General features: G+C 34.0%; 2 protein-coding genes across 6 annotated transcripts; one reads left to right on the forward strand and one right to left on the reverse strand.

Annotated features, from left to right (window-relative positions):
- Positions 1-220: 220 nt before the first annotated feature.
- On the reverse strand, positions 221-21,466 carry LOC128983046 (EEF1A lysine methyltransferase 2-like). Of its 2 annotated transcripts, XM_054402179.1 has the most exons (7): positions 21,303-21,466; positions 14,733-14,798; positions 12,249-12,347; positions 5,308-5,392; positions 4,505-4,612; positions 3,365-3,581; positions 221-367 (listed from the first exon to the last, which is right to left on the reverse strand). In XM_054402179.1, the coding sequence occupies exons 2-7, from the start codon at positions 14,786-14,788 to the stop codon at positions 270-272; spliced, it is 663 nt and encodes a 220-aa protein (XP_054258154.1). In that variant the 5' UTR covers positions 14,789-14,798; positions 21,303-21,466; the 3' UTR covers positions 221-269. The 2 variants fall into 2 exon arrangements, with proteins under 2 accessions (XP_054258154.1, XP_054258153.1); XM_054402178.1 differs by lacking the exons at positions 221-367; positions 3,365-3,581; positions 4,505-4,612; ... (1 more) ...; positions 12,249-12,347; positions 14,733-14,798 and adding an exon at positions 16,435-17,662.
- A 4,634-nt stretch (positions 21,467-26,100) lies between these two features.
- Positions 26,101-100,439, forward strand: LOC128988217 (uncharacterized protein ZK1073.1). 4 transcript variants are annotated; one of them, XM_054409501.1, is made up of 9 exons: positions 26,101-26,223; positions 66,009-66,059; positions 70,036-70,099; positions 89,326-89,443; positions 90,053-90,263; positions 91,257-91,331; positions 94,396-94,511; positions 97,708-97,870; positions 98,407-100,439. In XM_054409501.1, the coding sequence occupies exons 1-9, from the start codon at positions 26,146-26,148 to the stop codon at positions 98,632-98,634; spliced, it is 1,104 nt and encodes a 367-aa protein (XP_054265476.1). In that variant the 5' UTR covers positions 26,101-26,145; the 3' UTR covers positions 98,635-100,439. The 4 variants fall into 4 exon arrangements, with proteins under 4 accessions (XP_054265476.1, XP_054265477.1, XP_054265474.1 ...); XM_054409502.1 differs by lacking the exon at positions 26,101-26,223 and adding an exon at positions 35,997-36,080; XM_054409499.1 differs by lacking the exon at positions 26,101-26,223 and adding an exon at positions 48,941-49,435.
- Positions 100,440-115,386: the final 14,947 nt, after the last annotated feature.

The raw sequence follows: 115,386 nt of genomic DNA on the forward strand, positions 1-115,386 counted from the left end.
GAGTGTTACAGACAGAGGGAAAGACAGACAGACAGAAATTGAGATAAGACTCGTTTCTGCTTATTTAATGTATAAGACGTAAAAATAACCTAAAAATATATAATTCTGAGCAATGTACAGACAAAACTCTAATTTTATTTATATAGATTATAAATTAATTTGATAATTTCTTTTTTTTGTTAGTACAGTGGAAATATAGAGAAATTAATGCCAATACGTGTTTAAAAAAATGTATTTTATTTAAGGTTAACATATATATCAGAGTGAACTTATTTTACCTGTTGAAAAACCACAGTTGAGACAGAACTTCCAACTTTACCCCCAAATTGAAACTTTGGAGCTGGAATATCAGCAACAAACTTAAAATCTGAAATCAATAATTTATAAAATAACTACACATTTATATAAGATTATTTTTTTATAAATAATACCAATAAAACTTTATTTAACTGGATACAGTTATGTTGTTTAATCAACAGCAATAAATAATATAAGCATATGAAATTCTCAATTATAATTTGTGAAAAGCCAATTCTTAAGGCTCATTTACACGTTGCCAATGGCTGGCATTCTAGTTGAGATATAGGTCACTGGAAAGGGGTGACTGGAATGCCAGCTTACTGACACTTTACCGTTTACATGTTGACAGCTGCTGGAATATGATAGCGCTTTTTCATGTTTATGCGGATGTTTGTGGTCTATTTGCTGTAGTGAACAAATCATGGTACCACAAAAATGATCATTAAAAAAACAGTGCTTTCAATATCTTATGTTTTGTGTCAAGAACTTTTAGAAATTTGTACCCACGAGTTGACGAAGAAAGAATGAGAGACCTGGATAAGAGATTGGATGAATAAGAAGAATTAGGGTGCGTCGTAGACAATAATTAGAGAGCCTAATGTTTATGATAAACAAGAATATAAAGCGATTAGGTTATAAGACTGACAACAGATCAGTTTGATGAGCTTTATGATTAGCCCATTTCCCCACCTCCAAATAGTATGTTGTGGACCTCAAAGCTTTAATTTTCTTTAGTACATCCTTTACAAAAAAAATCACAAATTAAACTGGTTCAATGGCTGGCACTAACATTACAGTTTGGGGGAGTGGGAAACTGGCATGCCGGTAAAACAAAAATATTTGGTCTACTGGGTCTGCCAGCTGCTGGCGGGTCTGTGGCTAACTGGCAGGACTTGTTTACAGGGTGCTAGTCACTGTCGTCCAGTGACTGGCATTCTCAACTAGAACACCAACTGGCATCGTGTAAATCACGCTTTTAGGCACCTGGAGCCAGAGAGGAATATATGCTACTAGGTGAAACCCGTCGAAATCGACGGTTACTTTCAAGGCTTACGTTAATTCACCTAACTGCGATAAATTGGGTGAAATATACATATTTTGAGCATTTAGCATTGTTTAAAGAATAATAAGTGTAAAAACAATAATGATATTAATTGCGTTAGTTGCCAAATTTGGTTGCTCATTCAATGAATAAAATATTCACCATACCGTACGTCATCGGAGTTATTATTATTATTATTATTAGTATGTTATCTGGTATCTCTTCCTTTGGAAGAACCTTTAAATAGTATTAAAATTGTATTGGTGGATCTTTTGTTGTTAAACACTTCCGTAATTTTATCAGTGTAATATGATTTTATTTTAAAAGAAAATTTTTTTGGGAAGATATATTCTAATTTCAAAGGGAGGTATATCCGTTACAGTGTAAGTTTGATTTTTCCTTCGTCACGTTGTTTCAGTTCATATCGTACTTCTGTGCTAATGAATGAACCCTCTTGCATACTTTTGAGAAATTGATTTTTGGGTTACTGTTGAAGCTGGAATTCCTTGACATGGGGGATGTCAGTTAGTTGTCTCAGCCTTATCAATAACATAAAGTTGTCAATATAATCTCTCTACGGAATGTTAGGTGTAGTGGAATACTTGAAGTGATGTTGGATTTTATTCTTGAACTGTTAGGGGCCTCCTAGTTCATATGGTCTTGGTGGCTTCATTGGCAACAAATTATGCAAATGACAAAGCAATGGGACATTTCCAAAAAGCAAAAATACTGTAAATTGGCTGTTACCTCTCAATGTTACTGTAGTTTTCTTCAGCAGGCGTTAGAGTCCGAGATATATATGCCACAGGTTTCTTGTTTTCGTATATATTGACGTTTACATATTGTTAATCAACGTATCTTATAAAGGATTATGTGATCTAGTTTAAAAGGAATATGACCTTTCTGTCATGACAGTAACTGCTTAAATAGTGTTTTCTCTTTGTACCATATTTTACAGCCAAAATGTCGTGTTATTTTCAATAATGTTACCAACCCAGTGCGCCAAAGTCCGTTATATAGGCAGGTGCAAATAATTTGTCAAGATAGGTACCATTTTAGGCAAGGTTTCTATGTTTGGATTTTATTAGACACGATAAGAGCAGATATTTCTACATAAATATTTGATATGTGTAGAATAATATGATAAAATGTAGGCAAAAGTGGTGAAAAAGGCAGACACCACCCCGTACAATAGATATAAAAACAATACAATAGTTCAATAAGAAATAATTTAAAAATTGATGTGATAAAAGGATTTTCCACTGATTTTGTAATGGAACGTTATATTGCAAAACATGACATTATAAAGAAGAAAATCAATTTTGAAATAAGAAAATAACATAACTCCCTGTGTGTTGTTTGAAATACAATTTAAAAATGAACAGCTGTTTCATTAAAAAGTATTATTCACATGGCCAAAATGTAAACAACTCTGTGGAGGGATCTTTAATGGCTTCTGGGGCAGAGTCCTAAGGGATTTTGCTTAGTTTTCTTTTTGATAACTCATCTACAGACCAAGACCTTTCTTTGGACACCTCTATCAAGTTTCTACGCCCAGCCGTTCTCTCAAATTAGTGGGGACAAAGTTCCCAATCAAATATTTATATTCCCCCATGTTAATCTTATGAGAGAAACTCCAACTTTGATGGCCTGTGGGGCAAAGCCCGAGGATTTTTATTACAGGAATTGGTGAAAGGGGGCGTCTACACAAAAAATACTTTATTTTGACACATCGTTTGTAAAAATCTGTCCATTATTAACGGAGGAGTAGTGTTTTGTAGAAATCGCCTTCACGTATTATATATAAGGATGTTAAAGCACTATTAAGGTTAGCTATATAATAAGGGTTACATCAAAATATCAAAACTTAACCTATCCTTCACTATAAGGATAAACTTGTAGGTAAAAAAATGTGACAGCTTGTTATTAATTATTTATATGGATTTAAGACCAAATATTATTTCTATAAAATGGTAAACTGTTATGAAAAATCAATAATATAATTGTTTTAACAATACATACCTGTAGTAAAAAACTCTTTCAGCTCTTCTGAAGTCCAGTTACATGAAGCAATAATAAACAACCCATTTTGTCTCAGCAACTTGGCTACATTTGATTTGTACGCTAGCCTTTGAGCAGATGCATTCTCAGGATTCAAACTTATTGCATCATAAGTTCCTTTGTCAAGAACTGTGCCAAACCTTTCAGGCAAGACATCATCACTGACAATGTCACATGTCTGAAAAACATAAAACAACCATCTTTTAACAAAGTTAAGAGAAAACATAAAGTGCAAAATATATTGGTTCAAACTTCAAAATAATGCACTGAATCCAAAACAATAGTTATTTTGTTGGAAAGCTTGGAAGACCTAAAGATCCAGTACAATCCCCGCCAAACTTTGGGGTACGGAGAGGAAGGCAATTCATCAGCTAAGCGGAGTGGGGAGGACCAGGCAAGAAAAGAAAGTGCATCCCGACACGTGAAAGCTAGACCAAGCGACTGATTCAGCAAGTCCAACCTTGGGTTAAACGGTGGTACGGACAGGGAGGTAGATTATAACCTCGCCCAGGTTTTTTTTTTTAAGTCACAGCTATTTTTGGTCAAAACTGTTTAGTGTGGGCGAGGTCGTATCACCCAATTGCATAACCCAACGATGCAGAAAATACTTTCTTATATTGCCTGCGTTGGGAACAACCCTGCTTGGAGGCTGAACAAAATGTAGGAACAGTGTCACAAGTCATCCCGATGATCATAGAGGATGAAGACAATTATGGACCTTTTTGTCACAGTTCGTCCAGGCTATTTACCGCCCAAAGATTCAGGATTCAGGAGTCAATTCAGGAGTCTCACACTATAGACTAGCCCACCTATGTGCGTAATAGTATTTATATTATGTTACTAGTCCGGAAAAAAGGTTTTAACCGGACGAGTATGGTCCATACGAGTAAACAAATTGTGGATACAATGTTTTTGCCAATACTAACCTATTACTGTGGAACTAACCTTGCATCTAGATCAAAAGCCTCGAGAGGTGTTTAGCATTAAGTGTAAAAACGGCCAACACAATTTTTTACCACATTCTCAAGGAACAGTAGTTAGGGTAACGGTAGCTGAGGAAACTCAGTCTATATTAAGATAAATGTTGGAAATGGAACTAACCAAAAACTTGATATTGTCATATCCCTTGTCCTTGGCCACTCCTTTTGCAAGTTCCAAAGCACTGGCTGAATAATCAACCCCAGTTAAACTTGTAAATCCTTCTTCAGCCTGTAACAAGATTTGAAAGAGATTTGTTTTTGTAATTCTTCTATAGACCTACAGAAGAGGAATAAGAGAAGGAATTTTTTGCCAGCAGATGGTTATTATTGTAATTTCTTTTCATATTCAAAAAGATAAACAAATAATTTTAAAAATCTTAAAATAATAGTTTTAGAAGATTGAAAGTCACAGGAATATATAGGATGGATGAAAGAAAATACTTCAACACCACCTGGTTAGAAAAAGTCAAATTTTTTTATAAAATCCTGTAAATCAAGCAAACCCCCCCAAAACATGTTTTATGTAATTTTTAGTCTAATTTTGACTGTAGGATGTGTCTCATCTTTGAGCATTTTTTGTCTCTTATTATATTACAATGCAGAAGTTTGTTATTCAGAGAATGTGGACTACCAGAACTTTAATGAAAAATGTGGAAAGCATTGTTACAAGTCATGTGCTTAAAAGAATAGCACTGACTTCTGGAGACTGAATTTGAAAAGCTTTCCCCATTTATATAGGTATATTTTTTAGACAGTTCTTTGAGCAAATTACAGAATGAGTTCAACACAAATTCTATTTTCTACTTTTTTGCACATGCTACTGAGATAGATATGACATCAAAAATGTAACATGAGGATACGTCTAGTTCTATCAATAGGCAAAGACAGTAGTATCATGAAATAAAAAATAATGTATGCACTCACCAGCTCAATAAGCATCATTCCATTTCCACATCCAAGGTCTATGACAGGGTCATCTTTTGTTATCATATCTGTCCTTGTTAACCATCTACAAATTAATAGTTATCAATTAATTACATTGTAAACATATAGACAATTAATTGATATTAAAACATATGACACTATCACCAGCTGATACACTACACATCCCCCCTTCTTCTAAGAGATGACTGCCGTTCGTAAATGATCTGCTTGGCATTGTCTGTTTATACCATCGATGTTAACAAGGTATGAATAGGGTCCATTTACCTTCACTATCTTGACTCGCTTGAAACCTGATCCTTATGTATTCAATACCCATACGTAGTCATTCCCTTTAAATACTTTTAATTTAGATTTGTGTTTGTCCAATCGTTGTATAACTAATACTTCATCTAATCTAGTATCTGCGTCAGAGATAAGTAGGTCCAGTTTAGTTCATAGTTCTCGTCCAAACATCATAAAATCTGGTGATTTTCCGGTTGATCTCTTTGGAGATGTTCTGTACGTGAACAAGAAACTTTTTTGCTTTTCTTGGATGGTTCCTACATTGTTCTAAAGATGCACACATACGTTCTTTGAACGTCAGCACACACCTTTCTGCCAACCCATTGATTTTTGGGTGAAATGGTGTTATACGGGCGTGTTTTATGTTTAGATTTTTGCAGAACATCTGAAACTAGCAGATGTTAGCTAAGGACCGTTGTCACTGACGATGATTTTCGGATAGCCGAATCTTGAAAACAATTCTTCTGAGGCATTAATAGTAGATTTCGTAGTTGACGTTGATAAAGGTATTACTCCAAGCCATTTTGATCGTGCATCTACAAAAATCAATCACCTTTTACCTAAGAATGGCCCCGCAAAGTCTATGTGGATTCTTGACTAGACTTCTGTTGGGATGGTCCACGAGAAGAGTGGCATCTCCGTGTCTTTAGGCTTGTTCTCTTGACAACCAACGCAATGTTTTGTGTGTTCTTCTAGGTCTTTGTCTAGCCCGGGCCACCACACTTGGAATCTCGCTTTGCTTTAGCCCTACATGGCGACAATTCCTGGATGTCCCTCGTGAAGTACTTCCATTACGCTCGGTCTCAGTTTTAAAGGTATTACTATGCGACCCAACCAGAGTAATATTCTGTTTTCAAACACAGTTCCTCACGCTTGTTGTGATAAGGTGAAACATCTTGATTGTTGTAAACATTTTATGGCCATCCGCTTTTAAGGTAGTTTATTACTTTAGCGAGTGTTGTATCATGTTTCGTTGCTGAGGTCAAAGGTAAATCCTGATACCTAAGATGAAATAGATTAGATCTGTTGCAATCTCCTAGGCATTCTTCGTTTGACTTAATCTTTGATTCAAGATGAAATCTTGAGATCAAGTCAGCAGTTTTGTTTTTCTTTCCTTTTTGGTAGGTTATGGAATAGTCGTAAGAACTCAAATGTCAGAGCCCACTCACAATTGGTTTTGAAACAACCTTTGGGATCAGATCATGTTCTCCAAAAAGCTTTATTAAAGCTTTATTGTCTGTGCTTATTTCAAAATGTCTGCCATAGAGATACTGTTCAAAACGTGTTGCTCAAAAAACTAATCCTAAAGCTTCTTTTTCTATTACACTACACTGTATTGGTTTTCAGCAAAGTCTAGTCGTCTTGAAGCGAACATCACTCAGTCCCGTCTGAATGTCTGTGGAAGAGAGCAGCACCCAGACCAACCTCGATTGCATCGGTGGCTAGTATCAGCGGTAATGATTTATCATAGTGAGCTAAAGTGTCCGCTGTAGTTAACAAGTGTTTCAATTTTGTTGCTATTTTCTTGTGTTTATCCGTCCATTGCCATCTCTCTCCTTTCTTTAGTAGTTTGTGTAAGGGGACACGCAATGACTGAAAATGTGAAACAAAATGAACTGTTTTACTAAGAATTGAGTGGATGCACTGTTTTATGTCATAACTCAAACTCTAACTTTACCTTTTTATCAAACATAGAATAACAAATAAACATATGATTATAATTAACAGAAATTAACAGGTGTTATGAAATAAAGTGTTCTCACAACATCCTCCCTTTTAAGTTTGAAAGTTCTTCAACCAGCTTGGTTTGTGTATATTTCTCTTTAGACGGTTGTATGTTTCTGTTTGATGTGTATTCTCAGACAAATTTTGTTCACAGTTTTCCTCTCTTAAATAAGGGGCAAGTTTGAGATGGAATCGATTTCTTCTCACATTCCTCTTATCGGTTTCAACAATATATGAACAGGGCTGTCCAGGATTTTCACAATTTTGCCGTGTCTTCTAAGGTCCACAATCCAAACTGAGTCTCCTATATGAAGAGGATTTAGAGTTTGCACTTTGTGCCTTCTATAATAGTTGTATTTATACTTCCCACAATATGTTTCTTCTCTCTCTTTGATCCTTTAGATTTGGTTTTCCACAAAGTAAATGTCCTGTCTGAGGCAATGTGCTCCGTAATCGCCTGTTCATGAGAAGCTAACAGGGTCTGTAGGCCTACCCATTCCAGAGGGGCGTCTTTCGATGGCTAGATACGCTAACTAAGGGTCTTCCACATTTTTCTTTAGAATCATTTTGGAGATTTTCACTCCCGCTTCAGCCTCTCCATTGCTTTAAAAAAATGTTGGGTTACTTGTTATATGCTTAAAGCCATACACCTTGGAAAATGTATTGGAATCTGAATGTTCAAGGACTTGAAATTGAGACCCGCAGTCAGACCTACGTTCAAATCACACTTTATTACCCTCCCTGTAGGTAGCAAACCTAGGTACTCATTAAACCTAATGTTATTTGAATAAATTTAAATGAAAATCAAGTCATGCAAATGAAAATTCGCTTAGTGTCTGCAGGTTTGCTGCGGAGGGGGTATTTTAATTAAATTGTGTTTTTTTACGTGTTACTTTAAGTTTAAAATACCCCGCTTTGAATTAGCACAACTTATATAGGGTGTGGCCATTTTATAAACAAAAATGTCAAAGAAAGATAAAAAAACCAGAACAATCTTATCTTATCTTATCTTACTAATATTATAAATCTGAAAGTTTGTGAGTTTGTGTGTATGTTTGTGTGTATGTTTGTGTGTGTGTTTGTTGCTCAATCACGCATAAACTACTGGACGGATTGGGCTGAAATTTGGCATGATGATAGCTCACATTCCCGATTAACATTAAAGCATATTCTTATCTCAAAAACCCTTTCGGGCTCCGCCCCAGTGGCTCTGTAGTTCCCCATGTTAATCTTATGATTTTTGATATTTAAAAGGAATTAATGAATCTTAACAGCTGTTTAAATTAAACAAGTTGGTTCTGTTCTATGATGTTCAATAGCATAAAAGTTACAAGGATTACCAACAGGGTGCAGCACTATTTTTTTTTTTTTTCTAATTTATGACAACAGCTAATTTCCAACCAAGAGGTGAGTGAGCGTAGCGAACGAACTTCAACCTGGAGGCGAGTTAGCGTAGCGAACGAGCTAACCTGAAGGCAAGTGAGCGCAGCGAACGAGCTCCAACCTAAAGGTGAGTTAGCTTAGCGAACGAACTTCAACCAGGACGTGAATGAGCCATGCGAATACTTATGAAGTTAAACGGGGCGAAGCCCGCGGGTACAGCTAGTTATCTATATATATCTTACTAATATTATAAATCTGAAAGTTTGTGAGTTTGTGTGTATGTTTGTGTGTATGTTTGTGTGTATGTTTGTGTGTGTGTTTGTTGCTCAATCACGCATAAACTACTGGACGGATTGGGCTGAAATTTGGCATGATGATAGCTCACATTCCCGATTAACATTAAAGCATATTCTTATCTCAAAAACCCTTTCGGGCTCCGCCCCAGTGGCTCTGTAGTTCCCCATGTTAATCTTATGATTTTTGATATTTAAAAGGAATTAATGAATCTTAACAGCTGTTTAAATTAAACAAGTTGGTTCTGTTCTATGATGTTCAATAGCATAAAAGTTACAAGGATTACCAACAGGGTGCAGCACTATTTTTTTTTTTTCTAATTTATGACAACAGCTAATTTCCAACCAAGAGGTGAGTGAGCGTAGCGAACGAACTTCAACCTGGAGGCGAGTTAGCGTAGCGAACGAGCTAACCTGAAGGCAAGTGAGCGCAGCGAACGAGCTCCAACCTAAAGGTGAGTTAGCTTAGCGAACGAACTTCAACCAGGACGTGAATGAGCCATGCGAATACTTATGAAGTTAAACGGGGCGAAGCCCGCGGGTACAGCTAGTTATCTATATATATCTTACTAATATTATAAATCTGAAAGTTTGTGAGTTTGTGTGTATGTTTGTGTGTATGTTTGTGTGTATGTTTGTGTGTGTGTTTGTTGCTCAATCACGCATAAACTACTGGACGGATTGGGCTGAAATTTGGCATGATGATAGCTCACATTCCCGATTAACATTAAAGCATATTCTTATCTCAAAAACCCTTTCGGGCTCCGCCCCAGTGGCTCTGTAGTTCCCCATGTTAATCTTATGATTTTTCATATTTAAAAGGAATTAATGAATCTTAACAGCTGTTTAAATTAAACAAGTTGGTTCTGTTCTATGATGTTCAATAGCATAAAAGTTACAAGGATTACCAACAGGGTGCAGCACTATTTTTTTTTTTTCTAATTTATGACAACAGCTAATTTCCAACCAAGAGGTGAGTGAGCGTAGCGAACGAACTTCAACCTGGAGGCGAGTTAGCGTAGCGAACGAGCTAACCTGAAGGCAAGTGAGCGCAGCGAACGAGCTCCAACCTAAAGGTGAGTTAGCTTAGCGAACGAACTTCAACCAGGACGTGAATGAGCCATGCGAATACTTATGAAGTTAAACGGGGCGAAGCCCGCGGGTACAGCTAGTTATCTATATATATAGAAGGCAAAGCCCTCACTGACTGATTGACTGACTCACTCACTCACTCATCACTAATTCTACCACTTCCCACTTACCTAGAAGGCTGAAATTTGGTACACTGATTCTTTAGTCATTAAATAGGAAAACTAAGTGGTTTTTATTCTGATCGGACTCTCGGGCTCCGCCCCAGTGGCTCTGGGGTTTCCCATGTTAACCTAATGAGTACTCATATTTAAATGGAATTAATGAATCTTAACAGCTGTTTCAATTAAACAAGTTGGTTCTGTTCTATGATGTTAAATAGCATTAAAGTTGCAAGGATTACCAACAGAGTGCAGCACTATTATTTTTTTTAATATTTTACAACAGCTAATTTTAAACCAAAAGTGAGTGAGCGTAGCGAACAAACTTCAACCCGGAGGCGAGTTAGCGTAGCGAACGAGCTAACCTGAAGGCAAGTGAGCGCAGCGAACGAGCTCCTACCGTAAAGGTGAGTGAGCGTAGCGAACGAACTTCAACCAGGACGTGTGAGCGCAGCGAACGAGATCCAATCTAAAGGTGAGTGAGCGTAGCGAACGAACTTCAACCAGGAAGTGATTGAGCCATGCGAACAAGCTCACATATGAAGTTAAACGGGGCAAAGCCTTCGGGTACAGCTAGTCTATACATATATATAAAATCCAATGTATGTATGTTTGTTTGTTTGTTTGTCCTTTATGGACTCCTAAACCACTCGACGGATTGTAATGAAACTTTCAGGCATTAATAAGCATTATTCAAGGATGGTTTGTGTGAAGTTTGGTGCAGATCCGTCAAAAGGGCTCCGCCCCAGTGGCTCTTGAGTTTCCCATGTTAACCTTATGAGTACTCATATTTAAATGGAATTAAAGAATCTTAACAGCTGGTTCAACTAAACAATTTGATTCTGTGATGACCAATAGCAATAAAAAATAAATAGGTTTACCAACAGGGTGCAGCACTGTTATTTTTTTTTAATTTTTGACAACAGCTAATTTGCAACCAAATGGTGAGTGAGCGTAGCGAACGAACTTCAACCTGGAGGCGAGTTAGCATAGCGAACGAGCTAACCTGAAGGCAAGTGAGTGCAGCGAACGAGCTCCAACCTAAAGGTGAGTGAGCGTAGCGAGCGAACTTCGACCAGGACGTGATTGAGCCATGCAAACGAGCTCATCTTGAAAATTAACGAGCATTTGACATAAAACCACATTTGGACAGGACGACGTATGTCGGGCCAGCTAGTCTGATGTATAAATATAAAGGCATATAATAGTAGAACTTCATTATTATCTGAATCAATCACTCCGTGCCACATTCTAATAATAAAAGATATATATATATTGTGTTTTTGCCAAAATTTTGGATATTTTATGGAAAAGTGTGGAGTCTAGCCGAGCTTTTACTATTCATTATCCAATAGTCAATGCTATTACATCTCAGGTCTAGTCTGTGAAGATTTTGAGATTGAAAAATGCATGCTTTTGTCATGATTGCAGGGGAGAGTGATGAATTTTACGTGACCTTGGGAGACTATGGTGATGACTTCATGACCAAAGGAGATGTTAAAGATTTTGGTACAAGTACGTCTTCTGCCTTCTTTAATAACAATTCTTATTAATTACTGCCGTTTCAAGTTTATAAATTTCTTTCTGTACGCAATTCCGATAGTTTGAGTTTTGCTGTACTTTTCTCATGACTCAATTACCATCCTCTGAAGCTCAAAGGGTGAAAAATTCTAAAAAAAGAATGAATGTTGAAGATTTGTACTGACCAACCAGGCTGAGATTTCTTGATTTACTACCGACAGTGGTTTTTAAGCTATTGTAATTGTTTCTTTAAGTGATCTCTAGAGGATATTGACAATAATATGCTTGTTTATGTAAAAGAAACACTGAAATCCATTTTCTTTAAATAATACTTGAATTTTTAAATGGAATTGACTTATATGCTTAGGTAAATCTGACCAAATTCTAGTAATTTAATTAAGATCTATTTTACATAGACAGAATTATAAGAAGAATAATACGACAGAATTATACTAGTAGTACTCACCTTACAATTCTCAAAGCACTGTCTTCACCAAACCACACCTCCCCTACATCGCCGTGGCTTTTAAAATTTGTTATTTCAACTTGATACACTGAATCCCAACTATAATAAAATACAAGTTATAGTGTTTCACAATACGAATAGTAATATACCCCAATATAGTATGTATATGTTCACTTGTTAAGTCCCACTTAATTAGTTACTACAAAGTTCTTGAGAAATCGCTGAGCTAGTGTTCTAAAGAATATCGCCATCTATTTATTTATTTTGTTTGTTTTATTAGCATAACACTAGTGGCATATTTTAACTGGTTTAAACCTCATACAGAATATGCCAGGGGTTTTGCATTACTTTAAGAAACTATTGTCCTACATTGAAGAGGATTTGCCAATTTTATCATTTTTCAAAGAGTATAGTGGTTAACAATTCTTTTAACCCGGTCTTTAGGTTGTTGCTTCTCACCTATTTTGCCTAAGGTTTGCTGCACTAACTATTCTGGTCATTCACCAGTCAACATTGAGCGACACTGTAGCCTCTCTAATCATAAAACATATACAAAACTAAGATGTATTGTAAAATATGTCTGTTCTATAAATTCACTAATAATAAATAACACTGATGGTAAAATAATTCTTGGTTAATAGTAGGGTGCAATTAGACCTTAACCCGGACATCCATAATGAAAGCACACTTTTGACTCCAAGTTGTTGAGTACAGTCCACATTATGTTCGGTAAAAAGTTACACCTATTTGAGCGTCGGGTTTGGTGGGAGGGGGGGAAGTTGGTAAAACGGCACCTTTTTGGTTTTTTTTATATCTCAGAAACTATGCATTTTACTACCAAATACGTCATGTACAAAAATAAACTACAAATAAACAAGATGGTCCTCCTCATTATATTGATAAAGTGAATGATTACAGAGATACAGAAGCTTAAAAATTGACATTTTTCTACCGTCTTTTAACGCTTTAAAAGTCTAGGAGGTAGCTAAATATTTCATAAAACAATAAAGATAATATATAGATAGATACAGCTACAAAGCATGGAACAAAGTCACTGGATATAAAAATAATGATAATTCATTATTTAGTGATGACAAATTTTGTACTAAAAATAAATGCATGGTTTCTGAGATATCCAATAAAAAAAAAGTATAATTTTTCCAACTTTTACCACCCTCCCCTCCTCCCCCACAAACACGACGCTCAAACAGGTGTAAATTTTTACCGAACATTATGTGAACTGTACTGAACCATCTACTGAACAGCTTTGAGTTGAAAGTATGCTTTCATTATGGATGTCCGGGTTAAGCCCTTTTTATGACTAATTGCACCGTACTATTAAGCTGAATGTGGAAAACTGTCTTAACATATAAAAATTATATAATTCATCTTTTTGCTTGTTGTGTGATTTTACTCACTAGTAACATCATGAAGACATAATTTAACTAATTTTTCAAATGTTAACCAAAAACTATTTAGGGTGTGCTCCAGACCAACTGTTGACTAAATAGTAATAATGTTAAAGTGAGGGGGGAGGGGCTATATGTAACTTCATCTTCTAATATATAAAATTCTCGTGTCACAGTGTTTGTCTGCAAACTCCTCCGGAACGACTTCACCGATCGTTATGAAATTTGGTGTGTAAATTCTGTAGGTATGCGAATCAGACGTAAACTATTTCCCGTTTCGAAATTCTTAAAAGGGCTCCGCCCCAGTGGCTCTGGAGTTTCCCATGTTAACCTTATGAGAAATGGAATTAATGAATCTTAACAGCTGTTTCAATTAAACAAGTTGGTTCTGTTCTATGATGTTCAATAGCATTAAAGTTACAAGGATTACCAACAGGGTGCAGCACTATTATTTCTTTTACATTTATGACAACAGCTAATTTGCAACCCAAAGGTGAGTGAGCGTAGCGAACGAACTTCAACCAGGACGTGATTGAGCGATGCGAACGAGATCATCTTGAAAATTAAACGTAACGGTACTTTCTTTCCATCGGTCTGTCTTAGGGGAAACCTATAACTTAGGCGATACGAAGTTCGCCGGGTCAGCTAGTATTTTATAGAATTTTGCTGTAAACTGCAATCGTATAATTATATTAGAGGTAGATCTCTGAATTTTGTCTTTGAACGGAAACAACAAGAAAATTATATGCAATTTATAACACCTCAATTTGTCAACCGCTAAAGTAAGGACTCCATATTGAACCACTTCAATTTAATTTCTGGTTAATTTAACACAGTTTACAAACTATACAGTTATAAATCAGAACATATATACAAATATTAACAGCAAAGAGGAGAGGTGTTTGATAAAAAAATTTGAAAATCTGTCCTGCAAGCATCACTTACTGACAGGAATTTAAACGGAGACCAAGTTTGACATTTGCGTAAACATTAAAATTTAAAATACGGCATTAATTCAAGCAATGTTTGGACAAACTACAAATTAATTGATTTCCCCCCCCTTTTTGGCACTTACTATTCCTTGGTTCCTAATTTGGAAGGTGGTAACTCTTCTGTTTCTTGGTTTGACATTTTTCACCTCCTAATAAATAAAAGAAAGGATTAGAATCCCCCAATGAGTCTACTAAGGAAAACTGACAGCATAAATATTCTAGTTTCCATGTCAAATGCCAACCAGTTTCCTACCAAGCAAGCTACCATCCTACCCAGAAGGTATGCCAGTATTTGTCATATCATACCTGGATTGCTCCTTTCATTGACAACATCTTAGGCGTATTAAACTATAATAATAGATCTATAACATTACTACTATGGTGTAATAACGGCAAATTGAGTATGACCAACTGCAAAATCTAATAATTGCTATTCATATTTAAATCATATAGAGATGGAGATATGATCATATTAAATGTCAAATAGTGCCATGTAGTGTGGTATAATGTGATATCGAATTTGCCCAATTTATAGTCTACAAATTAGTATAAAAAAAAAACTTAAAATGTTATAAAAAGAACCTAAAAGAAGTTAGATTAAATTTCAATTCATTTTCTCACATACAAAATGTTTTGTACACTGCAGTGCCTTATGGCCTAGCTGCAGGCCTACCTCTCTAGCTTCAAGCTATTTGAGAGGAAAACTTAATTTCATTACATGAATATAATATAATTTACAAATACATAATATTAATATATTTTGTTTTTGGTTTTCAAATGATATAATATATTCATAAACAATTATAATTTGAGCAAAAACATATTTTATGTTGAGTTTGTTTCATGAATGTGAGATGTACGAGTGTTTAATGAAGTGTATCATGGAAGTAGTTAAAGGTTAAGGATTTTAAGGTTTTAAAGTTTTAAGTTAAAAATCTGAAACGATGTGGGGAAAATATTTAAATTAAAATAAACTTTATATGAACATTTTTAAATAAGGCTTTTTGTGAATTAAGATCTCCATCAAGCTTCTGTCACAGCCAAGCAAGCTGGTTCAACTGTGAGACCAATGTCATATTCCTTACTTTAAGGCCGTGTCACAAGTAAGGTATAATACAATGTATAATACAATGTATAATACAATGTATAATACAATGTATAATACGCGACTAGTAAAAATACAGTAGCGCGAGTAATAGGACATGTTCTATTTTTGAAGTGACTAGTCGCTGGTAACTGAGCAACTCATTGAATTTTGGTACGATTGAGGAGGGTCCTCACTCACTAGTTCTTTTATAAGCATGGAAGAGGCACCAAACTAATTATGTCTCCTTCCTATCCAATAAAGTACCCACTTCCGTGTATTCTTATTCCTTGCATTGCGTTTCGTTACCCAGCAACTCCTCAGCCATCACACAGTTCTCTTACGAATTACAACAAGAGACACCGTAAAGCCTGTCGGCTTATCCCCACTGATGACACGGCAATGATTTAAAACACTAGAAGCACAATAGAAACATTTCACTGTACCCGCTACTACTAGTCTCCTAGTGTGACTGCAACAAAGAAATTATTGGCGAGTGTGAGTAGTAGCTGCTACTATAAGCAACGAGCAAAGTTGCTACCTGTGACACGGCCTTTATCCACCTATTTTCTAGTAGGTTCCCATCCCCCTTTATGGGAGAATTAACTCTTTTTTTCAGGAGTATTCAAAATGGAAAATTGGCACTCCCATCAAGTAAAAATGGAATAGAATTTTAATCAGTTATCTTGTAAATGATGATTTCTTCACAAATCTTGATAATTAATCTTGAGCACATGGTATGATATATTGAATATTATGATCCCAAGGATAAGGGGATAACTCTCCTCTAAATTAGGGTGTAAGGAAAGCAAAAAGATACAAGCAAATTAATCTAATCCGTCCCTGTATTTTATTAAGCTTTTAAAAAGTCTGTATATAAACTTATTGCAACTACTTTGCTAAGTTCCTTCTGCTGATAACTTTTCAACAGCACCTTTTCTCGGAGGAATTACTTTTAAAAGAGCATCTTTCCAAGAAGTTCCTTCTGATGCATGAATCATAATTGCAAACACGTGGTTTATGGTAAGCACTTTTCGAGTTTTCATTTCTAAGTACTCTCCAATTGGCAACTGTGCGTGCTGTATACCTTGTTTAATCGCTACTTCCAGAGTGTGATTTTTGTACTTGTTGTGGTCGACTAGGGCTCCGATGACATATACTTTAGAGTGATCTAATGTTGATAAAACATTATCAGAGTCACTTGTCAAGTATACAAGATCTTCTTTTGAAAACACTTCTAAATGGTTCGCTTCATGAAAGTTCACATCCCAGTTTTTGTAAGGAGTAGTTTTATCGAACTGAATCTTCGCCTTACCAGAAAAATTAGTAACATGTAACTGAAGAGGATTTGTAGCTCTTCTGTTAAGGCAATAGCAATTGTTTAACTGTTTTAGACATTTTCCAATGTCTGCTTCAGTCATTAGGTCATCAAAAGAAAAGTCTAACGTGATTCTAAGTTTGCAGTTACTTTTGGCCATTGTTGAATGCTTCAACATATTTCTGGAAGGTCCTAATGGTTTATTTTCCAACTTAGCTTGCAATTTCTTTTGTTTAAGTTTTTCCTTTTCTTTCGCTCTTTTTTCAGGCTTCCATTTTGTTTCCCATAGAACTTTTCTAATGTATTTCTTCCTTTGCCTTTTTGATAACTCTGGCGGTATTTCTATGGCTTGCCAAAGATCATTCCATTTACGTTTTTTTGCTTCTAAACTTTGTTCATCAGAATGATTATCAAGCTTCCTTTTACTGCTGTTTTGAGTATCACTTACACCCGAACTAGAGTCCCTAGGGGATGACGATTGATCATTTACATGAAAGGAATGGATTTCATTGACTACTTTGTCTGTTATTTCATCTTCAATGATTTCTGACTCCATGGATGGTTTCACTTGTTTTTCTTCCATTTCTACTGGCTCCATATCTTCCAGCTTCCTTTAAATTACATAACAACAGTATAAGTCTACATTATGCATTAACAGTTTCAAAAAGAATTTTTTTTTGTTTTAATGATGGAAATTGGAATCAAAGTGAGTAGCCTACAGAACCTAACTATATATATTACATTTGTTTAATGATTTTAAGAAACTGTGAAGAATCTCAACGAGAAGTTTTAAAAACACTTTTAGCACATCAAACTACAAAATGTTAAACAAAAATAAATGAAGCGCTAAACTTTTCTATTAAAACAGAAACCAATTGAGTGAAAAAGATAAAGATAGTGTTGGCCTATGTATAATTAAATGTAACATATTATGTATAGGCTAGGCCTATGCTCTAATTGCTACATTAGCCAAAAATAGGCAGAAATTTAATTGGAAATACAATTAAGACCTGTTTCACATATACCCAACCCAGCTGTTGTGTGTAGGGGGCGTAGTTTAACTTACAATTGAGTGAAGAATATGGAGCCGTTCACATATGCACGACTTGTGTCGTGGTTGGCTAATCACTACCCGGCTGCCGTGCACTAGTCAATGGATGCCGGGCGCTCCCTCGGTGTCGGAGTAATGTGAATAGTGAACCTGTGCAGGTCCCCGATAGGAATCGGGTTAACGGCATACCGGGTATATGTAAAACAAGCCTTAACTAGCAATTAAATCAAACAATATACTCTTTCAATATCTGTTAAAATGCATCATAACATCAGCCTTGATCCAAGCAACATATGGTTATTCATATTTCCCTCCGAGTCTGTTTATCCAATGAATACAACTTTTTAAGAAGCACAGTGCTTATGGAGAATAGTCATACTGAAATTTCGCCGCCGTCATACTGAGCTTTGCATGGCCGCCGCTAGGAGAGCTCGTGTGGTGGCCGCGCTACTCTATCTCTTTCTCGCCAATTCTTTATCTCACTCAGTCAGCTGATCTGATGGCGTGCTCGTTAGTCTACCTAGCAGCCACCACAGAAACTATCCAAAATTCAATATTTACATTCCAGACTGAATTTTGTACAAAGGCATTGTGCTTCTTAAAGGGTTTACAGTATTCATTGATTTAACTTCCATGTTGCCTCAATTAATATGTTTATGATGACATGTGATTATGTTGTTGGATTATAATGCCCTATCTATGACAAACAGTAATTGTTATCCATGCACACCCTTCTTTAAGAAAGAAATGTTCTTTAACAAATTTACTTCGCTATTCACACATTCTATTCCAACCACAAACATACCAATCATTGTACCTAAAAAAACTTCCTTTACCTGATTCAAAACAAGAGCACAAACAAATATAAGCCTAAAATAATCGCACAATGATGAGGACTATAAAGAATATATTAACACTGCCGCAGCAATCCTACAGACTATACGAATTTCCATTTCTGGTTGGATTTTCACTCAAGTACTTGGGTTTGCTGTTACAGGGAAGGTAATAATAATGTGTCTTTATTATTGAAATGTTAATAGCTTTAGTATTACATAAATAAATTTACCAAATTTGATCAAAATATCTTTCCATAAAAAAGTATACTACAACTGTTTTTTTACTGTCCATAAAAAATAACATAAAAATAAAAAAATTCAAATAATTGTTAAAATTTTCTAACTAGTCATTAGGCATACAACAATTCTTCAATATAGGCCTACTAATTTGTTTGTTTTTTAAGCTCTCTGCAAAATCATTTAAAAAGAAGTTGTAAAATTGTATGTTTTGGGAGGTCAAAAATTAAAAAAAAAACCATAAAATATCATCCCCAGAGTATGATTATGCTGGTTTGTGAAATAATTCGAATAAAAATGTGGGCTCACACATTTTAAACAAATTTCATCATAATCGGATCATTTTTGCATGTAACGTGCTAACGGAGAAATATATATATAAATTTGATTGGTTGGTGTTTTTGACATCAAAACGACAAAGTAAATTAGTTTTTGGTCTAGGTTTTACCACGAGATCTACAGTAAATGTATGGGAAATTCTCTAAAAACATAACCCTCCCAGTTAATCTGGTAGGTAGGCTTTATTTAATATGTGCCTCCTCAAACTTTTTTATATTTTGATATCTTATTTTAGTTTTATATCTCCCGAATTTAAACATACTATTATTTTTATTTGTTAAGGCGAATGAATGCTTCTAGGCCTTCTAGGTGATATCACTGTTCAAAAATACTACTTTTGGAGGATTGTCATGGACAGTAAGCCTAATTGTGTCACTTCACTACAACTAGAATGTACCTACAAACTATTACTGTGTTGCTAAGTAAAGTGAAGTGAAGGTGAGGGTAAAGAGATTGAAAAGATGGATGAAAATCCATCATGATTATAATCATTAATCAACTAAGTCAGATTTTATTTTTTGAATAAAATTTTGAGTAGAACAAAATATTGTTGACTTTTTAGACAAACTTTAAAGTGATTCTTTGGTCATTTTTTCACTATAGGGATGTAGCCTAGATAGACTGGTAGACTAGACTAATTAAACTTACATGACCTTTTTTTAGGCATGAGAGGATGGTAGCTTTGGGGCTGTAATTTACTTTAAGCTAATACTTTTCAATGAAATGGCAACCATATAGAAAGTAGGTATTTTAAGCCAAGTGTTTGGAAGTAGGTTAATTTAGGAAGATAAAACACAGCCTATAGTAAAAGAGTTGTGGGTAGCTCTATTGAAAATACTTGTAGAATCTATTTTTGCATTCTAAATTTATATTGAATGAAAGATTTTAAGTTTAGGCCTATAATACTTAGTTAGTAATTTAACTTAATCAGTGAAAATTTATGAAAATTTCATCTGATAATTTATTGTAAGTTAGCCCTGCAAAACTAACGCTTATTGAAAGACAACTTTACTGGGTCATGAAGTCATTGAAGTCATGCAAAATATACCAAACTTACAACTTACAAACTTAAGAAACCAGTCAACTCGACTCGCTAATCTGAAACTTTAGGCCATTGACTGATAGAGAGTCCAACTCACAAAACTTAAGTACCATTAGTAAAAGCCAAGTCCGGCTCACACTCACTCTATTAGGGTTAGGTCAAACTCAACTCTTTACTCGTTAAACCACAAACTCATAAAGATAAGCCGAAATCAGACAAACTCAGAATCAGGCACGATTGGTCTGAGTAGATTTAGCGGCAAATAACGTGTCGAGCCAGAAAAGCATTCATTTTGTCTTGTCACTAGTATCGCTAAAAAGATACTAGCTCCAGGGGCCGACCATAGGCCTAGCCTAGGCTAACTTAGCCTACCACAACTTAAATGGTGAATTAGGTGGAAGATGTCAAAATCGGTGGATTCTTTGAGTTAAATTTCTAATTAGGAATTTTCCTGAATATTACATGTCCTTACTTAGTGTAGGAACTTATATTAGGCTAACCAGAAATCTAAGTTATAAGTTTTAGAAGAACTTGTAAGTTAATGTTTGTGTCCATGACACAAAAGGAAAACATGAAAATAGGGTAGTTTAACTTTAATGAATCAATCCCTAAGGTTCAAACTGGTTGTTACTTATTTATTTTTTTAGATTGTTGTGATGAATGACAACACGAAATAAACAAACATTAGCCTAGGTCTACTTAGGTTTGAAGTCTTAACATAACCTAAGGAAGAACCTTAAACTTACCTCCGTATATTATTCCAAGCATTAATTGCAAAAGTTAAGATCCTGGTTACACAAGCAAGAGGTGATTATCACAAATATAATTAAAATGAATACTTTAAAATTATATTATGGAGGTTCTCGTCAATGTACTATTATTCTGAATTTGAATTTTAGGTTAGACCTAGACCCAGTCAGCCAGCCTGCTCCTGTAGTCTGCTAGTGCGTGATGATTTTTTTATTTTCTCTAGTTGCAGGCTTTGGTTCTTTAGACCAGGCAGCCTCGGTGTACACTGAATTGTGGCATAGATTAAGTAGCATGCTTAATCTATGGTTGTGGTTACTTCCAATTCATCCTGCAATTAAGGTTATTGGTTATTTACAATTATTTTGTTATACTATATCCTATACTCTAATACGAGCAAAGTTTGCTTGTATGTATGCTTGCACCAAGATCTCGAAAACGGCTCCGACGATTTTCTTCAAATGTTGTATATAGTTTATTTCTGGCCTAAAAACGAGTTTACTACAATTAGAACTGCCAACAAAAATCTAATTACGTAGAAAAATTAAACTGAAAATCACATTTTTTTAACATTAGTCTTATGGGTTGCTAGGTAACCATGTTGGCTAAATTAAATAACAAGGAAAAAGTAAACAAAAGACTTTGTAATTTGTCTATCCACAGTATACTAGCAAAACAAAACACAGTACAAAAGGAAAAACATCAGTTGTTACTATTGAGCAATGATTATACTGAAGATTACTCGATTCTATAGTCAAAGGTAGCAGTGTGGAGTGTGTAGTAAAGGGAGGTAAAGGGGTCTGGAGTGTGGGAACTGTTTATGACGATTGAATTAAGGTATCTGCAATCCTAAAATGTAATGGGAAGGGAGGAAAACAGGTCAATGACGTAGGAAATGGGGAAGGAAGTTGTAAGGCTAGCAGTGCAGAGTGTGGGAACCGTCTGTGGCATTTATGTATCTGCAATTCTAAAATAGTATAAGGAAGGAGGGCAAACAGGTCTACGACATAGGGAGTAGTGAAGGAAGTAGAAAGGGTGAGCAGTCCGGAGTGTGGGAATTGTTAATAACGATTAGATCAAGTTATCTGCAATCCTAAAATCCTATGGGAAGGGATGGAAAGAGGTCCGCGACGTAGGAAGTGGTGAAGGAAGTAGTAAAGGCGAGCAGTCTGGAGTGTGAAAACTGTTTATGACGATTAGATTAAGGAATCTACAATCCTAAAATGCTATGGGAATGGAGGGAAACAGGTCCGCGACGTAGGAAGTGGTGAAGGAAGTAGTAAAGGCGAGCAGTCTGGAGTGTGAAAACTGTTTATGACGATTAGATTAAGGAATCTACAATCCTAAAATGCTATGGGAATGGAGGGAAACAGGTCCGCGACGTAGGAAGTGGTGAAGGAAGTAGTAAAGGTGAGCAGTCCGGAGTGTGGAAACTGTTAATAACGATTAGATCAAGTTATCTACAATCCTAAAATGCTATGGGAAGGGAGGGAATCAGGCCCGCGACGTAGGAAGTGGTGAAGGAAGTAGTAAAGGCGAGCAGTCTGGAGTCTGGAAACTGTTTATGACGATTATATTAAGGAATCTACAATCCTAAAATCCTATGGGAAGGGATAGAAAGAGGTCTGCGACATAGGAAGTGGTGAAGGAAGTAGTAAAGGTGAGCATTCCGGAGTGTGGGAAATGTTTATGACGATTAGATTAAGGTATCTACAATCCTAAAACGCTACAAGAAGGGAGGAAAACAGGTCCATGACGTAGGAAATGGCGTAGGAAGTAGTAATGCTAGCAGTGCAGAGTGTGGGAACTGTCTGTGGCATTTATGTATCTGCAATTCTAAAATGGTATAGGGAAGGAGGGCAAACAGGTCGACGTAGGGAGTGGTGAAGTAAGTAGTGAATGTGAGCAGTGTGGAGATTGGGAGTGGATTAATGTATCTGCAATACTTTTAAGAGTAAACTAATAATTTTCCCCAAGCAAAGCTCGGTCCCCAGGTACTTGAACATGAATATGAACAATAAATGATTCGTGTTGATATTGTTTTGTTGTTAATGTACCTAATTATGTATTAAAGATAGGATGATCTAAAGGTTCAAGGGATTCTTTAGGATGGCAGAGATAGGTGATCTTCTTTGCCAGGGGCCCATCAGGCATACCTAACTACCAGGAAGAGGGGTGTGGTGTAGGGAGGAGGGACACAGATTAAAAAACCCATGAGTGGACAATATAAATGTGATTCTAATTGTGTTTGTGTTTCTTTGTTCTTTTAAATTGCTTTTCTTCTTATTTGCTTCAAATAATTGTTTTCCTCGTAAATATGATCATACCCAAATTTGAGAGCTTTTTGTAGGTGTTTCTATGCTTTCTATATGTTTCTTTAAGAAGTTTCTCTTATTTGAAATAATTATAATTTGGGCGTTATAATGGCCAAATTCTAAATTCTTTATTTTTTTCCTTTCCCTAATTTGCTTTTAGAAGACCTACCTAATGTCACGTAACTTCACATAATGGTATGTAGTTTTGTAAGTATAGCCCTTAAATTGACGGAAATAAGAAGAAGTTAACCATAAAAACAAAAAAATACTCCCCTCCCCCATGAACAAGCCGGCACCAATATAAAAATTATCTTCAGCTGATAGCCGTGATCAAGGTGCCACCCTGACAAGGATCCACGCCTACAACTATAACCAAAAAGAAACATAAGTTTAGGTGGCTGGTTTATGATTGTAGTTGACTATCCGCCACCTTCCCTCCCTCGTATGAGAAGGTGAATTGACATCGTGGCTCCTTATCGGGGTGAAATCTAGACAGGAGCCTGTAAAAAATCCTCCATCTTGGATTATGTATGTAGGTAAGTCGTAGTGGTGGCACGTTATTGTGATGGCATCTAGACGGGAGCCTGCACAAAAAACCTTTACCTTATTTATTGTATAAAATGTGTGTATGCTGGTTGACGTGATGACACGTTGTTGGAATGGCTCATTGTCTGCAAAACCCATCAATGAAGATAACAAATGTATTGTTTAAAAATAGTTTTCACAAATAAAACTTAATTGTGGTTTTATAATCAAACTGTAAAGCAAAAATCATTAAATGAATGAACCCTTAAATAAGAAAGGTATGATTGTACATCTTCTTTAGTCATTGATGGTATAGGGCATAGGGCATAGGGTGATCGTTCCAGCACACGAGATGTTGTTTCCAAGATCATTAGGTTATTAGGCGACCGACGGTTGCTTTTCTAAAGCCACAGAATGTATCTGGTCAAACTACCGGCATGATCGCATCTTGTAATAAATTTATAGGGATGCACTGTGGATGCGATGCTCCCTGGTGTGGATTAACGTCCGCACTAGTGAGTACTACGACTATCCGCAGTACTATCCTGATAATTAGACCAATTCGTAAATTACAAGGAAAAATGTGGTTCGGATTCCACTATAAACTGTAGGTCCCTTAGTTGCCATTAGCTGTATGGGCTATTAATTAACAGCTGTGTCTAAGGAACATGTCGGCCTTAGTCACTAACAAGACTACAAGATCGCGCCACTCATCCTACACTCATCCTTCACTCATATTTGGGTTAAAATACGCACATAGTGGCGTCCCCATCTTAACTAATTGATAATTGATAATTGTAGAAAATTATTCTACACACGTATTTTATACTATATCTACTATGCAAAGAGCATACATTGCAGTTCGTACGTATTCATTAAATAAGATTATTTTATCATTGTCTAGCCAGCCTATCAAGAAACCAGGAGAACCAGAAACTACGTACATTTTGTATGGCCGGGAAACTTTTGAATAGCTGTGGCCAAACGCGTATAGCCGAGCCTGTACAGGATGGCAAAAAAAGTTACGGGACAGTTAAATATTTCAGAAAATGATCAAGACAGGTCTATACAACTTGGAACAAAGTTATTGGACAAAATACAATTTTATTGAATTATTCAGTAATACGCTACCTCCTCATTGCCCCCTAGTAAAAACATTCAAACAATATAACACAAATCCAGATGAAAACTCCGAGAAATATATTCATGACAACTCCTCCGACCAAACATCCCTCTTGAAAGAACTTATAATGGTATAAATATGAGTACCGGTAATCCGTTAGTAAAAACATAGTATTTGACTTCATTTAACAACTTATATTGTTGTGAATTTAATGAGCTAAAAATTGTAATTTTAAAATTGTAAGTTAAAAGTATATTGTTAGATAAATATATTTACATTATCGTCCAAAATATTTTTACTAATCCAGTAGTCAGTGGTGTGTATACTATAAATACACAAAATACTCGAGTTATTAAAAATACAACACAAGAACATCCAGCGAGACCTTTTTGGAAACCAGCAGTTTGCGGAAAATGGCTGTTGTCCCATCGAGAATAGCGTCAGCAAACACCTTGTACAGACCCAAATTATTTGTAGATATCATAAATGTGATTCCTAAACGATTTATTTGACAAAAATTCTGAAATCCACGATGGACATATAGCATTATTATTTAAACAAGGTTGAATACAGTATTATATAAATCAATTGAACAAGAAACAAAATCACTGCTTTCGGTGGTAATGATGTTGACAAGCAAACATCTTAGAGCTATACATTCTAGGGTTACAATGTGCCTCCCTTGGTGGTGACCTTGTGGTGGTTGTGATTGTCGTGGTGTTTGTGATTGTTGTGGTGGTTGTCACAGCAACGACCACCTGTAGCACGTTCATCTCATCACGGCACACCACGTGGTGGAGGAGGGGGGACTGGCTGTTTGTGACAGCTCCAGACAGCAGTAGCAGCAGCAGCTAGCAGCGGCGACTGTGGACCAACGACATGGAGGACGAGGCCCCGCGTACCTATGAGGACAGACGTCGATGTAGCATCAGCAACCCAGAGGCACTCATACTCAAGGTAGTCATACACAACTTGATGAAAATGTAAAATACTATGTTGTAGATACCCCGACAAAATGGAACAGCTGTAGCCAACATCATATAAAATGTTTAATCTTAATAAATTACTCACAAAGTATTGTACTCCAAAATTCTATTTTTCGTGGTTTGTTTCTGTGATAGTTGATGTCAGATATAAAAAAAAATGTTATAGCTTACAATTATGCTGTTCAATCAGCTCAGTTTGGTTATACGTATGTGTATTCGACTATTCGACAGAAATAGTCTCTAAATTAATAGGCAAGCATGTTTATTTAAAACCTTTTTCCTCGCATCGCAGAAAAAAAATCTACGCATACTGTTAGAAAGATATTTTCCTTTAGATGTACTCAATCCCTTTATAAATTAAAATAGGCTAAAAAATAAGTACAACAAAATTATTTAAAATATTAACATGTGCCTTATGGGTTGCCATGCTGGTGACGATATAACAACGATAAATATGTTACACTCAATCTCCGAATTCGGACAGTGTCCGAAATTTCTACCCACTCCGCGATGTGGATAGTGTGAAATACCCACGTCGCGGAGTGAGCATTTTATTCGGATATTGGACGAAGTGAAATGCCCAGACCGCGTTGTGGGTAAAGTGATTTACTCAAATGCCGAAGTCATAACGTTCTTCGGCGATTGAGCAAATCTAAAATACCCACAACGCGATGTGAGCAAGAGGGGTTGCCCACGTCGGGTTGTGGGTATTTCTAGTTTGTGCAAACGCCGAATTTACGTTTAGACATGTTACCCCTACCATTTGCGCTATCTGCGATTAGGATGGACGGACCTGCACCTGCATTGTGTTTTCTTTAACTGTTGCTGTCCTGTAGGGATATGCACATGATCAAGTTAATATATGTTCAGTGATTACCTTTTGTGAGATATTGTTTTGGTCTGTCGAACGAGCAAATCAAGACGTCAGAGGCCAATGTGGACGGGCAAATCAGAGGTTAAAAGGGTCGCCAACCTCTAAAAAAAAACAAGGTTTTACAAGGTTTTGGTTGCAAGAAGAACTGAGTAAATCATGTAAATGTGTCAAACGTAAAATGCAATTCTAAATGCCATGGCAGCACCTCTTGTGCCAATAGGTAAAAGAAAGATGTAACAAGAACTGTGTGATAATCGGCGTTTTTAAGGCTACTCCTATTTTTGTAAAGCGGAAAAACATAATTTCAATGTATGTGTAATGGACCTTTTATATTTGTTCCAATTCGGTAATTTGCTGTTTTTTTGTATTTTCTTAAATGCTATTTGTACATTAAATAATTAGAATCACAAACATAAATTTTATTTATTTTACCTAGTGATTGTGGATTTCATGTAGATTTATGGGTATACGGTAGTTTATAAACTACTAGTCGGCGTTTGCGCAAACTAGAAACACCCACTACCCGACGTGGGCAATCACTTTTGCTCACATCGCGTTGTGGGTATTTTGAACTTGCTCAATCGCCGAAGAAGGTTTCGACTTCGGCGTTTGAGTAAATCAGTTTACCCACAACGCGGTCTGGGTATTTCGTTTCGGCCAATGTCACATCGCGACGTGGGTATTTTACACTATGCACATCGCGGAGTGGGTAGAAATTTCGGACATTGTCCGAATTCAGAGATTGAGTGTAACATATGCACATAAAATCAAAACAAATGGAAGAAATTCCAATCACACGTTTTATTTACAACTTGAGGTTAAATAGAGAAATATGTAACACATTACATATTATTGGTCGAGTTTTCGACCACTTGACGACCTTAAGTTCATATAAATCCGTCGGTGGCACAATCAACTACGTAAATTTTTATTATAAACCTGGCTACTACCATAAACTATTGTAGAGTCATAATCAAATGTTAAATATTGAAATGGTTTCCACAATCCTAGCCCAGGTTTGGTGTACACATCATTAACTGAGAACAACACACTCGTTAAGGTTTCATAATTTGCTTTATATTTTTCTTAAGAAAACTCTCTACAAAATCGCTCCTTGAACAGATACATGTTGTTAGAACTACGGTATTTCAAATAAATAGTAATATGTAAGTTATTGTTTTCAAGCTTAGTGCTAGTGTTTCGTTCTAAACACAAATGTTGCAGTTATCTAAATATCAACAATATTATTCAACTTGTTAGACATCTCAAATTCCCTGAGGACTAACATTGTAATAGTGCTTTGTTCACTTTCAGCACATTATTTACAATAGTTTCCAAGATTCAATACAAATTAAAACATAACACAGTAGTACTGTATTACAGAACATATCGTACTTGATCGGCGATATTCGTAGTCTTATCGTGTTCTATGTTCTATGCAATCAACAAACTATACTATCTAGTTACAGATTATTGACTATTGACGTTCGCTTAGGTGGAACGAAGCTCTTAGGTATATGTTTTATCTATGGTATAACTGTTGCTACTTCGTATTTTTACCTGCACCTTGCACTTTCTGTACAATGATACAGTCTTTTAAATTACAAGTCGATTTGTTGTCCCATTAAAATAAGTATGATTTAAGTATTACTACATACTCGTATATGTATTGACGTTGCTGTCTTTTTTGGTACCTATAACGTATATATTTTCTCCTTAATTTTTAATAATAGTAAGAAAATGTCTCAAATGTTTCGACTAAGACTAATGCACACTCGTAGATTCTTGCTTTTCACAAGAACTTAGTTTAATCTCAAAACAAGATAGAGCCATGAAACAATGTTAATTATACGTATTCCCTGTAATTGATTTAAGTTTAAGTAAAAATATAGTTATTATAAAGGAAATATAATGTTTAAGTAGATAATTATATACGTTGTATTATGTCGTATATCTTGATCGGGTGCAAATAGTAAACAACTCATTGGTGGAACTGTGTTTTCAACAAACTATCACTTAAACAATATTTTTGTAGCCTGTAATGTACATTTGACCTTAAAAGTCATTTTTTTCATATACAAACTAGGTCATTTAATAATTCCCCCACATCAGGAGGGAGAAACGAAAAATACTAGGCTAGGCTACAAAAAGAATAGTAATAATTTTGGTTACGTAATTTTGAATAGTTCAGTCTTGTTATACTAACACAATGTAATTCTATAAAACAATTTGAAACCTATCTAAATATATAAAAGGCAAAGCCCTCACTGACTCACTCACTCACTCATCACTAATTCTCCCACTTCCCATTTACCTAGGAGGCTGAAATTCGGTACACTGATTCTTTGGGAATTAAATAGGAAAACTAAGTAGTTTTTATTCTGAACGGGCTTTCGGGCTTCGCCCCAGTGACTCTGGAGTTTCCCATGTTAACCTTATGAGAAATGGAATTAATGAATCTTAACAGCTGTTTCAATTAAACAAGTTGCTTCTGTTCTATGATGTTCAATAGCATTAAAGTTACAAGGATTACCAACAGGGTGTAGCACTATTATTTTTTTTAATTTATGACAACAGCTAATTTGCAACTAAAAGGTGAGTGAGCGTAGCGAACGAACTTCAACCTGAAGGTGAGTTAGCGTAGCGAACGAGTTAACCTGAAGGCAAGTGAGCGCAGCGATCGAGCTCCAACCTAAAGGTGAGTGAGCGTAGCGAACGAACTTCAACCAGGACGTGATTGAGGCATGCGAATACTTATGAAGTTAAATGGGGCAAAGCCCGCGGGTACAGCTAGTCATTTATATATATTTGAAAACCTATTCGAAAATACTTTACAAACTTGGTATAGGTTTTCCATATGATGAATATGTGAGGGGAGTAGAAGCTGATAATGGTATGTGATAGAAGTCTTATCGATTATGGCTTAGTGTTGATACGGGTAATCAATCATCTAAGCAGAAAATTAAAACGTGTCAGGTGCATAACATAGGAAATAAGAAACCAAAACCATTAGAAAAATTTTATTGTGAGGTATAGTGAAGCTGGTGTACATAAATGAATTCATTCACGGCGACCCAATAATGTATAACGTTCCCAAAGTGTCATACTTCTGGTTTATTAATAAAATAAAATAATTACCTTAACCAACCCCAGTTAATTCGTATGACGAATAGTTTCGTTCCATAGAACTTCGTCCGGTCATTAGCATGCAACCACATTATCAATGTAATAATACATTTTGGTATGTCAATAGATTCTTAAAAATACTGTTACAGTCACCGTAATTAAAACTTGACATGTTGAAAAAATAATTAAAATGAAAAATAAGTAAATTATTAAAAAAAAAAAAAAACTTTAATCTGTTCAATTTCCTTTGATTCTGTTGACGACCGGTTTCGTGATGACGGTCACTTCATCAGGTCAATCCTCGTAGAACGATTACTTTAACGAACGTTAACTTAAATGTACTTTAATGTGTACTTAACGAATCGTTCTACGAGGATTGACTTGATGATGTGACCGTCATCACGAAACCGGCCGTCATAACAGAATCAAAGGATATTGAATAGGTAACAGTTTATTTAATAATTTACTTATTTTTTCAACATGACTAGTTTTAATTATTGTGACTGTGACAGTGTTTTAAAGAATCTGTAGATATAAAATAGCCATCCAAATTGATAACTAAAATGTCAGTTTTTTAGAGTTTGATATTTCCCTTTGGTTTTTAAAAGTTTTTTATATGAATGTGTATTACTTGGAAACTAACGTATCTGTGGATTATGATTAATCTAGCATATTTGTCAGTTTAAATTACTTTTCATTTATCATTGAAAGAAATTAGCACTTTAGGTACAAGTGTAAACGCTCCAAAATTTTGTATGAACTCGGTTTTGGACCAAACAACTGTGTCGGCCAAAGGTTGTGGTCTGACATGAAGTTGAGTTTGCTCATGGCACGGCAAAGTTGTAGAATAAGCGCATTTATGGGTAGTTATTACACGTTTACTATAACGCATCCTAAGAGCAAACATGATTTGGCTATGGTAGAAATGGTAGAATATGGTAAAATGAATTCGAAGCATTAAAATTTATGAATTTTGAAAAAAAATAATGAACCGAAATTACTTTTTATCAATAATCCGTGAAATTGGACTGGCTAACTAGCGAGATGTATAAATCTCATTTAACGATTATGACGCTGAAGCAGTGTTTACACTGACACACACATCAGTAGACTCTGAAAGTGTATAAAACCACAATACTGAAGGTGAACTGTGCCAGAAGTGTTGCAACCCGTCGGGCTATAGAGCACAATATGAACACTGCAGCCAGGTGCTACTACGACAATCGTAGCCAATAACCTTCTAAAGTCATCATATTAGTGTCATCGTATCATGTTGTATTGAAGTGATCATTTATCAATAGCAATCCATCAATAGAAGACTAATATATGAATTTAAAATTGTTTCACTTGAAAAAGAAAACAACAAAAACAGAGTAGTGAAAGCTTTTTAGTGGACGGGCCAACAGCTAGTCACTTTTAAAAGTTGGACTATCAAATTGTAATCTGTGTAAGGAAACAACACAATACTTAAGATACTGCAAAGCTTGAGAATATGCTGTAGTTTTAGATAGGCTTAATAAAATCATCATAACTAATGAATAGTTCAGCTAGATCATAATACTGTTAAGTCAGTCCTCCAATGCATTAGCAAAATTGACTATACTGGTATTATGTACTGGTATTTTACATGTTAATCGTAAACTTATTTGTTACTTAGAAGTTCAAAAGTTCTGAAACAAATGTTGTGTCAACGGTTTATTAATTTTATTAAAAAAGTTTTAGTATGAAAATTGGCTCCTTTCTATGTATACGGTTTATGGACTTTGGCAAACCTTTTTAGTAAAAGGAAAACAAACAAACAAAAATATTTTTGGGTAAAATGTGTCCTAGAATAATTTCCAAATACTGTAACAATATAGAGAGATAAATCACAGTTCAAGTAGTTTCTATGAGGGGTATACCTATATTTTTAGTATTTTTAAAACAACTCATTTTTACTACAACTTTAGTGTATTGTGGATAGGCTACTAAAAAGATAGCATTGAGTCTTTTTACCACACACTGGTAATTTTACAGACTTCACGTAAGGTGAAAATGACTATGTTTTGGATATTCAAAATATAGCATTAGGTATTGCTGTGGTTATGTATACACGTATTGTATACATGTATACTGAATGGTATTGTTGATGTTCAACAGCCCCGTGTGCATATACGTGTGGTCGGACACGTTGCAGCGGTCCCTCACTCACACTCACACACCCCCCTGTTGTAAACAGTCTATTCTGGTAGAGTCGTGGGCGTGTTGTCGTGCTGATGAGGAAGTCTCGACCACGACCACGCACGCGTGATGCAAACACACTACATTCTCAGGTCACGCAGCAAATTGTGGCAATTGAGCGCTTGCCACAATTGCCCTTCAACACTCCCGGCTACTTGCAGTACTTACTGCGCATTACATCGCACTGCACCAAACTGTGCTGTAGTTTGCTTATACAATAAACATATTTTGATGAAATTTTTGTAAATATATTTAATTCAAATTGAACTATTAACACATAAAACACTACATTACCTTCTCTGAAGCAGCAAACCTATGTACTCATTAAATGTCATTTAAATCGGGAAATCTGACATTTTTAGCGAGATATTTTAGTGGAAATATTATCAGGTAAAATGTAAATTCTCTTAATCTGCAGGTTTTCTGTGGTGGGGGTATTATTAGTGATTGTATCCTAATTGAGATACGTAAAGCACTTTTTAAAGTATGGATGTAAAATCGAAATATGTATTTGAAATATTGCTGAAGTAGTTTTGTTAATCTAATAACTGTCTTAAACAAACATTGAAGTATTATAGCCAAACTATAAAGTTATTCTAAAATACTTATTTTATTTTTCACCTACAAAGTTATATTTGAAAGGAAAGGGTGTTGCATTATTCTTTGTCTTTCCCAAACGAGTTTTTACCATGATAAACCGCGCGATTTGCACACGTATCCTCTTGTTTTAGTTAATATTGTAAAAGGCATTATTTAGCTGTAGGTATTTGTTGTGGATATTTACAGTCTCCTTTTAATAAAAGTTAACTACTGTGTTACGTAAAATCTTATTGCCTACCCCTCTCCCCTTTCCATGTAAGACTTCTTTAAACCCTACTTATATTTCATTCCAAGTAAGTAGGCTTAATTTATTATCCAGTACAGAGCGGGCCGTCGTCACATCTTGAACTATGCCGGTAATTTAGGCTTTATTGTTTGTTTTGATTGGACTATTATAGTATTTTTATGTTACAAATTTGTTTCGGCTTTTTAAATTTAATTCCTTTTGGTTTAGTTTTAACTAATTTTGGGCACAAAAATATAGTATATTTACCAGAAACTAGGTACGATGAATAAAACTATTGTAGGTTTATGTTGATCATTATTTATACGCGGGATACTTCTTTCTACCGCGAATATTTTTTATATTTTTGTAAAACCAAGTTTTGAGATGAAATGAATGCGACTGGCATTTTTAATTTTGTAGAAAACAATAATTTTAAAAATACGGTGACATATTTACATTTATGTAATGTGTTTAAAGACTTGATATCTTTAAACAACTTTGAAAAACGTAATATACGTCTCTGTTGGATTGTAGGTTAATTTGTAGTTCAAAAACTGACGTCAACGACATGAGTTGGCGGTAAAGTTGATCAATAGATAGCAGCACTTGTTGGTGTGTGGCCTGTAGTGTGCTGCTGTCTGTGGTGAACCTAGTGAATGTCTTGAGATAACAATGTTGACTCGTTGACTGTCAGTTACCAGAAACACAACATACCATATTCACACTATCACTCAGCGAACACATAACAAAACTTATTTTATTATGTACTCGCTGCTATCACCCTATTGTACAATAAAGAAAACACACAATAGCGCAGTGAATGATTTAGGTTCTTGTCAGATATCAGCACACGTTCACATTGCTTTACATGTTTAAGGCTATAGACAGACTGTATGTGTCCATTATAATCAGTAAAACATAAAACAATACACACACCATGTAAAATACTCTTACCCTAAAAAGCTCGCTAGTGAATAATTTACAACATGTTTCATGGGTCGAAACTTAGTTTTAAAACGTTTTCTCAGTTTTGATGGAATTGAAGGTGTTTGTATCATTACATAAATTTATCAACTTCATTGTAAGAAGTTACTTTTCTCGGTTCTCGAGCTGGAAAATGTTGTAAGTCTTAACATTAAAATAAATAGTAAGCAACACTTATTTACGCGACGTAATACGTCTTTCTTTTTATTTCACAAAATACTTGTATATGCCAGATTAAAAGGTTGAAACACATCATCTCACTTTACAAGAAAAAACCTACTGTCTTTTTCATACAACATATAGGAAGATTTATAATATACTGTATGAAAATCTACGGACTTCTCTTATTCAATGTTTGAAATGTGATTGAATACTCCCCTTCATTGTGGTCCCCTAGGCTAGGAGTCGTTATCGAAAAAAATAATTGAAGCCAATTGGAACATTTTCATTCATTATGCGGATAGGTGCCAGGTATACGGCTTTCTCAAAATTTCGTATTCCATTTGAACGTTATAAAAATGTACATAGCAAACTCTAAACAGACAAAAAAACTTTTCATTTAAAATTTTCTGACATTTTAAATATTGTTTTAAAAAATTATTAAAATTGTTGAATGTTTTTGCGACAGCCAGATCTAAATATAGACACACTATTTTCATATAAATAGGGCCTATGTTTAATATGATCAATATTTTTATTCATGTAGTTAGTAGCGTTTTATCCACATACATCATGTTTCTGCTACTACCAGCTTGTGATGGCAATAAGATGTTTTAATTGTCAGAAGCTGTGGGGTCGCCGCAGCTTCCCGTGGCTAATTAATTAACTCCATGTCTCCATCCGGCCTCTCACTGTAGTGGCTGGCCTACACAACACAACACAAACCTGATGACACAAATTAGTTTATCTTGAACAAAGTTAGAAATAACAATGCTCTAATTGAAAGTCGCCAAAATTGTGTGAACTGACAATTTTGTTAGAAACGCGTGAGCCAAAACCCAATATTTTCAGCCAAATTTACACAAAAAGAAGCTTAGATTCGTAATGAGACAGGGCCTAATTAATTTTTGTTTGTAGGTCCTCAAAAGCCAAAACCACCATTCGTTGTTAGTTACAATATTCACATGTGTATTATTTTGGGAGTTGGCATCACATTTTTTTTTACTTAAACACTTTTTAGCATTTTTAAATATATTTTTAGAACTACTGTAGATGGTTTAATACTTTAAGGGGATAAGGATAAGGGGGATTGATAAGGGGGGGATAAGGATTCCACGCCTACTAGTTACTGTTATTAAGGGCTAGCTGCTAATCTTGTATATTCCAGATATACTTTTAACAATATGAACCCTTTTATTATAACATTTTGAAATCAAAAATTAAAATAAAATCCCAAACCGCTATTGAGAGTTTATTTATGATAAGTGTGCGTTTGCTGCTACTGGGACATTTGGTATATTTTATAACAATTAATCGAATTTGATTCAGTACACATATAGCCGATACAAAGCTGTCATTATGCACTTTACAACACACACAGCCACATCGACCATCAGATAGCTAACGATAGCTAGTTAGCAGGTGATGTTGAGATAGCGCACATTGTAAACAACTGTCAAACTTCTACGTTTACGCGGGACGCAAATATTTCCAAATGGCAGGACAGCATGTCTGGTCGGCGCGCGCACCGTGCACCCCCGCGCTATCCAGTGTACGTATACAGTGTAGGGTTGAGTGTTGTGTCGAAGGTGCCTCTGACGACATGTCTATTGCCACGTACAGGAACTCCGATAGCACGGTAATGCATGCCTTGTGTTACTTGCTGTAGGACAAGTAGACAGTATGTATGATACAATGGCCAAGTTCACAAATCTGTAAAACCTTATGGGATGAAAGTATGAAGGTGTAATAAACGCATCTCTTCCTATATGTCTCTAGAAGTTAAGTATTAGAATTTATTTTACAAGAAATTTGATACTTCGATACGTAAAGTATCAAAATGTGGGAGAGGCGCCACGTCATAATGAGGCCTAAGAACGATGACGCCGTTTGTAACGAAGCCTTTGTTTACTCCTACGTCACTCAACCACAGCTGTCTTCCCTGTGTTGTTTCCCGTAAGAAATGTGTACATTTCGACAAACATTTTTTGCAACCATTATGTTAGAAGCGTATAAAACATTTACAGTAACGTTCATTTTGGTAGAATTTGCTTTCGATGTCCTAATTAATTATTATAACATTTGTATCAAATATTATTGTGTTGCGTGTTTATTTTTTACAATAATGCATCAAAAGCGACTAGTTAGTTCTTAGTACTAGGTAATATTTTATTGCTAACTTCATGAACTAACACTGGTTTCCTACATAAAAGTGCAACAACAAAAATACAATTTAAATTCCATCTAAATTCCATTTGTGTTACTTTAGTGTAGCACTTTGAAACTATCATTGAATAAATTTCTTGTTATTTTTTATTATTAGTTTATCGTGTGTAGTTTAACTTTGTTTGGATTACTTGTGTGATATTTCGTAGGTATACAAGTAAATACAAATTTAGAGACGAATATCTAAAGTATTAATTACCTATCTAATTTGCTCTTAAAGAGTTGTCTTCACAGCTTTTCTGTAGTTACAGTGATAATTTATTGTTGTAACGCATAGTACCTTTGTTCCTCTAAAAGATATTTTAGTCTGAAATGTATGTGTTTAGGTTCGTTTTTATTTGACGAGCGAATCTTATTCAGGCGTAGTTATTTTGGAGTTTTTTTTTTTAATAATTTTGTTATCAACATTTGATTTCACAGTATTGTAAAAAGAAACCACCCAACGTTTCCTCCTTAGTTATATACACCAAATATTTGAATTTAATAGCTGACTTTGGGTAAAAGTTAGATAGACATTGGTTTGGGTTTAGGACCTTTATCTTTCTTCAAGAATATTGTGCTACTCCAACATTTAAGGAATGACCCCTTGTCAAAAAATTAATACAATTTTACAATACAGACTTGTCTCTTTAAAAGTGTCTAAACACAAACTCTAATTCTATTATCAACCTTCCAATTAGTTATAAAACTACAACAATCAATACCGGCGCGATGAGTGGTGGTGTAGCGCGGCGGGAAGACACAAGAGGTCATTATTTGCTGTTTTGTTCAGCCTCAGTCCCACAACTCGTGATTTGATAAATTATAGTCCTCTCCCAGCTGCTTGGAAAAGCGCCCAAACAGGGACACTTTCTCTCTCAGCTCTTGGCGCGGAAATTTCTGGATTATTTCGGATAAAATAATCGCTGAGTCCAAGCAAAACTTGTGTTACTTGCAACACACCGTTTCAGAAAACAAAACTCAACAGCTAGTCACATATAAATAACCAACGCTACATGGTAATTATAACAAATAACATTCATGTTGATGACGTATCTTACGTGCTCTACAAGGGGCTTAGTTGTACAATAATTACGTTGTCCGTGAGATAAAGTATGTATTCTGCCCCATATACTTTACAATGCTTCAATACAGTGTCACGTGGTGTAGCAAGAGTTCACATGTATTACATACAGTAAATCCACAATAGTAATGGGGCGCGTTTTGAGAAAATATGTTTTTATCACAGCACTATGACGTTCAGAAAAGCAGTGACTTGATGATTTAGTCGTCGTGGTCGTAAATTTAGTGTTTTGCAGCGTAATATCCCTACCTTAATACAAATTGTACAAGGCCGACCGAGGAAAGATTTTCCAAGTGATTTGTCAGTGCCACATTTAATAATACGCTCTGGGGCGAAATGTTCTTTATGCAGCAGTGCAAGATTTTCAAAACTAATAAAATGCTACAGTAACCTATTATTTCGTTGGCTTCTGGTCGTTCGAGGGTTTCCATCAATTGGCTGACTGATTCATTTTTATAGAATGTTGCAATGGATTTTATTGTTCTAGAAATGTAAAGAAAGAATATACTTATATAATTTGTAAAAAGAAGTTGTGTTGAAGATAGATTTTACATTTATTTATAGTATAGAAACGTTATTTACATCAGAATCAAAAGTTAAATATTACAGTAGGCGTAAAAATTCAAGCGTTTCGTTTAATTTACAATTCAAAACTTACTATTAAAGAGTCATAGCCTTGCAAAAGATACTACCTGATAAATCTACTTTTTAATTAGGGCGTAGGCTTCATTAATCAAGTTTCAACTTAATCAATTGCAGCAGTTAGGCTATGTTTACAAACTGTGGTGACTATTTGTTCTGGGAGCCGCTCGTTTAGCTGGTTGATATTCCCGGATTGTGCCCATTCTCCTCTTTGAATAATTTTGATTCTGTATAAAAAGCTACTATAAATGGATTTGTTGGTTAAGGTAACACAGTTTGATAGCTATTAGCAAAGCCAGGACACTTAAATTGTTGGAAATATGTAGTTTTTCCATAGATTGATGAAAGCTATACAGTCAGCAAGCCCAACGATGACACATCTTTTGACAGTTCGTTGTGAATAAGTGATTTTCATAAAGTAGGGTAAGGGTCAACATCCGTGTGCACTTCTTTATTCTCCTATTCATTTTACACCTTACCTCAGATATTATCCGATTTGCTATTTTAAAGAAAACTAGCCTATGTACTTTTTTGTAAATAAGGTTAAGATTTTGATTTATAAGGTAGTGATTTTTGTCAGCTTAAGTTACACTACGGTACTGTAGTGCTGAACTAGAGCAATCAACAGTAAAGTACACTGTATCTGCTGTGGGAGAGCTTGTGCCAACAATATTAAAAGTACTGTAGCCTACGATAGCTGGCGCCATCGCCAACAGTAAGGTGTAGTTTATCTTCCATAAAAATGTGAGTTTTTGCCTGCCACGGTAAAAAAAAAATGCACAAGTATTGTTTTTTTCTGCGGCATTTTGAAGGTAAATGCCATCTATTACCTGTTGTAGGACCATCCGAACTGTACCACAATAAAACATGTATCGCGGACACAAAACGCCTTCATTCAATAATCTAAAATGTGTTTTGTCGTATTTATGTTAAGGTAAATGATGAAATATTTCCAATTTATAACTTAAACAGCTAACTGGCGTAGGAACTGCGGTAGACTCTAAGAATTTACTTGTCCACACCTTTTATGTATATAGTATAATTGATAAGATAAGAATAAGTAGCCTAGGTGTTAAATTAGGTTGAATAAATAGCGTTCGGTTGTGCTACAGTTTATACAGATTGTGAAATAATGAATACAAAATAGAAAAATCTGTTGTTGTTTTGTATCGAGACATCGTATGAATAAAAAGGCTCTAATTTCTCCAATTCTTTCGTGGTTTTAAAGCTGTTTAAAAGTTTAATTATAGCTGTGTTACATCCTGTCATAAGCTAGAAAGTCCGCCAGGCTGTATACTACAGTATTTCCAGTTCCGTTTTATTGCAACGGTCGCAAAGTTAACGACATATTGCAGCAAGTAATGTGAAGCCGGGTAAATAGCGGATTGTTTTGCTGTACAAGAATATCGCCATTATGAAATGAATCAGCTGACCGTACTGACGTCAATGTAAACAGGGATTTGGCGGGTGGCCAGCTGGCCCGACGGAATTCAGCGGTATTTTTAGCAGTTAACAACCTATATCCTCCTGCCTCTGATATCAATGAGAGTTGTAGACAAGCAATCTCTCATCTCTGATTACAGGACCAGTTGAATGACGTTCGCCTATCATCATCGCACCAAAGTTACCGTCTGGTGGCACTTGCTGGACAGGGCGTTCATAGGAAGTGTGCTAAATTGAGTAAAACTCCTTAAAACTAGTTCATCACCATGTGTAGCAATGCTGAACAGTGGAAATATTTCAGCGAGTTAAAATTTTCATCTTAGCTCTGTTATTGAGTTGCCTTAAAACAGTTACTGACAATATTCCATTCTAAAAAATATGTAATGTAAATGCATTGACTATTGGATAAGTAGACATCCCATCTATATGATAAAAAGCATCGTGTATACGACAGAAATTATTCATTTAGATCAGAGCAATCTGTTGGTGGCTCACATTAACTTCAACGAATTTAATTTTAAAAACTGGCGACAACTTTAATATGAGGATGGAATTTCTTGTTGTAAGTCGAAAGGACAGGCTTCCCTATTTTCACCCCACGCTGCAAATAAAACATGTGATTTTAATTTCTTACATTTGTTTAGATTTTCTGTTTATATTTCGTCACCAACATGGCAACCCATAAAGCCCATGTTAATTTTTAAAAAATCAACCCTCCACAAAAGTGGTATGAGAATTTCATACTTACAACTGTTTAAAATTTTCTTAATTAATTATAAATTGTCAACAACGCATCGGTGTACTAGATTATTTGTTTTTTAAGCTTTACACAATTATTTAGAAAGAAAATGAGAAATTTTATGACTTGGGAATTAAAAATTGAAAACCCCATTTTATACCCAAAAAATGGTTCCATAGTTCGATTATGTTGAATCACGAAATCGTCGAATAAACGTAGGTACATTAGTACTAAATTTCATCTCCACTCTCTTTTTAAGTTTAATCTCTTTTGAAGAAAAGGTTAAACATACTACCCTTTATGTTTTTACTGATGAAGAAAATATCACAACTTAATTTCAATTATTTATGTTCAACCCATAATAAGAACTCAAATATAAGTAAAATAAAAATAGAAGCAAGAAAGATTGAAGCACATTGAATGCAAAAGTCAATACTGAAGAGAAGGTTAGTATTGTAATGTGAAAGTGCATGACATGGTGACGTAGACGGGCGTGGTTCTAACTTAGTCTGTCTAACTAATTACTATCCGAGGTGCGTGACGTGATGATGTATCCAGGCGTGGCTGCATCTAGCCTGGCTAACTTATTACTGTACGGTGAACCTAGCGTGGTTGGTAACGCAGGCTGCTGTGTCTAGCCTGTTCAGTATCCGTTTTTGACACTAACTTAGCCTGTCTAACTAATTACTGTACGAGGTGCGTGGCGTAATGATGTATCCAGATATGGCAGCATCTAGCCTGGCTAACTTATTACTGTACGGTACTTGGAACGTGGTGTGGTAACGCAGGCTGCTGTGTCTAGCCTGTCCAGTGTCCGTCTCTGGCACTAGCTAGCCTGTCTAACTAATTACTATCCGAGGTGCGTGACGTGATGATGTATCCAGGCGTGGCTGCATCTAGCCTGGCTAACTTATTACTGTACGGTACGTGGAACGTGGTGTGGTTGGTAACGCAGGCTGCTGTGTCTAGCCTGTCCAGTATCCGTCTCTGGCACTATCTAGCCTGTCTAACTAATTACTATCCGAGATGCGTGACGTGATGATGTATCCAGGCGTGGCTGCATCTAGCCTGGTTAACTTATTACTGTACGGTACGTGGAACGTAGTGTGGTAACGCAGGCTGCTGTGTCTAGCCTGTCCAGTATCCGTCTCTGGCACTATCTAGCCTGTCTAACTAATTACTATCCGAGATGCGTGACGTGATGATGTATCCAGGCGTGGCTGCATCTAGCCTGGCTAACTTATTACTGTACGGTACGTGGAACGTGGTGTGGTTGGTAACGCAGGCTGCTGTGTCTAGCCTGTCCAGTATCCGTCTCTGGCACTATCTAGCCTGTCTAACTAATTACTATCCGAGATGCGTGACGTGATGATGTATCCAGGCGTGGCTGCATCTAGCCTGGTTAACTTATTACTGTACGGTACGTGGAACGTAGTGTGGTTGGTACCGCAGGCTGCTGTGTCTAGCCTGTCCAGTGTCCGTCTCTGACACTAGCTAGCCTGTTTAACTAATTACTGCACGAGGTGCGTGGCTTAATGATGTATCCAGATAAGGCAGAATCTAGCCTGGCTAACTTATTACTGTACGGTACGTGGAACCTAGTGTGGTTGGTAACGCAGGCTGCTGTGTCTAGCCTGTCCAGTATTCGTCTCTGGCACTATCTAGCCTGTCTAAATAATTACTTTAAGAGGTGCGTGGCTTAATGATGTATCCAGCCGTGGCAGCATCTAGGCTGGCCAAATTATTACTGTACTTGCTGCTGTGTATTTTTGTATTTTTCTTTTTTGTATATAACAATCTTAATCGAATCTAAAACAGTCTTCGTGGGAATAGGCCTTTATGTGGCCCAAATATTGGTATAAGGTCATTTTTCATTTACAGTTGGGATAGTATAGAAGAAAATAAATATCACGGCTTGGCATAGAGTGGGAAAATCTGTTTCGGCTCAGTTTTGATTAGAATTATAGTTTATCGTTTATCAGGATTTGGCGGCCTTCAGTTTCACTTTACTGAACTACGCTACCTAGTGTGTTCGAATTAAATGAACTACGCTACCTAGTGTGTTTTGAAGTAAATAAACTACGCTACCTAGTGTGTTTTGAAGTAAATGAACTACGATACCTAGTGTGGTTTGAAGTAAATGAACTACGCTACCTAGTGTGTTTTGAAGTAAATGAACTGCGCTACCTAGTTTCTTTTGAAGTAAATGAACTACGCTACCTAGTGTGTTTTGAAGTAAATGAACTACGCTACCTAGTTTCTTTTGAAGTAAATGAACTACGCTACCTAGTGTGTTTTGAAGTAAATGAAGTACGCTACCTAGTGTGTTTTGAAGTAAATGAACTAGGCTACCTAGTGTGGTTTGAAGTAAATGAACTACTCTAGTGTGTTTTGAAGTAAATGAACTAGGCTACCAAGGGTGTTTAGAAGTAAATAGTGCCACTGAACCGTATAATATGGTTTTAGATTCATTTCGGAATTTTTGGACTGGTATTTCGAATCATATCTTGTTTTTATCACATATGGTTAGCAGCCTATGATTTAAACCAGAATGATTTAAACCGTATCGTAGGAATTTGTTTTCATTCTGTATACGGTAAAGAATTCACATTGAGCATAACATTATATTCATAATACTCTTAAAACGAGAATTCCATTTCAAGTATGTTTGATCATGTTAATTTAATAATTTCTTAATATTTTTTAACCCATCAAAGCAACGCCGGTATCAGACTTGTTTGTTTGAGTAAAAATTAATTGTAAACCTGAATTCTTCAATCAATAAAATATGTTTTGCTATAAAATATTTGAATAAAAGTGGAAAGATAGAAATCCTGTCTAACTTTCTCGTAAGTTTTGTGATAAATGGACTGTCTTAGATTAATAGGTAGCTCTGTTCAGGCGCTTGCTGGTTGTTATTGCCAAGAACCTGACAAAGTTTTCTGATGTTAATTCAAGTAAATAAAAACAATACAAAATTTTTTAATGCTTTAAATATTTGTTTTTGTTTAGTATGCTTGCAACAGCGAATCAGACATAATGCACGCTGGGTGTTAAAAAGATTCATATGTGCTTATGAGTATTCAGTTTTATCGACATTAGTGCGTGATTTTAAACGGTCTTACGTTGGTTGTGATTTTTAGCGAATTTCCCTATAGGGAAGTAGCTATTACCGTAGGTGGCACGGTAAGACCTAGACCCGGGACCGATTTACTTTTTCATTTTGATGTCCCCAGAGGCCAAAAACTTTCAATTTTTTAACGTTCAAATTTTTATATATATATATATATATACAAGTATATATATATATATACTTATATATATATATACTTATATATATATATACTTATATATATACGTCCGTGAACGCGATAACTTGAGTAATTTTTGTCCGATTTTGATGAAATTTGGTTTAAAGGTGTAAAGCGGGATAAACTTGAATGAGTTCGCGAACCAGCACGATCGGACCATGGGAACGGGGCTTTACGGGGGGTTTTATGGGGTAAAAATTGGTTTTTCTCACTTTTGACCCTCAAAACACAAAATTTCCCAATTTCTCTTTAGACCTTTTTAAAGAGCTTAAAAAAACAAATAATTTAGTATATAAAAGTATTTTTGTTCGATTATTAGTAACGGAGAAAATTAAAAAAATTGTAAATTTAAAATTCCCATGTTATTCTTATGGAGAATCGTAACTCGCCTCCAGGTTGAAGTTCGTTCGCTACGCTCACTCACCTTTTGGTTGCAAATTAGCTGTTGTCATAAATGTAAAAGAAATAATAGTGCTGCACCCTGTTGGTAATCCTTGTAACTTTAATGCTATTGAACATCATAGAACAGAACCAACTTGTTTAATTGAAACAGCTGTTAAGATTCAATAATTCCATTTCTCATAAGGTTAACATGGGAAACTCCAGAGCCACTGGGGCGGAGCCCGAAAGGATTTTTGAAATAAGAATATGCCTATATGTTAATCGGGAATGTGAGCTATCATCATGCCAAATTTCAGCCCAATCCGACCAGTATTTTTCGAGTTTACTTTTCCCATACACACATACACACATACAGCAACCACCTCTTTTTTATTTATAATAGTATAGATAGATAGATATTGTCAAATGTTGTAGTTTGCTTGTTTATGAATATATTTTGATCAAACTTGGCAAATTTATTTATTTTGTACTAAGCTATCAATATTTTACTCAAAAACACACTTTATTAGTTTCCTTGTAGCAGCAAACCTAGGTACTCGTTAAACATAATGTTATTAAAATATATTTAACTGAAAATCAATTCAGACAAATGGAAATTCGCTTAGTCGGCAGGTTTGCTGCGGCGGGGGTATTTTTTCATATTCAGAGAAACTGTGTCCAATAAAGGATGTTTAATAAGATAACTAAAATAGAACATTTCCGAAATTTATTATGTCCATATATTACCTTAAATGGACTTATTACTTTTAGAATATTTCAGTCAAATGAGTAATTAAATACTGCATCGCATTATATCTTGGTATGCATTTGTTATTTACAACTAATCTTTACACAGCTCTATTTGTTGTTTACATACGAGCAAGATACATGCGGCGCACTTTATTTAATTATGAAATTACACCATATGAATGAATACAGCATTTTACTGCATTGAAAAGAAAAAACTTTTTCGAATCGCTACGTAGTAATCTGCAACAATGTATAAGTCAAAGTCAAATCATTTATTGTCACAACACATTTACAATGTATGACAACTTAAAAAATACTGTAAAACAAATTGTTTACAAATAAGATGCATCATTGATTTACAATTTTCAATGAATTCATTCAAAGAATATACACTAAGCTGCAACAAAATATATTTCAACCGTTTCTTAATATCTACAGGTTCTAAACTTTTAAGACGAGGTGGTAACATATTGAACAGTCTTATTCCTGACTCAAAAGAACTAACAATTGTGCTCTGATAATTACGTTGGTTTATCCTAAAATTATTATTATTTCTTGTGTGATGACTATGAACTATTTTGTTTGTAGGAATAACGTTTGAGTTTAACTTAACATTCATAAGACTTTCAAGAACAAGCATTGAAGTGACAGTAAGAACTTTGAATCTTTTAAACAGAAGTTTGAAGTGTTCACGGTGATGTGCTCCTGCCATAACTCTAATTGCTCATTTTTGTAGCTTAAACAATTTTTTACATTATTATCAGTTCCCAAAACAGAAATACTATACAACAAATGGCAGTGAACAAAAGCAAAATACACTGTTATCAATACATCTACAGTAACAATACATTTTAATTTTCTCAACAAAAATTTGGCTTTTGAAACCCTCTTGCAGACAAAATTAATTTTCATATTCCATATCATATTGGTCTGAAAAAAAACAAACAAAAATTTAACACTGACTGTCAATATTTATATTAACACTGTGACCAAATTCTAATAAATTCTAACAGTCTCATCCACATTGTACAATGTACAGTGACATATACACAAGACTCTCTTGAGCACGGTGCAGCGGGCTTGTAGGGAGGCTTGGGGCTGTTTACTCAAAAACATCGCTTATTTACGCTGTTAACCTTGGCTACACACCAAACAGCAGCACTAAGAGCTTTATAAACCGTCACAACAGTCTAAAATATCACTGCCGTCCGCGTAGTGGGGTATACAGAGCGCAGGTTACAGCACGGTACTGGGATAGGACACAGCATTTACACGTCATGTATAGGCCTACTGAATATAGAATAGTGTGCATTCGAAATTGTACTGCAATACATAATGTTTAGGGCATCTTAACTTGGACCACTACAAAAAAAATCGATATAAGTAGTTGAAAAATTTTAGAGGACCAGCTAAACTATTAGGCCCTTTAAGTTAAAAACTACGAGGATGCGAGAATCTCACGGGATGAGAAAACAAGAGACACCTACCAAATATGTTAATTTGAAAACAATATTTAAAGTAAGCTTTATTAATTCATATTAAACCTTTTTCGGTTACAATTAACTTTCGTAATATTTTGACAAAGTAATTGGACCATAAATTCGACCTTCACTTCGGTTTCAGTCGATCATTAATTTTTTTAATGCGTCCATCTAAAATATAGCAAATTCATAATTTAACTGACGACAAATCATTTTTCAAGTCTTATCAAATATGGAATTTTTAAAACTACATGAGCTGTTTACCTTGTAGAAAAGCTTTTAATTTATTTTCACCACATTTTTACTTGTTTGTGTATCGGAAATGTCATATACGATTGCTTCACTCTATATCAGTTGATCAATAACATCAAACACCGAGTGTACTCAGAGGGATTCGGATGAATAGTTGATGTTCTGTGTAGGTTGTCGATCGCTGGTCAGTGAGAGAACTGCCATTAGTGACATTCAAGGATCGATTCGACCTTAGTGACCTTTACAGTAATATCTTACACAACATTGAAAGAGGATTACGGTGAATCCTTAATGAATTGGTTTTTTTTGTTCTTTTTCTTTAAACATTCCCTACTACTCTTTGGCTTTAACTATGGCAAGACCTTATACAACAAACATAATTTTTGTTAATCGTTTAGCCCCAATGCGTTCTCATAAAAGAAAGGACATAAAAAATACACAAGTTATAAGAGAGTCTAATGGGAAGTAGTATTGTCAGTTGACCTAGAAGCGAGGAGGCTTGAGACAATAATTACAATACATAGTTAATGTTTACGGAATTTCAGATTGCATTGAGGTTTAACTTGGGTGAGAAATTGATCGAGTAATCAACTTTTATAAGACCTTTTTCCTCCTTGTATTGCAGGCTCTAACCTTGCATTTACTTTATAGACTCTACAACTCAATGGGATTTTTATATATTTTTTTATAATAATACTTTGTGTTTACTAAAATTAAAACAAATAAATGATTGCGATATAGATATACCTAAAATCTTAAGCGAGTGTGATTTCTTGATTAGGAAATTGTTTAAGGATTTAGGTTTCACTGCACACATTGTGTTTTCTTTTTTGATATCAAAATAGTTGCTGATTAGATGTTGAATTCCCAAACCCCTTTCAGTTCCTTTGAATATTTTTGGTTTTATACCTTTTTTGGAATAGTCTTACAGTTGGTCTTAATATAATATATTGAGTACTAGCTAACCCCCCCCCCCGTTCTACATATGGGGATTAAGTTAAATCCTTCTTATATTCAAAACAGAAGTTGGTTTGCATATTTAGTGTGGACTTTTCCAGATATGTTGGCGAAACTATTACTGTATAGGAATACATGTATAAATCTTCGCAAATACAATATCTGACAGTCTCAAGCCAAAACGAATGCTTCGCAGTTAAATGTCCCCCGATCGTGTACGTCCATATTTTATATCCAATGATAAAAAGAATTGCTTTATACATCTATGAGGCATACCCCTAAGGCAGGCCTGTAATTGAAAGTTACTTTCTACACTGGTTAATAGTAGTTAAAATACTACCTCAACCTCACCACTGCACACTTTATTCCAGTTGAAATTGTGCCCATTTGGAATAAAAAAAGCCGGGCACATATGCCTGCAACTCGCACATGCTCAGGTCCTCCGAACCACCTCATGCTCATAGATGACAGGTGAACATAACCTGAAATTTCGTCGATTTCGTAGGAGGAAATGTTTGAAGCCACTTTGTACGCGCAAATCTCTCATCAATGAATTAAAGGCATCTGATCCACCATCTAGATCGTTTTCGTCTTTTTCTTCTACCATCTAGATCGTTTTCGCCTTTTTCTTCTAAGTTCATTGTATGCACCAGCCTTAATAAAAAAGCAGAGGCTTTTATGTCTGCCAGTCGTAGTTGTGGGACTTGTGTCCCATGCCTGGAATGGAAACGGCATGACAAACTACGTGCGACATGTGTCTCGACATGGCCTCGACATGTTGCCGCGACTTGTGCCTGCGACTTGTAGTAATGCAAAAGTAGCTTAGACCACCACTTTTAATTACTGGCAGTGTATTCTTCCCAATTCGAACTATAATATTGCATTTTCTTCCTTCGTTGTTGTGTAAAGAGGTGCAAACGCCTAAATTAAACTGCAATTTTTACATTTTAAATTCATTTTACATTCAAAATTCCAATGCCAGAAACATAATATCTCAACGACAAATAGGGTTGAACATATTTATCTAAATAGGCTAGTTTATTTGAGGCCTAGACCTGCTAGGTCAAGTCAATACGTGCAACACAATATTATATCCCTCTAAGTACTAGTATGTTTCCCTGAGGAATGCCGTGAGTGGAGAGAGGAGGTGACGATGTCCAAACCTCGAGCTAAACTCAGCGGTGTTGGCAACCACCCAGCTGGTGTGTCGCTTACTTCGCTCGTCTGCAGATTCTCACGCCCTTTTATTGGGTCACGAGTCCCTCACCGTGTTGTTGTCGTGTCGTGTCGAGCGCGCGCTCGCTCTATTTATATCGTGTCAGTATAGCCGCGGAGTCTCGACGATCGCACCGCTCGAGTTCGCGATCTCGTGTCTCTAAACTCTCCGAAAACGTCCCCGTTCCAGCGGTTCTGCGGTTGCAGGCGTTCCGTGCGATGGAAGTGGTGTCGGACGTACCAGGAGGTCCTGGGGCCGAGGTCCTCACTAGAGACGCGATGGTGCAGATGTTCAAAGAGTTCCGGACCGAGATGATCTCCCTGCTCAACACCGACGTTGAGCTAGTCCGGACACAGCTGACCTCTCTGAGGGCCGACCACGACACTCTGCTGCAGACAGTCGGTGACCTCAAGACCAAGGTCCATGACCTGCGCCATCCCTCAATTCTACCTACGACCCCTGAAGAGAGCTCTGTCGTGAGTAAGAGTAGGGGTAACTTCTCACCCACAAAAGCTTCGAAGAGTTCCTCCACTGTAGGTATTTTTGGCGTTTTATTTTGCTTTTTGAATTGTATTTTGTTTTTTGGCTCCAGCTTCTATTTTTAATGCGACCAAAGATTTTTTAATGAGTTGATTTATATAGTTTTTGTCCAATTTCCCCCAAAGAAATCAAAGTAATAGTAAGTGGGAAACATTTTCTTTCTCAATCTAGATTGGTTTTAATCACACTCACATAACTTGTTTCCCCATTATCTTCATCACCTTCATCATAAGAAACATTCGGGCTTAGTACTGTAAGCGTTTTAGAATAGCAGATGCCCTAAAATAATGTTATTTAACACCCTATCTGACTTGCAACTAAAACTTTACCAACAATCAGCAATGGTTTGGATTTATATTTTTCATTTGACTATTACCTTTTAAGAATATACTATCAATTTTAATACAGTAGTTATACCTTAAATACAGGTATAATCAATAATCATGCATTTTTAGATTTACAATAATTTCATTCAGTTCACATAGTATGTAGGTTGATTATTTTGTATAAGTACTTACTGTTACAACCAATGAAAGTCAAAATAGTTCTATATTTTGAGTGCTTATTTGATGATGTCACATTTATTTAGGCACAAACTTCTGTTTTTGAATTGAAATGTATATCTTCTAGAATATGTTGCTGTTGTATTAACCCCCGTTTATACCCATTAGTTTATTGGCTTCAATAAAATTACACATAGTGCTTCCATTAATTACTCCTACTTCTGTAACTGCAGTGGGATCGACATTATACTATTTTAAAAACCAAAAATATACAACTTTCGTTTCGAAATTTAAATCTAAATACTTTGTAACACTATAAGATTGACGAACAATGCTTGAATGCCGCCATATGATATGTTGAAATCCGTAGCTGCATTTATCTTCATGTTGCATAATTGCTCATTTAGACACTTGGCGCACATTTGTCTTTCAGTTCGAGTCTGAGAGAGTTGTAATTCATCGTGACAACTAGAACGTTGTTTTGGAACAGAAACATCAAACAAAACATTCGGAGCAATAACCAAAGCTTTGACATACTCTGTGATTTACTTTTTCCATTATTTCAATGCCTAACGATCAAAGTTGGGTGCACTAAAATTAGGTATGAGCTGAGTTCATGGATTTAAAAAACATATTTTGATAGTTCATTCAACATGTCTTTTTTTAGGAGGGACGTTTATATTATACAAAGCAAAACGGTTTCCTTTTTTGTAAATTTTTTAAGACGTGGTTAATAATTGCCCCTTTAATAACTCAGATTCTATCCCATGACGCCACAGAACACTATGTCCTGACGCCAGACAAGAGATCACTTTGATTTTGCTTGGATAGTACTTAAATTCTTTCTTATTAAATGGCGATAGTTTACCATCAATCAAGTGCTTGGTACTTGTCAAACGAAACAGGTTATAATGAGCAAACAGCGTGGATATTATACCACAAACTGGATGGAATAAACAAATGACGTCACTGGCCCGTAAGTAAACCGTTTGCAAAAATGTTTATATAGAACTTTTGACTTTTTTCAGGTGTCGGATGAACCTCGAATACTAAACTAACTACTTGAATTGATTACAGGTTTTGAATCGTAAAAATCTTCTGACAGAAGGCTGATTATTGAACATTTTGCACGATTAATGTTGGTATATGCTGATATCTATAAGAACGTGGTACATTGAAGGGTGGGTAGGCTATTTGACGCGCCGCACCGGCTCGTTATATGGGGCATCGATTGTGAGGGAGGCTCCGGAATGTCCAACCCTGCCACTTACTGGATGTTGTCCCAACAATATGCCTCTTTCTACCACTACGTAACAGTTACTGTGTCTAGTGACACTGTGGTGTGTTATAGACAGTATGACACACCTAGGTGGCTCTTATATAAGGGCATCGATTGTGAGGGAGGCTCCGGAATGTCCAACCCTGCCACTTACTGGATGTTGTCCCAACAATATGTCTCTTTCTACCACTACGTAACAGTTACTGTGTCTAGTGACACTGTGGTGTGTTATAGACGGTATGTCACACCTAGGTGGCTCCTATATGGGGCATCAATTGTGAGGGAGGCTCCGGAATGTCCAACCCTGCCACTTACTGGATGTTGTCCCAACAATATGCCTCTTTCTACCACTACGTAACAGTTACTGTGTCTAGTGACACTGTGGTGTGTTATAGACAGTATGACACACCTAGGTGGCTCGTATATGGGGCATTGATTGTAAGGGAGGCTCCGGAATGTCCAACCCTGCCACTTACTGGATGTTGTCCCAACAATATGTCTCTTTCTACCACTTCGTAACAGTTACTGTGTCTGGTGACACTGTGGTGTGTTATAGACAGTATGACACACCTAGGTGGCTAATATATGGGGCATTGATTGTGAGTGAGGCTCCGGAATGTCCAACCCTGCCACTTACTGGATGTTGTCCCAACAATATGTCTCTTTCTACCACTTCGTAACAGTTACTGTGTCTGGTGACACTGTGGTGTGTTATAGACAGTATGACACACCTAGGTGGCTAATATATGGGGCATTGATTGTGAGGTAGGCTCCAGAATGTCCAACCCTGCCACTTACTGGATGTTGTCCCAACAATATGTCTCTTTCTACCACTTCGTAACAGTTACTGTGTCTAGTGACACTGTGGTGTGTTATAGACAGTATGACACACCTAGGTGGCTCATACATGGGGCATTGATTGTAAGGGAGGCTCCGGAATGTCCAACCCTGCCACTTACTGGATGTTGTCCCAACAATATGTCTCTATCTACCACTTCGTAACAGTTACTGTGTCTAGTGACACTGTGGTGTGTTATAGACAGTATGACACACCTAGGTGGCTCATACATCGGGCATTGATTGTAAGGGAGGCTACGGAATGTCCAACCCTGCCACTTACTGGATGTTGTCCCAACAATATGTCTCTATCTACCACTTCGTAACAGTTACTGAGTCTAGTGACACTGTGGTGTGTTATAGACAGTATGACACACCTAGGTGGCTCATACATGGGGCATTGATTGTAAGGGAGGCTACGGAATGTCCAACCCTGCCACTTACTGGATGTTGTCCCAACAATATGTCTCTATCTACCACTTCGTAACAGTTACTGTGTCTAGTGACACTGTGGTGTGTTATAGACAGTATGACACACCTAGGTGGCTCATACATGGGGCATTGATTGTAAGGGAGGCTCCGGAATGTCCAACCCTGCCACTTACTGGATGTTGTCCCAACAATATGTCTCTATCTACCACTTCGTAACAGTTACTGTGTCTAGTGACACTGTGGTGTGTTATAGACAGTATGACACACCTAGGTCGCTCGTATATGGGGCATTGATTGTAAGGGAGGCTCCGGAATGTCCAACCCTGCCACTTACTGGATGTTGTCCCAACAATATGTCTCTTTCTACCACTTCGTAACAGTTACTGTGTCTGGTGACACTGTGGTGTGTTATAGACAGTATGACACACCTAGGTGGCTAATATATGGGGCATTGATTGTGAGGTAGGCTCCAGAATGTCCAACCCTGCCACTTACTGGATGTTGTCCCAACAATATGTCTCTTTCTACCACTTCGTAACAGTAACTGTGTCTGGTGACACTGTGGTGTGTTATAGACAGTATGACACACCTAGGTGGCTAATATATGGGGCATTGATTGTGAGGTAGGCTCCAGAATGTCCAACCCTGCCACTTACTGGATGTTGTCCCAACAATATGTCTCTTTCTACCACTTCGTAACAGTAACTGTGTCTGGTGACACTGTGGTGTGTTATAGACAGTATGACACACCTAGGTGGCTCGTATATAAGGGCATCGATTGTGAGGGAGGCTCCAGAATGTCCAAACCTGCCACTTACTGGATGTTGTCCCAACAATATGTCTCTATCTACCACTTCGTAACAGTTACTGAGTCTAGTGACACTGTGGTGTGTTATAGACAGTATGACACACCTAGGTGGCTCATACATGGGGCATTGATTGTAAGGGAGGCTACGGAATGTCCAACCCTGCCACTTACTGGATGTTGTCCCAACAATATGTCTCTTTCTACCACTTCGTAACAGTTACTGTGTCTGGTGACACTGTGGTGTGTTATAGACAGTATGACACACCTAGGTGGCTCGTATATAAGGGCATCGATTGTGAGGGAGGCTCCAGAATGTCCAAACCTGCCACTTACTGGATGTTGTCCCAACAATATGTCTCTTTCTACCACTTCGTAACAGTTACTGTGTCTGGTGACACTGTGGTGTGTTATAGACAGTATGACACACCTAGGTGGCTCATACATGGGGCATTGATTGTAAGGGAGGCTACGGAATGTCCAACCCTGCCACTTACTGGATGTTGTCCCAACAATATGTCTCTATCTACCACTTCGTAACAGTTACTGTGTCTAGTGACACTGTGGTGTATTATAGACAGTATGACACACCTAGGTGGCTCATACATGGGGCATTGATTGTAAGGGAGGCTCCGGAATGTCCAACCCTGCCACTTACTGGATGTTGTCCCAACAATATGTCTCTATCTACCACTTCGTAACAGTTACTGTGTCTAGTGACACTGTGGTGTGTTATAGACAGTATGACACACCTAGGTCGCTCGTATATGGGGCATCGATTGTGAGGGAGGCTCCGGAATGTCCAACCCTGCCACTTACTGGATGTTGTCCCAACAATATGTCTCTTTCTACCACTTCGTAACAGTTACTGTGTCTGGTGACACTGTGGTGTGTTATAGACAGCATGACACACCTAGGTGGCTATGGGGCATTGATTGTAAGGGAGGCTCTGGTATGTCCAACCCTGCCACTTACTGGATGTTGTCCCAACAATATGTCTCTTTCTACCACTACGTAACAGTAACTGTGTCTAGTGACACTTTGGTGTGTTATAGACAGTATGACACACCTAGGTAGCTCGTATATAAGGGCATCGATTGTAAGGGAGGCTCCGGAATGTCCAACCCTGCCACTTACTGGATGTTGTTCCAACAATATGTCTCTTTCTACCACTACGTAACAGTAACTGTGTCTAGTGACACTTTGGTGTGTTATAGACAGTATGACACACCTAGGTGGCTCGTATATGGGACATCGATTGTGAGGGAGGCTCCGGAATGTCCAACCCTGCCACTTACTGGATGTTGTCCCAACAATATGTCTCTATCTACCACTACGTAACAGTTACTGTGTCTAGTGACACTGTGGTGTGTTATAGACAGTATGACACACCTAGGTAGCTCGTATATAAGGGCATCGATTGTAAGGGAGGCTCCGGAATGTCCAACCCTGCCACTTACTGGATGTTGTCCCAACAATATGTCTCTTTCTACCATCTTGATTACTATTTTATTTTTTATATCCTGATAATTTTAACTCTGACAATGCACCTATTCTGTATGTAACACATGTAAAGAATGTTATGTGCAAATAAAATATGTCTATGTCTATGTCTATGTATAAAGTAGAAACTTTCTTATACCCACTGTGTCTTGTGACATGGTTTTAATGTATGGATATAGTGACTTATAATTTTGTTCTAAAGATTTAGTGAGTGTAGCAAACTATATACCGGTTTTATATGTCCACTGCATTACATTTCTTAGTGCTATGTCATTCTTTACCAATTATACTCATTACTGTTACAAATACTCTTTTTACTTCTCATGGGAAGCATAGGTAACTTATTTCTAAGGTTAGTTTTTTAAGTACGTAGCGTAAACAAAGTCGACCCCCTTATAAATTGTTTTAGTTTAAATAACACTTGTTTAAAGTTTGGGGTTTATTTCTGCATAGTCAAAGTAAAATACATTAAATTGGTCCAACAATCGTCCAGCCATTAACGTTTAGCATTATATTTTATCATAATAAATATGAATCTTGTCGGCTTGGTGCCTGTAAGAATTTAATATATGGAACCTACAGCTAAGAATTCCAACTCGTACAAACCGAGTGAAATGAAGACTCGGAGTTGGTGTTGGCAGTCTCCCACCCCTCCCTCCTCTCGATGATCCTTTACCCTTTAACGTGACACACCCTCCCTGAAATACCAGCTGATAACAGAAACTTGCCTCTAATCTGCCTCTAATCATAATCACCTATACACTGACGCGTCTTCCAACATCGATAACAGTTTTTCACCACACTATCATGTTTTTGGCTGTATTACATACGTTAATTGGTGGCCGAAAGTTACGTTTTGCTGGCGATGCCAGCTGTCCATAATTTGGGGACCGAGCAGGTTTTTACAGGCCGGGGCCGCAAAATCAGCTGTCCGCTTACTTACTTAAAACACAAATGCATTTTAAATACATAATCAAAATCCATAGCATTTCAATAGAATTGTGTTATTGTCACCGTTGCCTAGCAACTATATATTTTTATTTTTGCTGATTCCTCAAATTATTTCTTCACATAACCTTAAAGTTGTAGTTGTGTTGACTATCAGTGTGCATTATTATTGTGGTGAATAGTGGTAATAGGGTATAGTGTGGTGAAAAATAGCGTTCGTACCACGGACCGAAATGGTTTTGCGGCTCTCGATCGATTTAAGTTCTCGACTTCGTCTCGAACTTAAAAACTATCTCGAGCCGGCAAAACCTCATTTTCGGCCCTAGGTACGAAATATACTATTACCTTACTGAAATTAATTAATTAAGTGATGTTAATAGTAAACACGCGCTGTTAATCTTTTGAAAAGATCTTTTTTTAAACTTTCTTCGAAACCTAACTTTTATTCAGTTTACATTCAAGCGTATACCTTAAATAGGTATACGCTTGAACGCTTAAATGTAAATTGAATAAAAGTAACAAAATCTCAAATTAATACACATAACCTTTTCCTACAGTCAACTGACAAAGTAGGCTTCCTTGCACTGAATATAGTACAGAAAGTTGCTAATTGCTGAATTTACTTACTTTTGCCGCATTCTAGTATTCCAACCAAACAACACAAAACAGCGTGCTTTTATTATGTACGTAACCCGTGTGTGGGTTGGCAACACAAGATACTACGACTACGATCAGCTGGTGCAGATGTTTCCCATTTCGTGCAACGCTTGGATTTAACCTACCTTAAAACGTGTTGTTTACTGTTTTAAATACTAATTATTTCTATGAAAAATATTACGTGTAACTCAAGTGAAAATTGCAGTTACACAAATAACTATTGAATAATTAGTGAAAGATATAACCTTTGACTATTGATACAACAATAGTCAATGGTATAACTATAAAACAATAGACAAATTTACTACAGAATATGTATTTAAAAACTGAAACACCTTTCAATAGTGGATTGATACATATTTGTTATAAACAAAGACTGCCTCGTGAACCTTATAAATTGTTTATCGATGTTTTATCTTGGAAAGATCGTTGAAAAACTCGTAAAGATCGGGAAAAGGTTAGTCTATTATTATAAGTGAAGGGCGGAGTGCTTTAGAGGCGAGTTCTTGGAGCCTGATTGGAAATTCACAGAAAAATTACTTTAAAATAATGAAAATAGTAGAATGAATAAATAAATCAAAATATATTCATAAAAAAGTAAACTACAACAGTTTACTTATTCTTTGTCAGAATATTATTTGAATTCGAAAATAATTTTTTTATATTTTCATCCGTAATTATATATGGGTACAACTTTTCTGTTATAGTCAATGGTACAACATAATATTTTCTTGTAAAAACTCTAATAGTAAGAAATTGAAAAAATTACTTTTTTTTGGGTCAAAATGGGAATAACGTTTGACTATACACAGAACAGACTTCCCAACCAATTTAAAAATTAGAAGCCAAAAACATGGTGCCATCTCTTGAGATGGTCTACCAACTAATGACAACGTTCTGTGTCAAGTGATAAATCAATCAGCTGTTGGCGTGGATTATAATTAATATTTAACCCGATATACTAGTACCCTCTGGTGAGATGGTCCTGAGCTTCATTTATTTTCTTGGTTAAAATCTTTACATTGGATGAGAAGTTTATTCTCTATGGTCAATGGATAGCTAAACAAACTTTTAAAATAGTGCAATTCAAATACTGCTCTACGATATTACCAGTAGACTGCGGATCTTTGCTGCCTCTGGCATGCTGCCTGGGGTAATTTCCACATTCTGAAAACATTGGTTCTGTCAGGAAAACCCATTAGTGCTACACATCATACAAAAAAGGTGTCCATAAAAACATAATAACGGGAGTTGTCTGGAAATTCTTGGTTAGTTTTTTTTCGGATTTTATACACTACTCATCAATGAATGTTCATACTTGTAGTGTGAGTAATTTTTACTCCATCACATACAGCACTAGCCAACTTAGCTTGCTTCAGGCTAAATATGTTTAAGATTTTGTTGTGTAAAAGTATCATCGCGTTTACTTAATTTCACGAATACTGGAAAAATACATCGACCAGTGTAATATAAATTTGTTTTAATCCCAGTTAATAAGTAGCACTGGTACAAGTGTTATTCACATTATTCGTCATCAGTACAATTACACATTTTACTGTCGCTTGATGAATATACATTATGTAAACTTGGTTCTAAAATATTTTGAACTGTTCAAAATAGACGTTAAACAGGACTTCATTCTTAATGTCTACCACTTTGAAAATTAGTTAAATTTTAATAAAACTTGTTACATTGGTATTCGACAAACCTTTAAGACTTGAAAATGGTATAAACGATTCTAAATTAAATACAACATAACGACCAAACCAATGTTTACAGTATATTAAATGTAGAATATACTTTTGCCACAAAATAAATCATGGGGATTAATAAAATGGTAAAATCCGATGCTGATAGAGAGATATGAGCCTCACAACTCCACGTTGTTTACATTACAATCCCCTTACTCTAACAGGATTGTATGAAGCCCCTTCCAGCGCAGCTTTATGGGGATTGTTATTTGTTATGTTGTTTACGTATCTAATGAAATAAAGTGTGATTCCAAATATTAAATTATTGTTTCATTTCATTTTGCTTTAGAAATCAAAAATTCCAAGAGGAAGAATCAGCCATACAAATAGTAAATTTAGCGAAGACAATTTTATATATAATTAAATAAGTTTGTTGTTTGGGCTGTTTCGTAAAAGTCCTTTGAACTGGAATTGCTGTTGGAATGTTTGAAATTAAAATGCAATCATTATCAAATTAAGAAACATATTTGTACTAACCTCTCCTTCAGTAATGGTAAAAGTAGTTTTAGTAATTTAAATGCTATCTTGTCATAAAATATTCTTTGGGACATGAGTTCATAAATGTTTAATTCATGAAGAATGCGTGCATGTCAATAAGAAAGCAGAAGTAAAAGATTTAACACATCCAAACGAAATCGCCCAACAACCTATGTAGCTTTGCGCCTTCTCATGCTAGATGCAATCTTGGTACAGCTCGTGTTTTGCGTCGTGCGCCTGTTGATACATCTGTCTATCTGGGAGTTAAGTTTCATATTCATACTAGTAGTTATTATTATCTGAATTATGGATATACTCGTGTCTTTGAGATAACTAATCATGGAATTGGATGAACCATTTAATTCTAGGTACATCTTATTTATGTAATACAATGTTACAGTTTTTCAGTGAGAGAGGTGATGGACTTTTTATTGTATACCTTTTATTGTTGGCATGCATTCAACCTGTTACAAATTTGTATTAAACAATAATTTACACATTTTAACTACAGCTAAACATTTCTTGTATCCCAGCTAAAATTACTTAATTATATTTTCAACTTAAAAGAAACTGCTCGTATGCGAAATTGGGGCTTTTTTAGCTATGGAACATAGAATAATAACTTTTTAAATAAATTTCACAAACTTTCTGAATAAATTTCAAACTTTACCGATGGTATTTGCCAAGCCCATGCATATTTCCATTTCAACTTTACACTATTGTGTATAAATATTTGGATTGGTACACTCAATTAGGGCAAGTGTTTCTACAGCCACTGATTGTTTGCTGCCGCCCTAGGTTTGGATCGATGACTCTGGGCTTGATTGTTTCACTCAGGCTTATCCTGGCTTTATAGATCAGCAAAAAACAAATTACCGTCCAATCTCCTCTCTGCTACCCTCTCCCAGCGTACATGGAAAAACTTTATTAATGGTTCAGAATCAACATTTAAATTTCAAAAAGCTATTTTACCCTGGTTAGCTTTTCTAAAACTTGTTAGCTATATTTTCATAACAATTAATTATTTAATTAAAAAATAACTAAGTTAATCGGCTTATTTGAGTACTCATTATGGGTAAAATGTTTTTGTAATTTTACATTATTGTTCTTATATTGTGACATTCCACATGTAGTCATTGATTAAGTAAATAAAATAAAATTTAACTTCCAGATATTTGATCAAACACCGTTATTAAGTAAAAACTGTTACTCTAAGTTACTTAAGCAATTACATTCATATCGATTTTAAATTTCCTTTATGGATAATTTGTCTGATATACCTAACATCAAAAAAATCTCAATTGTTCGTATGGTGAGTGCACCAGTGTATGGCCACCCCGCGAGTGGAGCAACGTTTCGTATGCAAATTAGCATATTCAACTTTTTGTTTTGCTAAGTCGATCTCAAACGGTTTTAAAAGTATCTTTAGAGCCTGATCATAATATACCCTGTCACTGGTTAAAAAGGAAGTGTCAATCATACCTTTGTCACACAACAAAATTATCTGTTCCAACCACTTATTCTTCATGCTTCCCACCATAAAAAGGTAGATAAAGTAATTTTTTGTATAGCCTATAAAATGTCCACACTCACTCTCAAAGGGGCTTACCCCAACTCCACGCGGTGGTCAGAAATCTGTCAAAACCGACGGTCCAACCCCCCTCGCGGTACATGTCCAACTCCGCGCGGTGGTCAATTTTGGCTCTCAGCCCTTGACGGCTGAGAGTTTCTATTTTAAGTTTGAAATTGTTGTTTTAAATGTACATAATGTAGAACTGCATGAAACCACAGTAACTAATAAAATAATTTTAACCAGTATAAAAAAGAATAATTATGTTTCATTTTAATCAACCTATCGTTAACTTAACCCGACCTTAACCTAACCTAACCAAACCAAACCTCAGAAAGTAGCTATGAACAAATAAAAGAGTAATATTACTTTTGGGATATTTTGTATTATACATATCATATCTCCTGAGAACACAACAAGTAAAAGTTAAAGATTGATGAGTAGTTCAATTCAATTCAATTCAATTCAATTCAATTCAAACAATTTTATTCATGCAATTTTTAAATTAAATACATAATCCCATGTGCCATGCAAAGCACGCGCGGGATGAAAAACACATTTTTATTACTGTAATACATTTCATTTTCTGGCAGCAAACAGTTCATTTTTTTCTTCTTTGTCACTTTACAGAACAGTGAGTAGACATTTCCTATTGCTATTGTTTTAATCATACAAATAACACTTATGTTATAAATAAACAATTTAGAATAATTTAATAAGAACACGGTTTTTAGAAAGACAATAATTCTACATGCAAATATAAATAGTTATTTATCTAAAACAATGCTAAAAATAAGTTACAGATTATTTATGCTATATTATGATTGATAGAAAACAACAAAGCTTTTGACTTTATCACAGACCTTTTATCATTATAAACTTCATTACCAAACATTTTTACAAATGCATTAAAAAATTTTGGACCAAGACAACAAAACTGATGCCTACTAGTTTCCTTTTTAAAAAAGCTTTCTGCTAACAAGTAATATTGTGCTGATCGAGATATTCTATTGACAGGTTTCATATTAAACATGTACGGATATTTAAAAACAAACATAATCAAACAGTATACGTGCAATTGATTGAAGGTTAAAAGGTTTTCTTGTTCAAAAAGATAACTAACTCTATCATATTTTTTTAATCCAAAAACTGTCCTCAGTGCATGTCTTTGGTTCGTAATGACAGGTTGTAATATGGTAGGATAAGTACCCCCATAATGTACTATTCCATATCTCATCACACTTTCAAACCAGGAGATGTATACCTTTTTTAAATGCTCACTCCTAATGTTGTCTCTTAAGTGATATAAAGCATAATTTATTTTCCTTAATTTAATTGAGAGTTGTTTTACATGCTGCTCCCACTTTAAATGATGATCAACAAACAATCCTAGATATTTAACATATTCTACTACTTCAATACAACTGCAAGAACAATTATACAAACAAGAGTGTTTATGGCACAATAAATTAAATTCATTTTGTAAATTTTCTCGAGATTGATTATAATCAAAGAAAAATAAACATTTAGACTTTAAGGAGTTTATTAACAATCTGTTTTCAATTAGCCAATTTGATATCTTGTCTAAATCTTTTCTTATTTTTAGTTTCAGCGACTCTTTATTGAAAGCTGAGCACACAAGAGCTGTGTCATCAGCATAGGCAAATATTTTTGAATATAAATCAAGCTCCAGCAAGTCGTTTATATATATCAAAAAAATAATGGGGCCCAAAACCCCTCCTTGAGGGGTGCCAAATTGCAAATCAAGCACTTCACTCAAAACATTATTAACTTTCACAGCCTGCTTTCTTCCTTTACAAAAAGATTGCAACCACTCTAAAGCTCTACCACCTATGCCATATTTTCTAAATTTTGAAAACAGCACATTGTGATCCAAAACATCGAATGCTTTTTGAAAATCTAAATACAAAGACAATGTATAATTACGTTTGTCAATGGCATCAGTGATAGTACTGACATGTCTTTCTAAAGCAAGATCAGTGCCTTTACCTGGCAAAAACCCATATTGATTTTGAGAGAAAAGAGATCTACTAGAAAAATATTCCATGAGCCTCTTTTTAACCAAAGTCTCAAAAACTTTAGCTACAGTACTTATAACGGAGATAGGCCTGTATGATGAAATTTTAGATAAACTTCCAGACTTATGAATCGGTACTACCGATGCTATCTTAAACCTGTCTGGGTAGACACCTTGATCCAAGGAAATTCTAATTATTTTACATAACAATGGGGTGAATACATCTAAGTTATCCTTAATTATAAAAATATTAATACCATCTATCCCAGCACTAGCCTTATTTTTTAAAGATTTAACTATATCTACAATGTCTGACTCAATAAATACAAAATCTCTAATAAAAATATCATAAGTACTATAATCTTCCACAAACATATCACAGCCAAAGTTCTCATGCTTTAATTCAGGTACAATTTGTGTAAAATATTCATTAAATTTATTTGCAATAACTTTCTCACTGCCACTACATTCAATAAGGACATCATCTATCTCAAAACTAGATAAATTACTTTTATTACTTCTAATTATTTTTTTTATAACACTCCAATAAACCTTTGAATCCCCATTAGACCTCTCAATCAGACTAGAGTAGTAATTTTTCTTAGCTAACCTAATTTTTCTAGTCACCAGCCTGGAAATGTTTTTATATTGCATTTTCAACTGAACATTGTTTTTATCTTTTGAAACCATGCTATGAAGTTTGTTTTTATTGTTTATTAAATTTATGAGTTCATTGCTTATCCACTCATTCCTTTTTTTATTTTTGTTGTTCAGTTTTTTTAAATAACAAGAACTATCAACACATTTTTGATAGATATCATAAAAATTTTCTACACATTTGTTCACATTATCTTCATCAAAAACAGGTTGCCAATCGGACAGTTTAAGCTTACGACGAAACAAATCTTTATCCAAGACACTACTAAATGCTATACTATTATTACTATTAATTAATTCAGACAAAAACAAACTAATTCCGTAATGATCTGTTATACCTATTTTATCAACAGTATGAACAAAAGCAATTCTTTTTGTATTTCTTATTAACAAATGGTCAATACAAGATGCACTATTATTTATCTCCCTAGTAGGCTGATTAATTAAATTAGTAAAACCATATGCAGAAATTAAGTTAAGGTAATCAGATTTAGATCCAGAATCATTTAATACATCTATGTTAAAATCTCCAACAAAAATTGTAGGGTCATTTGATTCTAATAACAAATTTTCAAAATCGGATTTGAAATTATTATAACTGTGTTTACATTGACGATAAACTCCAAACAGTGAAAGTGAAGTTGAGGTATTTTTATGTGATAAGGTGAAGACGACATTGAGAATCTCAGCTGTCGGCAGAAGGATGGGTCGGCATGAGTAGGATAGGGCAGAGTTCACATAGATAACAACTCCACCAGCCTGGTTGTCTGGCCTGTCTCTCAACAACAAGTTGTATCCTGGAATGTTGTACTTATTTTCTTCTCCACTCTTAATCCATACTTCCGTTAATACAACAATGTCATAAGAAAATGTTAAAGTGTTTAGGTATAAAATAAGTTCATCAAAATGTTTTCTTAGACTTCGAATATTTAATTGAAATATTTTAAACTCTTCATCAGTCCTACAGCTACTCATGATAAATCAGCTGTATTGAAAAAATCTTACTTTACAATCAACACATTTTTTACTCAGAATTTACAGGCATAAGTTTTTTTATATCTTATAAAAATATTTTTTTTTTAGTTTTTTTTATAAGTAGTTGATGTGGACACCACGCGGAGTTTGACTATACGCTAAAAGTGACCACCACGCGGAGTTGGGCTATCCCCTCTCAAAGTTAAAATATCTTTGAGTGAGTTTACGAGTGAGTCACAACATAACTTACCAAAAACCGTAGACAAACTGCAAATCTGATAACTAAATCTAGTGCACAGTTAATTAGTATAATTATTCCATTAGCTTGCCAATAAAAGACCAGTGTTGGTACTATGCTCAGTAGTCAATGGTCAGTGGTCACCTAGAGCAATAATTGGTTTCTATAGAGCAGTAATTGTTTCTTCCGTAGTGACTGCAGGATGTTTCCAATCTCCGCTAGTTAATTACTCCGTATAAACAAGAGCGAGACACAAACAATATAATGGCCCCGTCTAACTGTGGACTCGATTGGAAAAGTTCTTAGACTAAATTGAAACTCTAGTACTTTATTAGTTTTGTTGGTTATGTCACATTCGTTAACTATGGTTAAATACACTTAGCCAATATCTTAGCTGAGACTATCTTAGGAAAAGTACTTAGCTATCCTCATGTAAAGTTAAAATAATTTATATGGAATAAACAATATCATAAGAGGTATTCCTTACTTTTGAACCTTGTAATGGGTATTTACAGAGTTCATTTCACAGTGTAAACATCAGTCTGTTAGCAACCAAAAATATCGCGGGGCTACAGATTTAAAAATGAAACATGCATGAAGATAACAATGAATCATTTGTACAAGAGGCACAATTGCTTGTCATAAAAATATACACTAGTTATATCTCTTTTTAACTACAAGACGTAATGATCATGTTAAAGTTGGACGAGTTTAACTGTAATTTAATTACAATTTGCAATTCTTAGCATAACAGATACACTGGAATTAATTATATGGTAGTGTTTATTAGAAAGGGTATGTATAACGCTGATACACATTTTGACATGTTGTTTTGAAGTAACATTGCTAGAATACCTCTACTTAATAAATTTGTTGGAAAAAGCATAAATACTAGGCTTTTCTGCTAAATTTCCCTACAGTGTCGTATAATATTCCACTGCCACTACAACTCAAGATGTGAGAGAGAAAACACTTGCCTTCACCAGGTGACCCCCCCCCCCATCCACGCAAGTGACCCCCCCCCCCTATCCACCCACCCCCCCTCTCGCTAGCTACTACGTCGCATATCAATCATCAAGACATCCTATTACTTTACAATGTCAAGGGTCATCTCTCCCATGCTTCACTTGGTTATTTTATTCTGTACAGGACAGGAAAATGTAAAATATAGTGATCGTTATGAAACTAAACCTGTATTTCTTAATATTGCAGTGATGCAGTAAGTAATCAGATTATTGAAGTTACAAGGTGTCGAACAAATCGTGTGTCTATTTTCTTCCAATGTAAACATTACAAATATTTATTTGAGGTTATTTACTTGTATTGCTGCAGTTGTTGGGGGAACAGTCAAACAATACTTGGCGACCCGAGTCTCTTGGCTGGTTATCAACAACAAAAGCCAATTCAGTTTCGGAACGGTTATATAGGGATGGGGAAGGGGTATCTAATAATACTCTGTTGACCCGAAGGTGAAGGGATAATCAGTCTCCGTCAGGACTTGAAATCACCTTCCTGACACACGAGGCGCAGCGAAAATACGAGAGTTGAAACCAAACAAACAAAACTATTATTCTCAAGTCAGTTTTGAATCGCCGACCAAAACTTTAGGAGGGAACAGTATTGATTTACCTCTATTACTTCTCGTGTACTTTTAACAACCAAAAATACTAAACAACCCGACAAAAATGCATAAGAATCTTTCATCCGTATACATAAATCAGTTAAGAGATTCAAAATGTATACATTTAAATAGGAATATATAAATTAAGTTTTTTACCTGTTTGTAAATTAAATTCAGTCATTTCTCTAGTTAATTTACAATAGCAGATTCAAATGTAAATGTCAGTTGCTCCACTTTATTTCTGGGTATTAATAACAATTTTTATTCTGTTTCAGAGATACGTTGTAAAGACAGACCGATGCGGGGACTTAGTTATTCATGTCCAGGTAAATAGTTTTATCTTACTCATATTATAAATGTGATTATTTAATAAACTTAATCAAAATTCATGTTTTCGGCCCCTGGACTATATTGTTAAGACAATAATAGGTTTTTTACATACCTCAAATCAAATCAAATCATACATCAATTGATTCAAATCACTCAATGAGTAGCGTTGACGATGGTTTAAAAATTCTGCATGTCTGTGGGAAAGGTAGCAAACTTGACACCTTGGAGGAGTTCGAGATTTATAAAATTTATAATGACGAACAGTGTAAGGACCACATCCTTAACGAAAAATTACAGTTCCAGTCTCACTCGATTTTTAATACAATATTAAACTCAGGAACAGCTGATCGAAGATCTGATAACATCAGTGATAACAGTAGAGGAGACGATGTGACGTGACCTCCAGTCTGCTACCAGCCCCGCGCCGCGCCGGACCAAATCAGTATTATGATAGCGCTATCTAAATGTCAATTGTGTATTCGTACCGTATTAATGTCTTCTGTGTTCGTGTTCGTGTTTTAAATGTGTTTTTGACGAGTTGCAAGCTTTGATAATGTTGTCTTCGCAACGAAACATGTAAGCTGTTGAGCAATACCATTTTTGGACTATTTGACTGAGGTATGTAAAAAACCTATTATTGTCTTAATAAACTTACTTAATAGTTTTAACGTTTCATAAACTAAGGTGTGTTATTAATGAAAAAATTAGGAAAATATGATCGGGAAGTCAGATCGATTTGGCTCTGACACTTGTAGCTGTGGTGTTTTACATCATCGTGTATTGATGTGATGTAATCGTTGTTACTGAGGTTGACACTGACACGAGGTCAAGGTGGTGGAGCTCCTTAGGGTTCATTGACTCAGTGAGAGGGAGGACTCTCAGTAGAGACACGTGGTCAGATCGATTTGGCTCTGACACTTGTAGCTGTGGTGTTTTACATCATCGTGTATTGATGTGATGTATTCGTTGTTACTGAGGTTGACACTGACACGAGGTCAAGGTGGTGGAGCTCCTTAGGTTTCATTGACTCAGTGAGAGGGAGGACTCTCAGTAGACACGTGGTCAGATCGATTTGGCTCTGACACTTGTAGCTGTGGTGTTTCTACATCATCGTGTATTGATGTGATGTATTCGTTGTTACTGAGGTTGATACTGACACGAGGTCAAGGTGGTGGAGCTCCTTAGGGTTCATTGACTCAGTGAGAGGGAGGACTCTCAGTAGAGACACGTGGTCAGATCGATTTGGCTCTGACACTTGTAGCTGTGGTGTTTTACATCATCGTGTATTGATGTGATGTATTCGTTGTTACTGAGGTTGACACTGACACGAGGTCAAGGTGGTGGAGCTCCTTAGGTTTCATTGACTCAGTGAGAGGGAGGACTCTCAGTAGACACGTGGTCAGATCGATTTGGCTCTGACACTTGTAGCTGTGGTGTTTCTACATCATCGTGTATTGATGTGATGTATTCGTTGTTACTGAGGTTGACACTGACACGAGGTCAAGGTGGTGGAGCTCCTTAGGTTTCATTGACTCAGCGAGAGGGAGACTCTCAGTGGAGACACGTGGTCAGATCGATCTATCTCTGACACTTGTAGCTGTGGTGTTTCTACATCATCGTGTAATGATGTGATGTATTCGTTGTTACTGAGGTTGACACTGACACAAGGTCAATGTGGTGGAGCTCCTTAGGGGTCATCGACTCTTAGGCCCCGGCCACACGAGGCGAATTTAAGCCGCGCGGCTTATCTTCGCGCGAAGTTAAGCCGCGCGAAGTACCTGGCCACACGGGGCGGATGAACCGCTTCCTGTTGGGTTTTCCCAGTATCAGTACTCTATTAAAACATAGTTCAGTTCAATCTTTTTAGTCATGTACGAAACACGTTAGTTTGTGCATTAGAAGCGTAATGATAAGAAGAAATAATTAGATTAATCCTTTCATAACGGAAAAACCATATGTGTTCTAAACCTTTTACGAGCACATGCGAAACCATATTTCAGAGTTTTTTTGGTTATTATCGTATGTCTGTAGCATCGTTTGACGAGTTACTTGAATTGCTCCAACCACATGCAACTAAAGAAGATACACTCATGAGAAGTTCAATTAGTGCTTAGGAACGTCTGACAACAACATGAAACATTGTTTAAACACCACAAAACCGGTAACAAACACACAAAACAAACTAAAAAAACACTGGAAATGTAAGGAGCATATCTCCAATAAGCGCGGCTGCCGCGCGGTCGAACCGTATCGTGTGGCCACTCTCATAAGACTACGTGTGTCATCCCCTCCAACGCGGCTTAACTTCGCGCGGTCGAGGGACGACATGTCGCGGCTCAACCGCACATGCGGCTAAACTTCGCCTCGTGTGGCCACTCTCATTTGATTCAATGTGTTGTCGAACCCCTTAACTTCGCGCGGTTAAACCGCCTCGTGTGGCCGGGGCCTTAGAGAGGGAGAACTTTCAGTAGAGACACGAGGTCAGATCGAATTGTCTCTGACATTTGTAGACGTAGTGTTTCTACATCATCGTGTATTGATGTGATGTAGTCGTTATTACTGAGGTTAACACTTACACGAAGTCAAGGTGGTGGAGCTCATTAAGGTTCGATGACTCTAAGAGAGGGAGGACTCTCAGTAAAGACATGTGGTCATATAGATTTATCTCTGACACTTGTAACTGTGTGGTTTCTACATCATCATGTAGTGATGTGATGTACTCGTTGTTACTGAGGTTTACATTGACACAAGGTCAAGGTGGTGGAACTCCTTAGGGTTCATTGACTCAGCGAGAGGGAGGACTCTCAGCGGTGACACGTTGTCAGATCGATTTGTCTCTGACACTTGTAGCTGTGGTGTTTCTACATCATCGTGTATTGATGTGATGTAATCGTTGTTACTGAGGTTGATACCGACACGAGGTTCCCTCTATTCCCTGAAATTCTTCAAATTTCTCTGTCGTAACGGAAAATATTTTTTTTAATTTTTGTTATATGATCAAAACAGTGAGTCATTGAAGGTTTTTGCACCTCAATGTTGATGTTGATGTTGTATACAAGATTGACGTTTTCATTCCCGGTTGTTGCCAACACAGGACGGTGAACCGACTAGCGTTATTATGTTTACGTCGTCCATATTAAGATAAACGCTCAATCCACTTTCTTTTGTTACTTACTTTTTCATACAAAATTAAGTGCTTTACATTATTAGGTACTCCATATAGACGTTGTGCAGATAGAATGATTGCTTTTCTGTTATTTTTATTACAAGTTGAACGTCTTTACATTGCCACGTTTGGTCGGATCTTAAGTTCAGATGTTGTTTTTTTGCCATAAAATATTGCTCTTTGCACCAGGAATTGTTGTTTTGTTGAACTTTCTCTTCATCTTTCCGTTTTATTGTTGTGTTTATTCAAATAAGTTGAAACATCTCTTCATCTTGAGATGTTGATGTCGTACAGACAAGGTGAACTTTGTCATCGCCTTATTACAGTATGTCGATGTTAGACAGTACATTGAAAGATAAATAATTAACCATTCCCCATGTCTTTATGGCACTGGATTTTTAGAATGGCATTCTCAACGAATTTGAAGTGACCCTGTCTCCTTTGAAATTCTAAATAAATAAGGAGTCACTATGCTATGACATGTCTCCTTTGCGCCTAGCATGAGTAGCGACAGCACCTTTCTTTCAGCCCTAAAAGGCATCACTTTGTTATATTGAGTGGATTTTTACATTGTTTGTTGTAGGACTTTTTCTTGTGGCTATTCTTGATACATTAATAAGATAAAAATTACCTGTAAACAACAGATAATAAATATTGAACAGTTGAATTATCTTCCAAATTTAAAGTGAAACTTTCTGGCAGTTATTTATTTGTTTGGGAGGAAAATGCAATATTTATCCTATAAAATCTAGGTAGGCACTTAATTTTATTCAACATGAAGAGTTGATGAGGATGGTGTGTTTCAGGGTGATGTCTCACAACAAGACAAGAGAGCTGTGTTCCTAACTGTCCACGACCTGGGATGTAACCGTGAGTGAGACTGGCCATTCAGTACAATAGTTAGTTAAGAAGCGCGAAATATCATACAAACTATCATATGCACATTTTAAGTTTAGCTAAGCTATGTTTTAAATGGATCAAGACTTTAAACTTCCACCCACTCCAAGATTATCCAGATCGGATGGTTAGCAAATTATCAACAAATGATCTAATAGGCCCCCTACATCAATCGGAAATTATAACATAAATAAGTGGGCGCTTTCCATCGATCATAGTACTAGTATATGAATGATGTAATTTAAATTTCAATATATTCATGCTGAATATAGTATTTGATCTTAAGCATATAATTATTGTTGTACACTATTGTCACTAACTTGAAATTTTACAGATTTTTATCTATTTAGCTCATAGCTTGGTCAATTTTGAATTTTTGAATTTTCAATATTTGTAGATAGTAGTTTGTATGATATTGAAATATGAATTGTAGTAGTAGGCCTACTAAGTATGATCTGTAAATACACGAATGTAGACCTTTTAATGCCTACCAACTTGACTGGGACTGGTTCGGTAGAAGCCTTAAATGAACTGACGTAAAATACAATGTTATAATGATTGCATTAACAAACAATCGGGAACAAATGTTTTAAACTTTCAAATATAATCCCATTTTTTTTTCTAAAGCATAATAATTGCTACTGTATTTCTATATTGAGTTGTCAGTCAGAAGAAATGCCCTAACTAAAACAAAATTCTGTAAACTAGAGTCAAATACCTTTATTTTGCCAGAAACTCCTCACAAACTAACTGTTGCAACTGGAGTCATGAACGAACTGTTGTTTATACTTTTTTTCTTCTATAGATTTAAAATAATTAAATATACAGGATGTAAATAATATCTTTCGAAAAAAAAATTGTATGTTCGTTCCTCAGGTCAAAACAGTAAAATAACATCACATCAATATGGGTCTAAATGTCTGGTTTCTGTCTGTCTGTCTACATGCGATTTTTACAAATATATCCATAACTTTTTTGAACACCTGAAATGATTTACTTCAAACTTTGTACACAAGTAGTGAAAATAGTACCAATCGTTCATTAAAGTATAAGTTTTAAAAATTTTACCAATTCAAAATGGTGGTAATTTAAGATTTTTCTATCATAACCATGTTTAAAATATTTTAATGCATACTAAAATCTATTTTGTGCATACATTGGTAGTAAATTTCATTACAAACGCAACAATACCTTCATAAAAAAATTTAATATCTAGTTGTTTAATAACTTACCTTTACGATTGAAGTATCATTCGATTAGTCATTTAATATAAAATTACTCAAACTTTTTAACTGGTATTTTATTTTCCAAAATAAACTTATCACACAAGTAGTGAGGATTTGCGGTTACTGGCACAAAAGGGTACCAAACATTGTTAGGTATGACATATCCAGCATGCTATGTATAAGGGGACTCCTTATGTCGGGGACATATGTCAGAGACATATGTCGGAGGTATATGTCAGAGACATATGTCGGAAGTATATGTCAGAGACATATGTCGGAGGTATATGTCAGAGACATATGTCAGAGACATATGTCGGAGGTATATGTCAGAGACATATGTCGGAGGTATATGTCAGAGACATATGTCGGAGGTATATGTCAGAGACATATGTCGGAGGTATATGTCAGAGACATATGTTGGAGGTATATGTCAGAGACATATGTCAGAGACATATGTCGGAGGTATATGTCAGAGACATATGTCGGAGGTATATGTCAGAGACATATGTCAGAGGTATATGTCAGAGACATATGTCAGAGACATATGTCAGAGGTATATGTCAGAGACATATGTCGGAGGTATATATCAGAGACATATGTCAGAGACATATGTCAGAGGTATATGTCAGAGACATATGTCGGAGGTATATGTCAGACACATATGTCGGAGGTATAAGGGTACTCCTCATGTTTACTATAGGGGACATATGTCAGAGACATATGTCGGAGGTACCCTCTACCGCTACTGGCACAAGCGGGGCTATAGAAATATATTTGGCCGAAAATTTTAAAAGTGGTCGTCGCTACTGGCACAAGTCCCCTGAAAATGACACCGCTACTGGCACAAGTCCGAAAAAGACACTACGGCTTCTGGCACAAGGTCACGTGACCTTATGACGTCACAATAATCGATAATCAACCCAATAATCTTTAATTGATAATCGATAATCAATCAATAATCTTTAATTGATAATCGATAATCAATCAATAATCTTTAATTGATAATCGATAATCAATCAATAATCTTTAATTGATAATCGATAATCAATCGATAATCTTTAATTTATAATCGATAATCGATAGTTAATAATCGATTATCGATAATCAATTGATAATTTTTATTTGATAATCTATCATTAATCTTTAATTGATGATGAACAATTTTTGCTCAAAGAAATAACTATTATCTTATGTATACTGCAAGATGAACAGGGTTGTACCCTCAACAAGTTAGTCATTTAATTTTCAATTGTAATCAATAATCAATAACAAATAATGCAATAAATTTTATAAGATATTAATAATGTGTCCATAGCAAAAAATAACATGTTTAATTAAGTAAATGATTTTTAAACAATATTGTTATAACTCATTCAATTGATTGATTACAATTAATAGTTGTTTATATGATAGCTAGGTTTTACTCAAAGAAATTTTAACATAATACTGTTAACATATACAACGGTGTAAAACGTAATATGAACATGTTTGTTATCCCACCAATAGATTAGTTATTTTTATTTTCAATTATAATCAATAGTTGTTCATATGATGATCAAGTTTCTCTCAAAGAAATATTTACCATAATAATCTTTAATAGTGAACAAAAAGTTATAGCTTATTAGTGCTAACATAAGTATAGTTTTTAACGTAAAACTAATGTGATTAATTATATACCAATAAGTTAGTCATTTGAATTTACTATATTAATCTTTAATAGTGAACCAAAAGTTATAGCTTATTACTACTAACAAAAGTATAGTTTTAACGTAAAACCAATGTAATTAATTATATACCAATGAGTTAGTCATTTAAATTTAATCATTAAGTTTTTCTCAAAGAAATATTTATTAAATTGATCTTCAATATTTATAGTTTATTAGTGCTAACACTATTACAGTTGTTGATGCAAAGTTGCTTGACTAACCGATGCAATTAATTATATATCAACACTCGATTGATTATAATCAATAGCTGTTTATATAATGTCTAACATATTTTATACTACGTGTTTAATATAACACTTCTATGTATGTCATGCCTAACATGTTATAGTTAACATATATAAAATGATATAAATCATAAGATGATCATGCTTGTTATACCTCAATGAATTAGTCATTTGCATGGAAAAGAGTTACCTAAGAAAGCTGTATTAGTTGAACCTTAGACGCAGTTGCCTGTAATTAACACAATCAACAATTTCCTCACTGGTGTAGGACGCGACAAATAATTATCACATAAGCTCAGTCTATGTCACCATCCTTGTTTTCAATTAATTAAAGTTTACTTTGTTTCATTGTGGACTACTGTTGTCAGTTTAACCGCTGTACACCATCCAGTCAAAAATGAGTTAGTTATTTGAATTTGATATTTAAGTTTCTCTCGAAAATAAATATTAACCATATTAATCTCCAATAGTTATAGTTTATTAGTACTAACATAAGTACAGTTTTTTAACGTAAAGTCTTGTGACTAACCAAAGCAATTAATTATATATCAGCATTTTAATTGATTATAATCAATCAATAGTTATTTATGTAATGTTCAAGTTTTATTCAAAGAAATGTCTAACATGAAACAGTTATCAGATACAATGGTGTAAACTGTAAGATAAATATGTTTGTTACCCTAATAAGCTAATCATTTTGATTTTTTCAATTATAATTAATACTCGTTTATAAGATGTTTAAGTTTTACTCAAAGAAATACCTAACGTGTTATGCATATCGTCTGAAAAATGGTTATATTATATAACGTGATATACTAGTGCTAACACAAGTACAGTTTTTGACGCAAAGTCATGTGCCTAACTGATGCAATTAATTATATATCAACACCATGTGCCACGTCTAACATGTTATAATTAACACATACGACGATATAAATCGTAAGATGAACATGTTTATTATACCTCAATGAGCTAGTTATTTGTATGGCAATTATAATCAATTGTTGTTCATACGATACTTAAGTTTCTCTTCAATTGTTAATCAATAGTTATAGTTTATTAGTGCTAACACAACTAGAGGTTTTTGACGTAAAGTCACGCGACTAACCAATGCAATATATGAACATTCGATTGATTATAGTCAATAAATAGTTGTTTATATAATGTCTAACATATTTTGTACTATGTGTATCACGTCTAACATACAACGATGTAAATCATATGATAAAGATTCTTGTTATACCTCAATGAGCTAGTCATTTTGAATTTCAATTATAATCAACTAAAAATTAATCAATAGTTATAGCTTTTTAGTACTAACACAAGTATAGTTTTTAACGTAAGGTCACTTGACTAACCAATATAATGAATTATATACCAATGAGTTAGTCATTTGAATTTGATGGTTAAGTTTCTCTCAAAACGAAATATTAACCATATTATTCTTCAATAGTTAACCAAAAGTTATAGTTTATTAGTACTAATACAAGTATAGTTTTGACGTAAAGTCATGCGACTAACCGATGCAACTAATTATATATCAACACTCGATTGATTATAATCAATCAATAGCTGTTTATATAATGTCAAGTTTTACTCAAAGAAATGTCTAACATGATACAGTTAACATATACAATTGTGTAAAACGTAAGATGAATATGTTTATATGTCTAATATATCACTCTTATGTATGTCATGTCTAACATATTATAGTTAACATATACAACGATGTACATCGTAAGATCAACATGTTTGTTATACCTCAATGAGCTAATCATTTAAATTTCAATTATAATCAAACAATAGTTGTTTATATAATAACTAAGTTTTACTTAAAGAATCAATAGTTGTTTATATAATGTCTAACATATTTTGTACTATGTGTTTAATATTGCACTTCTATGTGTGTCACGCCTAACATGTTATAGTTAACATAAACAACGATGTAAATCGTAAGATAAAGATGCTTGTTATACCTCAATGAGCTAGTAATTTTGAATTTTCAATTATAGTTATTCATATGATGGTAAAGTTTCTTTCAAAGAAATATTTACTATAATAATTTTTTAATAGTTAATCAAAAGTTGTAGCTTATTAGTGCTAACACAAGTACAGTTTTTTAACGTAAAGCCACGTGACTAACCGATGTAATTAATTATATATCAACAGTCGATTGATTATAATCAATCAATAGTTGTTTATATAATGTCAAGTTTTACTCAAGGAAATGTCTAACATGATACAGTTAACATATACAATTGTGTAAAACGTAAGATGAATATGTTTATATGTCTAATATATCACTCTTATGTATGTCATGTCTAACATATTATAGTTAACATATACAACGATGTACATCGTAAGATCAACATGTTTGTTATACCTCAATGAGCTAATCATTTAAATTTCAATTATAATCAAACAATAGTTGTTTATATAATAGTTAAGTTTTACTTAAAGAATCAATAGTTGTTTATATAATGTCTAACATATTTTGTACTATGTGTTTAATATTGCACTTCTATGTGTGTCACGCCTAACATGTTATAGTTAACATAAACAACGATGTAAATCGTAAGATAAAGATGCTTGTTATACCTCAATGAGCTAGTAATTTTGAATTTTCAATTATAGTTATTCATATGATGGTAAAGTTTCTTTCAAAGAAATATTTACCATAATAATTTTTTAATAGTTAATCAAAAGTTGTAGCTTATTAGTGCTAACACAAGTACAGTTTTTTAACGTAAAGCCACGTGACTAACCGATGTAATTAATTATATATCAACAGTCGATTGATTATAATCAATCAATAGTTGTTTATATAATGTCAAGTTTTACTCAAGGAAATGTCTAACATGATACAGTTAACATATACAATTGTGTAAAACGTAAGATGAATATGTTTATATGTCTAATATATCACTCTTATGTATGTCATGTCTAACATATTATAGTTAACATATACAACGATGTACATCGTAAGATCAACATGTTTGTTATACCTCAATGAGCTAATCATTTAAATTTCAATTATAATCAAACAATAGTTGTTTATATAATAATTAAGTTTTACTTAAAGAATCAATATTTGTTTATATAATGTCTAACATATTTTGTACTATGTGTTTAATATTGCACTTCTATGTGTGTCACGCCTAACATGTTATAGTTAACATAAACAACGATGTAAATCGTAAGATAAAGATGCTTGTTATACCTCAATGAGCTAGTAATTTTGAATTTTCAATTATAGTTATTCATATGATGGTAAAGTTTCTTTCAAAGAAATATTTACCATAATAATTTTTTAATAGTTAATCAAAAGTTGTAGCTTATTAGTGCTAACACAAGTACAGTTTTTTAACGTAAAGCCACGTGACTAACCGATGCAATTAATTATATATCAACACTAATTGTAAGATGAAGATGGTTGTTATACCATAATGAGTTAGTTATTTTTGAATTTTAAGTATAATCAATCAATAGTTGTTTATATTATAGCTAAGTTTTACTCAAAGAAATAACTAGTATGTTTTAATTAACATATATAATGATGAAAAATGTATGATGAATACATTTGTTACCCCAATAAGGTAATCATTTTGATTTTTTCAATTATAATCAATAGTTGTTTATAAGATGGTCAAGTATTACTTTAAAAAATTCCTAACGTATTATGCATATTGTCTGAAGAATGACTCTACTATATAATGTCATATACCTAATAATGTTTAACATAGTAAAGATATGATATGATGCACACCATAAGATTTGTTAAGGAGTATTAACAGATTTTTTTAATTCATATTGTTCACAAATCTAACATAGTTGTAAATTGGTTAACACAAACATTCCACATCTATGGTGATTATTACAAAATAGACATTTTAGATAATGGTGTATATACTCAATCATCATATAAATCTTACAATCATTTGGTTTTAATATGTAAAAGAAATCAAACAGATGTTGGTTGAGGCACGCGTTTGTTAATTAACATGAGGTCAAACCATCTGTTGATGAGTTAATTGAATCAAGGTTTTACTTTGTGAGGGGGAACTTATTAACACGGCTCACATGTCACACGGTTTAACATTTGATGATTGGAATGATATAGATTTAACGAATCTATTACTGATTATGAGTAATATTCTCATAATCCTAACAATTCAAATTATTATTTTTAATGGAGATGAAATTATGATCATTAGACAAACATGTACACATTGCCTTGCAAATTTTTTTTATCAAGATGACAATCAAATTATTTAGTAGTGAAATTGATAATGTTTTTAAAAAATATACTTACATCTCATTCTGAAACGTCAATTGGATGAAGAACGTAGGTTGAAACATTGTAAGTCTTGATAACCATAAAAGTAAAAACAAGAACGTGTTTTACTATGCTCACCAACATAATAAAAAAACAATATTTCAAGCTTTTGCTAACATTCACAATTTCCACTATTTAAAAATTTTGATTCTGAGAATTATTTACAAGTTCCTTTTAGAAGATAGTGATTGCATTAATATTACACCACTCTTAACAACTAAATTTCAAACTTAGACTGTAAAACATTTAACATAATAAAAAAGCTATGATATTTTATTATAACATTTTAAACAAAAGAATAAAAACATTAAAAATGTTTTACACTTTGATTTATATGGTTTAGAAATTTCAATGAAAATCAAGATTCTAATCATCTTACTACATTGATAACAATAAACAACCTTGTTTGGATAAAAAATTCATTGATAAAGATTAATGTTTGTAATTTATGATCAATTGCTTCAGTATTAACCCCTTTCAGGAATTATAAAGGAAATTATTTAGAAGAAGGTAAATAAATTAAGTCAGTTTTTTATATATATTTATGTTACCTAGTCTAATCAACAATACATACAATACTTATACAGAACACCTTTTTTATATTGTTTTTGTGTTAATCTATACAAATTAGATGGTGTGTGTTAGTGTATTGATCTGTTACTTAATAACTTAAAAACCACTGAAGTAATTGAAATAACATTTTTAGTTAACCCAAAAAACAATTACAATTTTAGAATGTTATTACTCAGCTGTTATAAAGGCTGGATAGTTCATTGTTATAGCAAATGAATGTTTATTTGATGCTATTTGGTGTATTGTTACTATGGGTTATCAATGATTACCGCAATATCATGCCTTTGTCATCAAGACTTTCTTCAAGACTAATTTGTCTTATCATTTCTACTCAACATCAATTCCATGTTCACATCAAGAGATATTTTTTAAGTGATACATGTTTAAAGAATATTGCTCATAAGACTGTGTATTAATCCTGTTATTACAGATATAATCTTACTGCTTAATGTTATTTTATTTATAGTGAGTGTTTGTATGTTGTGTTTTTGTGGATTTAAAAACTTGTATATTTCTTCCTAATTTTAACATTATTATTTAAACTATTTTTATAATCATCAAAATTAATATGTTTTACAACGGTTTTGGATTCTCACAGATCTTCTTATGGGAGGCGGACGTACTAGTCTCGCAGATCGTCTCAGAGGAGAGGATGTTTTTTTCTCTTCATCTGCTGTAATATAAATACAATAAGTTTAGAAAAAAATTGTAATCTCACAAAGTATAAATGTGAACAAAATCAACAGCGAAATAAATTAATTTGGTTTTCATGTTTCCATACAACTGGTCCAAACATAATAAATACCACACACACATATTAGAACAGAAACCATATTTTTCATAAACATAAAAAATTGTCAAATTATATGTTAATGTTTAGAGAAAATAATTCAAAATTTCATCCTAAATATTATGATAATGATTTGATTATGTAAATAGTATAAAGATAGCTTGATTCAACAAAATACAGATAACAGTTTTCTGTTTACTTGATTCTTGTTTTACAAATATAAATTAGAAAATATAGTATTAACAGATTTGAAACTGTTATAATATTTTTTGTATCATAGGTAAGCTAACTAAGTGTGTATAATTTGAGTAATCAAAAATATGATATTATCATGTTAAGTGATACAATTTTTAAGCTATTTAAAAAAATAACAAACAATATCTCTTTACATTCAACCCCTATTTCATTGTACAGTATATAGCTGTTAGTTGTTAACCAATTTTATATAAAGATATTTTCTTTCAAATAAATTTTGAAGAAACATGTTCTAAAAGTTTAATAAACATCAAGTTAATAACTATAAGAGAAAGATTTACCTATATTAATAGTTACTTACGATGAAATCGTTTATAAATATTGAGTTTTTTCATGCATCCTTTTTTTATGGTTCGTCGAAGTTTTTGAATGTCCATTTTTCTAAAAAAAAATAAGCTTTTACAATATCACATTAAAGAAATGTTTATTATTTTCTTATAAATAGTTAACCTATCTTGTTTCCATCAATTCTCACAGCTTAGGATTAAGTCTTAAGGTATAAGCAATTTTCAAAAGGTAAATGATGAAAAAAATAATTAAGAGAGTTAAGTTAGAAAGGAGGTATTGTGTTAATATCAGTTTATGGTTGAGATAGAAACTGTATTAATATTTAAACTTGAAAGGAGTTTGTATTATTATAACTAGTATATATATTGCTTAAATTCAAACAATTATAAAATATTACAAGAGTTATTTCAAAACAAAATAACTGTTATATTTACAATAATTTTAAAAGACTCAACTCAATGATTATTGGTGTGTAACTCATACCATGTTTATCTTTGTTATTGATAAACCTAAAACATTCCAGGTGGTTTTCTCCTTAAAAAAAAAAGCTTTGCTGTGCTGATGTAAAGGTAACACAGGTTATTCAACAACAGTTATGTTGTTAGAGGGTTAATTAAGAATGATAAGTTTTTTTGTGATAGTGTTAAGATGCATTTGTAACCTAATAGTTGAGATTATTAAGGGTTAGGTGTTTACTGTGATGAGTTAAAACTTTGCACACCACTGTTCTGTAGCTGTATTCATTATCACGATTATGCCTTCTGTCTATGTTTTTGTTATCATCACGTTGGAAGCATTTAAAAGAATAAAAAAATAAACAAATAAATAAATTATACACAATATGCTCTTTCCAATCAGACATCAATGGATAAAATCAGTTAAGAAATGGCAAAGGAGTTCAATCAATAAAGTTTTATGTTGCATATTAATTATATAGACTAGTGGCTTGTAGGAAGATAAGTCCCTAAACCGCTCAAATGTAAAACATTGTAAGAATTATATTTTCTATGTGTCAGAATAGATATCCCTGTACACCATATCTTTTGTTTAAAACAGATTTTGTTTGTCTTTGTTTGCTTTTGTTCAAGTTGTTTTTTCAATAAATAATGTGAATCACTGCAGAGGTTTAACTCTGCTAAATGCAGCAAACATATAACTATTTGTGAATAAATACTGGTTTTGGTAGCTTTGGTGTTTGGTCTTGTGGTTAATGGTGATAAATAAATAGGCTTCCCTAAATGAAATTTTTGAAATTGTCTTCGTCAAATATGAAAAGGCAAATAAAGTTGTGTTGAGATAAGCTTGGTTCTCGGTCAAAACCACTAAAGCATCCCAACCCAGTTATTATTTCTAAGTTTATACTCCTTTTGTAAAGGCTTAACAAAATTAGTGTAAACTAATGGCATCCCATTAACCAAACTTAACCCTAGATCTGTTTCTGATCAAAATAAAAAATATAATTGTGTAAGTTATGTGGTGGTATTATGTGGTAGTTATGTGTTAAGTTATGTAGTGGTCCACCTAAAAGTTTGATTGAACATGTTAACACATATTCTATCACAATTGACCTAATAGTAAGCTGATTACTAAATATTTTGCAACTGGTTAGGGTTCTATCAAAAACCCTATACACAGTTCCATCGATACACAGTTATCGAAACCAATATGTCTAATGAAATTACTTTTCATTAGCATTGACTTGGTATATTTTTGGTTAGTTTAAGGAACGTAAAGAAAATGAAAACTATCTTTAGATTTTATTGAAGCAATAGGTATTACCTATTTAAAATCTCCTCCAAACAACATTGTTTTTCTGCCCAATTGCAAATTAACAAAGCAGAAGTTCTCCATTTAGTCTTGAATCATTAATTAATTAGTCAATATGGTTAATTCATGCTAAACATTCCTTCAACACAACAATAACCTTGAAATTAGAAGAAAAACTTCATAGTTTATTCAGCCATTCTAAGTTCAATTATTTTGATTTGAGCCAGCTCCATTATTCTACTACTTATCATACTCTTAAAAATACGCAAATTTGAAAGGTGTTACAGTAAAATAACGTATTTCAACTGTCTAATACGTAACTAATAAGTCTCAATTATAAGTAACACTATCTCTGGTTTTATATAGAATACACTACATTGCAGAATTGAGTGGTAAATAGGTAATCCAAATGTAATATTGCTTACTTTCTTTATGATACATCACTATCAGCTGTATTGAAGTAAACAAAAACCAACAGTAAATGGCTTCTAATGCTATTCATATGGAGAACATTTTACGTTATATTTAATTTTGTGTTATAATGTGGGGGATTTCCCTATTTTTCCTGCCGTCACGGGGTTGAGACGTTTAATTTTAGACCTCTTCTGTCGTTCTATAACTTCCCAGTTACCCACAATTTTGATGTAAAGAATCAGCTTACGTAGGCTAATTAATATATAGATAGATACTATAACCCTTTGTGAAATACTACCTTTTGTGAAATATATTAACAAAATTTTAAATCCATTGAAATGTTTATCATTATGTTAAAAAAATAGTTAAGGATAAACTACAGCTAAACATGATAAACAATAGTTGACAAACTTATTTGCAAAATAATAAAAAGAAATTTTTATTACATTGGTTACACAATCTTTACGTTAGTTATTAATTATTATAACACAATTAAAAATTAAAGATTTCAACACAATATATTTGTGTTATTATAGTATAATGAAACCATTAGTAAACAAAGAAAAGTATAAATGGTACACTCAAAGTAAAATGATAATATTATGTTATGAAAAGCTAATTCAAAAATTATTATATTTATGTTACATCTCATACTTACTTTGATAAAAGTGATGATATGATGAACTGATCTGACTCGGTGGTAGATGCTTTGTGAACTGGCAAACGTTGAGTTAAGTTAGTTTAAGCGTTTTAACAAGCTTAACCGGTCTGTTTTGACGTGTTGCTTTAATAAAACAAATGAGTAGTTAACTATTTAAAGGGGAAATACTCCTCTTTTGAGGATATGACTCAATTCATTAAGTGTAACCATTGTTCCTCAGTTCTAAATAATTTTACTCACTCAAACAAATCCTTAAATTTTTCTGTCTCACCTTTAATATTTATTCTATTGATACACCTAATGATTGAGTATATGTCAGACATTATATAAACAACTATTGATTGATTATAATCAATCAACTGTTGATATATAATTAATTACATCGGTTAGTCACGTGGCTTTACGTTAAAAAACTGTACTTGTGTTAGCACTAATAAGCTACAACTTTTGATTAACTATTAAAAAATTATTATAGTAAATATTTCTTTGAAAGAAACTTTACCATCATATGAATAACTATAATTGAAAATTCAAAATTACTAGCTCATTGAGGTATAACAAGCATCTTTATCTTACGATTTACATCGTTGTTTATGTTAACTATAACATGTTAGGCGTGACACACATAGAAGTGCAATATTAAACACATAGTACAAAATATGTTAGACATTATATAAACAACTATTGATTCTTTAAGTAAAACTTAATTATTATATAAACAACTATTGTTTGATTATAATTGAAATTTAAATGATTAGCTCATTGAGGTATAACAAACATGTTGATCTTACGATGTACATCGTTGTATATGTTAACTATAATATGTTAGACATGACATACATAAGAGTGATATATTAGACATATAAACATATTCATCTTACGTTTTACACAATTGTATATGTTAACTGTATCATGTTAGACATTTCCTTGAGTAAGACTTGACATTATATAAACAACTATTGATTGATTATAATCAATCGACTGTTGATATATAATTAATTACATCGGTTAGTCACGTGGCTTTACGTTAAAAAACTGTACTTGTGTTAGCACTAATAAGCTACAACTTTTGATTAACTCTTAAAAAATTATTATAGTAAATATTTCTTTGAAAGAAACTTTACCATCATATGAATAACTATAATTGAAAATTCAAAATTACTAGCTCATTGAGGTATAACAAGCATCTTTATCTTACGATTTACATCGTTGTTTATGTTAACTATAACATGTTAGGCGTGACACACATAGAAGTGCAATATTAAACACATAGTACAAAATATGTTAGACATTATATAAACAACTATTGATTCTTTAAGTAAAACTTAATTATTATATAAACAACTATTGTTTGATTATAATTGAAATTTAAATGATTAGCTCATTGAGGTATAACAAACATGTTGATCTTACGATGTACATCGTTGTATATGTTAACTATAATATGTTAGACATGACATACATAAGAGTGATATATTAGACATATAAACATATTCATCTTACGTTTTACACAATTGTATATGTTAACTGTATCATGTTAGACATTTCCTTGAGTAAGACTTGACATTATATAAACAACTATTGATTGATTATAATCAATCGACTGTTGATATATAATTAATTACATCGGTTAGTCACGTGGCTTTACGTTAAAAAACTGTACTTGTGTTAGCACTAATAAGCTACAACTTTTGATTAACTATTAAAAAATTATTATAGTAAATATTTCTTTGAAAGAAACTTTACCATCATATGAATAACTATAATTGAAAATTCAAAATTACTAGCTCATTGAGGTATAACAAGCATCTTTATCTTACGATTTACATCGTTGTTTATGTTAACTATAACATGTTAGGCGTGACACACATAGAAGTGCAATATTAAACACATAGTACAAAATATGTTAGACATTATATAAACAACTATTGATTCTTTAAGTAAAACTTAACTATTATATAAACAACTATTGTTTGATTATAATTGAAATTTAAATGATTAGCTCATTGAGGTATAACAAACATGTTGATCTTACGATGTACATCGTTGTATATGTTAACTATAATATGTTAGACATGACATACATAAGAGTGATATATTAGACATATAAACATATTCATCTTACGTTTTACACAATTGTATATGTTAACTGTATCATGTTAGACATTTCCTTGAGTAAAACTTGACATTATATAAACAACTATTGATTGATTATAATCAATCGACTGTTGATATATAATTAATTACATCGGTTAGTCACGTGGCTTTACGTTAAAAAACTGTACTTGTGTTAGCACTAATAAGCTACAACTTTTGATTAACTCTTAAAAAATTATTATAGTAAATATTTCTTTGAAAGAAACTTTACCATCATATGAATAACTATAATTGAAAATTCAAAATTACTAGCTCATTGAGGTATAACAAGCATCTTTATCTTACGATTTACATCGTTGTTTATGTTAACTATAACATGTTAGGCGTGACACACATAGAAGTGCAATATTAAACACATAGTACAAAATATGTTAGACATTATATAAACAACTATTGATTCTTTAAGTAAAACTTAATTATTATATAAACAACTATTGTTTGATTATAATTGAAATTTAAAGGATTAGCTCATTGAGGTATAACAAACATGTTGATCTTACGATGTACATCGTTGTATATGTTAACTATAATATGTTAGACATGACATACATAAGAGTGATATATTAGACATATAAACATATTCATCTTACGTTTTACACAATTGTATATGTTAACTGTATCATGTTAGACATTTCTTTGAGTAAAACTTGACATTATATAAACAGCTATTGATTGATTATAATCAATCGAGTGTTGATATATAATTAGTTGCATCGGTTAGTCGCATGACTTTACGTCAAAACTATACTTGTATTAGTACTAATAAACTATAACTTTTGGTTAACTATTGAAGAATAATATGGTTAATATTTCGTTTTGAGAGAAACTTAACCATCAAATTCAAATGACTAACTCATTGGTATATAATTCATTATATTGGTTAGTCAAGTGACCTTACGTTAAAAACTATACTTGTGTTAGTACTAAAAAGCTATAACTATTGATTAATTTTTAGTTGATTATAATTGAAATTCAAAATGACTAGCTCATTGAGGTATAACAAGAATCTTTATCATATGATTTACATCGTTGTATGTTAGACGTGATACACATAGTACAAAATATGTTAGACATTATATAAACAACTATTTATTGACTATAATCAATCGAATGTTCATATATTGCATTGGTTAGTCGCGTGACTTTACGTCAAAAACCTCTAGTTGTGTTAGCACTAATAAACTATAACTATTGATTAACAATTGAAGAGAAACTTAAGTATCGTATGAACAACAATTGATTATAATTGCCATACAAATAACTAGCTCATTGAGGTATAATAAACATGTTCATCTTACGATTTATATCGTCGTATGTGTTAATTATAACATGTTAGACGTGGCACATGGTGTTGATATATAATTAATTGCATCAGTTAGGCACATGACTTTGCGTCAAAAACTGTACTTGTGTTAGCACTAGTATATCACGTTATATAATATAACCATTTTTCAGACGATATGCATAACACGTTAGGTATTTCTTTGAGTAAAACTTAAACATCTTATAAACGAGTATTAATTATAATTGAAAAAATCAAAATGATTAGCTTATTAGGGTAACAAACATATTTATCTTACAGTTTACACCATTGTATCTGATAACTGTTTCATGTTAGACATTTCTTTGAATAAAACTTGAACATTACATAAATAACTATTGATTGATTATAATCAATTAAAATGCTGATATATAATTAATTGCTTTGGTTAGTCACAAGACTTTACGTTAAAAAACTGTACTTATGTTAGTACTAATAAACTATAACTATTGGAGATTAATATGGTTAATATTTATTTTCGAGAGAAACTTAAATATCAAATTCAAATAACTAACTCATTTTTGACTGGATGGTGTACAGCGGTTAAACTGACAACAGTAGTCCACAATGAAACAAAGTAAACTTTAATTAATTGAAAACAAGGATGGTGACATAGACTGAGCTTATGTGATAATTATTTGTCGCGTCCTACACCAGTGAGGAAATTGTTGATTGTGTTAATTACAGGCAACTGCGTCTAAGGTTCAACTAATACAGCTTTCTTAGGTAACTCTTTTCCATGCAAATGACTAATTCATTGAGGTATAACAAGCATGATCATCTTATGATTTATATCATTTTATATATGTTAACTATAACATGTTAGGCATGACATACATAGAAGTGTTATATTAAACACGTAGTATAAAATATGTTAGACAATATATAAACAGCTATTGATTATAATCAATCGAGTGTTGATATATAATTAATTGCATCGGTTAGTCAAGCAACTTTGCATCAACAACTGTAATAGTGTTAGCACTAATAAACTATAAATATTGAAGATCAATTTAATAAATATTTCTTTGAGAAAAACTTAATGATTAAATTTAAATGACTAACTCATTGGTATATAATTAATTACATTGGTTTTACGTTAAAACTATACTTTTGTTAGTAGTAATAAGCTATAACTTTTGGTTCACTATTAAAGATTAATATAGTAAATTCAAATGACTAACTTATTGGTATATAATTAATCACATTAGTTTTACGTTAAAAACTATACTTATGTTAGCACTAATAAGCTATAACTTTTTGTTCACTATTAAAGATTATTATGGTAAATATTTCTTTGAGAGAAACTTGATCATCATATGAACAACTATTGATTATAATTGAAAATAAAAATAACTAATCTATTGGTGGGATAACAAACATGTTCATATTACGTTTTACACCGTTGTATATGTTAACAGTATTATGTTAAAATTTCTTTGAGTAAAACCTAGCTATCATATAAACAACTATTAATTATAATCAATCAATTGAATGAGTTATAACAATATTGTTTAAAAATCATTTACTTAATTAAACATGTTATTTTTTGCTATGTACACATTATTAATATCTTATAAAATTTATTGCATTATTTGTTATTGATTATTGATTACAATTGAAAATTAAATGACTAACTTGTTGAGGGTACAACCCTGTTCATCTTGCAGTATACATAAGATAATAGTTATTTCTTTGAGCAAAAATTGTTCATCATCAATTAAAGATTAATGATAGATTATCAAATAAAAATTATCAATTGATTATCGATAATCGATTATTAACTATCGATTATCGATTATAAATTAAAGATTATCGATTGATTATCGATTATCAATTAAAGATTATTGATTGATTATCGATTATCAATTAAAGATTATTGATTGATTATCGATTATCAATTAAAGATTATTGATTGATTATCGATTATCAATTAAAGATTATTGGGTTGATTATCGATTATTGTGACGTCATAAGGTCACGTGACCTTGTGCCAGAAGCCGTAGTGTCTTTTTCGGACTTGTGCCAGTAGCGGTGTCATTTTCAGGGGACTTGTGCCAGTAGCGACGACCACTTTTAAAATTTTCGGCCAAATATAACCGCTATAGCCCCGCTTGTGCCAGTAGCGGTAGAGGGTACCTCCGACATATGTCTCTGACATATGTCCCCTATAGTAAACATGAGGAGTACCCTTATACCTCCGACATATGTGTCTGACATATACCTCCGACATATGTCTCTGACATATACCTCTGACATATGTCTCTGACATATGTCTCTGATATATACCTCCGACATATGTCTCTGACATATACCTCTGACATATGTCTCTGACATATGTCTCTGACATATACCTCTGACATATGTCTCTGACATATACCTCCGACATATGTCTCTGACATATACCTCCGACATATGTCTCTGACATATGTCTCTGACATATACCTCCAACATATGTCTCTGACATATACCTCCGACATATGTCTCTGACATATACCTCCGACATATGTCTCTGACATATACCTCCGACATATGTCTCTGACATATACCTCCGACATATGTCTCTGACATATGTCTCTGACATATACCTCCGACATATGTCTCTGACATATACTTCCGACATATGTCTCTGACATATACCTCCGTCCACATGACATAAGGAGTCCCCTTATACATAGCATGCTGGGTATGTCATACCTAACAATGTTTGGTACCCTTTTGTGCCAGTAACCGCAAATCCTCACTACTCACACACTTTTTAAATAAGCTCTATATTTCGGCATAAGCCTTCTTCAGGAACAAACAATAACAAATATAAGTGTTTACCACTCTGAATCAGATTGTTTTAGTAAAAATCCAAAATACATATAATTTATAAAGAAGTAAAAAAGAAAATGTTGATAGAAAGAAAAAAATATGTTTTATATACTATCTCAAATTGAGACCGGAAGGTGTTTTAGATTTAAGTATTAATTGATGAGCTTGCTCAAGGTGTCTAAATTTTAAGTCTGATGCGTCTTTTGCCAATTTTCTTATCAATGAATAACATTGTTGAAAATTTTGAGAATGCTCTCTCGCATGAATAGCCACAGGTTTTTGTTTATCTGGTATTTTAATTGGCCACCATTTTTTATTGGTAAAACTTCGAAACTTGATACTTTGTTAGAAGGTTGTTCCTATTTGTCACTACTTATATGTACTAAACTTGAAGTCAATTATTTAAGAGGTTCAGAATGTTATGGATACGTTTGTAAAAATCCCATAGAGACGGACAGCCAGAAAACCACGATTTTTTAGACTCATATTATAAATACGTTTTATTGTTTTAACCTGAGAAACAAACACACAAAATCGTTCCAGGTCATTTGTATACACCTTATAACCAAGTAGTGTGTGTTTTCAATTACATAGTGCTAGCATGTTTTATTCTAGAGATAATACTATTGTGTTTTGTTCGCAGATTACTCGTTTGAAGACTTCATCAACAAGCCATGCATGAGTGACATCAAGGAGAGGTCTATATTCATACATGTGGATGTTCCTGGGCATGAGGACAATGCTGATCCTCTGCCTGAATCGTACGTGAGCAAAGAGCATTGCGTATTTAGTCATTTAACACATATTATACCATTGTGCCTTTTGGCCTAGTAATGTTTTAGTCATCCAGAAAATAGCCACGTGAGTTTATATTTACGCTGAACTATGTAAACCTTATCGTCACCTATAATCTTGGCATCTAACTAAACAAGCAAACATTATGACTTCAATAAATTTGTACACCTTTATTTGTTTAATCATGGTAAGAGATACGTGGATAATTTTAAGTTTTCAAATAAAATGTATGACCAGGTTACTTTAAGGGGCCAAAAAAATATTTAACATTGTTTAGAATTAATTGCTAATGAGGTACCGGAATCAAGTACTTGTCGAACCGATTTGTTGTTTAACCAAAAATGCAGTTGGGCCAAATTATTATACATTTATCGAATATTGTTGAATTGTTTTCTTTTTGTTAAAAGACAACAGGCTAGATATACTTTTATAGTCTCTTTCATTGCAATCTTCAAACTATATCAATTACATCCAACAACCAATTAAAAACTTTCAAGGCTAGCGGAGCATCTAATGAGGTTCCCAAGATATTTGCTCTTTATGTGGTAGTTTTATCTAGATGTTGTGTCTGTTAGGTACCAGTTCCCGAGCTTGCAGACGCTCGGTGAAGACTTGGTGACGATATTAGACTTCATCAAAGTGAAGTACGTGATAGGCCTGGGGGAGGGAGCTGGAGCCAATGTACTGGCTAGGTTTGGCCTGGCCCACCCCGCCCGTACCCTGGGACTCATCCTAATCAACTGTACAGGCTCAGCCACCACTGTCAAAGACAACTTCAAGGCCAAGGTATTGTCTGCTAAATGTCAAAGAATTTCAAAACTTTCCTGAACAAATTGTAGTTTTCTATCTAAACCCATTAGTAAGTGACTACATTTATAGCTTTCAAAGTGATAATTTTGTGTAGTGAAGCATTGATGTGTGAATAATGGATACAAACAAAAATTAAAAACAAATTGTCAACTTTAAAATTTGTTATTATTTTACGAAGAATAAGTGAACTGATATGCTTTGAACTAATTTGTATTATATATTTGTTTATTTAAAATCAAACAACGAACATTTTAGTAAAGAAAAACACTTGATTTCCCTGCAACAGGAACCCCAAGTACTGTTACGTTGTTTGAATAACAGAGGGAATAGAGCTTAGAAAATGTGGTACTTTGGTATTATACGAAGGCCAACCTTATACAGCACGCTGCGGTGGTTATGTTAGTTTGGGTTAGAAAGTAAGACTCATCTGGTATCGTTCGATTCATTACGAAACAAGAAAAGTCATAAAAACGTCCTAAATTGGTGCTATGATAACCCAACCTAACATTACCACCGCAGCGTGCTGTAAAATATGTGTATAATACCAAAGTACCGAAAATGTTTTAGTAAAAATGTAATCAGGCAAATAAAAATTGCCTAGTCTGCAGGCCTGCTGTGAAGAGGGTATATACCATAGTCAACATGATGAGATATTTAGAAAGGAGAACAATGGTTTTTTCTCATTATTTTCTATTGTTAATGACAATAAATTTTTAATCCCACTTTTATTGAGATGCAGGAAGGATTTAATTTTTATAGAGGTCAAAATTAATATAACAAAACTTAAATTTTTTAAACATGGTTTGAGCATCAATTGATAAGCAAAATTCTAAACAAAATGATCTGACAATTCAAAATTGTGCCTCATATCAAACTAAAAATATATGTTATGATTACAAAATCTGACACAAGAAACAATTATTTTATAAAATAATTTTGGAGATGTTTAAGACTTGTTTGTTTTTACAGTTTGTTAACTGGAAAGGGAAAGGTTCAGTGTCCCAGTCAGCAGAGGACTATCTTGTATTCCACAAGTTTGGTCATGTAAGTAAAGAGTACTAGAAACAATAATTTGACTTACATTCGCAGATTTAAATCTCAGTGTTGTGAAGTGTTCAATGTTTCCCTGTACTAAATGTGCATGTGTGGATTGCACGGTTGTTCTAGTCATGTATATTTTTAAATTTGTGAAACTGTTTTAGTGTGTTCCTTCCAGTAGCACTACACGTTTGGATCAATATCTCTGAGATTAATATTTATTCATCTATAAATCAACCCAAAAGTATCCATGAACTTGAAAACTGTGAGTTAAAGTCAAATGGACTTTACCTCAATGCAGACAGTAAAAATGAAAGTAATTTTTTTTCTTTCCTAGAATCCATGCACAAAACTATTTTTTGCTTTATAAATACAGTACATACTTTATTAAGTTAAAAAATTACCATATTGGCTATAAGTTTTGTAGATTTACAAAATTGTAATACAATCCTCAGTCCTGGGCCTTTATAATAATTATTAATACTTTAGACCCTGTAAAAATAGTTAACATACAGTGTATTAACTATGCAGTTTTTTTTTACGCAGGTTACCATTTTCATTGGCACTGACAATTTTATAACAATACCACACATAACTCAATGCTTGTCTTTGTCTGTTTCATAACTAATGTCAAATGATAATGGCTTTGCTAAATAATATTCTTTGCTTTAAGGAAAAGAAATGCAAATAACAAATAGCAATATGAAATTTCAAGACATTTTTTAATACAAAACATTTCATCCAAACAAGGAAAAAGAACAAACTTGTTTAAAATTTAAAAATTATTTTAATGATTTATAGACATATTGCTCAAAAATATTTCTCCTAATTTCTTTTACATTTCCTTTTGATATTGACATTCCTATAATATTAATACAAGTTATGCACTCGCAACAATTTATGGATTAATTGTGTGTATAATCAAAGTAGTCTAATCATATAAAAACTACTGCAGTCCCATTACTGTAGCTAAAGTAGTGTCCTAAAGCAGAGAATGATGATGTATTGTGTTGTAGTGGTAAATTCACTGTACAACAAAGCCAGTACCTAACAACACTTCATTTAACCAAGACTTATTTGAATTTTGTTTGTGAAAATCATAGGAACGTGTGGTTGTGAAGGTTAAGCAACCAATGCCTGTCTTTGTAATAACTCAAAACTAACAATGCTGTATCCATTTTTGTATTCTAAGAGTTGCTTGTTACAAATGTAAACAAGGTTTAGCTCATGTAAAATTTGTCAAAAGGCACTATTAGTGTTTCAAAGGAGTAGAATTTCTTCTTGAACTTTGGCAAAATATTGTATACAATTTGTTCTTTTAAATCTACTGAAGTTTTAATTAGAGTAGTTAACCAAACCTTTATAGCCTTTTTCACCTTTAGATCCTACTCTTAATTTGTTCACACATTTTTGAGTCAAACAAAAAATGGTAATATGGCTCTTATAGACTTTTCAGCTAGAGGAAAGGCTTCAAAACAAATCAGTTCCAATAAAACCTGTAGCATTTCCTTCTTGAGTGAACCAACTGTACACTCTTCAAACTTATTAGGTATTATTTAAGAATAAGCATCCTTGTCTCAATTATTTAGTTTGTTCAAGATTATTAGGAAGTTTTATTGAAAATAATGTCATCTATTTAAATGGCACAATGATTATCACCATATCAACCAGATAATTAAGTTCTTTGGGTGATTTTAAAACATAGTCGCTAACCCCTGCACAATCTGTGTGCCAACTTGAGGATTTGAACCTGTGTCCCTTTAGAGGTACATTAAATATGCAGCATTAATTCCTACACAAAACTTAAAGTATATTCAAAGGAAACGTAAACATTTCAAATTAATCATGTTATTTTGATATTAATTAAAAATAGGTATTAATTAATATCACAGCTCAGGGGCTAAAAATGGATTTTAATTTTTATTTTGATATTTTATAAACTGTACAAAGAGCACAATTATTGTACCCATGTAGTAACAGGTAGTTATGATTGATATAATGTTATAAACTGTGTGTGTTTTTGGCCACCTGATTCCCTGACCATGACCAACCTTACAGATGCTGGCTGAGGTAATCAGTTTTAACTTTTTTTACGCTTCCGCAATCGCTGTAGAGAGCTTAGTGCTTTACCATACATGTGCCAAGATCAACTTTAACATCCTTTAACCCCCGCCCCCCATACCTGCCCTCCTGCCAATCAGAGTACCAATGCTAACAACGGTTTTAAGATAAAACTGTGTTTAGTATAAACTAAATTGAGCTGAAAAAATTAAGAACTTTGTAAGTTAGAAGGTATTCCATTATTTATTCTCATTATTGAATTTCTTCATGAGCAAATAAAATACATACTACATCATAGTCAACTTTCTTGTAATATTTGGTCATAACTGCTTTGCTCTAGTGCATTGCTTCTCATTCATATTGATAATAAATCATGCTTTTAAGATATAGGCAAGAATGAAATTATCATTATAAATAGATTATAAACTTATGTGAATTTTTTTTAAATATTATGTTTTATTGCCTTGACAAAATATAATGGCATGAATTGGTGTAAAAATGACCTTAAGTTACGATTCATATTCTACAACACAAGCAATACTTTCTATTTAAATTAATGAGCTAAGGTTAGTGGTATGAGGATATTTTAAAATCCTTTTGTTTTAAATGTGAATACGGTTTTTTAATTATTTAAGTCCTACTTTCTACCAGCGAAAATCTTGTTCCAACCTAATGTTACTAAAATACAACAGCTATGTTGTTTCAAACCTAAATACCTATTACTATACACATTTTATAATGCACTGATTTAAAATTATTTTGTGGATAGTATAATTTTAGGTTTGATAAAGCCAATTTCATAAATTTTATTGGAAACCAATGTAGGAAAAACATCAATACTTCAATATTTGAATGTTTTGGTGAATATTTTTCTAAAAAATGACAATAATAAATAGAAAACAATAAAATGAAATAATATTTAGTGTTATAGATTATAGTCTGATATCATAAAAGCACCCCATTACGTAATTATTTATCATATTACTAACTACAAAAATTATTTTTTCAGCAATTGATGAATGAAACCAACACAGATAAAGATAAGGTGATTTCTGACTTCCTTCACAAGCTGAGGGGCACCATCAACGCCAGCAATGTTCGCCTTTATGTAAATGCATTCCTCAAGTAAGAAATTTTATATCTGTAGGGTGAGTGCACAGTGAATGACCAAAACATTATATGAGGCTTTTTGTCTTTCCTAGTTTATCACGAACGATCTTAAAAGTAACTTTGGAGCCTAAATGGAATCCGCCCTGTCACTGGTTCAAAAAGAAAGTGTCAATAATCATTTTTACCCAATCTAACATTAATGTTAGATTTTTATGTTTCCTCAAGACCTGTAAAATGATACCAAACTCGACTATACTTGTCATTTAAAAATTTTGAGCTACCCTACCCCCTACCCCCACTACCCTAAGGGCAAAATTTTCTAAATTGACCATAATTATTGTAGCCCCTACTATCTAAGAAGGTTGCCGCAAACAGATTTCAAATATTTCAAATGGTTGAAAAGTTAAGGGGGGGGGGGGTGTAAGTTACTTTTCAGCCACCCTGTATATACAGGGTGTTTAACTTCGACACGGGAATCTTTCCGAAAAGAAGAGAGAGATGGACAATATTTTAAAATGTCAAAAAATATACGGTTATTCACTGGCTCAATATGTGATAAATTGTATTTAATCAACACTCTCTTTAAACACAATATATTTTTGTTATTATGAAGTAGGTACAGGAGAATATGGAAAATAAATTGAAACTCTTTTTTTTACTTTTTTTATACTGTAGCTTAGCATACTTTTCAAAGGCACATACAAGTAAAAACTCAAGCTTTAACGGTCATTCACTGGTGCCTGGTGCCCTCACTCTAATTAGTATAAAGCTAGACTTTATAACCACTGACACTTCTTAATCCAACCATTTGTGGTGTTTCCCCATCCTATCCTTGCAAAGGGATTGTCTCCTTCTTGCACCCCAACAATCCTAAAATCTCATTTACTAAAGTGGCCCTGATTCTCATAATTAATTCTTTCAATATTTAAAACCATCGAGTATTGGTTCTATTAAAAACTGAACATTATGAAGAATGCATATTGCCCCATGATTTTCATTATAATATACTGTGTGTTCACTTATATGAAAACGAGTTATACATTTTTGTTTGAATAAATTAGATAGAAACTTGTTATGTACCTTCTAGTGTAATGTAAGATATTTTGTGGTCCACATTTGATGATACTTTTCTATTGTTCTTGTTCTTAGGTGTATTTGAATTTAACTGATGCCTTTATGTTTTACTATATTATATATACATAAAAAAAAAACTACTGTATATGACTTTTATAGTCACCATAGTCACTACCATTGTGAATTTGTTCAAATGGATATGCCTACGTTGAGTAATAGATATCCCGGTACTTTCCTGTTAAAGGGAACATTCATTATTATCGATGATTTTTCTCTCGATATATCGATATTAACAAATTGAAACATATCAGCTGGCAACTACGATAAATTTTGTTCAGTATCAACAAACAATAATGAAATAAAACTGTTCAAAAAAATAACCTAACATAACTAACCAAACTTGCTGTGTTACATTTAAAAATTCTGTGTTTAACTTGTTTTTCTGTTATCAAAAGTAATTTTCAAATAGTACATCAAGTTTGGTTGGTTATGTTTGGTTAGCTTAGAACAGTTTCATTTCTTAATCCATATAATAGACTATTTTAGCCTAAACAAGATCAGTTGTCAATTTGTAATGGATCGGAAAACAAAAATATCGATATTTCGAAAAAATCATCGATAATAATGAATATTCCCTTTAACAGGAAAGTACCGATATCCCTTCACAGAGCTAAATCCAAAGTGGTAGGTAAGGCAAAGTAAGCCTTTGAAGTCATGCTACAAAATGAGTTATGTCGGCCAAACAATTCTCCATGAAACACAGTAAAGCAGCTGCGGACTATCTGCTGTAGAGCTTGGAGTTGTTTTTACTCCCATAAAACGAGTCATCTGTACCCCCATTAAAACTTCCAACACAATCATCTTCCTACCACAGACCGAAAACATTGAATGAAGTCCTTCGCTTCTGAAAAAGGTTCATTCCAGTTGTGGCTTTCATACTGAAGATGAAAAGAAATTCCAGTTGTTTTCATGCTGAAAATCATAGGGAAAATGAAAAGAAACTCTTGCCAAAATCTAACCATTTTTGGGCGGGAGAGGGAGAGTAGCTTCCAAGAACTGGGTAGCTGTTGTGATGGTGATTAAAGGGGGCTTCAATCAACAAACTTTGTGAAGGAGAGAGTCATGGTTTTGGTGCTTTGGGGAGAATAAGACGTATGCACTTTTTATATTCCTCGCCACCATAACTTGAGGCAGCCCATGGCCGCACGCCGTTTATCTAGTGAGGCCTTGGGCTGCCTCAAGTTAGGGTGGCGAAGACTATAAGTATTTGGTTTTAGATGATATTGTAAAAATGTGGGTTGGGGTGAGGAGTGTTGCCATTAGAGTGTCTCCGACAGGTCTTGAGACTATCCCACATGAACATTAAACTATTTTGTTAATTAGCATTCCAGTAATAATAAACGGTATCAGCAATCTGACACATAATTTCTCTCATTAGCTTGTCAACAATCTTTATCATGGGTAAGCGGTGGGAGTAACTATGATATTTTATGGGGTAAATCACAAAAACTGCAATAACTTTTGAACTGTAATTTTACAGCAATCAGTGTGGTACCATTTTTTTTACCATCATAAGGCCCATAACATACTAAATTTTAACTAAAAGTGGTCGCAAAATTTTTTCAAATGTCTTATTATTTCTGTTATTACAATAACTTTTAAACAGTAACTTTCAAAGCAAAATATGGCGATCATACCGCTTTGTTTAGGGTTTAAAGGACCATAACAAACTAAATTTTAATCAAAACCTTTCGGGAGGCTCTTGTGAAAATTCAATAACATAACACCTAGATATAGGTACCATGGATTAGTGCACATACCACATTTCATAAAAATCGGACGCTCTGTACACATCCACACATACACAGACATAACTTCGAAAACTATTTTTTTGGAGTTCAGGGAAAACGGCTCCACAAAATACTCAAACTCAAAAATAGTGACGAAAACAATAATATTTCTCCATATATAGCATACTAAATGTAGCCTCAGCTACATTTATAGAGAGAGAAAGTAAAATGAGTAAAGTAAATTTTACAAATATGATGCAGCATGACTGGAGGATATTCAAGTAGGTGGGGAAATTAATTTTATTATTCATTCTAGTTTCATTACAATTTGATTGTTTTTTTTTCAGTCGAAAAGATTTGCCTCTGAAGCAGTATAAATCAGACATCTTGCTGATAACCGGAGTACTCAGCTCCTATGCGAACGTGGTGGAGAAACTGTTCCAAGACCTAGATAAGAACAAAGCCACCCTTCTGAGGATTGAGAGGGCTGGGGATGTTCTGAATGAATCTGTAAGTATTAGAAATGTGAAGTCATACTCTCAGTCCATAACTAACTGAGTTAAAAGTAATGGTATACCATTACATAATGGTAAAATCCATCCATGAAGTAAATTGGTTACTTAGAGTCAAAAACTGTTTTAAAAAAATTACCCAGTTGAATGAGCCACTCACAAAGAGTTCACTACAGTCTAAAATTATGTTTTCTCTATTTAATTTTTTACTGAAACAGTTAATGTGACACAAATAAAAGATATAGCTTACAATAAGTCATCTTTCCCTTTGTATTGGGGTTAAAAAGTTTACTAGTTAAGAGAGTTAGGTAATTTACATCAGTTTACTAGTATATTAGTGGCTCAACATTCAACTATGTCTATTTTGATTATGGTGACTTTTTTGGGATTAAAATGTCTAGTTATAATCTAAATAAAATAGTAGTTATTATCAATGAATCAAAATTGAGAGGCAAGAAATGGCATCTTTTTGCTAAACATAAAACCAGAGATGTATAGCCTGGACTAGTTTTGAAGCGCATTGTTCGTCCACAGCCAGCCAAGGTGGCCCACAGTATCCTGTTGTTCGCCAAGGGTCAGGGTCTGCTGACCTCAGTCACTCTGCCTGGTGTGGAGAGACAGAGGACATTCTCCGGAGGTTCCATCGACCTGGAGCGACCTCGGCGCTTCTCACGAGGGCTCAGCATGGAAGAGTACGACAAACCTAACCTACGCAGGCTCTCCATCACTGTGGGTGATGTACCCGTCCAGACATCCAAATAACTGGCTGCCGACAGCTCTCATAGCGCAGCAACGGCTCCGAGACCGGCCAGTAATGGAATTACTGGTAATCCTCGTTCTCGCTAGGTAGCAGTTTGTAATAAAGACACAGCTGTATATTAAATGTCTATAAGCCGACTAGCATTTATACCACCCCACATTAATCAGAGACCTTACAGTAACTGCCATCTTGATCCTACGCGCACGTTTTGCTTTGCTAAACTCCAAAATGTGTACGGTACCGAGTAGACTTAATCTATACGTTGTTAGATTAGCTTGTGGATTAAAAGTAACTATTTTTAGATGAACAGTCATGTACCTGTAGAGTTAGTCTATTTACTACTGAGGATTTTTGTGATGTAGAAGCGATGAAGCTGAAATTTCTTTTGATAGGACACCGAAATAATGACGGTGTTAGATTATTTATATTCAGTGTTGTAAGCTTAGGTAGAAGTATGTAGGAAGTGATCTGATGTGAATATCAAAATCTGATGTGTTGTTATCTTGACTTTAATAGACAAATAGGAATATACAAAGTGGTTTTAATTTGGAAATATTAAAATTATTGAAAACTAAAAGGCTACTTTCACTCAATTCATTACGTATCTTAATCATTTGATCACTGGGTTTAACAAATAATGAATATCTATCAAAAATGTTAAAACCAGCCATGATGATAAGTTAGAATGAGATAGTAGCCACCTTTAATCACATAAAATATGTATTGTTACGTTTATGACTATATTATACATATTATTTATGATGCCAATAGTAAATAACCATACATTTTTTATTGTTATTATAAGAACTTCAAAAATTATTCTTTAGATTATTCACATAGTACTCAAACTCATGCTTTTGTAGCCTATAATGTTCCAGCACCTTGGTTCTTTTGTTGATTAGATTGACTTAACTATGTTAATACGTACAGTACATATTACAGCACTTTAGTTATAGAACTGTTATAATCCACTTTTCAATAATAAAAGATATTGTAATTAGATGTAATGTGTACATGCCAAAAATTGATAAATTCGGGCCAATTATTTTTTATATAGGTAAGGAAAAGGGACATAATAACTAACTGTGCATCATTTTCGTTCTATATTATTCTTTTCTTTCCATGTTTATATTTAAGCTAATCCCTGTGTTGCTTGATTATTTAAATTATTTAAGACGTTATCAGTTAACAATAATTATTGTAATGCATGCCAAAACATTGACTTATATTCAAGCCAAAATTGTCAAAATTTCTGTCAAACGTTTCTATATACATTAAACTATTTATGGCACAAATGCCTTCAAGTGTGTGGCTCTATTCACAATTGACTACACAGCGACTAGCAGAATGTTGATACCTTGGGTATGATATGAACTGTTAGCAATGGGTAGTGTTAACACAAATAGGTTACATAAATTTGTCACCCTTGTGAAGCCGGTTGTTGTTCATGACAGTTGTTTGCTGTTGCCTCCAGTTTCTACCTGTTTCTGTTGTACTTGAGGCCTCACTTTGCCATGACCATCATGTTAAAGCTAAGCTTTTACAAAACCTAATAAAAACACAACGCTTTTAATCTACTTTTGCCTTACACAGTCTCATGTGCCTTGCAATCTTTTTGAGTCCAAGCTTTTTCTGTAATCTAATGACTATGAACTTGTAAAATGTATGGAAAAAACTCCAATCTTTTTCCACAATTATATTTCTAAATACACATACATGGAGTGGAGGATGGTGAATGTGATGGAGAACAAACGAGTTTGAGTACTGTAACAATATTTATGAGAAATATATGTTATGTTGTTTATAATTTGCTGTTTTATTTGACCCTTATCATATTTTAAGCTTAAACTTTTATAACATCCATTTATTTGACTATAGATAAAGTTTTTTTTTAGAATAAATTCATAAGATCCGCCAGTTTACTTTTTTTCAAGTGGTCAAGGACCATTAACACTTAATCATAGCTACTTTCGGTATGGAGTGATAAAAAATATATTTTTCCTAAAACAAGTGAAAAATAATTAATTAGACAATAATGTTTCATTTTACGTTGCAGTACTTTTTGCGCTGCTTGTGTAGGCAATGAAAAAGCCTAAGTTACAAAACTACATTTCTTGCAAATCAGTAAATTGGATTGCATGATAATAACAACAGACTATAGACTGGGATTTGAAGTGAAGTTACAGAATAAAGACCAAAGCAAAGTACCATTGACTTTTAAGTGTAAGCCGCTTAAGAATACTTTTATGTGAGCTATATAAATTTGCTAGAGTCCGAGGAACTCCTCCCACCAAGTGGGTGGGCAGTGTCCGGATCCTGCAGAAGTTTTACAGCTCCAAGAAACCTGCTAAGTACAGCCATTGCTGGGTTTTTGCTGGAGTCCTCAACACAGGTAACTTAAATTTTGTAAAATATCATACTTTTAAATATCTATGTATTATATGTATCCATGAAGCAACTCTATTTGCAACCATTGACTTGGACAGCTACTGTAAAAAGCCAGCCCATTTATATGGATCAGGCGTAGCTAACCCTTCACCATGTTAAATTTGTAGCCGGCTTTTTCATCAAAATTCTCGTAGTTGATATGGAGCCACCTACAGATTGCGCTGATCTATATTACTAAATTCTGTGGAGTACACAAACCTTTTTACCAAGTCAAACTTAGGGAATGATTTATGGTGAGCTATAGCAACTGTTATGACCCACAAACTTGGTCAGCAACAAAAAATAAAGTATAAAATAGAATTTTAGACACTAGCGCATTCTGTGACTGGCTCACATAACTACATTCTTTTTTAGTAAAAAATTGGCGACAGCCGGTCCATATAGATAGGATGTCTATAGCCAATTTTTTCTCCAAAAGAACATAGTTTAGTGAGCCACATAGAGAGTGTGGCCCAGCTCAAGAAACTAGGGATATAATTTATAAGGAATAAAAATGGTGTTCTAATATCCTTATTTTTTCATCGCAAGTTGTATAATAATTCAGAGATTAAAATTATAGCTTTCAATTTATTATATAAACTAGGTGAAACCCGTCGAAATCAACGGTTACTTTCAAGGCTTATGCTAATTCATCTAACTGCGATAAATTGAGTGAAATTATAAATATTTTGAGCATTTAGCATTGTTTAAAGAGTAATAAGTGTAAATCAATATTGCGTTAGTTACCAAATATGGTTGATCATTCAACGAATAAAATATTTCCCATACTTTGGAAAAACCTTTAAATAGTATTAAAATCGTATTGGTGGATCTTTTTTAGTTAAAAACTTCCCCGATTTCATCAGTGTAATAAAGATTAATCTATGATTTTATTTGAGATAAAATATCTGCTTGTTGAGGAGACACGTTCTAACTTGAAAGGGAGGTCCATCCGTCACAGTGTAAGTTTGATTTTTCCTTCGTAACGTCGCATCAGTTCATATCGTACTTCTGTGCCAATGAATTACCCTTTAGTATAGTTTTAAGAAATTGGTTGTGGGGATATCGTACGTCTGTGCCAATGAATTACCTCTAGTATAGTTTTGAGAAATCGGTTGTGTGGTTAATGTTAAAGCTAAAAGACACTTCTGCACTTGTATTATTTTGTATTGTATTACACAATCGAAGATTTTTCCAATGATTGAAAACATGTATGACCATAATCTCATGAACCTATGATGATCTGTCTAGAATAATATGATAAAATATAGCCAAAAGGGGTGAAAAAGGCAGACACCAACCCGTACAATAGATAATTAAATTAGTAATACCAAACTAGTGACAAAACTTTTACTCATACCAGTACTCATAACGTTTTTAATATGTTACATTTTAACATGTTACATTTTAACATGTTACATTTTAAAATGTCACATTTTAAAATGTCACATTTTAATATCTAATAGTTATTCAACTATTTTTAAGATACAAAAGAAGTTTTTAAGAATCTTATCATTTACACGAAAAAAAGTCATGTAAACCGCTTTTTGAAACATATGGAATGTTAACAATGCCTTCACTTTACATTTATAAAATTCTGGTATACTTCAAGAGTAATGCACAATTATTCATAGACAATCAATATATTCATCAATACCAAACACGTTCAAAAAATAATTTGCAGTATCCAAGACATCGGCTATGCCTGTATGAAAGATCGCCGTACTACATGAGTCTGAGGCTTTACAACGGTCTACCTGCTCATTTTAAAAATATCAATAGCATTGTAAAGTTTAAGAAAGAATTAAAAACATTCCTTATAAAAAAGAAATATTATACAATAGAAGAGTATTTAAATGACTGTTTTTTTAAAAAGTGACTAGTTTAATTTTAATCCTTAGTTTTAATTTTTATTTTTGTTAGCTAAGAAATGACAATGTCATCTGTTTCACCAGCTTTGCTGGACATGTGAGATGTTTTATGACAATAAAGTGATATTATTATTATTATTATCTATATAATTAATACGCTACATGAAACTTTGTCGGTTGAACTCCTCCGCCATTTCTTAACCGATTTTATCCGTTGATGTCTCATTGGAAAGAGCGTGTCGCGTAGATTTGCAAACTGGCCTTATATTTCTGAAAAATCCCTTGGACTCTGCCCCAGTGGCTTAGAAAGTTCCCATGTTATCTTTATGAAGAACATAATTGTTTACATTTTGATCAGCTGTATAATTTAATTGCTGTTATTTATTTTTCAATTCAATGTTTACTATTTGAGTTTGTGTAAACATAACCCCCAAGACGGATCGTGTTAGTATGGTTGTATCTTAAATTTGTGTATTTATCGTCGTTTTGTGCCGCTACGACGGATCGTGTTAGCACGATTGTAACTTAAATGTCTGCATTTATCGTTGTTTTGTGTAGCTATAATTTGTTTTTTTTGTTTTTTTTCTTTTAAATGCCTCTGACGTGACAACAACGAAACGTAGACAGGAGGCGTAATCGTGATAACGACCGCAGCTACAGAACAGTAACGCGTAATAGGCTTAACTCATCACAGTCAGCACCTGACCCTGGACAATCTCAACTATTAGGTTACAAATGCACCCTAACACTAATCCAAAACGACTTTTCGTTTTCAATTGGCCATCTATCAATGACCTGTGGTGCCTGTACATCGAGGCATTTTGAGAAGGAGAAAACCGGCCGGAATTCTTTAGGTTTATCAATAACGAAGATAATCGTGTTCTGAGTTACACGCCGGTACCTAATCCTTGAGTTGACTCTTTTAAACTCATTGTAATATGACTGTTATTCGTTTTTAAATAACTCCTGTAATACTTTGGAATTGCTCGAATTCGAGCAATATGTACACTAGTTATTATTATATGTTACATTTTAACATGTTACATTTTAACACGTTACATTTTAACATGTTACATTTTAATATGTTACATTTTAACATGTTTTACGATCAAGTCTTTCCCTTGCAACTGACCTGGTAGCCTCGTCTAGTATGAGGATGGATGGGATTTTCAGTAGAGTGCGGGCGATAGCTATCCTCTGTTTCTGGCCCCCAGACACAGTAACTCCTCTCTCCCCCAGAATGGTCCTCTAGCCATCAGGGAACTGTCGGATAAAAACTGTTAGCATTGGCCAGCCCAGCAGCCTCGTACACCTGTGACAAAGATTAATTAAATTAGTAATACCAAACTAGTGACAGGTAATACAAACAAAGTAACATAGAATCAAACCAGCTACCTTCTGATTACAAGGCGACTACAGCAGTACTATAATCACTCAACCACCAAGCTGAGATAAAAACTGTGCTCATACCAGTCGTCGTCGTCGTCGTCGTCGTCGTCGTCGTCGTCGTCGTCGTCGTCGTCGTCGTCGTCGTCGTCGTCGTCGTCGTCGTCGTCGTCGTCGTCGTCGTCGTCGTCGTCGTCGTCGTCGTCGGCGTCGTCGTCGTCGTCGTCGTCGTCGTCACATTAATTAATTAAATTAACATTTTAACACGTTACATTTTTACATGTTACATTTTAACATTTTTTACGATCAAGTCTTTCCCTTGCAACTGACCTGGTAGCCTCGTCTAGTATGAGGATGGATGGGATTTTCAGTAGAGCGCGGGCGATAGGTATCCCCTGTGTCTGGCCCCCAGACACGGTAACTCCTCTCTCCCCCAGAATGGTACTCTAGCCATCAGGGAACTGTCGGATAAAAACTGTTAGCATTGGCCAGCCCAGCAGCCTCGTACACCTGTGACAAAGATTAATTAAATTAGTAATACCAAACTAGTGACAGGTAATACAAACAAAGTAACATAGAATTAAACCAGCTACCTTTTGATTACAAGGCGAGTACAGCAGTACTATAATCACTCAACCACCAAGCTGACATAAAAACTTTTACTCATACCAGTACTCATAACGTTTTTAATATGTTACATTTTAACATGTTACATTTTAAAATGTTACATTTTAATATCTAATAGTTATTCAACTATTTTTAAGATACAAAAGAAGTTTTTAAGAATCTTATCATTTACACAAAAAAAAAGTCATGTAAACCGCTTTTTGAAACATATGGAATGTTAACAATGCCTTCACTTTACATTTATAAAATTCTGGTATACTTCAAGAGTAATGCACAATTATTTATAGACAATCAATATATTCATCAATACCAAACACGTTTAAAAAATAATTTGCAGTATCCAAGACATCGGCTATGCCTGTATGAAAGATCGCCGTACTACATGAGTCTGAGGCTTTACAACGGTCTACCTGCTCATTTTAAAAATATCAATAGCATTGTAAAGTTTAAGAAAGAATTAAAAACATTCCTTATAAAAAATAAATATTATACAATAGAAGAGTATTTAAATGACTGTTTTTTTAAAAGTGACTAGTTTAATTTTAATCAGTATTTTTATGGCATCAATGGTTATTAAACTTACAAAAAAGGAGCATATTATAATTTTATTGTCATTGCAAACTGACTACCATGACAAAATAATCCTGTACCTCGATTTGGCGTCACGACCATTTGGGAAAAATTTTCAACTTTGGAGCACGACAGTGGCAAGCCTGGCGTTGATGGAGTCAGTTGGTTAGAGACTAGTTCGGGGTGTACGTCAGGATTGTAGTGCCGGTCGTTTTGAGTTGAAAGGAGGAATTACAAGATTAATAAAGGAAAGATTGTGTTTTTTGTAATTTTGGTGTGTCCATGACCGTACATAGTCATTCGATGAAGTAGACATGGTGTTAGATTTTGTTTATAAGATATTTCAATTGCTAGATTAACCTAGAAGTCCACGTTTATCCTCGAACATGAGGTGCAGGGCTACCGCCAGAATAGAGCCAAATAACACGTAATTTCACGACCATCGCGGGTTTTTTCACGACCAATCCAGCCTTATGGATTATAGTGTGTTTGGTCGTGACAATAACTTTAATATAATTGTAAATTGAACAGTTTAGTTCAATTGAAACACATAGTTTTATTATAACTAACAGTATAATTGAAGGATTGCTTAGAAAGATTTAGATTATTCCAGACAATTCACGACCGTACCGCCTGTCCCTGACCATCACATTTATGATTTCTATCATAAAAATTTCAAAAATTAAAATATCGTTATATTTCAATGTTTTATACACAAAAGAAGCACACCTCTATACAAAAATAACGATTTTTCGGGTCTCAGGTAAGTTTTTTCGGAGTTATACAAACTTAAAAAGATTTTATTGGCTTTTTTTCCATTTTTTGAGTTATTTTATTTTTTCTAGAAAGACCAAATATACCAAAAGCTCAGTGACCTTTTTATTGTATAATGGTCATAAAAGTAAATTAGTTTATAGCAAAACATAGTTATAAAAATAATATTAACTATTTTTAATATTCATTTAAACGTCCGTTATGGTCGTGATAGGATTTTGGGTTTTTCCACTAAATATGCTCTTAAAAAAATAAAACTACCAAAGATATTGCGTTACCATGGACATTTTATGAAACTTCAAATGTTAATGAAATAAAAATAATGCCTATTAATATATAGATAATAAAAGTTTTGAAAAAGGGGGGGGGAATTTGCAACGAGCTTTTCCTGAAGTACGTTTTTAAATTTTCACTCATTAATGACAACAGCCACGGCCGCCGTTAAAGGTGGCCGTGCAACAGCACGACAATGTTACCACATCAAACCTGCAGACTAAGAAAATTTTTGATAGGACTACAGAATTAGGGTCTTGTAATGTAACGAGTTTATATTTTCACCTCTTTAACACTTTTTACCTTTATAGCACACACTTTTTATAGCGTTCATCCTTAATTTTTGCTAGTGTTGCGATATTGGTGGTTTCGAGGGTATTTGAGGGTAATTTGTCAAAAAGGGATTGGCAACACTGCTCACACTAGACTAGACTAGACAGTAAAGTTTACTAGCGTCTAGTAGACTGCCAGTGCCAGTGCAAAGTGCAACTCCGAGGAACGAGGATCAATGGCGCTAAAATTGTTATCTCTATCACTGTTGCTGTCAAAACGTATCATTTGTAGGTTAAATTTAAATTAAATATAATTAAACTGTCATAACCTAACCAAACTTGCTGATAATGAAAAACTCGGATGAAGGTTTACTTATCGAAAAAATAGTTCTGTTCTAAAAATAAAATTATAAAATAAATGTCTCAAATTCAATTTTATAATTTTTAAATTATAAAATTAAACTGTCATAACCTAACCAAACAAACCAAACTTGCTGATATGAAACAAAATTTTTGACAAAAAGTTAGTGCTATCAGTTGGATTCGAACCTGGCACCATCCGATTATCAGCCCGACACGCTATCCATTACGCCACCAAGGCTCATGATTTAGTTCCGTATCGTTGCGGTAATGGCTGACGTCACGCCATCATAAGCATCTAGACTGCCAGTGCAACTCCTAGGATCGGCCGATCGGTAGGATCGTGGATCAGATCGAAAAACCCCCCACCACCGCTCAGTGCCGATGGCGTGGCGTGACGTCAACCATTACTGCAGCGATACTGAACTGAGTCATGAGCCTTTGTGGTGTAGTGGATAGCGTGTCGGGCTGATAATCTGATGGTGCCGGGTTCGAATCCCACTGGGAGCACTAACTTTTTGTCAAAAATTTTGTTTCATATCAGCAAGTTTGGTTGGTTTGGTTAGGTTATGACAGTTTAATTTTATAATTAAAAGATTGTAAAATTGAATTTGAGACATTTATAATTTTATTTTTAGAACAGAGCTATTTTTCGATTAGTAGACCTTCATTCGAGTTTATCATTATCAGCAAGTTTGGTTAGTTTGGTTAGGTTATGATAGTTGGAGTCATACCTAGGTCCACCGCGGTCAATCTCCCCCGCGCTAGTTTCCGCAAGGTCTGCGGCCGGCGGAGCATGAGACCAACAATCCCTCCCACTTGCCTCTGAGTCGCACAGTTTGGTTTGGCCGACCTAACCAAACGGTGCGGCGGACAACTGGAGACTACTTCACTCGTAACTACGCCTGCAAAATGTAGGATACTTTACCAAAGCACTGCTGTATTGCGGGCTGACTAATGAGACCGTTTTCTGTAAAGTAGTAATTGTACAAATTACCGTACACTTGCTTGGCTACGAGAAAATAATTATTCAATTGTCATATCTATTCCACGATTATTAATGGTTTTGAAATCCATACACCACTTTACTCACTAATATTAATGGTACAGATTAAGCACATAACATTAGAATAATAATTCACTTTAAACACAAATGCAAATTGTTAACGACAACATTATTACATTTATTAATTAAAGACAAATCAATCAAATAACAATAAGCCGTTTAATTACTAATGCTAACACAAAAGGTTTCGTATGATTAGATTATGCATACTGATAAACCACCTATGGTCATCTATAATAATATTTATTTGGGTTTTCTTTTCCGAGTCGGGTTAGCTCTTCTACTCGGCCGATTTTCATAATTTTGGCCTCAAACTAAAGGTATGGACGCACTACAGATTTGCAATCAAGAATCGGCATTCATTTTTATTTACGTATATTTCGAGTTATGCAAAACTCATAAACTAACTCGTTCATAAACTAACCTCATAGTTCTTAGAATATTTGTATATTCAACCAGCTGTTAGTTATAACAAATTATATTGCACTAAAACAAACTAAAGATTTTATAGACTGTTGAAAAAATAAATTAGAACATCTATTATTTTAATTTTACTTTGTACTAGCTGTTCTACGTACGGGAATCTTGTAGTAAGTTGAAACCTTATATTCAGAACAGGAGTTGGTTTGCATATTTAGTGTGCATTTTTCCAGATATGCTAGCAAAACTATTACTGTATAGGAATACATATAATCCTTCGCAAATACAATATCTGACAGTTTCAAAGCCAGAACGAATGCTTCGCAATTAAATGTCACCCGATCGTGTTAGTCCATATTTTATATCTAATGATAAAAGGAATTGCTTTATAGATCTATAGCCCTAAGGTAGACCTGTAATTGAAAGTTACTTTTCACACTGGTTAAAAAAAGTTAAAATAACTACCTCAACCAAAAACTACTTCACACTTTATTCGGGTTGAAATTTTCAATAACAAAGGTGCTCTTATCTTCTTGGGTTTCTTGTCTTTTCCAAGAAACACTGAGAAATAAGGACATCAATGCGCTACCAGCAGACATACACACACAATAGCAGTTAGGGGATTTGCTACGCTTTAACCAAAGAAAATTACAAACAAAATAATTATTTGAAAGTTTTGATAGTGTCATCAAATATTATGATAATCGTTTTTAGGCCTAATCAAACTGTAAAATTTGTGTAAAAATCCGTTGGTATATAAATAAGTAAATAAATACACAGTCCACAAAAAATTTATTCGTTAACAACGCCAAGCTTTAAAAATTCATGATGGTTTGCTAAAAAATCTTTCAATAATGTTTTATCATTTCATAGCATAAACTAACATTTTGGAGTCCAGACAGAAAACGCAAAAATTATACAGTAGGACATCAATTAAATTTAATAAGAAATAAGGTGTAGCACTAACGATAACTATAGTTGTAAATAGTGATGTGTTTCTACATAAAAATGATTCTTACTGCTACCACCGGTTCTAAGGAAAAGTAGCAGTACCATAAACCAACGTTTACATTTAAGAAAAGAACTATAGTACTTGCAACCAATTCAAACTGTCCTTCTAATCAAACTGTTTTGTATAGGTTTTAATCCGTTGGCAAATAAATAAATAAATAAATACACAGGCCACAAAACATGTAACATGTAACGTTAACAACGTAAAGCTTTAAAACTCACTATGGTTTGCTAAAAAAAAACTTTCACTTGATGTGGTGCAGTACCGAAGTTATTAATCTCCCTTGGTTTTAAATGTCTTTAAAGTTTTCGAGAATCAAAGTTATTTCCCAATAATAGCATTAATTGTAAGCAACTTTCAATGTTAACATATTAATGACAGTTTGAAGAAACCACCTTTATCCAAACAAAGGTTTCTTATGTAAAATATTACGTAATCTCTCTCTAAACGATAATTGGTACATATATCTAGCAAACATTCGGAGGAAATGTGACAAAAAACGCACAAATCTGGGGTTTTGGACGTTTGTAGTTTTACTTCCTAAGTAGGAAAAGTACCGATATCGTTGTCGAAATGTAAGTAGTAAAAACCAAAAGTGACACATTGGAAAATTGAGTTTAGCTACATCTGTAAGTTAAACCTCTGTTACGATCACAGCAAAATCAGAAAGATCTTCCACGATCGCAGCAACATCCACGATCACCCAGTCACCCACTGCAGTTGTGATTTTTTACTTTGCACTTACCACAACTGTCCTTGAAGCGCCGTCAATGAATGGAAACCTTTTTTGTAAGGCACAACGTTTTTAATCTCACTTGGTTTGGATGTGCTAACAAAACTTGATCGGAAATGGTTGCGGTATTTGTAAACAACTTTTACTGTAAACATATCAGTGACAGCTAGAAGTGAGAACTAATCCAAACAGCTGATCGTAATTTCATCAAATGTAATAGTAAACATTAGGAGAAAATTTGACAAAAATCGAACAAAATTGGGTTTTTGATAACACGTTATTTTGTGTTCAAAGAAGCGAGGCCAGGTTTTTATAGCCAAAGACACTCTCACCAATCCAGTAAATACATACAAATGATTAGAACCTTGATCGGTACTCTAGTTTTCTAGGAGTAGGCCGCGTAAAATGACATTTTGGCGTTACAGACGCAACCACAGAATGGACAGACAAACAAATAAACAGACATACAGACAGAAATTGAGATAAGACTCGTTTCGGCTTTCTTAGCCTATGAAACGTAAAAATAACCAAAAACTGCATGATTCTAAGCAATGTACAGACAAAACTGTAATTTTATTTATATAGATATTTAAATTATCTCTCGTCCTCTAACCGAATAATTAAACGTATACATTATTAAAGCATTACACATAGTATAGAAAGTCAACCCTACGTATGTCATTTCATTTTCATCCAAATGCTGAATTTGTGTCGAAAACGCTGATTGTTTACAGCTATTACGTTAAGCAAATTGTATTATACCAAAACCTAGAGTAGAATGATAGCGTCGGCTGCTGGACTTTTTAAAATTTTAAACTTAATTAAAAAAAACTGAAACCCTAAACTAAAATTGTGGCTTCGACATTCCCTAGTTCCCAAAATTGGCTTCTTTCAAATCTTTCTTTCAACGCAAAAATGATGAAAATCAGTCAAGTGGTTGATTCAGAATCGTGAAATAAAAAAACCTGTTACGTTTTAATATATAAGATAACGTACACATTTTTGTAATATTCCTGGAATTAGTTTGGGTTTTTATTACTCGATACTTAAATTATATAAATAGCCAAAGGCAAGACAACGTCTGCCGGCTTCAGCTAGTTTTTTAATAATCCTATCTCCTCTCTGGCATTATTTAATTCGAAAATGATTATTGCATTATAAAGTGATTTCATACGTTGTAGGCCCACTTATTATGTCTTACAGTATACCCCTTCAATCACGGTTAAAAAATTAAATACACCTATAAAGAGTTATTAAATTGTGAGTGAAAATAGAATGATAAGTATTTGTTATTTAATTAGAAGAAGATTTACCTAAAAATGGGGCCCATTGGCTTCCTTATGGGGCAAGAATAAGTGACCCAATGTCCCCAGTGTCAATAAGCAAACTTTTTTAATTAAAAGAAAACTGCTTTTCGTGGTGGGCCCTCCATAATAGTAGGCTATTTTTAGGACGCATTCATCCCTTAGCCACCTTTCTAAGATAAATAAATTATTACATATGAGATTATGAATTTCAAAATGGAAAAGAGTGTTTCTTCAGCGTGTAGATTCTTAATATAATAATAATACGACATATTATAATAACGAATAATATGACAGATTAAAGTGTTTTCCGTACGTAAATGTGAGTGAGTGTATGTATAATTGAAGTAACATAAATTATGGAAGCAGCCAGATTGGGTAAAATAAAATATGTAAAAACAACAATTCATTTAATTTAAATAACAACCCCTAATTATTCGGTCCACAATGGAATGACATGCCGGGCACGTTATCGGTACTCTTACTTGAGTACCATCTCCATTAATAGAGAATAACTGTTGAGAGACAAATGCCCTCAAACACCAAACACCTACTACAAAACACGGGGTGGCCACAGGGGGTGCAAAGCCTCGTGGGCTGCATAACACCGCAGAAGCGGAGCGGCGCGGCGGTTCGATGACCAGAGCGTCCAGTTTTGCGAGCAAGAGAACAAAGAGCTTGCGTTCCTTGAAACCCAAACAAAGACTGATGTGTTGGGGTGCGAGCTTTCTCTCGGCGGCAGGGCAGGTAGCTGGTAGCTACAGCCGCGACAAGGGTCACTGCAGTTGTAGCTAAATAATATCATCGACGCATTGGCGGTGGTGGATATATATTGTTAAAATAAAAATGAATTATAATAATTATCATAGTTCAATGTCCTAATTAAGAGCTTAATTTTTACGCAAAAACCTTATATCAGACAAATGTGCTTTATGGACAGATTTCACGTTTAAGTCCCTACCACGTGCAGCACTTGGTTTTTTTTAGCAAATTTCCCTATAGGAAATCAATAGTTTCTTAGCAAACGTATTGACTGTTTACAATTAACATATGTTCTTCTTCTCACTTTTAGTTTCTGCCAACAGTGGTTGGAATTTCATAACAGTGTTTGTTTCCCATGTTAATCTTATGGAGAAATACGAAACTTTAAAGGACCTCTGGGCCTCATTCTCTAATTATTTCCCTAAGCAGAAGGTTTCCTGCACAACTTCACGTTACGCTCTTTCCAATGATACCAAAAACATGCCAATCGGTTCAGTAGTTTCGGAGGATTAATTGTCACAAAAAACCTGCTTGCGTATTAAATAAGTAATCTTACTAATATTATAAATGTGAAAGTTTGTGTGTTTGTTTGTTTGTTTGTTTGTTTGAAGTTCAATCACGCACAAACCACTGGACGGATTGGGCTGAAATTTGGCATTATGATAGCTCACATTCCCGATTAACATATAGGCATATTCTTATCTCAAAAATCCTTTCGGGCTCCGCCCCAGTGGCTCTGTACTTCCCCATGTTAACCTTATGAGTATTCATATTTAAAGGGAATTTAAGAATTTAGTCAGCTGTTTCAACTTAAAAAGTTGGTTCTATGATATGGAAAAGCATTAAAAAGTTATAAGATTTACCAACAGGGAGCAGCACTATATTTTTTTGCATTTATGAAAACAGCTCTTTTTAATTGAGCAGCAATAAAAAACTGTGATACGCAATGAGAACTAACTTTCAAAGTAGGATTGTTTACAGTTAAGTTTATGTTTTTAATTTCATGAATAATTTGTGATATTTTGTGAATTTGTGATAATTTTTTCTCTCTATTGTTTAGGTGAAGTAGTATACGTGTAATACTATATAGAATACTGAAAAATTTAAAGAATCATATTTTATCAAACTTTGTCCTTCTCCATTGCAAACGCAAAGCTCGAGTATAACAGCAATAAGCCGTTTATACTTAAATGCCAACCCCGTACGAAGGACGGGTATTCTGCTAGTAGATAGATATACTGTTATAGTGTCTCTGTTGCTGTTTTCTTTTTAGTATATCAATTCATCCAGGCTCTCTCTCTTTTTTCTATTGTAATATTTGCGCCAACCCAAATTCAAATCTTTATAATTAATACGCTACATGAAACTTTGTCGGTTGAACTCCTCCGCCATTTCTTAACCGATTTTATCCATTGACGTCTCATTGGAAAGAGCGTGTCGAGTAGATCTGCAAACTGGCCTTACATTTATGAAAAAGTCCCTTAAGCTCTGCCCCAGTGGCTTTAAAGGTTCCCATGTTTTCCTTATGAAGAACATAATTGTTTACATTTTGATCAGCTGTATAATTTAATTGCTGTTATTTATCTTTCAATTCAACGAAACGCATTGGGTTCATTTACTGATTTTGGCTGAATAGAAATGAAATAAATGTACTACTTTAATTTACAATTTAAATAATCGAAAAAGCCTTGGCAATTTGATATATATTACCTCCTATATAATGAAGAACACCTACAGTATGAATATTCCCACAAAAAATGAACAAGGATGTTAGTCGAAGTGTTACTATTTTGTAGGAAACACGGACTTAACTTTATGATTATTGGCAAAGGAAAACACTCTAAGGCTGAATTAAACTTACGGCAAGGACATTAAATATATGTTTTATTAAAAGTCAAGAGATTTAAAATAATATGACTACATCCAAAAAACTTTAATAAAACTTTCATTGAAGGATTTGCATTATTCACATTTAAGGGAAACAAAAAACCATCTAAACAATATTAGACCTTTCAATCCTGCATTTTTTCAGGTAAATTTATCCATTGAGTATACACGTATATAATTGAATATACGTGTACTCAATTATATAACATACGTTATAACAGTAACTAGCCAAATTATTGCCAATTGAAGCAAATACAATTGTGATAGAGAGGTTATGCAGAAAATCAGGCAGTTCTTAAGTAATGTAAACAAAATGTTATCGTTGTATAAAATTACAGAAATTTGTAAACGTACTGGCAACAATGGGTAGTACCATGCAGACTACATTATCATTGACGAAGATCAACATGGACAACCTAATGCGGCTATAAGTGGGAAATATTTGTAGAATACACTAAAAAACTAGATCAGCTTTTGAAAAATTATAAAATATTTACAAGAAATGTTGATTATATGGTACTGTTAGGTACGTGATCTATGAGTTGAGTCTTTTAAACTCATCGGAAATTATGACTTTTATTAGGTTTTAAATAAGTTATTTGTTTTTAAACAACTACCGTACTTTACTTCTTCGCAATTGCCCGATTTCGAGCAACATGTACACTTGTAGTAAAATGTTTCATTTCAACCAAGTGTTTGTAGCAAACTGTTAAACTGTCAAACTTCCATTACTATCCAAACTATCCATTATTTCGTAAATTGCCCTTTAAGGTCATAATTCATTTCTAAAGCGAACTTTCCATATACCTAATGTTAAAAATACCTTAGCTGTACTTATTTGTTTGTTATTCTTTCAATTTATTTCCTTATTAAAATAAGTGTGTTTTTTTTGTATTAGGTACTGTATTCTGTGTTAAAACATGTAGCACATGAAATGGTTGATATCACCCCATTTTTCAGGATTCTCTACGGAGAAAATTCGTTTGAGTAGGTTGGTGTATGTCTCAAAT

The sequence above is a fragment of the Macrosteles quadrilineatus genome, unplaced genomic scaffold (genome assembly GCF_028750875.1).
Source record: "Macrosteles quadrilineatus isolate MER2022 unplaced genomic scaffold, UCM_ALF_1.0 Scaffold_1__1_contigs__length_201487025, whole genome shotgun sequence".
NCBI lineage: Eukaryota > Metazoa > Arthropoda > Insecta > Hemiptera > Cicadellidae > Macrosteles > Macrosteles quadrilineatus.

Bases quoted from the DNA above. Each gene is read 5' to 3' on its own strand.
- LOC128983046 (XM_054402178.1), bottom strand. From the start codon at position 17,649: ATGGAGCCAGTAGAAATGGAAGAAAAACAAGTGAAACCATCCATGGAG.
- LOC128988217 (XM_054409499.1), top strand. From the start codon at position 49,121: ATGGAAGTGGTGTCGGACGTACCAGGAGGTCCTGGGGCCGAGGTCCTC. The intron at 49,436-66,008 runs GTAGGTATTTTT...ATTCTGTTTCAG, and splicing joins CTTCGAAGAGTTCCTCCACT to AGATACGTTGTAAAGACAGA. The intron at 97,871-98,406 runs GTAAGTATTAGA...GTTCGTCCACAG, and splicing joins GGGATGTTCTGAATGAATCT to CCAGCCAAGGTGGCCCACAG.